Source organism: Haliotis rufescens, unplaced genomic scaffold (assembly GCF_023055435.1).
Source record: "Haliotis rufescens isolate VD_foot unplaced genomic scaffold, xgHalRufe1.0.p SCAF_22, whole genome shotgun sequence".
NCBI lineage: Eukaryota > Metazoa > Mollusca > Gastropoda > Lepetellida > Haliotidae > Haliotis > Haliotis rufescens.
The window spans coordinates 3,441,199-3,551,370 of NW_025963913.1; the positions used below are offsets into that span (position 1 = coordinate 3,441,199).

At 39.6% G+C, this 110,172-nt stretch overlaps 2 protein-coding genes across 5 annotated transcripts; one reads left to right on the top strand and one right to left on the bottom strand.

Moving 5' to 3' along the window:
* The first annotated feature begins 10,345 nt into the window (after positions 1-10,345).
* Positions 10,346-16,714, top strand: LOC124136334 (glutathione S-transferase 1-like). The gene is made up of 5 exons (XM_046502237.2): positions 10,346-10,561; positions 12,217-12,309; positions 13,609-13,724; positions 14,703-14,813; positions 16,105-16,714. Exons 1-5 carry the CDS (start codon positions 10,429-10,431, stop codon positions 16,276-16,278), a joined length of 627 nt encoding a protein of 208 aa, XP_046358193.1. The 5' UTR covers positions 10,346-10,428; the 3' UTR covers positions 16,279-16,714.
* A 6,259-nt stretch (positions 16,715-22,973) lies between these two features.
* Positions 22,974-82,501, bottom strand: LOC124136332 (SRSF protein kinase 3-like). Of its 4 annotated transcripts, none has more exons than XM_046502235.2 (15): positions 82,300-82,501; positions 81,898-81,976; positions 62,297-62,403; positions 54,380-54,488; positions 42,673-42,760; positions 41,907-41,994; positions 41,323-41,429; positions 40,773-40,935; positions 39,936-40,081; positions 38,561-38,834; positions 36,941-37,351; positions 36,204-36,298; positions 31,386-31,493; positions 30,663-30,825; positions 22,974-30,032 (listed from the first exon to the last, which is right to left on the bottom strand). In XM_046502235.2, the coding sequence occupies exons 1-15, from the start codon at positions 82,307-82,309 to the stop codon at positions 29,848-29,850; spliced, it is 2,133 nt and encodes a 710-aa protein (XP_046358191.1). In that variant the 5' UTR covers positions 82,310-82,501; the 3' UTR covers positions 22,974-29,847. The 4 variants fall into 4 exon arrangements, with proteins under 4 accessions (XP_046358191.1, XP_046358189.1, XP_046358192.1 ...); XM_046502233.2 differs by lacking the exon at positions 82,300-82,501 and adding an exon at positions 82,067-82,272; XM_046502236.2 differs by lacking the exons at positions 81,898-81,976; positions 82,300-82,501 and adding an exon at positions 73,393-73,550.
* Positions 82,502-110,172: the final 27,671 nt, after the last annotated feature.

A 110,172-nucleotide genomic window follows, 5' to 3' on the forward strand; every position in this document is an offset into this window, starting at 1 on the left:
ACTATGACATCCCTTAGTAATAAGTAAATACATCAATTTTTTACTATTAACATAGTCAAAAGCTTTTTTCCTGTATGGGGGAAAAGGTAACCAGGAGAAGAATATGGTCTTTATTCTCATGAATCTCGGTGGTGACATAGAGAAGTTGACAAGTGAAACATATACAAATAAATTAGACAATAGTTAGTGGAGCATAGGCAGTCCACATTTAACATACTCATCTTCCCGAGGCAAGGGAGTTAACTGAATTTAAAGTCCAGTTTCCACCCTTGCCGAACCAGCCTGGAATTTCTGCGCTCGATCGTAGCGCCACCAGTGACTATTTCGAGTTATGTCCCTTCCATGTGCCTCCTATTGATCAATCAGATTCCACCTCTCATATCATTTGCTTTGGCTTCAAATAAAATGGCGTCGCAGAACGATGACGATCTGATCGATAATCAAGATACTAAATAAATAAAACGGTTCTACTTCGCGATGTGTATCAAATCACGCGAGCACCTTGATTAAAGCATGAAAAGATTTGGAAAATATCTGTTGACGCCCAGTTGCCGCCTGCAATCGACCGAAATCTGCACGGCAGTTTACGAACAGGATATCAATTTCGTTACGCGAATTTTATTGGACTATGCATAGACACGTCAGTCCAGCCAACATATAACTCCATAATTCCAGCCTTGTTCGGCAGGGGTAGAAACTGGACTTTTGTACTCAGTTATTCCCTTTGCCTCGGGAAGATGGAAATATACTGAACCAAATTAAAAACTTCACAATACTAAAATTTTAACATTTTTACCAGTTATCATTGTTGGCCCTTATTGTGTATTTAAACAGTAATGGCCACGTATTGTCTTCAGATAACACCCGTTTTTGTGCAGGTGAATCGATCAAAATCATGTGCACAGCACTATAGTGGCAAAAGTGTTTTTTCACGTGCAACTGGTCACGTTGCCATAATACCGCACGTGTTTTCAGCCATACTTGTTAGCAGTCATTAACAAGAAAAGAAAAACACAAGAAAACAAAAGTCTTTATGGCCATTTGTCGTGCCACGCCTTTCAAATGTGCAACGTGAACGTGCCATCGGCATGTTGCAGACGGGAACGTCCATAGCTGAAGTCGCAAGGACGATGGGTTGTAGTCGACGGACTGTTTATGATTTAAAGACGCGTCTACAGCAAACGGGTACCACCGCTGATCGCCCTCGGCCAGGTCGCCCACGTGTGACGTCACATGCAGAGGATCGTCAGATTGTCTTACGTCACCTCCGTAACCGATTTTTGACGGCTACATCAACCAGAAATGAACTGTTTAGGGGTAGACTGAGTGCGCAAACTGTTCGAAACCGTCTGAGAACTTTTCACCTTCAAGCACGACGGCCATACTGCGGGCCGATTCTGACTCAATTACACAGACGGCAACGTCAATTGTGAGCACAGCGACACTTACGATGGACTCAGAGGAATTGGAATCAAGTCGTCTTCAGTGATGAATCCCGATTTAATCTTCGATTTGCTGATGGTTGGGCGAGGGTGTGGAGGCGCCGTCATGAACGTTACGCCCAGTGTTGTGTATAGGAAGTTGACAGATTTCGAGGCGGAAGTGTCATGGTGTGGGGTGCTTTCTGTGGCAATGCACGTTCCAGGCTTCTTGTCATCCGTGGCAACCTCAACGCTGCTGCTTACCGCGACCAGGTACTGGCACCAGAACTTCTGCCTTTTATGGCAGCACATGGACCCGGTTTGATCTTCCAACACGACAATGCCAGACCCCACACAGCAATTTTGACAAGGAATTTCCTTCAGAATGCGGGAGTCAACGTCATGGACTGGCCGTCAAGGTCTCCCAACCTCAGTCCCATCGAACACGTCTGGGATGCTCTTGGCAGAAGTCTGCGCACTCTCCAGAACCAACCACAGAATTTGCAAGATCTTGGCACCATTTTGCAGCAACAATAGCGTCGTCTTCCCAATCTATGTTCACAAGCATCACAAGGTCCATGCGGAGGCGTTGTGTGGCAGTTGTCAAGGCACATGGTGGCCATACACGCTACTGAACTTGTGTGCCATCAGATTCTCGTGCTTGGGACTTATGATTTAAACTGTTGATGTTATTACCGAATACCGTAGGTGCTCAGAACAAATTATGGTTACCACCGTTAATTAAAATCCTTCTTTGGACATTAATGATTAAAAATTACCTTCTCTGATACATGTGTCCGTTGTATATATCATATATGGGATTACTTTTAAAAATGTGAAGTTTTTAATTTGACTCAGTATACTATTCAACCGGATGTCAGTTTCGTTACGCGATTTTAAATGGACTATGCGTAGACTCGTTAGTCCAGCCAATATATAACTCCATAATTCCAGCCTAGTTCGGCAAGGGTGTAAACAGGACTTTCAAGGTCAGTTAATTCCCTTGCCTCAGGAAGATGAACATACTGGCCCAGTCGTAAGAGACGTTTCCCCTTGCTGACCCCTGTGTTTGTCCTGTACAGGCTGAGGCAGAGGCACAAGAGGCTTCAAATTGGCACTTTCATCTGTACGCTCCAAATTTCTCGTGACACAAACAATGTACAAATTCAAGACGTTTCGGTCTGCGAGAGATATGAGGGATATGTGTACATAATGCTTATGATCTTGAATATTTCGCCAGTAATGTTTTGTTGGTACGGCTTGCAACGAAGACAAAGTCTACAAAGCAAGTATACAATTTCTTCTTTGGGGATTTACATTTATGGATTAGAATTCTTAAAATGAAAATGACCGGATTCCTAGCCAGGCTATTCCTCTATAGTTGCGAACGCCATTTATGTCCCTTTTCTTGTGTATTATTGAACAGTTTGAGGTAATTCTCAATCCGAATATGGGAGGCTATTTTGCTCATTTCATTTAGTATCATATCAGGCCCTACGTACTTTGTTTGTTTTCAAGACAAGACAAGACAAGAAGTTTATTGTATGAAAGGCCTCCGGCCTATATACAAATACACACAATGTATACATACTTTCAACATATGTGCATTCTAGGAGACATTTGTATTTACAAGTTCTTGACGGATATTGAGTGCTTGATGGAGAAATTGAGCTAGGCTGTAGATTACATCAGAAGATTGATTAGACATAAGTGACATAAGGGATGTGGTACATTGCTGTTTAAGGTATTTAGCGCGTACAAAACGTTTTCGGATATCTTGGTAAAACTCACAGATAAAAAGTACATGAAATTCGTCCTCAACACCCATATCACATAATGGACACAAACGCATAGATGTTAACGTATTTTGTCTTCTTCCGGTATTTACTCTAATATCACTCAGTCCCATACGAAAACGCGTGAATGTTGAACGAAGATTTAAATTACAAAGAACACTTAAATATTTTTCAGGCTCCAGTAAGGATTTATATGATCTATACACATCATATCTGCTACTTGCATTTAAATTAGACATCCATGTTTGATAAAAGGTATTTACAATTCTTTCTTTGAACATATTTACAAACATACAGGTGTTACCAACTCCTTGATAAATCCAAGCATAGCCAAAGCCATTTGAGAACAAAAGTCCCCGAATATTTGATGCCCAAGTGTTGTAACCCAGATTATCATAGTTGTATAACATATTGTAAGCTTTCCTTGGCAGTCGCTGTTAAAAAAAATTTACAAGCAAGAAGATGTATTTTTTCGATTGTATTAAAATGTTTAAAACCCCATAATTCAGAGCCATACAAAAGTATTGGTTGTATCTGTGTGTCAAACAATTTAAAGAATATACTTGGGGATAAAGGCTGGAGTTTAGATAAAGTTGATGATAACATAACCATGGCTTTTTTACCCTTTACAGATAAATCCTTAACAAGATTACCCATACTTAAAGTGTTGGTAAACAGAACACCTAGGTTTTCATACTTACTAACAACTTTAACTCTCGAACCCTTATATAACCATTTTTCGACTGAAGCTAATGGGCCACCTCTTCTAAAAACGACTATGTTTGTCTTTTCTAAGTTTACAGTTAACTTCCAATCATCAGTGTAATCAGTCAAAATGTTTAATTGGTTCTGAAGACCCGAGACTGAGTGTGATATAAGAATAACATCATCAGCAAACAATAATAAGAACAATTCTAAAATATCCGGACATAATTGGACCCCGTGTTTGCCACTATTCATTATTTCTATACACAAATCGTTAATAAAGAATGAAAATAGAATGGGACTTAATACGCATCCTTGTATCAAGCCAAGCGGACAATCAAAGAAGTCAGTGAAATCACCTTTACAGCGCACACACGCCCTGACATTAGAGTACATACTTTTAAGAATCAGGTACATTTTGCCCCGTAATCCAGCTCTTCTAAGGCACACCCACAGTTTATGACGATTCACAGAATCAAAAGCCTTCCGGAAATCAACAAGAGCTACATACAGTTTTCTCCCTCGTTTCATCAAATATTTTTCTATAATTGCATTTAATGTAAAAATATGATCTGTAGTCGAATAGTGTTTTCTAAACCCGGCCTGATATTCTGGAATTCTATCCCTCATACTGGCCCATAACGTTAGTCTGTTGTTTAATATACTCGAAAATACTTTCCCAAAAATACTGTTTAATGTTATACCTCTATAATTATCTGCATTGCTAGCATCTCCTTTCTTTCTTATGAATAGGTATAACAATGCCTTTCGACCACGAACTTGGAAATACGCCTGAACGAAAAATCATATTCAACAATTCTGTAAGATAGGGCAAAATTATCTCCCTTGATGATTGCAGCATTTCAGCAAGAATATTATCCAATCCCGGGGATTTACGTATTTTAAGTGACTGAATTGCTGTCAGTATCTCATGACGTTGACACGTCGCTATATAAGTGCAATAATCTTGGACGCGACGTTAAACACCATTTCACCTCACCTCATGACGTTGAATATCAGATTCAAGGATTTCCCGATCTATTTCAGAAAAGAAATCATCTTCATTTATAGGACCATATATGTCATCAAAAAGCGTATGATCAAATACGTCATTTGTTGAAAATACTTCTTTAAAATGAATTGCCCATTCAGCTTTTGAAATGCTACAAGCAGGGATGTTTCTCATGTTAATGGATCGAACCTCTTTCCAAAATTTCTTAGCATTACCCATTGCATTACATAGCTGTCCTATTCTATTGTGTCGTATCTTGTTCTTATATAACCTGATTTCGTACTTATATCGATTTCTTAAGGAACAGTAACTCTTTCTGTTATCAGCAGACTTGTTACTTCTAAATTTCCGTAGTGCTCGCCTCGTAGCACGTTTTGCCTGCCTACATTCAATGCTATAACGTCTGTTAATCGTGTAGCCATTCTTAGAGCATAAGGCTTTCTTCATGCAGCTGGCGGAATTCAGTAAATAGTCTACGAAGCTAGACAAAGACCTATCTATATCAACATGTAGAAGCTCTATTAATTCAGTCAGATTAAGACAGCTCTTAAGATTATCCAAGTAACGAGATTCGTGAAAATCATTCCAAACATATTTGACCAGAGGCTGGTCACTACACTGGTCAAGACTGTTACTTGTTAGTTTTATGTGACAAGATAATTCAAGAGGAAAATGGTCAGAGACGGGGTTTTCCCCAATACATAATGAGGAAATATGATGGAAGAAATCAACTGAACAAATGAAATAATCATTAACGCTACTCCCCTGGTGGCTTACACATGTAAATTCTCCGTGCAAATCCCCATTCATACGCCCATTAACTATGCACAGATTAAAAACATTGCAAACGTTCAATAAAAGTTGACCAAATCTATTTACAACCGAGTCTACTGACGTCCTATCTGAAATAGGGACACTTTCCTCTGGAAAGGGATCACCTCTATTATTAATACTATCTGAATCATAGTCACTGAAGTTATTTTTGTTTCCACATCGGGAACTGAGGTCACCACACAGAAGTACATGACAATTAGCAATATCTGATACATGATCTATAAGATCAGACTCTAACTGATCAAGAGCACAAACAGAGTCCTTATGTCGGTAGTATGTTGACCCTTCAGGTGGTATGTAAGCACAAATCAATAAAATGTCACATGTGCTGTCCAGTATACTTCGTGAGAGTCTAAAACACAACAAGTTGTCAACATTAACAGCTATTGGATGACATAGTCTTAGTAGTTCATGTTTTATACCGACACATACCCCGCCACAAGAACGTCCGGAGCTGGATAAACTAATTGCACTTGAATAAAATAAGCTATACCCTGCGATCCAAAGTTCAGGTATTCTATCGACAACAAAAGTTTCAGTGAGACAGAATATATCAAAGGTCCGTAGATATGATAGGAAATCCTCATCAGAGTACTTGCTATAAAGACCGTTTACATTCCGCGATAATATGCGGAATAAAGATAATACCGCATCGTCGTCACTGCATGGATTCACAGAAGCGTCCGTACAGTCACCGGTGTAGTTGCTATTTGATCCATCTGAAATTTGGCCTTGGCCCCCATCCTATCTGTCACCTCTCTCACTTGATAGGGTTCTCACACCGCGTTGTTGGAGACGACGTACAGATCTGTTTCTTGCTGGTGTTGTGGGAACATCCTGACGGGCAACGGAAGGACGCGTATCAGGAACCGTCACGAGTTTCCCCTGCTTGTAATAGCCGCGGACACCAGTTCCCTCCAGTTCTTTGAGTCGTCTGCGTTGTCTCATCGTCAGGTCGCTTGCGATATTGAATCATGCTTCTTGAAATGATGGTCTTGCTTTCAATGTGTAGACTTTATCAATGGATTCCTGGAATTTCGCGATAAGAGGTCTGGGTCTAGTAGAGTCTTGACGTTTAGTCCAAAGTCTGTGTGCGCGGTTGATATCACACTTTTGCCACGTCTTTGTTTTCACATGTTCATTCAAGAGAGAGATAATAATATCTTTCGATTTTCCAGACATTTCATTTTCAACCTCTGGAATGCCGTGAAAGATCACATTGTCACGTCTACTGTTTTACTCTTATGACTTTGTACTACATGTACCCCGAGTTATCCTGCTACAACAAACTTATCTTACCGACATGTTTTAATGAGGCATTGTAAAAGAATTTAAAAGGATGCATAGTGGCACAGCGGTATTCCCGCTTGAGTCGTCAGGTTTGCATCGCTGAAAGCATCACTGTTATGAAGGCTCTCCTCTAACATTAAACCAGTTTTAGTATTTTATACCAGCCTACCCACAGTGAAGGAGAAAACAAAACAAAAACGGAATTAACCTTTTTAAACCCTGCCTGCCGACAGGTATTTTTCTGTAAAAAGTCCGTAAATCGAATAAAAAACTGTATGCTTTGCAAATTCCCCTAAATGTCTACCATACATTTTCTTAAATGACTTTACCAGTCGTGTGATGGTGAAACCTTGATTGAAAAGTTAAGTTGTAAATTTAATTTAAATAAAATGTATATATTCTAAAGTACCTATTAATTGAGAAATGTAAACGCCTTATCCTGGAGCGGATTGTATATTGCTCGAATAACGGGGAAAATCACACGTGGAAAATCGATATCATCCCTCATTTCGTACATATTACCTCAGCCCTGTTATTTTGATTCACTCCGTGGGGACTGTTACATTTATTTTCTGCCATAAGCATTATTTCGTTAACAAAGGTTATGCTTGCAACCTTGTCAAATACTGTTGGTGGTATATTTGAAATCGATTCCATACGACAAAGGATGTTTCACACGATAATAAAGAACGCGTTTCCCTCTGTTAAAACATGCATGAAAGATTTGTTTAACCGATAATATTTTTGATGTTGTGTTATCTCGTGTTGTATTCGCCACTAAAGAAAGCTTGATTCTGCTTCTGAATCCAATACACTGAAGAATAACTGATCGGGTTGTGCGCGAAAGCTCATTTCAACCAGCAAATCACCTGGCTGTTGTGAACATAATGTCAGATCGGAATTATCCTCTTGCTTCATAGAAATGAAAATAACACTGTCACCGTGACTATCTATTTTGGTGGCAATGGACCGTGAAGAGTGACTGAAGTAAGCCATGTACACACACACACACACACACACACACACACACACACAGACACACACACACACACACACACACACACACACACACACACACACACACTGCAATAATCTTGAATCATTGGTGATTTGATAAAAGACAGATACCCGTGATCACAAATATGCTATTTTTGAAATTCATTTCTCCGAGTAAATATCCGAAATTTAGATTTCAAAACATGTTGTAAACAGCTGAGCATAGGCTGCTACAGCTGAGTATAGGCTGCTAGAGCTGAGTATAGGCTGCTAGAGCTGTGTATAGGCTGCTACAGCTGAGTATAGGCTGCTAGAGCAGAGCATAGGCTGCTAGAGCTGAGTATCGGCTGCTAGAGCTGAGTATAGGCTGCTAGAGCTGAGCATAGGCTGCTAGAGCTGAGTATCGGCTGCTACAGTTGAGCATAGGCTGCTAGAGCTGAGTATCGGCTGCTACAGTTGAGTATAGGCTGCTAGAGCTGAGCATAGGCTGCTAGAGCTGTGTATAGGCTGCTAGAGCTGTGTATAGGCTGCTACAGCTGAGTATAGGCTGCTAGAGCTGAGTATCGGCTGCTAGAGCTGAGTATCGGCTGCTACAGTTGTGTATAGGCTGCTAGAGCTGAGCATAGGCTGCTAGAGCTGAGCATAGGTTGCTAGAGCTGAACATAGGCTGCTAGAGCTGAGCATAGGCTGCTAGAGTTGAGTATAGGCTGCTAGAGCTGAGTATAGGCTGCTAGAGCGGAGTATAGGCTGCTAGAGCTGAGCATAGGCTGCTAGAGTTGAGTATAGGCTGCTAGAGTTGAGTATAGGCTTCTAGAGCTGAGCATAGGCTGCTACAGTTGAGTAAAGGCTGCTAGAGCTGAGCATAGGCTGCTAGCAGTTGAGTATCGGCTGCTAGAGTTGAGTATAGGCTGCTAGAGCTGAGTATAGGCTGCTAGAGCTGAGTATCGGCTGCTAGAGCTGAATATCGGCTGCTAGAGCTGAGTATAGGCTGCTAGAGCTGAATATCGGCTGCTAGAGCTGAGCATAGGCTGCTGGAGCTGAGTGTAGGGTGCTAGAGCTGAGTATAAGGTGCTAGAGCTGAGTATAGGCTGCTAGAGCTGAGAATTGGCTGCTAGAGCTGAGTATAAGCTGCTAGAGCTGAGTATAAGGTGCTAGAGCTGAGTATAAGGTGCTAGAGCTGAGTACAGGCGGCTAGAACTGAGTATAGGCTGCTGGAGCTGAGTATCGGCTGCTAGAGATGAGTATAGGCGGCTAGAACTGAGAGTATCGGCTGCTAGAGCTGAGCATAGGCTGCTAGAGCTGAGAGTATCGGCTGCTAGAGCTGAGTACAGGCGGCTAGAACTGAGTATAGGCTGCTGGAGCTGAGTATCGGCTGCTAGAGATGAGTATCGGCTGCTAGAGCTGAGTATAGCTAGGCTACTAGAACTGGGTATAGGCTGCTGGAGCTGAGTGTAGGGTGCTAGAGCTGAGTATCGGCTGCTAGAGCTGAGTATAGGCGGGTAGAGCTGAGTATCGGCTGCTAGAGCTGAGTATAGGCGGCTAGAGCTGAGTATTCATGCTCAGCATGCGTTATCCCCCTGTGCTTTCATGAGTGTCGCTGAGGAGGTGACGTACAATGATGGAAGGAAAAATGCATCTTCATCCCTGAATCTATCTGAAAAATATATCCGTCCCTGAAACGTGAAAGCGTGGTTGTTAATGCTAACAGATTGTAATGGAGAAGCAATAGCGAGAGAAAAATAAAAATAGATAACAATAAAAAAATTATTTATTTGAAATGTTATGAAAATCTGCACCCCCTCTCCATGAAAGACTTTATCCGCCCTTTTTTTTTAGATTTGTGTTAAGTCGTATTTCGGATTCAGGGTGAGTAAATGAGACCAGAGAGACAAAATAGATGGTATTCGGGATTCAGGGGAGAGTTAGCAGCCTCCTGTAAGAGAGGCTATCAATTTGGTTCCATTTTAGTTCGGTACGGATATTACGCGGTACCGTTTTAGCTACAACAAGAGCTGTACGCGTCAACTCTTTGACATTCCAATGACACAGCATTATAAGCTCAGATTCCCCACTACAGTCCGGAATGTTCCTATATCCTTGTCCGGCCATGTCATATGCGTGTCTACTATTACCAGTATCCGGTCTACTACGAAATGCACAACCCTCTAGGATTAACTCGTTGGTAATACGTACTGCTGTATATAATACAAAGAGTCCACGACACGCTACCTCCTGGTCGTTTGTCGAGTCATTATACCGGCTGTGTCGTTTACATCCGTGTCACGTGACGTGTAGTATAAAACGCAGCAACTGTCCATCGCCGTCAGTCTCGCTAACGCTCAGGTGTGCTGCTTGTTGATTACAGGTGTTAAACATGTCGACCTTCAAGTTCACGTATTTCAATCTTCGTGCTCGGGGCGAGATCCCGCGCTTGGTTCTCAATGCTGCCGGTGTCACTTTCGAAGACAGGAGGGTCGAGTTCAGCGAGTGGGGCGCGCTTAAACCAAGTAAGTAGAATACTAATATTTATTGAGCAATGCTGACATCTTAGAGGAAAATTTGGGAGAGAGAGAGAGAGAGGCGGGGGGTGGGGGTGGGGGAGAGAGAGAGAGAGAGAGAGAGAGAGAGAGAGAGAGAGAGAGAGAGAGAGAGACTTCATACGGAAATCATATATTTATAGGTGATTAGCTATTCCATTTGTAAAACAAAACAAACGCCTTTTCCAAAAGGCTGTATTCGTACTTGTAATAAGTATGGATTTATGATAAAAGTATTTCTATTTTTGTACGCGCTTGTGGTTGTGGCATATTTTGTAACATTTTAGTTCAAGGGCTCCGTGGTATTCCGGGGCAGCATAGGTCGCCAGCATCACGGAAGGCCTGGTTGTTGTAAAAAGTACTACATATTGTTAAATACCTTTCAGCTGACTGAAATGTACCCCAACATAAATCAGAATACACAAGTTTACTTCAGCTTGACATGTTCTTGACATGAATCATCCACAATAGGCAGAACGGGTTTGGAAAATCTACACCACATAAATTATAGATTAGCCTGATATGACTGCCCCAGTACATGTGTACTCAGAATATATTTCCCAAAAGGAAATAAAAAATTGAAAGGCCTGATGTTGATGAATGATCGTATAGAGATAAAACCTATAGAGTGTAGTCGTTTGTTTGTTTCTTTTTTTAAACGCCGTACTCAGCAGGTTTAGAAATAAGCGATGGGGCGTCATGCTTCGTTGATTGAGTGAGACTTCGAGTGTCTGCCTTGGGGAAAATTAACCCTTTGCTAGCCAAACGACCATGAGATGGGTGAAGTGAGGTAAATGGGGTTTAACGTCACTTTCAAGGTCATTGCACTTTTACACTGACGTGCATGCACGTCTGTGCGTGGCTGCTTGTACTTCTCCGGAGTTAGGCTTTTATAGTGTTATCCCGATGCGATGCCATGTCTCGTTACCCCACTAAGATACGGACCGCCTCCGTGGTCTAGTGGTAGAGCGTCCGCCAGGAGAGCGGAAGGTCCGGGGTTCGATCCCGACCAAAAGACGTTAAAAGATGGTACTTGTTGTTACCCTGTCTGGCGCTCGGCATTAAGGGGCTAAAACAAGGACTGGTCGGCTCGGAGTCAGTATACTGTGTCTGAGTGGGGTATTCATGTTAAACTGCGGCATGGTATCTCAGTGAGCTAGCACTATAAATCGGCATCACTAGTACAAGAAGCCACACAAACACACCCACGTACATGCACGTCGCTATATAAGTGCAATAAACTTGGACGCGACGTTAAACCCCATTTCACCCCACCCACTCAGATACAGTATACAGACTCCGAGCCTCCCGCTCCTTGATTTATCCCCCAAATGGCGGGCGCCAACAAGCATACCATGTAAACGTCTTAAGAAGTCGGTAAGACACGGCCATGGGACTGGCGTTCCGCTGTCTGGACATACTCTCTCCATTACACAATGGAGGCGGTTACCCTGACATCAATATAGGTATGGCTGATCCAATGTTTGAGGGTTGGTCTGCATACCAGTCACTGGTCGAGACACGGTTGGGTACACTCATTATTTCAATATTGCTGACTCATTTTCATACTTTGAATAATATGCCAACCCACAAACTGGAAATATGATATTTAAACCTTTTTACAGGTACCCCATTTGGACAGCTCCCATACATAGAGATCAACGGAAAGCCGTTCCCCGAGAGTATGGCCATCTCGCGGTATCTGGCGGCCGAATACGGTAGGTGATTGCCTGGAGTTTATGTAATCTTATTAGCGTACGCGTATATATGTGCATATTAATGATCATGCAAATACTTAATGCGTATTACTTCTGATTCACATTGCAATTATGCGTATTACTTCTGATTTACATTACAACTACGCGTATTACTTCTGATTCACATAACAAGTACGCGTATTACTTCTGATTCACATTGCAATTACGCGTATTACTTCTGATTTACATTACAATTACGCGTATTACTTCTGATTTACATTACAATTACGCGTATTACTTCTGATTTACATAACAAGTACGCGTATTACTTCTGATTCACATTACAATTACGCGTATTACTTCTGATTCACATAACAAGTACGTGTATTACTTCTGATTTACATTACAATTACGCGTATTACTTCTGATTCACATTACAATTACGCGTATTACTTCTGATTTACATTACAATTACGCGTATTACTTCTGATTTACATAACAATTACGCGTATTACTTCTGATTCACATTACAAGTACGTGTATTCCTTCTGATTCACATTACAATTACGCGTATTACTTCTGATTCACATTACAAGTACGTGTATTACTTCTGATTCACATTACAATTACGCGTATTACTTCTGATTCACATTACAAGTACGCGTATTACTTCTGATTCACATAACAAGTACGTGTATTACTTCTGATTCACATTACAATTACGCGTATTACTTCTGATTCACATTACAATTACGCGTATTACTTCTGATTCACATTACAAGTACGCGTATTCCTTCTGATTCACATTACAATTACGCGTATTACTTCTGATTCACATTACAAGTACGCGTATTACTTCTGATTCACATAACAAGTACGCGTATTACTTCTGATTCACATTACAAGTACGCGTATTACTTCTGATTCACATTACAATTACGCGTATTACTTCTGATGCACATTGCAATTACGCGTATTACTTCTGATTCACATTACAATTACGCGTATTACTTCTGATTTACATTACAATTACGCGTATTACTTCTGATTCACATTACAAGTACGTGTATTAATTCTGATTCACATAACAAGTACGTGTATTACTTCTGATTCACATTACAATTACGCGTATTACTTCTGATTCACATTACAAGTATTTGTATCACTTCTGATTCACATTACAAATTACGCGTATTACTTCTGATTCACATTACAATTACGCGTAATACTTCATATTAATAATGCATCTTTCGTGACAAACACTATCAATGGTCGTGAGGAATATTTACAACCGAACTGACAAACTGTGCTTGAATCAAGGCTTGGCCGGGAAGACCCCCCTGGAGCGACTGAGGGCGGATTTCCTCACAGAGCAGACCAGGTCCATGAAGGAGGGTATCTACAAATACTTCTTTGAGAGCGACGCCACCAGCAAGGTAAGTGTTGGGGTCGCCAGATGACTGGCAGCAAAAGTCGTATATGCTGAGCAAAAGAGTTAGGGGTCATGAATATTTTTGGTGTATTTCTTAGGAAATTGTGTGTTCAGTTTGCACTACAAAAGAAATGTCACAAAAATATGCATTATCCCTAACCCTTTTGTTCTGAATATAAAGCGCTGCAAACCCAATGATGATCCCACAGTTAGTCGTATTGTCCTTCCTGTCGGATTGGTTTGATCAGTGAGAATACGTTTAAATAGCAAGGGACAAGGCATTATCATGACCCTTTTTGGCTCACGGGATATGCATAATTTAGGAAATTAGGAAAACGTTTTTTTCAAATCGGTATACACATGTTATCAAATGTAGTCATAAGAAGAAGAATTATATTTGTCCATTACAACAGTTGCATGTTTGTGACTTATGACAAAACTAAAAGCGCATGTAAGGATAAACATTAAAGTTTAGATTTTAGAAGTGCCATGAACAAGTCTTGGACCCAATATGATTTTCTTTGCATACAAGTAGAAAACGTTACATCTCTAGACATATTTGAGACAGAAATGATGAAAATTCCACACCCAAAAAGGCTCTGAACATGCTTAACAGTGACTATTTTTCACACTCGGGCCCACTCGTCTCGTCTCGAAGACTAACGGAATCATACGAGTGGCCCCGACTGACTCCGGCCATCGAGAGTGCACTTTTAATTCTTATGTAATGTTCTTCTAGTCAAGATTGTGCAAGGTAGGGTGGGTTCGAAACAGTCATATGATAAAATAGTTAATCTATATTGTTGTTGTTTTCATTCCGCTGGGTGATGAGAAATAATACTCATTAGTTAATGCCAACCCAGTTAATCATTATCAATGTCAAAAATACGCCATAATGACCCTATACTGTTTGCAGCGTGGTCAACTTATAATGTATTTTATAGACCCGAACCGAAGACCTATGTACCTGTTCATATTTCAGGCTGAGGGACAAAAGAAGTTCGAGGAGGAAATCCGCCCCAAGTACTTGACATCCTGGGAACAGGCGGCCAAGGATAACGCATCCGGAGGAGGGTATCTCGTGGGAAAACAGGTAAAAACTGTCAGCCCATCGTCCATCCTTACACATTTGGGAGTGGGGGAGTGTGTTACGCTTCGTTGAATAGTATTTCCATCTTCCCGGGCAAGGGGAATAACTGAGTAAGTCCAGTTTCCACCCTTGCCGAAGAAGGCTGGAATTATCGAGTTATTTTTAGGCTGGACTGACGAGTCTATGCATAGTCCAACCAAATTCGCGTTACGAAATCGACATCCGGTTCGTAAAGTGCCGTGCAGATTTTGGTCTATTGCAGGATTTGCAAAACACCTGTGCCGTCAACCTTGCATCAACAGATAATTTCCAAATCTTTTCATGTTTTTAATCAAAGTGCTCAAGTGATTTGATGCACTTCGCGGAGTAAGACCCGTTTTATTACAGTATAGATCTTGATTATCGATCAGATCGTCTTGACTGAACGCCGTCATTTTGTTTTAAGCAAATGCAAATGATGTGAGATGTGGAATCTGATTGGTCAATAGGAGGGACTTAGAAGGGACATAAGTCATAACAGCCACTGGTGGCTCTACGATGGATCCCAGAAATTCCAGCCTAGATCGACAGGGGTGGAAACTGGACTGTTACAGTCAGTTAACACCCCTGTCTCGGGAAGATGTAGTATTTCAGTTATATGATGTTGTGTAAGTGCAACTTGAGAGGAAAGCCTGAAGTGACGCAGGAGTCAGAGGTATACCACTTTTAACGCCTCGCGATAGCGGAATGGTGCTGACTAGGCTGTCAATATAATGAAGTCGTCCTGCTGGTTGCAATATTCCAGTCATGCCACGGCAATAAATATCCTATACACAATATACACTATAACCATTGGGCCTCTTCAGCGTGAGGAGCTTTAACTACCGCTCCCCCCCCCCCCCCCCCCCCCCCCCCCCAACCAAAAAAACAAAACACAACAACAACAAAAAAACAACTACAAAAACAACAACAACAAAACAACAAAAACAACAAAAACATCACCCCGCCACCCCACCCCACCATCACCCAGACCATCCCACCCACACCCATGCAATATACAGTGATAGATGTTGTTTTTTCATGCATGGCCATGTCAGTGAGATCTGTTAAAGCCGAATGGGAACAAACAGAAACAATTGGCTGATATTATGTTCACCGACATAATACCGAACTATCCAATCTTCATCTCGTCTTCAGCAACCACTTTAATAAACCTCATCTCCAGGCTACCCGCTTCATTGGTGAATATTATCATTGTTCACACCGGTTGAACGTATGGACATCTTTCCTGACCTGTATGCTTGTTCCTCCCTAGTTGACCATTGCCGATCTGGCCGTGATGGACGCTCTGGACGCCGTGCTGCAAGATGAGGCTTTCAAGGCCACGTTCGCAAAGACCTACACCAACCTGTCGAAGAACTACGATACGGTGACTGCTGTGGCGAACGTCAAGAAATACAGGGAAACAAGGCCCCAAACCTCTATTTAAACGTTGACTTATATATCACAATGAGCAGAGGTGTATGGGTGTGTGTGCCACAGTCTGCTTGACGTTTGCCAACGTAGTTATACTCATGAACAATCAGCGTTGCTGGGTCGGTCGGTGAGATAATTTGGCCAGTCGGTGAGATTAACATGTTATTCGACTGGACAAGCCAGGCATTCCTTGTTGTTTCAGTCCAAGTAGTAACATTGCATTCGCCATGGCGACATGGCAATCGTAATCATTACTCTTACAGTTTGATTACAATTAGTCCGGTAGCAGGTTGTTTGATTGTTAGATTTATCGTGGCGACACCCATTGTTTGAACTCTTTTTATCGACGATTTACATCATTTGTTATTTAACACACTCATTTTTGTTTTATACGTACTTATGATGCATAAACTCACTGTTTTCATAGGTCAATACATTTTACCACTTAAGCTGGTGTTTGCATTTTTTTGTTCAGGATTTATTTCAATTTCATATATTATACTACGGGAAATCGTTATATTAATATCAATTCGCTCGCATTTTGGAATCGTTCAATAGCGGTGGGGTAGCCAGTGGTTAAAGCATTTGCTCGTCGGGCGGAAGGACCAGGATATATTCCCCACATGAGTACAATGTGTGAAGTCTGTTTGTGGTATATGTACCACACCGTCAAATTGCTGGAATATTGCGAAAGGCGGGATATAAATATGTTCACTTAATCAAATCGTTCAGCGGGAGTACGGTACCCTACGGCTGATGGAAGAGCAACGGACACTTGACATGAAACGTTGTAACAAACCTTTCCGATGATTGTGGGTGTGAATGTTTTCAAATACTGAAGTGGGTGAGTGAGTGAGTTTGGTTTAACGCCGCTTTTAACAGTATTCCATTTATATCACGGCGTGTCAGCTTAATGTGGGAGGAAAGCCCGAAGTCATGCAGGTCTTAGACGTTTACCACTTCGCGGAAACCCACGAGCACGGGTATGGTGCTGACAAACCTAAAAACATAATCGGGGCGAACCGGGATTGGAACCCACAATCGTAGGTTTCTGGCGTGTCCAAGGGACGCAACTCTACACAGCGAATTGCGGCGCCTTAGACGATTGGGCCATCCGTGCCCCCTCAAATACTGAAAGAACATACGTAAATACTGAGTGAGTGAGTGGATATTGTTTAACGCCGCATCCGCAGTTTTGCAGCTATTCGCGCCGAACGTAAATACACAGGAGAATCACAAACTATACACGAAGCTGTGTTTAAGAATACGCCTTTCATAGTGAGTGAATGTTGTTTAGCGCAACAACCAGCATTATTTCAGCTATGTAACGGTTCATGGGTTTTACATGATCGGGTAGGAATAGGTCTTCAGCAACCCATGCTTGCCGTAAAAGACGATTATGCTTGTCGTAAGAGGCGACTAACGGGATCAGGTGGTCTGGTTGATGCATGTCACCGTATCCCAATTGCGTGGATCGATGTCAATCACTGGATTGTCTGGTCCAGACTCGATTGTTTACAGACCTCCGTCAATTAGCTGGAATATGGCTGAGTGCGGAGATAAACAACAAACATATGAATGAAAAAGTGAGCTGAGATCCACTGTATTAGGGCACCATGACACGCAAGTCACAGTCTGAAAAGTCGCCTTATAGGAGTGAGTGAGTGAGTTGGGCTTAACGCCGCTTTAACATTTTTCCAGTTATGTCACGGTGTGTCAGCTTAATGTGGGAGGAAATCCCGAAGTGATGCAGGCTTGTCTTAGAGCTTTACCACTTCGGTGAAACCCACGAGCACGGGTATGGTGCTGACAAACCTAGAAACATAATCGGGGCGAACCGGGATTGGAACCCTCGATCATAGGTTTCTGGCGTGCCTAAGGGACGCAACTCTACACAGCGAATTGCGGCGCCTTAGACGATTGGGCCATCCGTGCCCCCTCAAATACTGAAAGAACATACGTAAATACTGAGTGAGTGAGTGGATATTGTTTAACGCCGCATCCGCAGTTTTGCAGCTATTCGCGCCGAACGTAAATACACAGGAGAATCACAAACTATACACGAAGCTGTGTTTAAGAATACACCTTTCATAGTGATAGGTACATCAATGAAGTTCTAATCCGGCCCCAGTGAATCATCTCATGTCACAGATTTGCAGATATTTAAAAAAGTAGAATTAGAAATAACCCTTAATTGCTTTGTCCGTCGCCGTGCTATTTTATATATTTCATACTCCAATTGTTGAGCTGGTGGCCTAGGCGTTTAAAGGGGTATTCACGCGATACAACTATATCTATCCATCATTTTGTTTTAGTACCGGTAATATGAGCGTATGAAAAATGTTCAAATACATACCCTTTCTAAGGCATGTAAATGCTGAAAAAATACAAATTAAGAAATGTTTCCTCGCCCAAGGAAATATTTTAAATCCTTGTAAATTTAGAAAATAGTTAGAAATATTTGAACCTATGACAATCAAAAGAAATGCAAGTATTTACTTGGGATATCAACTTCGGAAGTCATTTTTGGAAATTTCTGCAAATCCGGTCATTATGTGCATGACAATGGTGCTCATGCAGCTTCATATGAAATATACTCCTAAAGTTTGTTCATATCGGGAATTATACGGAAATCCGGTCATTCCATGCAGTCCCTACTGTATTTGTGTTTGTTTCAAAGGTGAAAAATCCAACTTTTGGTCCTGTGTCAGATCCTCAAACGATGCCATCTCTATTACCATATTTCCTCGATTAGACGCACGGGCATGAATGTTACGCAGACACTCTTTTCCCACGGCCTGTAATCGCAAAGATAACAAGTGGAACAATTACGTGTATAAAAACTGCCCGGCGTTTACTTAAAGTCCGGCCTTTAATGGAGGAAATACGTTATAACGACAAAAATGGGTTCAAAACTGCACAGACAGTGATGCATCGCGTCTGCTTGCACGAGGACGTCGGCCCATTTACGACGCTAACAACAGACGACGTGTTGTTCAGTTCCCCCTCATCCGAAGCGATCCGCTAAACAACTTGGGTCTACAAATTGGAAGAACAGGGCATCAAAATAGACAGTTAGTAGAACTCTACACGAATTGACTACTGAAATCAGTTTCACGGAAAATCCCTCTAATGTTCCATTTCTGAAGGACAGGCCGTGAGAAAGGGTCCCAAGTTTTCGCCGCGTCTGAAAATGTGGTAATCCGTATCTTATGCTGAGAGTTACTCCCCTTGTCTTTGTGGAGGGTAACAGTAATGTCAAAATTCTTCAGGAAGGCCTCTTAGACTCCGCCATAGGACAAAGTTATATTCTATTTGCGCTACAGCAGGACAATGCCTGTCCCCATACGTCAGTGTTCACCGAACGCAGGTTTACAGACAACAACGTTGATTTTCCGACCGCTTCTTAATACCATTAAAAATGTCTGGCAGCTCATGGAGGACAATGGTTGAGAAGTTGCAGTCTAGAACGCTTGCGCCGCGATTGATTGACACGATTAGTTTAATGGACCCCATTCTTCAATAGACAGTTTAACAGGCAGTATGACGAGGCGTATGAAACAGTGTATCGACAGAGTGCCTTCACTGAAGATTAACATTGTGTTTGCTTTTGTTTGTTTGTTTTTTAACGCCGCACTCAGCCATGTTATAGCTATATGACGGCGGTGAGTAAATAATCAAGTCTGGACCAGACAATCCAGTGATGGATATCATGAGCATCGATCCACGCAGTTCGGTTACCAGTGAGCATGACCAACCGATCCCGTTGGGCATAGCCACCTTTTGGGGCAAGCGTGGGTTGCTGAACACCTGTTCTAACCCGGCTCTTCATGGGTCATTGTGTTTGTGAAAGAATGGACCCGTACACAGCTTTGCAGAGTTGCGTCCCGTGGGGCGCCAGAAACCTAGGGTCGTGGCTTTGAATTCCGTTAGCCCTGAATATGTTTCTTGGTTTGTCAGCACAATACCCGTGCTGGTGGGTTTCACCAAAGTGGTAAACGTCCAAGACCTTCATTACTTCGGGCTGTTCTCCCACTAAAAGCTGGCAGGGCGCGATATAGCTTGAATGATGTTCAAAATGACGTTAAACCAAACTGACTCACTCATACTCTAATTGCCGTCTTATAAGAAATTCTCTTTTATGAAAAGGTTCGGCCGATACCATCTTTTAAAGCGTTCATAAAAGCACTTGGGGCTTGAAGGGAATCTGCGGATTCATAATCCATCAATACCAACAAAATCCATCAATTCCAGTTTGCTGTAGATGTACTCAGCAGTCATCAACTCTCACTTGCTCAACGTGTGTGGAGGGATTGCCAAAATAATCGATGGCTGTGTACATCGAGTACGTACAATACTTTGTATGCGGTGTTGACAAGTCATGGATCAATGACGCAGAGATCCAGGCAGATATGGAACACGGTGGATTTACACAACGACCGTAGGTCATTGAGTGAGTGAGTGAGTGAGTATGGTTTTACGCCACTTTTAGCAATATTTCAGCAATATCATGGGCTTCATACATTGTACCCATGTGGGGAATCGGGCCCGGGTCTTCGGCGTGACGAGCGAACGCCTTTACCACTAGACCACCCCACGGACCCTCCGTAGGTCATTGCTTAACTTTATGCGTTGCGTCAAGAGCAAACAGAATGTTTTTCTACGTAACCAACCAGAGTGAAACCGAATTCTGCAGGTGACCGGCCTCACTGAATTCGAAAAGATATTTAACCCATGGCAGATCAATCGCAAGGGGACTCCCATTATCATACTACTCAAAGTTTGCTGAGGATCGACACATTTAAAGGTAATACGTCAAACTGTGTGCATCTATTGAAATAGCCAAAGACAATATTGCGTGAAGACCTGTTTAATGAACACAAGTCCGTTGTCATGTGCCACACAATGCCAACAAACAAAATGTGACCAATAATCAGTCAGATCACCCGTCAAATGAGAGAATCTGACGGCTACTTTGAAATCCTGAAACGTCGTCCATGCCACACTCGGTCATGACGATCTGTGAAGTCTAGACAGTATGAGTGAAAAGTACTGGAGCCCATGGACCCGATCTTCAGCCCAATCATAATGTGCCTGCCCGGGATGTCATGCCCTTCGTAACCGAAGACAAACCCCACGGAGACGATTACGCACCGTCTGAGCAGAAACGTTAATGCCACGCACGTCCCGCATGTCATTTCTGAGTGTGGTGGCAGTCACGGGGTGTTGACGTCTTGCTGCAACCAGGAGAAACCTGTCTCCTGCTGTGTGATGCTGTGTGATGTCGACCGGATAGCTGATTCAAACGTATCGATTCCATCCCCTGCTGATCACACTTTGGCCGAGACCAAAGACGTTTGCTTAGTGAGGTTGTGTTGACCCAGTTTCAAGCATGTTCTATCATGTCATTTCTGGAGACTCGAACATGCGCTCGCAACTTGATGGCGTAAATAGGACGACTTTAATATTGCACTATGAGACTAAGGTTCATGGAAACTGTTTGAAACATAAAATGTTTACAAGTGTTGTTTTAAGCTTCTTTTTTCGGCATATAGGTTTGATAAAAAACTTACCCTCAGGTTTTTATGACATTTAAAGCCCATATCTTGGGGATAAAACCTTGGGGCTGACACCTCTCGGTTTTATCCTTTGGATTAAGGATCAAAATCTCATAAAAACCCTGGGACTTGTTTTCTCCTACACAGGAAACACTGCAGGGAGAATAAACAATGCAGGGCATTGTTTTATTGTACCATTAACAACTCCCACTCCTCCATTTCTTAATTCACTGTAATGTATAGCACATTTGCAATTCATAAAACATCCCATTATGTTAGGGGTTGTGTGCTATGCCATGTGGCCCATTCAGCTTATTTGAAGGAAGCTACTAAGAACTATTCTTTTGTCTTTACATGAGCAACACTGACAGGGCTACAACCTGTGTTACTGTAGCTGCATACATGTGGTTGATATAGTGAACCATTTGATCAGACAGACAATAGTGAACTGGCAATTCAGTCTAAATCTATGTCACAGGGTCAACTGTAGAAAACCCAAGGTGAAGCAGGTCTGAGAGGCTTACCACTGCCAAAAACCACAAGCACCAGAAAGGTGCCAAAGCCAAGATGATAGGCTTCTGGCTGCCTAACGGAAAGCAAATTGCCATGCCTTTGAGAACTGGACAGCCCTGCTCCTTTTGAATTCGAAACAAAGCTTTGGTAAATAAAAGTAACAAATAATATTTTGGTTTTAGGATTTCTTCAATAAAAAAACTCTTAAAATCCAAACTTTTCTCTAAACCCTTCTCACATTACCCAAACAGATGTTGAAAAACAATAATCTTGTTTCTAATACTTAGTATCACAGCCCCTTTGAACCTAGATTTGAACATGTCCCCAGCAATCTATTACTGATCCCGAGTTCCTGACAAATATTGATGTGTTGTCAGACAGTGACTTAACTGATTGTGTCACCACATCCTGATCAATGCACATGATCATGTCTTCATCACTGGTTTGCCTGATCCAGATTTATCATTACTGCAGGCAGTCTGATATTGTGATGACTGCAGCGTATAACAACATTCACTCACTTTGAACACAACATATAGCTTTTGTGTGCAAAATGTCATAAAAAAAGAATAAAATATTTTTCCAATACACTGGGATCCCAAGTTTTAGCTGATAAAGAAAAAAACAAAACCTTGAAAAAATGCAAGCCCTTTTTATTTGAACAGTTTGGGCTTGTGGTAGTCCTTTTTACAATTGTATACATAGAGCATGCAAACAGCAAAGGCAAACTAAATCACAAATGATATTGTAACCATGGTAACAAGCACTTTTAACATCCAAGCTCAGTCGAGCTATTCTTTCCTGAAATATACATCTCAAACTGGTCATAAAAAGTTCCATTAGGTGTGAACTGAACAGAAACAACAATACAAGGGACGAGTCCATTTAGCTTGCTAATGGATGTCAATGAAAATGAAATGTTGCATAAGGCCGATATCCCCAGCACAGGTGTGGATCAGGTCCTGTTCCACAAAACAATCTTTGCGCTACTGCAAGTCAGTGTTACAGTTGCGGAGTTCCGATGGTCTTAGCACTAAGATCGGTTTGTGAAACGGGACTCAGGACCATATTTAGTGTCGTTTGTGCCTGCTATGTACACGTCAACAAGTGAACATCAACTAACCGTGTTCACCAACGCACCAAACTCTGCAAGATGTGTGTCAATGCCTGAAACCATACCCCGGGAGTACGGGTATCAGGAAAGCTGTTGAGCAGTCATGTCATTACTCAAAATCACATTGAGAGCTGGTAAACAGGAGTTTTTTTCATAAATAAAGAAATCGACAGCAGTTAGGCCAGACTTATAATTTCTTGGTTTACGGATTGTTGTTTGAAAAATAACGATTGGTATGATGACGTTTCAGATTTCTGTTTTGTTGTTCTAAAGTTATGTAAGTTTGTATGCAGCCGAATAAATAACTGCTTTCCGGGACAGATTTTTAAAATTTTTGTCAGTCATCTGAATCCGTAAACCAATTCTTTCTTAAAAGTACCGCCTAATAGTGTTCCACTTCACATCCTATACAAGGCAAACAGTAGCTATGTACACAGATGCAGCCTTGCACTATTCAGCATGTCTAGTAGTGCCAACACAGGAACTCCATTCTCAGGACAGCTGAGGATGACAGAGAAGTCTTATTGATCTTTAAAAATTGTCAAGTGTAAAATCTGCATACTTTAGTTATTGCATTTAAGGACTATACCAGGAGTGATTCTTGTCAACTGAGTACTAAGATATTGTTAGAGAACATTATAAAGAAATAACCTGTATCATAAAGTGTTCCTTTGATCTCCTAATGACTGTCCCAAATAAAGTTTTGACAGCACTGAAATATCTAGGCACACACACTTCGTTCTGATGCTTGTATTTCTTGGTAAACTGGCAACTGTCTATGAAAGCATGTTAGAAACAGCTCAACTGTCATGCTGATGACAATTCTGCACTTATTTCTTAAGGCCGCTCTTGCTATAAATAATACCATCTTATGAATAATTAGACTCTTATTTATCAAAACGCTATTACTTGAATCCTCTATATACAAACAAATTTAAAAATGTTTCATTTTCACTCAGATCAGACCAGACAACTTCAGATCAGACCAAACAACTTCCGATTGTAATGTAATGTTTTCCTTTACAAGAGCTGTGGAAACAAACAAGCATGCATGTTCAGGGCCTTAGGGTTTTCAACGTTCAATATACATCACAGCTTTCACACATAACTGAACAATCACTTACAGATTCAGAGAGGGGGTGCGTATGCCTTTTTTCAGACACCCAATAATTTTGTGACATGGGTATTGCGTGCACCTTCCCTTTCACAAAATCCTGGACCTGCCTCTGAGGCTGTTCACCATACTGACCCTACATATACATTAATCAATGAGCATCTTAGTTAGCATCCCCAACACTGAAGACTAAATGTTCCAAACATATGTTTGCAAAACTGTGTGCTAATACTACATGAAACAATAAACAAAAAACCCTTAGCATTCTAAAATAGTGTACCGGTAATCAAATATAAAAATCTTAAATAAATAAAGACCCAATGAAGCAGATTTGTCTATTTTATTTGACTTATAATTCTCTCCAATAGATGTGTACATTACCAGTCTAAGTACAGTTAACTCATTTTTACTAACTACCGAATGGTGCATTGTGGGTCAACATGGCCCTGCACAGGCATCGTGAGATCAGAAGAAATAAGGTATGGTTTGCCATACAGGACTTTGGAGTTTAAGTGTTTTTGTCCTTGAGATGCAGCACTGATCTACCACTGCAAACTAGAACCTTGAGGTAGCAGATGCCAATGGCTGTACAGTGAGCAGTGTGAGGGACTACATCTCAAAGTGACTTTCCATAACTGTGTTAGCATCAAATCCAGTAGCAGACTCATTGATCACTGAACGAAAGGCTTAAGAATGATCATCTACGAAGAAATAACACTTAATTAGACCAGGGAGAAACATATCTTTGATAAACAGAATTAACAGAAAGGGCACAATCTGATGTAGTTGAATTCTTGAAAGAGTGTCTAAAGACATTTACATAGACATACAGCCTATTTGAACAAATATAACTAAAAACTGCTTCCCTAATACTTGCAAGTCAAGGTTCCCAAATACCTATTTGCTAGGTACCATTATGTCAAATCAGAATGTTTACAATTTGTTTAGTTTTCAGAGACACATATAATCTATTTCAATAACATGAGACTTTGAAACAATATGAACATGAACATTTAAAAGGAAAAACATATGAGAGTCAGGGACAGAGACCGTGTGTTAATATAAGTAGTTCACAGCTCCTTTCAAATACAAGCTGGTGGTTTCCGTAACAACTAGTACTTCCAGATTTCCACTGGTCACAGGGCAGCAACTGTGACAAACCAAATGAGGATTTTAGCAGTATCAGCGGAGGACACGAAAAACTGTAATGTCAGGTTTCACAATTGTACCCTGATCAAGTGGTTCTGCTGCGACGACGAGCGAGGTCACCAAGCATCAGGCTACCCTACTACATGAGGCTACCCTGTGAATAAACCAGCTGTAAACCCCCAAACAAAGACTAGGAATAGAGGGTTCATATAATCAACCAAAACATCTCTCTACAATTTCAGATAAAAAATAATTGGTCACTGCTTTATAAAAGACTCCTCTCCAAATCTGTAATCATGGAATGACTTAACTCCTGGATATTGTTGTCCCCTATGATCCAGTGAATATGTATGCTTGTAAGTTAATCTTGAATAGTGATGTCATATTAGTTGATGGAATGCCACATAGAGTATAAAAACAGTTGTCGGATAAATATCACATTTAGGTTATTAGTTTGTTCATAGGAAAAAATATGCTTTTTCTAGAAGTCTGTGCCAAAGCCATGAGGGGACTGAAGTTCAACAGCACTCACTACAGAACTGGCTCATGCCACTCGCCACTATTGTTTTTATGGTACTTGCCACAGAATTGTTTCACGGCACTCGCCACAGAATTGTTTCACGGCACTCGCCACAAGTGTTTTTACGGCACTTGCCACAGAATTGTTTCTCAGAAATGTGGACCAATTCTCAGGGGTTTAACTCACACATTCTAAATGTTCGTGACATAGCTAGAGCTCAGGTGTATCTGGGAAGATATAACAAAAACCCGGTAGTAGGAAAAGCCTAGCTTAATCATACATACACAATTTCATAAAATTGAAATCAACATCAAATTCCATGAATGCAAGCCAATTATATGACGCAGTAAATTATTGGAAGTGTAGATTTGTATTTAAAAAATAGTTGTAATTATTTCTGTCTTATCACAAAATCAATAGCACAGCTTCAAACGAATGCTGAACAGGCATCTCAAAAAAGAAATGGTCTTTGGTTTTCAGATAACTCTTCAGCTCTGTCGAACTATACAATGCAAAGAAGCCCTAGCCTAAAGCATCAACTGTGTATCTTCTAAAGTTAATGGTGTAACCGTGAAACAGGTTCATATCACGACGTCTCACAATATGAGACATCTTATTTGCACAGGCAGTATCACAGTACCAACAATATTTTTACTGCTTAAAGAGAGTCCTTCAATAGCTGATCAGTCCACAATACTTACACATTACATTTCAGAAAAGAAACTGAAATGGACTATTCAAGATTGACATAAAAACATGTCAGTTTGGATAATAATATTGTCTTAAGCTGAGAGTCACACAGTCCATTGATCATGTTGATGGAAAGAAAAAACATTGGATAACATCATGTGTTGTAAACCAACCCCTACATGATATAATGAAATGTATGACATTTGTCGTAACCCAACCCCAATATTATATCGTGAAATGTTTATCATGTATCCCCTGAGTTTTTACACCCCCTGGGACAAAACCTTCCAAATGTGGACATGTGGACATTCAGTCTTTCTGCAAAAGTGAAGAAATGAATTTCAGTCCCTACTAAACTACCTTATTATAATGAACAGTAACTTGGTGCAAAAATGTACAAAAAAACCTGTTTCTGTTCAAGACCTAAACTCTTACATTGATCATTGAAATACATAAAATATGTTCAACTTGCTAGAGACAAATAATTCTCATAAGCTGTATGCAGAGATTCATTGAGGGTAAACTAGACTCTACATATCAGAAATCAGGTCAACGCTGCTACCGGTACGTGAAAATCATTATATTGCATGCCTGAATCACGGCTGTGAACTGAGAACAAGTGTTCTGGATACTAGGCTTTCAGCAATAGCAAACCAAAGACTTAATGAACAGATCTAAAGACAGAACCAGACAGTAGTAAATATTTCTGACAAGTGGATTATCAGGAACTTCAAGACAGTGCAATGTAGCTGTTTCGGCTCTGCAGTGAAACCGTTGATCCAGACACTACAGTTCCCTTTGTCTGCATTAACAAAAGTTAAGGATGAACAAAATCCTTGTTCAGAGGTAACAGACTGTGACAAGAACATTTTTGTCTCATTGCCCAAACTTATCTTTGCAGATTTTTTCATTAACATACTGGCATAATATATGATTTTTGTTAGCTGACCAAAATAGATTTTCCCTGCTTTGGGTTTCTTGTGGCTTATGTCACAGAAAGGATAAATATCCTTTTCATACATTTTATACAGGAGGTTCCAGATGGAATTGTGCCAAGACTAACAGGGTCCGAACCAGCACGGTTTCACAGCATACAAATGTACATCTTTAAAACAAGACAAACAAAAACACTGGTACATCATTCGTAGCAAGTGAACAATATCGCATATTTCACAAGTCAGGATTGTTTTACTCCATAAATTTGTCAACAAAATACAGCAAGACAAGCTTGACAAGGGATGACTGACTGGTACTAACCATCTCTGAATGATGGGTATGTTTGAACCACCAGGTAGACTTGCATACATGTACAGTTTGTCATAATATTAACATAGTGATGACTACAAGAGTGCTCCGTATCAAGTCTCTATAACTGTGTACAACATTTACATGCTTCCTCTAGTCCACCTCAAACAGAAATATGCCATGAATGTCTTCACCAAACAAAAAAAATAGCTTCACTGAATAACCAACGGAATTCAGGCAATGACACCAAATGAGACAGCATGGAATATTTCATACTTGAACATCCAAATTCCATTTGACTGCGAAATATTTCACTTTAGGCAGAAATGGATTATCAAGTACGAAATGTGTTTTTGTCTGATCACAAAACAAAATGTGAATTGGGCGGATATCCCACTGATTTACAGGTCTATTACTACAGGATGAGATCTCGGTGCTGCTTACTGCAGCTTGGCTTTGAGGTGGACACTGGGCATAACACAAGTGGTGCCTGGGTGGCTAGATGCATAATGCTTGCTTCCAGGAGTTGCATTGTAGAGGATGAGCACTATATACATATGGTTCAATGAGGAGTCCAGACAGGCCATGATCAGTAATGCTGCAACTCTATCCTATGTCAGTCTGCCAGGAGCATCATGGACAATGGATGAATCAGGGCTGCTTCGGTGTCGTGGGAAGAGTATGCAGTTCATTCAACGCAAAGGCCTCTAACATAACACACGATAAGTGTTTCCACACATGTATCTGTATCTGGGTTCCAGGCAATCTTAAATCCAATGAATTCAACAATTAACGGTCTCTGTAAACTTGAAATGCACAACCTTCACTATGGACATGAGAAGACAGCGAACAAGTAACAAACATGAAACCAGTGTGGCAGCCAGTTTCTCTAAGGTCCTATGTCTGGGTTAGCACGAAGGAGGCTGGCAGAACTAGGAGGATGAGGCGGACTGGTGATGGATGGCCCCGCAGGGTGCAGTTCAAGCTGTTACTGATGATCTGATGATACATCCAACTATCATCGTGGACACTTATGATGATGACAGGTTATTATGATTACAACAGCCCACTATCTGCAACAATAGATTTCCATTGACAATAATATTTCCAACAGCCTGTTTGTTTGAACAGATCATGAGTCAAATCAAGTCAGAAACCCACACTGTTTAACCAAGAAACAACACCAACAGGCAGCTCTTTCAAAGGGTCCTCCAAGAAATGATATTTGTCTCTGTCAACCTCTGTTCACATGAACTTCAAGCTTGTGGTTACTTCATCTAGGCAGCACCATGAAAATAGTGATATATCCCAAGCGCAATCTCAATATGCAAAAGTAATATGCATCATAACCCTTTGAAAAAGCCCTCTTATTTCTTGTGGGTTCTGGAAGGAATTCCAAACAGCCTTTCGCAGAGTCGTTTCAAACAAACAGGCACTATACGAGGGGTGAATGACGCAGTACAGCAATGCACGGTATCACTAGTGATGGTGTTGTACATACGTCAGTCAGTACACAGGCGTGGTGAGAGACAGCAAGTGATGGTTACATGCTAGATAGTCTGCACAAACACAGCTAAACAAGATCGTAGCTTCCTTGCCTGGTCATGTGGCAGTCAGGTGAAGACCCAGTTACTGATGGGGAGGGAGGGAGGGAGGGGGATCAGGGAGGGGACTCCAGGTCAGGAGTGGAGCCACGGGTGAGTTAAAGAATCCTCAGCAGTAGCACGTTGGTCCGGGTCAAATTCTAACATTGGAAGGAGAAAATCTGCAAATTCATGTGCTTCTTGTGGGTCCCATTCATATTTCTCTGTTAACACATCAAACAACTGCCATGGCTTCAACTTGGTTATATGTCTCAGCTCGCCTGGAACATATGGAAAAAAAACAATGGTAACAGAATCTTGTTTCCCTGAAGTTTTACTAAAACAATCCATAAATGGTGTTCTGTTCAAGGATATCATAAAACAGAAAAAGCCAACCTATCTCTCATGATAGCATGAGTTGGTGGGGTCCTAACTGAACAGTACAAACTTTCTCCCGTAGAGATCATGTAATATTTCATACATACTACAAACTCTTTCTCCACAATTTTCAGTTCCAAATAGAACCCCCCCCAGTCATTCAGGCTACCATGGACCAACTACAGTCAAGTCCCATTAATCCGACATGGTTGGTTGCATATGATTATGTCGGATTAACGAAATTAAGCAGTATCAACTTTTGTGATCGAAAATCGGACAACTACGTGATAGATAATGATACGAACACGTAATAGAAAAAATAAAAATGAAATATTCATATTGTTATGTTATATTGTTAGTGGAATATGTTTTCTAATCATGCAACCTCTAAAGCTAAACACAAAACTACTGTTACGGACTGTATGACTTATTCGGATTAACGGGACTTGACTGTACATTAAGACAGCAATAGCCCTAAAGTCTCTGCTGACTACTCTTAATGAACATTAACTTTCAGTACATGCCAGACTCACCTCTCCTATTGAAATACTCCCTGGAGTATTTTCCTGACAGTGCTATATGCCTGGGAATGGGACCGAGGAGCTCTATGACATGGGCCAGGTGGTCCTCATCTCGGGTGTATCCTTCTCCAGAGTGGGGCTCGAATAAATAATCACCAGTTGCAAGCTCAAACGCCTGAAGGAAAAATGAATTCATTTGAAAAATTAGATGCAACACGTTAATGAGCCAAGCAAAATCAAGCTGATGGAAAAGTGGAATTAATGACATCATTACATATCAAATTTTGCTCATTTTGAGTGAGTTTGTTTGAGTCAACTACCTACTACAGTTTTTCAGTTACCGCACTCACCATAATATTTTTCCAGTGCCAGGGCGCTTAGAAAATCGACCAAGTATTATCAAAAGTTAAATTTTTTGTCAGAGATTGGTTCAAACATTGATGTAACTAAATTGCTTTGTTGATAGTTACTAGGCATTTTAATACCCCTTCTAAACCGCAGTGCTTTCTGTAAACTTTCTGTTATATACACAAGAACATACGACTGTCATCATGAGTGAGTAGGTGGATGAACTGATATGACCGAGAGCCGGTATTTTGCCATTGTGAGTCAATGTTAAACAGCCAGAGTTAAAATAATATTAGCGCTACCATTCCTTTTGGCAAAGGTCATTCAAACCAGCAGTCAGTAGTTTTCCAGAAAAGTGGTCCTGAATTACCATGGGAAGATCCTTACCATACATGCTGTACTCCATATATCAGCAGGTGTGCCGTAGCCTGCCCCTACCAACACCTCAAGACAGCGGTACTGCCTGGTCTGGATGTCCTCAGTGAAGTGGTGATACTGAAACACATGATATGTACAACAAGTTAATGTTTGTGTGTTGTTTGACTCAGCACAGCAATATTCCAGCTATATAACAGCTTTAAATAATCAATTCTGATGTTGATATTGTGAACGAACCACACCATCTGGGTACGATGACACCATGCATCCAAGTCACCAAGTCTGACCACCTAATCCATTTCGTTGCCTCTTACAACAAGCAAAGGTTGCTAGGGAGCAATTCTAACCTGGAATCCCCACAAGGTGGACAAGTACAGGTGATGTGATGTGATGTCGGCTTATTGCTGGTTTCAATACCAACATAATGGCATGTCAGCCTAATGTGAGAGGTCGGCTGAAAGTAACTCAGGTCATAATACACACCACTTTGGTGAAACAGATCAAGGATCACAATCATGGTTTCTTCAGGACTTTTTCCCACGTCCAGCGGATCTAAGCAAGGGTAAGGGACATAACTCTGCACTGAGGATCACAGTGCCATTGATGACTGGGGTCACCTGAACATGTGTACGACTCAAACATCATACAGACACTCCAACAAAAAACACTTAAGCTGAATACAGTCTGCAACCTAAGCCACTAGTCTCAGTCTCGAGTCTAGTAAAAGTTTAGTCTTGTAAGCTCAGCTAACAAAACAGTCCATATGATATCACTAAGCTCAACTGAAAATGATGGTAAGACTTAGTTAGAGACATGTTTGGGGTAGTAGACTCGAAAGTTTATGGCACAGACTGTGAATCTTTATACATCAAGAATGTTAACGTGGGCAATTGTTAAATATCTCTAAATCGATCACTGGTTCACCACAATTGCCAATTCAAAAATAAACTTGAGCGTCTCTATTGTAAAATGAGTGGTTTTTTATGACTACCATGACTACAGATGCTAAAAGTTTGCATTCTCAGTGTGCATTTGTATTTGTCAATGTCACACTTTCAAAGCCATCAACATAAACACTATCAACTGAGTCACTGAGCCTGACCACTTAATCTGTTTGGTCACATCTTAAGACAAGCATAGGTTGCTGTGTACCTCTTCTTACCCAGAATCCTCACAGGATTGAGGGTTGACATGCATAGATTGCTGGACACCTATTCTAACCCGGAATCCCCACAGGGTGGACAAACATAGGTTGCTGGACACCTATTCTAACCCGGAATCCCCACAGGGTAGACAAGCATAGATTGCTGGACACCTATACTAACCCAGAATCACCACAGGGTGGACAAGCATAGGTTGCTGAGACTTATTCTAACCCGGAATCCCCACTTGGTGGACAAGCATAGATTGCTGGACACCAATACTAACCCAGAATCCCCACAGGGTGGACAAGCACAGATTTCTGGACACCTATACTAACCCGGAATCACCACAGGGTGGACAAGCACAGATTGCTGGACACCTATACTAACCCAGAATCCCCACAGGGTGGACAAGCACAGATTGCTGGACACCTATACTAACCCGGAATCCCCACAGGGTGGACAAGCATAGGTTGCTGGACACCTATACTAACCCAGAATCACCACAGGGTGGACAAGCATAGGTTGCTGAGACCTATTCTAACCCGGAATCCCCACAGGGTAGACAAGCACAGATTGCTGGACACCTATACTAACCCAGAATCCCCACAGGGTGGACAAGCACAGATTGCTGGAGACTTATACTAACTCGGAAACCCCACAGGGTGGACAAGCACAGATTGCTGGACACCTATACTAACCCGGAATCCCCACAGGGTGGACTAGCACAGATTGCTGGACACCTATACTAACTCGGAATCCCCACAGGGTGGACAAGCACAGATTGCTGGACACCTATCCTAACCCGGAATCCCCACAGGGTGGACAAGCACAGATTGCTGAGAGCTAGTCTAACCCGGAATCACCCAGAATCCCCACAGGGTGGACGAGCATAGGTTGCTGTGTACCTCTTCTCACCCAGAATCCTCACAGGGTAGACAAGCATAGGTTGCTGAGAGCTAGTCTAACCCGGAATCACCCAGAATCCCCACATGATGGAGAAACAGATTACTGGAGACCTATACAAATCTCCATGGGGTAATTACATCAATTCACAAGTGAATGTTGTTTTACATCACTGTGGTTAGAAACACTGCAGATGTATCCTGCCATCTTGACCAGGCAAACTTGTAGTGTGATTAAGAATGCCTCACACGTTTGTTTTGTTTGGTGTTGGATGTTCTTTAAAAACTGCACTATATTCCAACTATATGACAGCGAAATGTAAATAATCAAGTCCGTACCAGGCTAGCCAGAGATTGAAATGAGTCTCAATCTTATGCAACTGGGATACGATGTCGTGCATCAACCAACCCCGTGAGTCTGACCACCTGATCCTGTAAGCCGCCTCTTATAATAAGCATAGGTTGCATAAAATAAGCAGTGAGCACCTGTCCAGATACTTTCCATCATCATGATCATAAGAAATCAACCACAACCTCAAGACAACATTAATCAAGGCCTGAAAGGGCATACCTGAGGTTAAAGAGCTGGGAGCTTAGTGGTGCTTCACTGATTTTGGAAGGAGAGAATTCAGATCCTAAAGAACCATCACAAATTCAACATAGCCACTTCACCAGATATTGCTTTACGTACAAATACCATTGAATTTGTAAATCATCATGTCTAATGATGTTGTATCGCAAATTTAATGTTTTGATTGACCAAATTTGCAAACAGCAAAACAGCCTTACACAAGAGATGTGCAGTAAACATGGTAAAGCAGTGCACATGAAAAGGGAAGTAATTGCACGTTCTATTGGATCACATAGTTTTTAAGTATTGTAGCAATTCACTGTTGGGGTCGAGTGTTTGAGACGTGGAATATTTAAGGATTTAAAAAAAAAAAAAATTTAAATGGAAATAAAAACGAAACGTGCGGAGGACTTTGTGATGATGTGGCGGTGCCTGAGAATCAATAATATAATTTTTTTTGGGTAGCCTTAAAAGCATTGTGATTTATCAGCGTGTCTGAAGCCTTGTTGTATAGTCAATGGGCTACAGATACGAAGGTTGCATGTTGCATTAACATGAAGAAAACATTTGTCATTTGATTTTACATTTCATTACATAGTGTTCAAGTGCAAAATATATTTCTGACGAGAAACATTCATATGTTACAATATAAACGGAAGTTGTAAAAATAAATTCCCCTGGATATGATAACATCCCTAGTTATGAAATTTAACCTGACTGAAGAACAATACTATGACGTCACTGGAGATTTAAAAAGCCTGTTTATTACTTGCCCGTGAAGAGATCACCCGTTTAATAAACATACAGCTGTATTACACATTGTGTAATACCAAAACGCGTGCTTATGTACTCTCGGAACACGTTTCACAAACAAATATTGAAAGCTCTCAACATCCCTTGGCTTATTCAATGACATTGTTGATAGATCACTGAGAGGAGCTTATGCACACTCGATGACCCCAGCAACCTTGTTGCTAGGCTGACGTCACATGGCATTGTTTCGCTGATGGATCTTGCAACAAAATTCCACAAATTACGTCATCGGGTATTGTGACTTTACTGTAAACTTTGAGGTGCAAGGCCCGTTACACAAGACAATCGATTGTAGCGCAATGACAGTCGTTAGTCTAAGTTAAAGTATGTGAGTTGCGATAGTCTTAGCCCTACGATAATTTTGTGAATTCTAAAGGTGGACCGTTGTATGGTATTAATTCATACCTTTCAACTTATGACATGTTTGAAGTATTATTCTGTTAAACTCAATTGGACAATGCCGTGGATTGTGTAGGTGTCAGCCTATTCATACTCAACTGTATAATTCTAAAAACGCCCGTCACATACCACAACTATTCACTCGTTTCATAAAATTGGTATTACACGGGAGCTCGTTTAGTATTCTATATATGTGACTGATGAAAGAACTCAACTTCAAGCCATGAAAGTCAGGACCAAACTGACTGCTTATTTTGCTGAGCTATTGAAAACAGTTTAGCAGATGTAATAACAGCTGTCTGAAGGCTTTAGGATCATCATATGAAGTTTCCACAAGTAGTCATTTGAACAAGCACAATAAACATGATAAACTAGTCACAGAACATGCAAAATATAGTTGACAAATAGACATCAAGATTGCAATTTTTTCCCAACTTTGAGCAGTGTTGAGGCCAAGTATTCTTTAGAGGGAAACTGATATATGATATGCTAAAATTATTGGGGCTTGTCCATGTTGTCAGTTGATGAAAATATCATACTACCATCTCTGCAAATGTATCTTCATCTGAACCAGTGAATGTTTAACACTGCAGTCAGCAGTATTCTACCAATAGGGCAATAATAAAATCTGGATCAGATAATCAATTGATTTTGATGTTATGAACGATTCACCACGTTGGGGTATAGGACATGTTATCAAACCACGATGATACATGATCAACAAGCATAGGTTTCTAAAAATGTTCTAACCCAGAACCTAATGGGGTCTGTACCAGACAAACCAGTGACAAAATGAGCATGATACGTGGTTGTCAGGGTACGATGAAACCCAATCTAACAAGTCACCAAGCTTGACACCTGATCCATTTTAGCCACCTTTCACAACAAGCATAGGTTACTGGGGACCCATTCTATACCCGAATCTCCTCAGGTCATCATTCAAGGAATGTGACGATAAGTATGGTACAGGGTGACTACCCAGAACCTTGTCGCTTACCGTCCAGCATGCATTTCCCAAATCAGCTATCTTCACAGGTATATCACAGACCTCCCTGACTGGATCAGGTCTGTCTACACTGTTGGCTTTTTCAACTGAAAATAATGGAAGTGAAAAATTAATCAAAGCAGTTTACAACATTTGTATATAGAATATCCCACATTTACATATTATTTTTGCATAAACATTGTAAAGGTGTTTTCATTCATGAACCCAATGTAAACACAAGCAAAAGTATTCCAAGATAGAAAATACGTCAGCTGGGTGGTGAGTTGGTCCAAAACATTTTTGAACAGTATTTCAGTCATTGTCAGAAATGTGGGACAAAAGCCAAAAGCATGCAAAGTGACACCAATCGTTGATGTGTACAACGGTGGTAAATTCCAGTGGTATGAGCATGGTGCTGACAGACCAAGGACCACAGAGTGAATCTTACACTCCATACCACAACCAACCTTGCACTGTTTAGGTTCTCAAACCCAAACAAGTTACTTGAGGCACCCAATTGGCCACCCATACCCAAGCAGAACCACCAAATTACCATCAAGTAACCAACAAAGTCATCAATACAGATCAATGAAATTTAACCAAACAATAAGCCTTAACACTCCTCTGCAACACAGGTAAACTGCTCCGTTATGAATGACCTCCTTTGTGGCACAAGCATATATCCGCAGCGAAAGCACTGGCACAACTACACATGATAAAACACACTACACCACAGACCAGCCACTGACCGGTCAAATCGTTTGAATTGTTGTCTGGTCCCTCCTCAGAGGGGGCTTCTGCCTGGGGTTTATCCTCAGCAGACCCCCCCTCGGACTGACTGTGTTCCATGTCGTTCTCAACAGGGGGTGTCACCGCCTCGCAGTTCTCCTGCACATTTTTATTCATGTCCATCTCCACCGGCGTCCCCCCTCCTCCACTGCTGCCTCCTCCTCCTCCAGTGTCGTGGCCGTTACAGATCGGTTGACAATTTTCCTTTGTCTCGTCATCCGTGACATTCAGCTTGGCAATTGCTGTGATCTGGCTCTCACTGGACGAAACTTTGCCGAGATCATTCTGTGACACAGTCTCAATCACTGGACACTCGGAACTCATCTCAACTTCATCTGTGGAATTTGTTGTAGTCTTTGGCTGGTCCATGTCTGAAAGATAGCACATCATTAGAAACAAAGCAGGTTCCAGTGTTCTTTACTTCTGCTGTGATTGTATTCTATTCAAAGGACCTTCTAAATATACAATTGTTTAATAGAAGGAACATTTGACTTTCATACTTCAATTTGAAACACTAAATAAGGGATGATTGCCAGTGAAACACTGATTACAATTGTGTTACCTTCAAGAACTGTACTACTCAATATTTGCTAAAGACCATGCTTTGCACAAAGATGATTATTTTTGTCCTGAGCAAAAGTTGAGCAGTGTAATACCAAACATACAACAAACATCACTTCTATGATTTCTACAAACATGGAAAGTGTATCACAGCTGTTGAGTGCACCTAGAAAGACAGTGCTCTGGAACGTTAGATACCTTATCATATTAACAATATAATGGGATGATTCCAATATTGGTACAAATTTTGTTGATAAAAGAAAATTTTTTTTTCAGATTTGAGTATTAGATGCACAAACATGGCAATATTTGAAATCTCCTGTCAGGTCCAAATATAACGTCTGAGCATCAAAAGTCCATGAACATTCATAAATCTGAAAACAAGTTTTCCTCTCATCAACAAAAACATTCAGATAGATATTTGAAATTCCTAGGTATCATACTTCATGCCATTTAGAGCTTAATGTCTTGAGATTCAAGGGTTTATAGTGTACAGTGCACAGGTCACAAATCAGTCAAGAAACATTAGTTGAGGTTAGGTGGACATGTGGCGGTGTTCAGCAAGATCGAATCCCGAGACTTTCTAGGGCTTCAGTCCTGCCTCACATGTTACATGTTGTGTCTCCTAAGCAAGTGACTGCTTGAAATGTGCCTGTTCACCAAGCAGTGAATGGGTATCAAGTAGGATGAAATAATAATGTGACAGTTTCTAGGGATTCAGTCCTGCCCCACACGTTACATGTGGTGTCTCCTTTGACAAGAGACTTCAAAAATTGAATGTTCACCCAGCAGTGAATGGGTACCCAAAAGGATAAAATGGTAGTGTAATTGTTAACCTTCTAGCACCGCAGAGACACTTTGGATTATATACTCCCCAGGAAGATGAGAATGAAATTTGAGTGCACACTGACATGGGTAATAATACTGTGAAGCGCTGAGCAGCTGTCCAAGATGATAGTAAGCAGCTTCATAAATGCTTTATACACATATAATATCATAACCCAGTCACTTGAACGTACCAGCTGCATTATTATTTTCTTGTTCCTCCATGTTCTCCTCTGTCTTGACACTGTTGTCCGTGGTGGTGTCAGTATCGGCGTTGTCTACTACGATTGGTTCGTTGTTGTCTTGCGGTGGGCTGTCCCTGCTGTTCTCAGCATCTCCTGCTAATTCCTGTAGGCTGCTGGTGCTCTCACTAGGGGTGGGCAGACTCCCCATCTCACCCAGCTGCTGAAGGCTGTTGGAACTCTCACTGTTGGTCAGTGCACCCCCTTCTTCCTGGTTCTCGGGGGTCTGCAATAACAGCATTGGAAAATAAAACCTGATTTCAAGTGATGCATTGGTATACAAGATAGCTGTGAAGAAGAGGGTCTACTACATCAAAGTGCTCAATTTATGATAAAGGAACACAGGACTACACAGTAGTACTGGTATACTGCAATATGTTTTTCAAACAATACACATTGCAATATTTATTCGGTGCACATGTACATTGGGTAAAAATATAAAACATGTTTCGTTATCTGCATGTCAAATTAATGTCAATCACTGTCAAACACAGTATGACCTGTATGACAATATTCTGCAATACAATTATTATAACAGCCAATACACATCCCTATTAGTTTTGAATTAATAGCTTCAAGAGTGAGTGAAGCTCCACGACACTTTTAGCATTATTTGAGTAATAAAAATGTCAGGGTACACCAAGAAGGGCTTCACACATTGTACATGAGGGGAATCCAACCAGGTCTATCAGCGTGAAGGCAAAAACACTTTAACAACCTGACTACTCTACCACCTTTGCTTCTACAACCAAGACTATACTAAAATTGGTACATCTGGGATCTGAATCAGACACCAGTATACATCTTGGCAACTAAGGGATGCAACTCTGCACCACCAGGTGTCCCTCCAATATCAGCTTAAGCCAGTGTTCTACAATATACTCTGACCTTCAAAAGTCTAAGTAATAACAGGTTTCCAGTCTGGACCAGAAAAATGATTGACATTTTGAGCATCGATCTACACTAACTTGGATATGAAGACATATCAACCATGTCCGCAAGTCCCACCATCTGAACCCGTTAATGGCCTCTTATGAAAAGCATAGTTGCTTCATACTACAAGCATGGATTGCTGAAAAACAATTCTAAGCCGGATCTTTAAGCGTGGCTATGTGAGTAACAGCATAGCCAAAGTATTGTTTTGTTCATGGAAACCTCAAGGGCCTTATGAAGCTACTGAAGTGTTCCAGCTCATACGTCATTGATGAAGAGTTACAACAGTGGTCAGTCAAAGAACGCTCTGATCAGCCATCCAATCCCACCTACGTGTTAGTCATAAAAGTCCTATTGTGTCTGTCCCCTTGTAAGGTTGGGGCAAAGCTGTTACCTGCGGTGCTGCTTCTAATTCCTGTATTTGTTGCATCTGCATCTCCAGCAGCTGTTGTTGTTTCTTCATCTTCTTTTTCAGCTTCTTCTTTTTGTTCTTTGACATCTTACTTGGATCCATGGGCTTTTCTTTTGGGGCTGTGCTCACTGAAAACATGAACATTGTGCTTGAGAGAAAACAATGTGCCAATTCCAATGACCAAGTAACCAAAGTTAGGTGAAGTATTTCCACCAACTGTGCATTGTCAGCATGGTTTGAGATGTTCCAGATTATATTTTATTGACTATTCCAAATAGTAGTACTTGTTTGTTTGTTGTGAAATGCCGCACTAAGCAATATTTAAGCTATATGATGGTGGCTTGAAAATAATGGAGTCTGGACCAGACAATCTAGTGATGGATACAAGGAAAAATGAATGACTCATTATTAACCAGGTCACAAGTATGACCACCCAATCCATCAAGCCAATCAAGTCACCTCATACTTGCATAGGTTGCAGGAGACTCTAACCCGGAACCCTACGGGATCATAACACATGGGTAGGCATTATGTCATATTGTCAAGGGTAAATTTTTGATGAATAGTGACAACCCTCTAGATCATGCAAAAATGACAGCTTCACCAAGCAAATAGAAGTGAAATCAACAGGACAACTATTTATCAATGTCATAATTTGCATGTCTCATTAAATATTTGCACTTAATGCAGATGTGAGCACTAATGAAAATCCAAACAAACATCCTTCTGCTATTTGACACTTTTCTTCTTGCCCCTTAAGCAGAAAGCTAATCCCTTCCTACAAATACATCTGGCAGCCAGTCTCCATTAGTGACCCACCTGCAGAGCCTGGTAGTTTGAGACCTAGCTTTTGCCACTCAAAAGCATCAGCTGCTAGCTTCCGGATGTGGGTTTCATCGACACACATGAGAATGTTCTCAGGTTTGATATCGGTGTGGATGATCTTGCACTTGGCATGAAGGTAGTGCAGCCCTTGCAGCACCTGCAAACAGTCCCATGTTATATATGGAGGAGGAATGGGAAGAAAACAAAATGATATAATGACTTATCTTAACTTTAAAAGTCCTAACTCTGGTGGCTAAATATCAACTTAGATATATGATGGCAAAGAATATTGGGCACTTATCAAGCAAGTTCAGAGATTAAAACAATTTATTGAAATGCATTCAAACTCCTTTCCAACTTATAAAAAAATAAATCCATTTGTCTAAATTGATTCTACAGCTAAACCTGAAGTGAAACTTATATCCCAGGAGGGCCCATCAAAGACAATTTATTGACTTTCATCAGTCACAAATTATTGATTAACAGATAAAAGCAATTCTAAAAGAGATACCAATGCTAGAGTTGTCTCCCCTACACTACTTACCTGTTTTATTATACATCTGACATTGGCGAGGGGTATCCCCTGATAGCTGGATCGAATGATAAGCTTCAACAAGTTATAGCCCAACACCTCAAACACCATACATACATCTGTCATGGGTTAAGGATCAAATTTTATCTTAAATGTTAAAGCATTCATATTGATCATAAAGTCACAAATAGAAACAAAACCATTTAATCTCCATTGATATATTCAGCTTGTAAAAACCTCCCAATCCCTTACATTTCTGTCCAAATATTTGTATTTATTTTTAACAATTTAAGCCTTGATGAACAATTTTTTCCCAATTCATTTTTTACATGTAATCCCTTTATGCATCAAGATCTCGTACAAGATTAATGCACTTATACAGCAACACATCATGTGCACGTGTATGTGCGCATGTGTGAGAAAGTCCTCGTTTTGTCCCATTAATGCGGAGACAGGACAACAAGAAGTAGCATCTCTTAACATCGTTTGTTATTAACCACTGACATATATCATGCATGTTCTTCACACAGTCCAAAGGAATGACTACAGAAAGAAGAACCATATTGGCAGTTTGTTGTTGGTCATTCAAAGGATACGTGTCCCATTCACCCCTGTTATCTTAAAATCATCCAATAACTGTACTGTCTTCTTTCTGTAGGGATCATTCTCGTCACTGTTGCGAACCTGAGGCAAAGAAATCAACAAATCAACCAACAGAAACCAATTCCATGAAAAACAATTATTATTTTGTCAGGAATCTCAATATGGAAAGACCCCAGTACAGAAATATAACAAAGGTGATTTTCAAAGATAAAGCTTAAAAATTTCACATAATTATAAACTGCTTATACTGATTGGATAACATACACGTATGTACTTCTGTGAACCAGCATGAACCAGGGTGAGAAGAGTGTAAGTTGCAAGTTGCAAGACATAATCATCAGCAATACTATTCACTATCATCAAGATCAAAGCTGAGTGTCAGTTCCCCATCATTCATCCAAGTATAATTCAGGCATTATAGCCATTCTGACCAACCAATCCCCCATTTTTCCCCTTGCGAAAGAAATGAAATATTGTTTGCTAACTCTGACTTCAAATACCCACATGGAAACAATAAATAAAACAAGTTAGAAAGTGACAGAGGGTCCAAATTGGCAGTAACCCACCAATGTGAATAAGTTTGTCTGATGTTAAACTTAAAGGTGTCCCTGGAAAAACGTCCGGCTTTGTAGACGGTGTACTGACATCACTATTCAGGTTTGTAAATGAGCAATTTCCAGTTGCAAATCACCAACATTACATCAATCTCACAGTAGCAGACAATGTAGAAATGTATAAACAGCTTCTGTACACACTTACACATTTTAATAACTTAATTTCATCCAGGGCTGTCTCTGTATAATGCTGAGCACTTTTGACGACCTTCAGGGCCACAAACCTCTTCTGTCTGGAAAGAACAAAACAATCATTATCAATCATTATCAATCACAATCATGGCCATCACCACCATCATCATCATCATCATCATCACCATGGCCATCATCATCATCATCACCATGGCCATCATCATCATCATCACCACCACAATCATGGCCATCATCATCATCATCATCACAATCATGACCATCATCATGGCCATCACCACCACCCCCACCACCCCCATCATCATCATCATCATCATCATCACCACCATCATCACCACCATGGCCATCATCATCACCACAATCATGGCCATCATCATCATCATCACCACAATCATGGCCATCATCATCATCATCATCACCACCACCACAATCATGACCATCACCATCATCATCACCACAATCATGGCCATCATCATCATCATCATCACCACCACCACCACCACCACCACCACCACCACAATCATGGCCATCATCATCATCATTAGAAATGTGAAACATAAAACATATCAAACTATATTTGAAGGCTACAGGCATGCATGTGTTGTATGTCCTGACTAATTGAGGTTTTATAGTGCTAGCCCTCTCATATACCCACAATCACACAGGTTATGGGATGCATAACGAAACATGTTCAAGATGTCTGTCCGCAGACAAGCCCTAGAACATTAGAACACACATACCATGATCTGAATATCCTAAATAGCATTTAAGCTGCACACAATATCAAATGACAGACTTCTGTGATGGCATATATCAGGGCTGACACAGCAAAACATTCACAAGATATGTATCATGACTCCCACGATACAAAGGCATTAACTCTATCAGAGCCTAACTTCATACAAAATCAACTTGAAACATAAACCTTGTCAGCCATGAAACTGTTTGTGTCAAGAATTGTGTGAAGATCACAAGCTTGTTAACAACTGTTGGAATAGACTGGCATAGTCTGCTATCTAATGGATTAAACTATTGATTAAATCAATCTTTAGAAACACATCAGTGACATTACAGACATTGTTTTAACACATTTCCAAGAATATTACATTCAACAGAATAAACAATAGAGCTTTCATTTTTTGGGTCCTCTTTTGATTTCTTAGGTGTGACAGATTCTGTAAATCAACTGTAAACAAATCAGCTCTCCTTGCTTATGACATATTAACAAAAGACCTATCAATGACTGACGGTACAATCCAATCTGAAACTCTGCATACACAACTGTTAATATTGCAGTGTATTTCAACACACGAGTCTTGCATTCTGTGTCATGTCTAGTGTGTATCACCGTGCATCAGTGTATTATTGGAAGCTTGGTTTGATTGGGATAACAGAAGGCAGAATACATTAAAAATAGCTGCATAAGATCTAACTGTCCAGTTAATTACACCTGAAAATGGAAAGAAGGGCAAATGAACTCAATAATTACAAGATATTGTGATTTCCCTGACTTAAACCCTGTTATCGTTGAAATAATTTCTCTATATTAATAATGGTTTTTTTTACCTATAGTTCCATCAGATGCTGTTATAATGTTCTTTAAGATAGTTACCAGTCACAGGACTAAGGCTAGTGGCTGTGTTTAACCCTGCCATTGAGACATTCACTTGTCACATATCTAATGGCTAGAATCGGTGTGTAACCCTGATTTTGTTAGGAGTTCACAAGTCACAGAACTAATGGTTAGTGGCTGTGTCTAACCCTGTAGCTACCCCACTGACACTGGGGCGTAACAGAAAGCTGCATTGTACAAGAAGGGGCGAGGAACCATATATAAATCTTACCATGACTTCCTGAAATGTGCATTAAACCATGTGTCAAGGTTGGTTTGGTTGGTTTGCTATTTAACGCCGCACTCAGCAATATTCCAGCTATATGACGGCAGTCTGTAAATAATCGAGTCTGGACCAGACAATCCAATGATTAATATAATGAGCATCGATCCACCCAATTGGGATCGATGACATGCATCAACCAAGTCAGCGAGCCTGACCACCCGATCCCGTTAGTCGCCTTTTACGACAAGCATAGTCACCTTTTACGGCAAGCATGGGTTGCTGAAGACCTATTCTACCCCAAATCTTCACGGGCCCCATGTGTCAAGACAAACAGACGAAAAACCATTCCAACTAAAACCCAAACCCAAAGAATAAATGTAGCTGTGCTGAGGGTCAGTGTTTGAAATAAAATAAATAGCTAGGCTGCTATCAGGACCCACAGACTTCAAAAGCAGCAGGCCCTGACTAAACTTGTCAGGCCCTCATTTAAAAAACTGCAGTTTATTTGACATATAAATCGACACATAAATTTACTGCATACCATAGAGACCCAATAAAATTGGAAACTATGGGCCTGACACAAGATCTACCTGCCACTGACCCATGGGCAGGTGCTTATTTCAAACATTGCGGAGGGTCCTGATGAGGCTTATTGTTTTGCATAAACAACTTATAAAGCATTGTAAACATGAGCTGAGTCAAATTTAAATCATAAAAGATTAGAATAAAATATGCAATAATTTACCTACGAATATATTACGTGGAAAACCTGTTAAACTTTTTCACTAAGCCGAAAAATATAATGACTACTGACTAAACATGCTGAAGCCCAAAATTTTACTAACTACCAACTTGTAAACCCTCCTCTCCAAGGTACTTGTTTGCCAAAACTCAAAAAGGAAAAGGAAAAGAATCCTGACAGTGTTACTTTTTACAACATGGCATTTCCTGACTAGCAGAGACTGCTAATAATGAAACAATGTTGCAGACAGTGTTACGATGACATAGTGTGCAAGCTGGAAGAGTCCTGCTGGGAAGACAAGCCTTATGAAAGTAATGTGTTGGAGACATGAACACTCAGACCCTGGACAACAACACAGGAAGGCATTCAGCCCCTTTTTCACATGCAGCTTTTCCACTTGATTGCAAAAGATACCTAGACTGATAGTCGTTTTCAGCCAAGCTGCACACAGTCCAACAGGCTATACACAGCATTAAGGCTTCATAATGTGATCAACAAACCATCTAAGAGATTGATTTGTGCCACATAAAATATCAATCAACAAGCCAGGAGTACTTGGTTTGTGGGCCAACCCAGTCCAGAATGGTGATTGAGGGGGCTGGTTATTGTGTCAAGAGAAGCCCTTGATTATCAGTTAATTTCTGGTATACAGCCAACCACTGACAGAAACTGGATAAGTAGGATAATGAATACCTGGTCAGCAGATCCCCTCAGTGTGCAGGGGGAAAATTAAAGTCCCAATTATTGTTCAGATGGAATCTGGATGGAAATATATAATGATTCTCCAGAGACTGCTTACAGTATGTCAACATTATTCCAGAAAACATATCCAAGTGTACTTAATTTAGTGTAGTGATCTACAGCTTCCTTGGGTATTGAGGTTTTGGTTTGGTTTGGTTTAAAGCCGCACCCAGCAATATTCCAGCTATATGACGGCGGTCTGTAAATAATCGAGTGTGGACCAGACAATCCAGTGATTAATATCATGAGCATCGATTCACGCAATTTGGATCGATGACATGCATCAAGTCAGCGAGCCTGACCACCTAATTGAGGTTTTGGGCAAGGATATCTTGACCTATCGACCACATAAATATTCAGTCTCTAACATCAGGGATGGGTCAGGGATCCCTTTTAATGTCATCCATTTCCCCGCTGTATCAAGTTATACTGAAAATACTTTTCCTACTCAACAACAAAGCCTCTTGAGAAGCCAGTTATTGCAGACACATTACACACACACCATCAACTGTGAGCCAGAGAATGTTCTTAAATGCTGCTGTCAGCAATATTCCAACTATATGACGGGAGACAGTAAATAATGAAAGTGTGTGGTTGGTATCATGAGCACTGCCCCATGCCATCGAGGTACAATGATACGTCATCACCCGAGTCACCAAGCTGACCATCCGATCCATTAAGTCGCCTTTTACAACCAGCATAGTTTGCTGGGGGCCAATTCTCAACCCGGGCCCCCTTGGGGCAAGCAATAGAATGCTGAGACCTATCTGGTTCCCATGTGGTACCAATAAACAGGGATGCACTGAAGCTGCATGATTGTGCAATATTTATACTCATGACCTCTTAGTAACAATGTACTCAACACAAATTTACTTGCTATAACAAATAGAAGATGTTATTGTCAATCTATCAATGTTTATCAGGACTATGGTGTAGGCGCCTAAGCACAGGCTTTGCAAACCATGTTAACAAGTACATCAGAAGGTTATTTGATAAACAATGTACTTAACATATGCTGTCTTGCAAATCAAAAGAAAAGAAATGAAATTTCATATCGAACCAACAGCATTAGCTGGAAATTTTGAATGTCAGATTTCATACATCAAGCACTCAGTAAGAGCCCACAATTCTGAAAACACATACTGTTTATCGACATTGTAACTCTCACATTTGTGGACAGAAATGACATCACTCAATGCCAGTCATACATTACATGATGCCAATTTTACTACAGTTACAACTGAATAATTCTGGTAGTTCTAATAAATATTGATCAAACTTCCCAAGGTAAGGGAGTTAACTTGCTGAACTGACAACTGACCAAGGGGAAATTTCAACACAATTAGAGCGAGCTGACATTTACCAGTAGTGTTGGCACATGTAGAATGACTCATCCTTCAAGTGTGCTACTGCTGTAATTAACACATAGCCTTATCATAATACACCGTCACAACACAACCAAACATTCACTCCCCCTTGTGGCTTCATGAGGTGGGGTTAGGTGAAATGGGGTTCAACATGGCATTCAAGCTTATTGCACTTACGTACCTTATGGGTTTGTGTGTGTCTGTTTGCATCCAGTCAGGACTAGTTTTTATAGGGCTAGCCCACCAGATACCATGCAACAGTTTAACATGGATACCCCACTCAGACACAGCATACCGACTCCAAGCCTACCAGTCTATTTTATTCCCTTATTGCCGAGCAGCAGGCGGGCAAACAACAAGTACCATCTGTTAACCTTTAGCCTGCAGAATTGTCGCGACACGCAGTCTAAGGGTTAATGTCTGTGACACGGTATGACGTGGTATGATGCGGCTCTCCGAGCAGACGTTCTATCCACTAGACCACAGTAGCTAAGGCAAATGATACTCAGTGATATACGGCTTCACTTAATGTATTGCCTACACATAATCAGTTTAATTAATCCTTTCTTATCATCCAAAACTGGCTCCCACAGGGGATAATGCTTGGACGAGATCAAGCGATATCTATACTGTAGATATCGCTGCAATGAAATTACATCACAATGCTTTGCAGAACATTTTTACGTTACTGGTTACCATGACGTCACAATCAAATGACATCACTAATGGCTCTGCTACTGAAGCTGTTAGCAGTACTTTTTACACTGAAGACACTGCTAATTACTGTCTACAAATTGGAGAATTTGGAAGAATGATGTTAGATGATAAATAAAATCTCACCCTCGTGTTTTTGATATCAAATATATCAACACTCGTTGATAAAAGTGGGAAAATCCTCGGCAAGCCTCGGAATTTTTCCACTTTTATCAACTCGTGTTGATATATTTGACATCAAAAGGGTGAGATTCTCTATATACACACTAATAGTCAGGTAGGACCTTAAATGTGTTAAACCGTCTCTATTCTAAATACACAATAATCATAGAAGTGCTAGTGTAATCACACACATGATATATAAATGACAAACATGTAGTAAAGATTAAGATTTTGTAATGAAGAAGACAAACTGTTCTTTTACTGGTGTCATGAGTTTTAAAATACCAGATTGGTAGGCCTTGTAACGAGTACCTGTATTGCAATATTCAGAAACAATCCATGCATTGTGATAACTACTTCTTTTGCAAAGGGACACGTTATAATAATAGTAATAACAAGTATTTGTCAGAGAGTGACGAAATATCCCCCGCCTGTACACCATAGTACCAAATATGAAGAAAATCCAGCGATTAGTTCTTGAGATATTGTGGCAACACCGTTTTCCAACTCCAAAAACAGATTTGCCTGCTGTGACCTTGAAAATGGGGTCAAGGTCACCAAATCTGACAGGTGTATGCGGTGTCTGTATATACACTATAGTTCCAAATATGAAGACAATCCAGCGATTAGTTCTTGAGATATCGCGGCAACACCGTTTTCTAACTCCAAAAGCAGATTTGCCTGCTGTGACCTTGACAATGGGGTCAAGGTCACCAAAACCGACTGGTGTCTGCGGTGTCTGTATATACACCATAGTTCCAAATATGAAGACAATCCAGTGTTTAGTTCTTGAGATATCGCGGCAACACCGTTTTCCAACTCCAAAAGCAGATTTGCCTGCTGTGACCTTGAAAATGGGATCCAGGTCACCAAAACCGACTGGTGTCTGCGGAGTCTGTATATACACCATAGTTCCAAATATGAAGACAATCCAGTGTTTAGTTCTTGAGATATCGCGGCAACACCGTTTTCCAACTCTAAAAGCAGATTTGTCTGCTGTGACCTTGAAAATGGGATCCAGGTCACCAAAACCGACTGGTGTCTGCGGAGTCTGTATATACACCATAGTTCCAAATATGAAGACAATCCAGTGTTTAGTTCTTGAGATATCGCGGCAACACCGTTTTCCAACTCTAAAAGCAGATTTGTCTGCTGTGACCTTGAAAATGGGATCCAGGTCACCAAAACCGACTGGTGTTTGCGGAGTCTGTATATACACCATAGTTCCAAATATGAAGACGATCCAGTGTTTAGTTCTTGAGATATCGCGGCAACACCGTTTTCCAACTCTAAAAGCAGATTTGTCTGCTGTGACCTTGAAAATGGGATCAAGGTCACCAAAACCGACTGGTGTCTGCGGAGTCTGTATATACACCATAGTTCCAAATATGAAGACAATCCAGTGTTTAGTTCTTGAGATATCGCGGCAACACCGTTTTCCAACTCTAAAAGCAGATTTGTCTGCTGTGACCTTGAAAACGGGATCAAGGTCACCAAAACCGACTGGTGTCTGCGGAGTCTGTATATACACCATAGTTCCAAATATGAAGACAATCCAGTGTTTAGTTCTTGAGATATCGCGGCAAGAAACAGGTGGGACGTACGGACGGTCGTGAATACTATATCCCCCGCTTCGCGCTTTCGCGCGGCGGGGGATAATAATAATCATAATGTGTACTTATATTTCGCTTGACTCCATACAAAAGGTGTATGCTCAAAGCCTTAACAATTTTACCCCAGTCAATGGATTAGTGAGCACGCGCTTATCAATCTCAGCCCCCTGAGGAGTATACAACCCAAGCTGTTTATGAGGCGCTAGAAGGTTAACTGTCCTCATTCTACCAGGTACCCATTCACTGCTGAGTGAACAGATGCACATTTTGAACAAAGTCACTTGCCTCTGAGGAGACAACCCATGTGCTACTTGTCAGTGAGTGAGTGAGTGAGGTGGGTTAACGCCGCTTATAACAGTATTCCAGTGATATCGCAGCGTGTCAGCTTAATGTGGGAGGAAAGCCCGAAGTGTTGTGGGAGGAAAGCCCGAAGTGATGCAGGTCTCAAGTCGATTACCACTTCGGTGAAACCCACGAGCACAGGGATGGCAAAACCGAAGCCCTAGAAACTATCAGGAGTCAGGAGTTGCTTAACTCGACCTGATTTGTGACCTGTGTGCTGTCCTCAGGACCACATGCCACCTTTTGCAATTAATGAAATATTTGAGATGCCACTATCTATACACTCATGTAAACACTTTCAAAAATTATATGTTCGATGAGTTCAGGTTGGGAATGTGACCATATTTAGTGGAGCTAAAAATGAAACCAAATGCGAATACAATTTGACTTTCCTCACCCATGTTTTTCAAGTTAACTATACATGAAAGACTTGTCAACTCAAAAAAACTAAGATCCATGACACCAGGTATTTTTTCTCAGGTTAAGAAATATTATGATATTATGATAAGGATATTGGGACCAAATTCCGTTACTTTGAAAAATCAGATCATAATGTAAGTAGCTTCCTGAATATGACATTTAATCCTACTATGAATAACATGATTATATTAAGGAATAGTATGACAAAAATTCTGCACTTGTGAGCAAAGGCTACATGTCGGACAGCCACACAAACACAAATCTGAAGCCTCACATGCCAGGGCTGAGCACAAGATCAATCAGGATCTAACATCTGCTCACCATCAAAGATGCTGCAAACAACATTCTCCTCTTATAAAACATTGGCCTCTGTCTGTGTGTTTTTCTTCTTTTTTTTCAACTCGAATTACTGCCACGTAAAGACATTCTGGGTTTATGTTTTTTCACCATTCAGGGTCTTAACTTGTGCACAGCTTCATGTGATAGGAATGGACCAGGAAGTGACCTGATTCAGATGGAGGAGAGTGGGGTAGTGATGGATGGATGGCTGCTGCTGCTGCTAAGCAGCAGTCAAGACCCAGCAGCAGCATCTCTAACTTGGTTCTACCCGGCCAGTGTATAATCCAGCTGTGTGTAGTGGCTGCCACACTTGTGCAAATTGTTCATAATTAATGCACTGCTGTGAAGCCCAGCTTGTAAATTTGAGTATGTGCGTGAGTCTATGTTTCAAATTACTGGTTCAAGCAGATATTTCTTTCTCTATGATGTGCGTATGTTTATGGAGGAACTTGGGGAACAACTGCATAGCTGAATTGCTTAAATTAATATTGTTATGGTAAAAGATATCAATCACTAACGAAGAACATGTTGCAGACTATTAGTATTAGCTATATGGCATGTATTGCAACTGAAAAATAAAACTTTCCTCAATGTCCTTTATGTTGAGTAACACTACTGGGCTACCAAACCAGTTTAATCAACTAAATGACCCTTGGCAAAAAGGCAAACATCAAAACAGCACGACAGTAATATTCTCCTTGAAACAAACATAACTTTACAAACCTACATTGTAAACACAAGCAACCCTTTATTATATCAAAATGTAAGGTCGTTTAAAACCGTAACTGTTGATAACAAGACAAAAAGTGACTTTGACTCCAACATATTCCTTAGTTCAAAACATGAAAAAAGCAATATTTTCTCAGAAAACCAACTTATCAAAATCAAACTTTGCACTGCACCTCTCCTATTAGTATAGAAACAGTAACCCCTATTGGAAAATCCATGAACTAGTTTTTAAGTTGTAGGTCGCACAAATGTTGAAGTAAAACATAACTTTGCACTGCACATCTTCTGTTAGTAAGGAAACTGTTCCCTATATCTGAAAAGAATCCATGGAGTAGTTCTTTCATAAAAGGTCACGGAAATGTTGAAGTAAAAATATTTTAAGTAAAAAAAAAATGAAAAAAGGGTGTGTATTTTTTCTGAAAATGCAAATATTGAAATCAAACTTTGCACTGCACCTCTCCAATGGACATAAAATGTGTTCACCACATTCCAAATTAACACAAACTGTCAATCACTGGCTACTCCTGAAGTGAAAATGAAGTGCTAACTGTCAACGCCCAATTACATGAAACGGAGGTAAAGGTGTATTCATTGCTGAAGTGCTATGGGGAGTAGAGTACAGTAATAAATGAACCATCACCACCCAGGTCTTAAACTTAGCAACATTGCACTGCACCTCAGGTTGTAACCCGACAGAAGGAAGAAATATTTGCAATGGTCTTCAACAAACAACCAGCATCAAGACTTTAGGGATGATCTGCTAATTAAGCACCTCCAAAAAATGTCTGAATCCTGCCCCAGAAGAAAGTCATGGGGTTAGTGCAGGCTGTTTCAAAGTCGGTATTTCATGTGAAAGCTAGTTCACTGCAGAGTAGTGTCTTGTTTATCTGGTAACTCTTTGTGTACACTGGACCAGGTAAACGAACAGTTGTCATCTTTTGAATCCCTGAGAAATAAGTATGCATGGGCGTAGGTATACAACTGGTGTTCTTAAAACTTTACATCAATCATACAGAAGATGTACAATGTTTTAAGGCAAGATTATCCAAAGTCACTTTTCTTGCCAGAACGGGAAAGATTTGTAGCCACAAAAATCTTACCCCACATTTTCTGAATCATGCCTTTCACGAAAATAGCCTTGGGAAGGCACTTTAGGAGTGTACATTCATTAGTGCTGAACAAGACTTCACACTTTCTCCCATGCAGATGTCGTGACTGGCCTTGGTTAATTTCCTTATTAACAGCCAAGTAGTAATATATGGCGGCAACAGTTAATTCTTTTAACATTGCTTAAAATTCATTAATGGAATTAATACAACAAATGCACAAAATGATACTACTTTATTACATGTAAAACCTTTCCAAAACAGTTATTGCAATCAATTTACTGGACCTGCAATTCAGAAGAATAATTGACTTAAGTAATTTTCATAAGTCTGTATTTTCTTGTGTGTACAACCATTTTTAACAAAATACAAGGCTGTGTAGAACGGATGCATATTATACATACAGGATTATCAAGTTTTGACTTTTCCCCCCAAAGTGAACACATTACCATTGGCATGCTCACACCAGAAATAGCATATCAACAAACTCATTAATGGTTTCAATAAGCACCTCCTAAGTCAATTTCCCAGCACCCAGGGTGCTTACTACAGTCAATATATGGTAGTCAAGATCTCCTTCCTAGCCCTAAACTGAAAATAGTGTAGAACAAATAAATCATCAGCACAAAATATACAAACAGTGCTATCCCAGTAAGGTCATGAACTGGTGCTCCTGAGTATACCAAAATGTCAGTTCTAGCTTGACCGTCAGCTATTCTGATGGTGTGACATTTAGTACCCTGATAACAAGGGAGATATCTCAGCATGGTGGAAAGATCACCAAAGTGACCCACAATTGCCACTGGAATAAAGAGATGAGTTGTAATTTTTGGCCAAATGCATAATTAATGATTACATCGGAAGAGATCATATTTGGCTAATTTCTTCCCAAGATCCCTACATTAGGCCAAGGGAAGGTACTAGGGCTGAAAAGGGTAACTTGGGTTGGGTGGGTAGAGAGTACAGGAGCAGGGTAGTGACAAGACTACCGGAACGCATTGTTAATCACATGATATATTGCTTAATGACAAAAAAAACCTTCATGGTTACACTACAAGTCGCTAATGTTCACATTTCTTCTGACTTTTATAAGTTTGAATAAAGACAAAGCTTCAGTCAACTGCAGTGTATGCATGATCGGATCATTTTATACATGTATCTAAATACTCTTGGCTAGGACTCTAGTAAAACAATTCCCAATCGGACCTCCAGCGGTTATCTAGGTAGGGTCAGGAAAATTGGGGGGGGGGGGGGGTTGTCGGGTACCTGGAGAGTCAATTTGGACTTGTCTCTACCATAGAAGGTACCTAAAAACTTAGCCAAAGGTAACCTATTTATATAATTCCCTTATTCAAACCAGACTATTTACAACTAATTTCTAAAGGAAAAACATCTTCAACACAAGTAGCAATGAGACATGTTTGAAATGCAAAACTTACCTCACAATGTGATAGAAAAATTAGAACAATTATCCTTCTGCCATTGACACAGTCTAATACCCTGTGTTAAACTTTAAATACTGCAAACAAACAGGGTGTGTCTGTGCAGATACAGTTGGAATCTAAGGAAAGGTTTAAGAATATACTCACTGCATATCCCAGCTGAGCCAGACTGTTGAAAAATGTCCCCATCCAAGTTTCCTGACAACATGGTACCGGCTGTTGAACATGTCTCCAATCTTGACAGGGTGGTAGCCACCTACAACACATACAAGACACACAACATGAAGACAGTTCCATACAGACTGTACAGACAAGGAGGTGCTTGGTCGCCTAAATCCAGACTTCCCCAGTTTTCCTGGCAGATCTTCAAATGTTTATACTGCCTTTGAGTTAGTGAGTTGGGCTAACATGCTTAACACCGCTTTAAACAGTATTTCAGTCATATCACACAGCCTGGCATCTCAACGTGTGAGGAAAGCCACAAGTGATGCAGGTCTGAAACATTTACAAGTTTGGCGAAGCCCACAATCACAAGTCTGGTTCTGACAAACCAAAAATCATAATTAGCGCAAATATGTGATTGAAACCCTGATCACAGGATTCTGCCATGCATAAGGGACACAGCTCAGTGCTGTGAGTTGTTATGTCTGAGATGACTGGGCCACCTGAGAAAATGGCAGACCAGACTTATAGGGCCACTGCCACCAGGGGACCAATATTTCTCAGAAGTGTGTATCTGTGTCTTTCCATGGTAAAGCTGAACTTACTAAAGCACTTGAATGCTGCATGCCTCTCTGGCACTCTTGCCAACAACACTAAATAAGAACAAAAATTGAAAACACTTGGGACTTACATAACATGCCAATGCCCATGTTGACAGAAGGGTCTGTAGGAAGGAACTTTTTTTTGTGTAGAACACAAAAACACCAACTGTCACTTGTCACACAGACAGCCATCCTATTGATGGGACATTCCTAGTTGTCTCAGTTCTAAAATTAATTACCCAAAGATACAGCAGAAAATATAGATGGCAAGGGCAGATCAAACATGTCTAAAAGGGAGGAGTCCCAAATATCAAAATCCTCTGTCAGCCTACAACATACTACATTTGGCGTGTGTGTGTGTGTGTGTGTGTTTGTGTCTGTGTGTCTTTAATGTGAATTTTATTTCTTTATTCGGATTAGAATTCTGTGAGCATTTATTGATGACATACCACCATGGCAGGGATGAACAGCTTCTTTCAGAAAATGTTGTAATACTATGGATGGGATTGGAGGTTTAAAGTGTTTACCAATATTTTGTGATGCACAAGGCTGTATTGCGATACGTATCACGATATATGTCATAATTCTAAATTTTGAATTCAGAAGTAATCTGATACAAAAATGTATGAACTGAAGTTGGAAATGGAACAAAACAAAATGCTGGTACAACATAATGTTTACTCCGTCAATAAATACGCAGCCATCTTGGGGCCCCAGATGCATGCTCGGTATTTAAAAATCACCCGATATATCGAGCATGAGTGAGTGAGCAAAGTAAAAGTTTTACGCCACTTTTAGCAATATCCCAGCAATATCCCAGTAGTACCAGAAGTGACTGACAGAAGACATGCCATGACTTATGTCGCAAGAACATTCTGTTCCAGTGAACTATCCATCTCATCACAATCCAATCTTGTTGCTCGCTACAGCTGCACAAGCTTTGGTGTAACGGTAGGGAGCGCTAAGATCTGATATTTATGAGATTTGGTGAACTACATAATAATAGATGGGTTGATTTACTGGAAATTATTTTCAATGACCTATCTACAGTATTTGACGCTTATTAGAACAGAATTATGGTGAAAAAAACCCACAGAATTAAAAGATCGTAAATTTCATGGTTTGGTGAATGCAGAAAATGATCTTACAAATAATACTATGTGCATGCTTGGACGTATTAACTTACATATCTATGTATTTGTGACAATGCAGCTCCACATTAACAATGAGTAAAAAAGATTGTAGGTGCTATTGTTATAAACCGGTACCGGTAATTAAGTTGAAACATAAAAGTGTGATTTTCAAATATTATCTTATGTCACTTAAATTTATTTTCTGTGATGATGATATATTTAATGTTTTATAACCACTTCTTTGTTTCAGCTACTAATTTTTAAAATTAACTTGGAATATTTTTTATCAAAACGTGTTTGTCGTTATGTCGGCTATTGTGCTGGTCATGACAGGTCACCGGTTCAACAATTTATATATCCAGCTTTTGAATGAAAATACTACAGCTCCCTACCTGAATGTAATTAAAAACATTTTCTGAAGAACATATATGCAAATATCGTAAAAATTACATCCAGTTTTTAATTAATCATTGTTTTTAGAGGTAACATAACTTCGCAAAACACCACTGCCACAGGCTAATTTGCATATCATGTGACGGACATTTCTCTCATTTTAAAACAAACAATGAAATCAGAACAAACTGGCACTTTACATATTGTTTTGCATAATTACATACATATGCTACTAAAATTGCGACTGTGAGGTGCATAACAATATATATTTATACATCAAAGTGACCTATCGCTACCTCTCCGCATGGCTTCGATGACAGCATGTGATGTAAACAAATGAAAAGATTGTCTTGATGTTTAGACTCTTCAAAAATGAAACAGAAGAAAATATGAACATTGTCGAATTGAATAATATGAGTTGGCACTGTCGCGGTATGTGGTTAAGTGGGCTCTATTGAACAGGGTAACCAGAAGACATTAACACTAATGTAGAAGTGATCCAAAAGGACAAAACAAAATCAACAATAAGCAAATCCCATCAACAAGGAGATGAAACGTCTCATAATAAAAAAATTCCTAAGTTACATAAAACAACAGCTTGAGAAATATCAATAAGTGAGTTGGGTATAATTTCAGCTTGATGTGGGAGTAAAGCCTGAAGTGTTTGAGACAATTATCACTTTGGTGAAACCCACAAGCACTAGTATGGTGCTGTCAAACAATCAGGGAGGTTTTGTTAGTTTCTTTGTTTTCCAGCTGTATGACAGCGGTCTGTAAATAATCGAGTCTGGACCAGACAACCCAGTGATTGATATCACAAGCATCAATCCACGCAATTGGGACACAATGACATCTAACGACCCAGTCAGGGAGCCTGACCACCCGATCAAGTTAATCGCCTCTTACGACAAGCATAGTCAACTTTTATAGTAAGCATGGGTTGCCTATCCTACCTATTCTACCCAGATCTTCATGGGTCCAATCAGGGAGAACAAGGGATGCAGCAGACGCATGCAGCCCTTCACAGGAATTTCCTCAATGCTCCCCAAATATTATCATGCCATGTAACTTCAGTCTAAAAACATTACTTAAAGGCCTTGGCCTAAGTCAGGTCAACCTCTTAAGATCCAACAATTATCCATGTCTCAGGATCATACAAGTGAAAATGCAGGGACTGGCAATGATTGAATCAACCATATTTCATATTACCTCAAAGAAGACATTGGCCATTGCCAGACATGTAATGAACCCATCCTAAAGAAAGTATATACCAAGTTCAACGACATGGTATGAATAGTTTTTGAAAAAGTGTAACTACAGGCATGATTTTTTTCTAAATGTTATTTTTTTGCATATCGTGACCTCAACCATTGACCTTTTCATGGCATTTGCACATAGGATTACACAGGGCCATTTGGACAAAAATCCATAGAAGAATTAAAATCTGATATTTTCTCTGCAGTTGGCAAATTCCAACAAAAACTTAAAAGCAATTTCACAATATCAAAATCACAATATCATAAATAACATGGTTTCTTTTACCTTTGAGAATATCATAGTTTCTAACCAGACATTTTGTCTCAGTGGTGTGAGAGTGGCATGGGAGTGGCAAAGGTGAGCAGTGATTTGTCTGTATTGAGAAGTATGTACACACAAGCTTCATAGATGCGAGACCCTTCACTGTCTTCAACATACACACACTACATGCGATGCAGAAATTGATCAGGGAGCTGTAGACAATTATTAGATTTGTCTACCTACCCTAAGGAAAGATTGCAAAATAGATGTAGGGACAACTGAAATTGCCTTCCTTTGTTGGTGCAAATTGTCAGACGAGCACGTTAAATGCAAAGATTATTCCACTTGTATCTTGCCTGAAATGTGTAACTGAAGTCAGCCTGCTGTAGGTCATGTTGGAAGAAATTTGATTTTAAATCTGATTAGGAAGAAAGTAATTACATACACCTTGCATTTGACAAATCATGATAATCACTGCGACTCATGTTGTCAACTTGAATGGATCAACTATATATGACTAACGAAATGTTTCGCCTAACAGGGTTGTTTCTAAAACAAATAATGTATTATTCTGTTTCAACAAGTTTGCCAACACTGCTGCTATGAGGTTGGAAAGCACAACCAAAAAAGGATTCTAACAGTTCCAATATTCTTCTTGTTGACATTTAATTAACTGCAAAACAAATTCTTTCGAGGATTATGAAAGCAATATTTCATGTACTATACTGTTGAGTTTAAATTTGTGGTGCATCAGTGCAACAATAAATCATTTCAACCTTAACATGCTTAATGAATACAATGAACAGTTCGAAAAAAATTATAAAAGCTCTTGTTGCAGACTATATTTTTAATTGAAGAGGAAATACCATGACGAGAAAGACAAACAACAGGCACAAAGGCCCTCTTTAGGGCTATGTTCACTGGTACAAAACTTTATTTCTCTAGAAATATTTCAAACATAGAACTGATTTAAGCTGAAATCCCATAGAGAAAGGAGGTTCTGAACCTTTGTATCTTTTCCTAACAAAAGATGAGGTTTTGAGGGTAAATTTGGGGCAAAACATTTCAGGCAAGAAGCAGGCATCACCATGGGCACCAATTGTGCTCCCCTTCTTGCTGATATATTTCTTTATGGATATGAATCAGAATTTCTGCTCTGATTGGCAAAGTCAAAAGTTTATTTTGCCAAGAAGTTTAACTTAAGCTTCAGATATATCGATGATCTGATATCGTTCAATAACCATCAAATTCACTGATTGACCCACCTGAAGTAGAAATAAAGGAGACCAGTGAGACCGCTTCATCTGTTTCAAATTTAGATCTATGTACAAAGATTCAGAGTGACAAAACACTCTCCACAAGACTGTATGTGAAGAGGGATGATTTCAACTTTCCAATAGTCAATTTTCCCTTTATGTTGAGCAATATTCCTGCAGCTCCAGCCTGTAGTGTCTACATTTCACAACTTTTAAGGTACAATCGAGCATGCACCTTGTACCAAGATTTCAAAGAGTGCCATACAACTCTTGCTCAGAAGTTGTTAGATCAAAGTTATTCCTCAGTAAAGTTAGACATGTGGAGCACATTTCCAAATTTGACGCATCAGTGACAAAAATTATGTCTGTTTCAATTTCCCATGATAACTTATACGATATGTCACGATGTTTTTTCAGGTGAACAATTGATTTGCCTTTGCATGTGTTTGTGACAGGTGCCACCAGTTGGGCAGGATACGCTCACCCTTCAGAACCCCTGGCATCATCAATATTTGATAGTGATTCATAAACACATGCTCATGATATAGTTGGGAATCGTACAATAGACTCTGTTTTTGGCAGAGATTTCTTAAGGATATGGAAAGGGTTTTGAAACTTTTATTACTTGATAGGGGCCATTTTTGTCCCACATAATTTGCGGAATTTGATAAACAAAAGAAACGAATCAAGCCTTTTAGAAACCATTAAGGAAGTTATCAGCTGTGACAATTAGACATTGTTCAAGCTGCCATTTGCACATTTGGGTCTGAACATGCTTAAAATAACACTAAATGGACATCAAAGGCTAAAATGTTTCAAAGAGACTTCAGGAAGTGTTTTTCTAATATTTGAACATGTGGAGTCTGACCCAAGCTGATTTTTCGTGGCTATGTAGATAAGACAGTGCAAACAGATGGGAAAATATCATCCGGGAAACAGACTTGTTCAGTCACATTTCTTTTGAAATTCAAATACTTTGGCCTTTTCTCACTAATTTTAAACAGAATTCTGGTTTTGATCATGTCAGAAGTTAAAAACTTGCATATGTAAGAAAGGAACAGGCTAGACACTAGAACATATCCATTATTTTTATACCAATATTTCAAAGTTTATCACAGTTCTAAAATTTGTTATTTCCAGGGGGCAACTTGGTGATTCAAATTAACATTTGTTTTCTGCACCAGTCCACTATAACCAAGCCCAGTCACAACAACCTGAACATAATCAAGTATTGACCAGGAAAATCAGTGACTGAAAGCATGAGCAACAACCAACATTGACAAGCAATCCGCAAAGTCACTGACTCAACCACCCGATCCATCTTCTTCATCACTTAAAAAAGATCCAAATACCGTATTTTCTTGAGTATAGTGCGCACTTTTTTTTCAAAAAACACAGCTGTGTAGAAGGGGGTGCGCATTATACACGAATTAATGAGTTTTGATGTTTTTTCCCCCATGGAAAGACATTACCGTGAGCACGTAACACCGGAAATACCATGTCAACAAATCCATACTGAAGTACGCATATTATTCATGTAATTACACTGTCTGGCTATAAAAAGTGTTCTTTGTATATCTGGACTTATGTTTGTAACTTATTTCATTAATTTTATTCAAAATTCCTTTTAATATTGTTTTAATTAATTTCGGCGAAATCGTGTGTGAAGTGATCGGAAGATCGCACAACTCACCGTTATTAACAGCAACCATGGTCAGATAACCGCTATTGACGCCTTGAAACGAACTTAAGTTGACAGAGAATGGATACATATATCACAAATGCCATACTTTGAATTGTTAAAAGTCATATTTGTTTTTGTTGGACGATTCTATGTCAACACGTAATTCTCGCGATCACGCGATCACGTGCACACGAGCCTTACCGGTGAATGGTCAGACTGGTTCCATGTCAAAAATAATACCCGGCAATAGCGATCAGCTGCTTCCCTTAGGGTTATTATTATTTTAAATATGTTTAGTAAAAGCTGCATCTAAATTAACAAGATATTTGAATATATTATTCCTGATAAAAAAATAGTTTCAGATACAATTTTTGCTGATCCTTGCATTAAAAATACTGTAAAGTTATATCATTGGGTGTGTCTTGACCGAATCACCGGTAGATTCCAAGAAAACGTGTGTACAGCTGATTGCTGTGTCCGGCTTAGTTTACGAGAAAATACACAAGGTAATCTTAATCCCTGGATTTAAAACATTGGCTAGTAGAACAAACAATACAATTTAAACGGTAAATCAACATGTCTGGTGATTTTTTATCTCAAATTTCGAATTGGTACTGACAAAGTTTCTCATCACCTGTTCGTTTGCCGGACTTCGCTGAAGGGGTATGGTGTAATTTTTTTCTGCGCATAATATTCAAATTTCTTTTTTTTCCAAAATATTGAATCCGCTAGACAGGGGTGCGCATTATACATGGGTGCGCACTATACTCAAGAAAATACGGTACATGAGTTCTGTATAGACCCCAATACATGTGACACATATTACCCATCCCCTGTAAACAACCTGATCTCAAGTCAGTGATATGATGCAGCAGAATACATCATAAACAATACTGAATCAATATTTGTCCAGAAACAAAAGACTGACAACCAGTTGAAAATACTAACTTCAGAATCACCAAGCATGTATTTTCCTAAGCCTTGAGTTCGCCTCAAGCTTGTAGAATGACAGTCTGTTAAAAGTCATCTTATATCACTGGAGTCATGGAATCAATATTTGTGTTGTAGGGGAGAAATATTTGTATATATATATATATATATATATATATATACATGAAGATGTGAAGCCTACACGATATATATATATATATACATGAAGATGTGAAGCCTACACGATTACTTTTCACCACCATGACATTCAAGTACAACTTCAGGCAAGTCAAGCGCTTTCAGAAAGTTTCCTTTTTACCTAACTAATGCACAGTTGGACATCTGATCAGATGATTTTGTCAGTTTCGGATGGCAAAACAATTTACCTTTGACATAGTCATGAGGGTCTTCCTGTTCATCATCATCAGATCCCAGGATCTCCTCCTCTTCTTCTTCCTCCCCATATGTCTCACATTTCTGGGAGGGATCAGACCTGCAACACAAACAGTCAGTGAGAGGGTGATAGGGTGTAATGCTTCATCCAACTATTGATGAAACGCAACTGTCAAGGACTCGGTGGTCATATAAAGATACTGAATTGAAATAACAATGGTAAACATGAATGCCAAGCATAATCGATAGTATGCAAAGACGCAAAAGAAAGACAAATAATACTTTTAATCATTATTTTTTCTGTTTGGTTGTACATGTTGTATCCACAATAAAAGTTGTTGGTACAGATGCGAGTTTCTAACTGAATTATGTTCATACATCTGTATAAGAAATTTCCTCCTTGAATTCCCCAGTAACTTCTACTGAATAATGTCAAGAAATTCGAGGAAACATACTGTACGGAAAGGAACAGGAACACATGCATCACAATACCATTGTATTGGTTATAACAGTAATGCAATGGTGTATTGTGTCAATAGCAACTGAGGAAATGCCCCAGATAGTAGGGTCTGGATGATACATCAACTGTGTGATCAGATAGACATCATGATACCTTGCTCACGATCCGATACGTATCACAATACTCGCATCTGTGGCATGTAAGCCATCTTTTCCATTGACAAGATGGCCAGATACTTGGCACACTGATGATTTATAGTTGGCAGTGTCAAACACGGTGCAATGGATATAAATATTTATGTTTCACTACTAATAAGTGTTTGATGTAACCATGGTAACTACAATTAAATCAAATAATTAAGCTAAGAATCAATATTTTTCACATAGTGTGCAACGGATCGATACCTGTATTGATATGTCAAAAAATTAGGACCCACTGAAGAATCGGTGATCATCCCACTACTACCAGATAGTCATCCATGCATCACAATACATAATGTTTCAAGATATACTTTCTCCATTCTGCTTGCATGAGTCTAGTTGACTCAAGATTATGACTATCTTATTTCACAGTTGGTAATATTCAAGCTTGCCGACCCCTCAACACAATCAAAGTATAGCCGCAAATACCATGCACATGCACTATACTGTAGATATCGCTGCAATGAAATTGCATCACAATGCTTTGCAGACCATTGTGACGTCATTGGTTACCATGACGTCACAATCAAAAGACATAATGGCTCTGCTACTGAAGCTGTTAGCAGTACTTTTTACACTTAAGACACTGCTTATTACTTTCTACAAACTGAAAAATTGGAAGAATGATGTTGGTGGATAAATAAAATCTCACCCTCATGTCTTTTTATATCAAATATATCAACACTTGTTGATAAAAGTGGAAAAAAATCCTCGGCAAGCCTCGGAGTTTTCCCACTTTTATCAACTCATGTTGATATATTTGATATCAAAAGACGCTCGGGTGAGATTCTCTATTTACCGACGAAGGGATGTGCACAAGCTCCTTCCTTAGCAAAAGTATTTCAGATGCCATTTTGGGCAACCACCCTAAATAACATAACTATGTGTTTGATGAAATGTGACACCAATGGATGTCACTGCTGAGATTGTTGCTCGCCATTATGGAACTTCTGATTTTGAATACCGCTTCCGTGTTCAGACATCCAATTTTCTACGTTTATGTATTGCTTTGATATTCAATTTTGTGGTTTAATCATATCAAACCATACAAATGCAAGCAGTCATTTTGGGGGCTTAATTTGAGCTTTATCATGTTTATGGGCCTATTTTTCAAATAGGAATACTGTGAGCGGCAAGATAAGTAGCATCACACAAGCATAGGGCATAGGTGTCCAGTAGAATTCATACCTCCCATTATGATACAGAGGTGGAATACTTTGACAGACACATGATCATAAACACAACTCAATGTGTAATCTGCAGTCTGATTATCTCCAATACCTTCATTCTGAATAAAACCTTTCACAGCAAAAACAAGCTGATATCTTCAACCATGGCCAGTTGCCTGACAACAGTATCTTCAAATAAATTTTAAATGTAATCTTGTTGCTCAAATACCAAGACCTTTAGATAATTCAATGTTGTGACTCGGAGACTGGGTGCCAGAGGACTAAGATCGATTAGCAAGCAAACTTTCAGTGATCTGACAATGTGGATATACATGCATATTACTTCACGTAGCTGTGTGTTTAAGCGCTCACCAAACCTTCAACTAAATCATATTGAGTTTCTTTGATGTATCATACATGTTCTAAGGACAAAAAAATGTCCTCATTTACCAGGAATAACTCTAAATCTTGCGCAGTCTTCCATTCTTAATCTGGTAATGAACAGATGAAGAGATAACATGGCAAAATGTTATTATTGAAACAGCTAAAAATACAAATTGGCTTAATTGTGTACATGGTGTAAATCAATTATCTTCCATCTTGAGATATTTCATACTAATAAAACATTCTGATCATCAATTAACTGTTACTACATATAGATATTCAATAACCAACACATGCATAATATGCACCACCACGCAAACCACAATACAGCCAGTCTGGTAAGGGCAAGGCGACCTGTAGGTGACAGCTGAGTGTCTATCATGTCTATGAAAGACAATGATATTCAATCAAAGAACTGTTTGCCACAACCGTCTTCATCATGAGTCTACCTGACTGAGACATGTCTAGAATCATAATGCCACCACCCTATTTCAGTTGCTCTGTGTGTTGAGCTGAGGCAAACACACCATCACGAGGACAAACACTCGCAGCAGCACACTACTGATGAATGGCAACTGAGGATTCAGACAACCCTCTGCCCAGATGCAGACCATGGGCAAGGCCATAGTAAATGAATTATTAGATTTTCATCCCTGTCTGTCTGCCCACTAAACACACCACCATACATTGTTTTGTCTCCAAAGTACCTTCCAACCAAGAAAATCACTGTTCACTTTGTTCCAAACATCATGATTTACACCATATATCATGTATATGTTACGTGGGTCCCACAAGACCTATTTCACAAAATACTTCAAATTGATAACCTCCTCACATCGAAATATGTGGATGAAAATCTAACACCGCTCCAATAAGCGCCTCCTAACCTACATCAAGACCAATCTGTAAGTAACCTTTAAATGCAATCCCTTAGACCGAAAAATTGACAATCTGTATTTTGATAACATGAGGTTATTTACAGAAACTAAGTGTAGAAATGATGAATAATTGCCTAGTAATCAAAATGTCTTTAATTTCATTGGCTTTTGAGCTAAGTTTGTGAACAACAGCCCCATCTCTGAAAATAATTTTACTCATTTCTTACGGTTTCAATAAGTGCAAATGCCAAACTTTTTTTTTTTTAAAAAGCAACAAACTTATGCATATTCCATGTCACTCAAGTTCAATTATTCATAAATTCCTTGCAAGGTCAGAGGTTCCAAGACAAATGACACAATGAAGCATGCAATGAATCTGCAGAAGGCTTTCACTGATTAATCAAGTTGGAACAGCCTGAATTTTCTCAAATTGGTATTAATCGCCAGGTTGTGACAAATACCATCATTCCAGCAGGAAAAAGAGACACAGAAACACCTTTGGTCCTATAGAAAAGATGTGAGACAAAAATAAATCAGAATTTAAAAATGCTTCACAGACAATTCAAAAATTTATTTCACAAACATTCCACCAATAATTCATATTTTCCACTCGCGAAAATCACCACCTTGATCAAGCTACTAGCCCTGATAATAATTACTGGAATATGTCTACTGGGCCCGCATAAACATTGAACCCTGTTATACCCAAGTTCACCCACCTGATGAGCCTGCCTGTGTAGGCAGCACAGGGGGCAGCTCAAAGTGGCCAGACGGGAATTCATAATATTCCTTCCAGTATCCTGGACAAGTTGAGACAGGTGTTTGCAATGAGGCACTACTGCCTGCAGTGTAGAGACAGGTGTGGGCTGGCCACTACAGCTACTACACTGACAACTCGCTCACTATCATGACCTTTGACTCATACTCCCCAATATTAATCACACTCTTCTCAACTGTAGCTAAGAAGCCTAATAGATTTAAGGTGAGGGACAAAGATCCACTTTTGTAGCACCAGGATGTGTGTCAAATTCTGAGTTTCAGGAGGTACAACATTACAACAGGTATCATGACAACAATCTCAATCTCAGAATATCCTTTAACAGTTGCTGTTGAGACTTGATCCAGCCAGAAAATAAATCCACAAAGAAAAACAATATAGTCTTCATAGAAAGAACCAATCACTGAAGAACTGAATCAATACATCAAGAACACAAATATTGAGACATGCTTACATTTTGTACATCTAATTATATTTTTTAAATCTCATTTTGCTTTGAATAGCTGGTAATTACCATACGCTGCAAAACAAACATAACCCTGTAACCTAACATAAAATGTGTGTGTGAAAGAAATGGCCCTTTTTTCGCCTGGAATGTTAACTCAAGGCTAATTGCAGAAGATTAGGAAGGACATGACCCATAACAGAAAAAAGCACTATGCATCATTCATGACAGAACTCCACAAAACCAACTTGAGAAATCACTCAGAGAAAATAACTCAACTGATCAACAAAGCCACAGAAAAAATGTGACACTTGTTTGCATTAATTCTTTCTCAATTGCTTTACTAATGCCAGTTTTAAATAAATCCCATCATTATGAGGAAAGTCAATCTTCAACCCATTGATCTGAAAGAAGGCACAACCAGAATAAGGATCTCACAGATATGTCAGCATTCACAGAAACGCTTCCCTTGCCAAAGAATTTTAACCAAGACAGCTGCACAATACCTTCTGCATGTGTCGGTTTCCAAATTAAAGCCTTTGTGTAATATGTATCTCTTCCATCATTAAATGTAGCTTCAAATCGAGGATACCATAAAACCGTTGATGATGTGACTTACACAACAGCCCAAGTCCTGAACACAATGACAATAATCATGATAATTGAAAAAGCATACAATGTCACAAGCTAGGAACATGCAAGGAAGGAGAATCAGAATTCCTTCCTTGAAACACACAAAGCTAATGGTAAACTGAACTGTTTATTTAGGTAAGACTAAATCTGTAAACATCTGCAGGGCATCTGTGCAAGGCTAAATTCACACTAAATACAGGTAGGTAAGGCAAGGTTTTATCATGAGGCCCTACCTTTGTTGTGAAGGCTGGGGTGAGTTGCGACTATGGACACAAGATCTGGCCATCCTGTGTAGGAGGACCCAGACAAGAATGTCAGCAATGCCTGTGGCCATGGTGTGGAGATGGCAGAGGACATCAGCATCATTAGCGGGAGATGCTAACTAGCCCAGTACCAATATCCAGTAAATTCTCGCCAATGTGCTACAAACACGCACCTTTTTGCTTACATCACACAGCATACATGGTTTGGTGCTGCCAGCATTTCTCAGCAACCTTGAGTGAGGACAAAAAGTAGACCTACTGTATATTTATCACTGATCAACTGGGCCTCTGCGGCTGCTGTGGTATCAAGTAGTCAGATGGGAAATGCTTGGAAACACACGTACACCACAACATTGGAGCTCATGTCTGTGTATACAACTGCTATCATGGATATTTTTTTCTGTTGGATAATCATGATTTTCTTCAAAAGTGTTTGGTATAAACACTTGGAATCAAGATTAACCATGATCAGCACCTGTTAACATATTTTTAGATAATAAATAGTATATTTCTTCAAGAAACAACCACGTTAACAGTTTCTAAAACCGTCAAGGGACCACAAACATAAAGCCAAATTCATATAGCTAACTGGTATGGCCGAGGCTTGTCAGTTCTAGTTTGCCTCTGGTCTGTTACAAAAAATAGGTTACACTGAAATCAGAAACCTTCATTGAACTCTCAGTCTTCTCTCAAGCATGGGAAGCCTTCCCATGGACACTCAATCTATTCTTCAGCAAAATTGATCTTGATTCCAAACACTCATTTTGTCCCGAAACTAAATTTTCAATGATAAACATTTGCAAATGTCTTAGGCAACACCTATTCAGGAAAGCTTTACTAACACATTTCAGCAGAAGTAATTTTCAGACAAAATTTAATTTACCTGGTGGTAAGAAGGTCAAAATAACTATTTACCAAATGCCAAAAATAGAAGGCCGCAATTACTTCCTATTGCGTTAAGTCCATATTGATTTGAACTATTTCGAAGGAGAAATCAGTCCTAAGCTGACCTTGCAGTCCTCAAGAACGCATTCTTACTGCCATCAGGATAACACTCCAGGTACAGCAGGGCTTCATTGAAGTTTAATCATTACCAATAACCCATACTCTTTACATCCAGTGGGCATTTACCAAGGATAGAATATTCTTCCACAGCATCACATAGATACATGTACCTCCCTTGATAAGAATAGAAATGGCCAGGTTCCAAAATACATGACATGACGAGATGAAAAAGTATGTGGGGAACATTATTACTGAATCACTTACTTCAAAGCAAAATTGGTAACGACGTATTAAGGCAATCACATGCAACATTACAAATTAATGCAGTCATCATGGTTTGAGGAATTCTTGTCCTGCCAACAGATATTTATCAGCATGCAATTTCCATTTTCCATCAATTTATTTCTTGACTCTTTATGGCTTTGATAACTTTTTTAACAATAACCTGAGATGTGGGTTTTATAATTTTGCCTGAATTCATATACTTTTTCCTACCATAAACTGGTTTATTGGCTGACTAAAGGGTGTAAATGTGATGTATGCCCTCCAAACTGAAATATTAATTAATTTGCAATGAAATATTGGCAGAGATCTGCCTCACAGCTGAATGGCATGTGGCAGTAATATCAGCAGAGCCAGCTGCCTACGGCATCCTCACCACCTAATGAACATTCCAGGGGTTGTTTAACCTCCAGGATTTCACTGACCAGCCAGACTTACTGTTCAACCAAAATCAAATGTGTTCCTCACACTGGCTAGAACACTGGTTGAACAGTAGCGCCATACCTTTATGACACACCACAGCTTATTGCTGACACAATACCTGTTCCCTTAACATTGGGTGGTCTTCATCACTATTGATTCGTGCTATATATATCTTGCACATATCCTGTGTCACTTGACTGAGCTGGTATTGTGATGCACATTGCATGGGAAAGTAAACAGATACTAGGTATGAATGTTCAAATATATACTTGAAACTTGCTCAAGTGCTCTACTTGTTGAGATCAGCCTGGGAAAAATGCTCAGAAGTATTTTCCATGAAATTGAAAGCTGATAGGTAAGCACTTCTTCAACCTCGCTTCCCACTCAACTAATTTTATCTTGCATGCTGATGAAACATCAGCTTTCTTCTGAATCGTAATTAAAGAAACATTTCTCTCATCTTGCTAATAGGAGCCAAGGTAACTAGTTGCAGAAATATTTACATTCTTTCCTTCTTGTAGAGTATTTCCCCCCACCAACACTAGTCGTAAAAGCCTGAAGTGTTTGAGACAATTATCACTTTGGTGAAACTCACAAGCACTAGTATGGTGCTGTCAAACAATCAGGGAGGTTTTGTTTCTCTGTTTGTTGCTTAACGCCACACTCAGCAATATTCCAGCAAAATAACAGTGCTCTGTATATAATCATGTCTGGACCAGACAATCCAGTGATTGATAGCATGAGCATTGGGATACGATGACATGCATCAACCAAGTCGATCCCGTTAGTCGCCTCTTACGACAAACATAGTCGCCTTTTACGGCAAGCATGGGTTGCTGACGACCTATTCTATCCCGGATCTTCACAGGTCGTAAAAGCTTCTACTGTCACAGGTACAAAATGAGTATCAGCTGTGACAGCCCTCTAGTAATCCATTTTGAATAACAAATATTAGATAAGGTCTTGTTATATGGGATCTTGAACACAGAGGGGCCACGATTTGCTGTACAGAGTTGCGTCCCTTTGGCATGCCAGAAACCTATGAATGTGGGTTCTAATCCTGGTTCGCCCCCATTATATTTCAAGGTTTGTCAGCACCATACCCATGCTCATGGTTTCACCGAAGTGGTAAACGTCTGAGACCTGCATCATTTCGGGCTTTCCTCCCCCATTAAGTTATATATAACTTGAATAATGTTAAAAGCGGTGTTATAACTCACTCACTCACTCTTGAACAGACATTTCTTAGGTCAATAACTAACATTCTACACTGTTCTTTCTAAACTTCAAAGTTTTCTCTCAGAGATTCATGAATTTTGCAAAAATCGGACATGAATATTGCATTCATTATATCCTCAATTTCAACTAAACATGATAAAAACCTATATTTTCCAGCATGTTCTCTGAGCTAGCGGTTATCTTGGGTGCAGATGACGTCATCAATAGGTTATCAGGTGACTTTGCTGTATTCCATAGTGACTTTATTGCAAACCTTTGCATCTGTTTTCAAACAAAATATAACCTACTCATACTTACCATGCTCACTGGTAACCAAAGTATTGCAGTCACAGTCATTTGCAGCAACATCCATTAATTTCATAACGGTGTTACTCATAATTTGACACAAGAGTTAGAGAGTGAATTAGTTTTAACGCTGATTTGAACAGTATTCCAGTATATCATGGCATGTCAGCTTACGGTGGTAGGAAAGTCCGGAAACAAACCTTGAAACAAATCGAGGCGACATTTGATCTAAAACCACGACATATGTATCTGGCTTGCCCAAGAGGAGCAAAGTCTGCACAGCAAGTTGTGGTGCACGACTGCTTCCCCCCTCCACCCCCCACAAGAAAGGTTGCAGAAAGTTAAGATAAGATAAATAGTCCAAGGATAATAATAAGGAAAATATATGCAACAGCAGAGTAATCTTATTTTAATTCATCTTTTCTCCACCACCCCTAAAAAAAATGCTGAACCAATAAAAAGGTTCAAATAATCCTAAATATCTTATAAAACAAGTTGCAAGCACTTTGCAAAGCTGATAATGTTATCACTGGAGTTTGCTTTTGTGACCCAGACGTATTGAGAATTTAACACAAGGCCATTTCAGACTATTTCAAGAATACACACAAATATCTGCAAGTACAGGAATGTCAGAAAAAACAAATATGTAAAACCAAAAATTCATGCATGAGGAAGGTATAAGTCGATAATCTCATCTGGCTTTACCCGATGCCTAATGATTTCCTCTTATCTGCAACTTTCAAATGAGAAATCTCTACCATGTCTACAGACTGGAAATTAATACCACCTGCATCATAAGTCTATTTGTGACTTACAGATCTAAATTGAAATATTTCTCACATATTTCATTTTTTTCACTTTTGAGAATTCTCAAACTGAATGTCCACAATAAAAAACATCCTGAACATGCACATGATTCTCCTCAATATTCTAGGGACTTATAATTTTACTCAAAGGCCCTTTTATTATGTATCAGCCTATGAATTTGTTTATAAACCAACAAATGTCGTTTGTGGAAAGGAAACAAACATTAAAAGTGCTTTTTTTAGGTGGTGGAGTAGTTCAATGGTTAAAGCATCTGCTCGTCATGAAGTCACAGGCTTGTTTCCACACATGTAAATGGTAAAATGTGCGAAGCCAATTTCTGGTGTCCCCTGCCATGATATTGCTGGAATATTGCAAAAAGTGGCCCAAAACCATAAACACTAACTCACTCCTCCCCACAATGTGTGTTTACCAATTTCTTTACCACCCATAATGAAATTACAATCAAAAGTAGGTCAATATGGGAAATGACGTAACAATTTGACTTTTTATTGAAAAAGAAATCCCAACTAGTCTTCTATTTCAATTTTCCCTTATTTCACCTATCACAAAAGAGAAATAATTTACCATGATAAAACAGAGTTCAGATCTGATTATTTCTGGGACAATGACTGTTTGTTTTCATATTTGTTCATGACATCAGAGAATGTCCAATCAAAAGTTACTAAAAAATGTAAGTGTCCTGGTGCCATTTGTCTCCAGCAAAATAAGAGATTATTAAACAAGTTAAAAAAAGAAAAAGGAAGAAAACTGTAAACGAAATAATTCATAAAAGAACCCTTACATTTCTGCCATAATGTAATTTTTTTCCATAAAGTACTTCAATATCAAATACAATTCACACAATTGCATAATAATGATAAACCAAGTGAAATATTTGCAGGAAAATGTCAATCAGAAAGTTATTTAAAACACTCAAAATGACAATGACACCCAATACATTAACCAAGGACAATGGCAACATTATTCCTACTGACATAATGTAGGTCAAGTTAACATTCAAGTTTTGACTTCCTTGTGAAGTTTGCCATGAAGTTTCAATCACACAATTAACGTTAAATGTAGTTCATGAAAATGCATGTATGATTATCATTCGCCTGCAACATTATATATACTTTATCTATATCATGTCAGTGCAGGAATTTAAGGAGATTTCTACCGCCCAGAGATCCAGTTTAGGGCTTTCTCTTATTTTGACCTGAGGGCACATCATTTATCTCTAAGTTGAAAAACAACCTCTGGACTTTCATCTTAGTAATAAAACGTGCAATGTTATTTACAAAATAAGGAGAAATTTGAAAGCCAAATACTCTAGAAAAAGAAACTTCAAAAATTGTCTTTGACTAACACTAAGTGTCTGATTATTATTAACTGTACAAATATTGATTTGTAGCTAAATTATAGTTGGTGACATTAAAAAAGCAAGCTCTATTTTGAAAATCATATTAAACACCCCGAGCACTGTCTCTTACAATATACACAATCTATTACATGAACAACACCGATCCACAGAAAAGAAGCTATCAGGAACTAATCAATATATGTCCCAGTCAAGATACACAACACCAAACAACTAAGGCACATAAAACTGAATTCGATATTAAGTTCATGTCTACTTAATGCATGGAATTCTGGAAATGTGAAAAGTAAAGTCCATTAGCAAACTTGTGCCTTCTTTGCTGGTAGAAATCAGTTGTCTTCCCTCATTTTCAGATTAAAGCAAAAGATAAAATAGTTTGCGTGAAACAAGCATAAGAGAAGTGGGATCAAACTTCAACTCTAATGAAATAGGAGGTAGGAGACACCCCGGGGTAACTAACCTTCTCCGGAAGCCAGTAGGATGTCCAAGCATCTTGTACTCCTCCCATCTTCTTTCACAGTAGTCAATGCAGGCAACAACTCAAGGCAGGCTGCCTGTTTAACAGTTTACTGCCAGGCCTGGCAGATAGGGGGTAATTACATGATGGGAGCTGCCTCGCTCACCTACTATTTATAGCACAATCACATAAGCTACTCAGAGTGCTGTCCCTTTGTAATGGCAATCAGGGAAAGGCACTGCCACCACAGTAAACTTGTTAGTTAGTATGGGATATTCCATGACAGTTCGAATGAGGTTGGGGAATTGTGGGAGATTTGTTTTTGTGGATTCAGGCAATCAATTGGTGCTGACAGTCAGAAGTAATGGACATGGGTACAGAAGATATATTTTTTTACAAACACATGGTTTAAGGTTCTTGTGATGGTTAAGAAGGAAATCTATAAATTATGCTAATGCTCTAAATAACATTATCAAATACTGAATTATTTTGTTACTGAAGATAAAATTGCAAATGTCCCATTTTGTGTGCCATCAAAACCATAACTTTTGAATAAATATTCATAAATGTTGATAAACTTAAAATTACAATGATAGAACATAAAACATGCACATAAAAATAACTGTTAAACTGAAGTCATGTACATAGCAGAGAAAAACACACTTCTGTGTAAAATGAACATGATGCATAATCATGGCAATAGGGCAACTGGTTTTAAATTTACATCTTATATTTGAAGTGGAAACATTGTATCATTCCAGAGCTATCAAAGAATTGGGAAAATACAGCTTCAGAATTGTAGGCAAAACCAGTTCATCTGATTCTGATAACATCTTTACCATCACCCGAAATTATGTAAATACTTCCTAATCACCAATTATTACTACAATAAATGACATTTTGATTGACTAACAACCTGTAATAATCAGCACAATCATCAACCACAAGCAAGTTAATTTACAATTGCTAATGACTGTCTATCTGGAATATATACAATGTGAAGTACATGTAGTATGAAACAGCCCGACTCCTCAGACAATGTCAGAAGCATGACAAGAAATAGATTTAAATAGACACAAGGTAACAGGGCCTCTCAAACTAATCCACATCCTCATCTGTGCGAACATTCACACCAACTTTTCATTTTATTATGTTTGTTTTTTAAGAGATCCACCCCACATGTTCCAGCATAGCAAGGAGTATTTTGGGTCCCAACGAATTGAAAAGTAAGGGATTGACAGTATATTCATTGTATTACATTATCAATACTATCGATAGTGCAGCATGACATCGATGTCAATTATGATATTCAATTTGTCAGCGATGTATTGCCATTGGGCCATAGACAATTGCAATGCATCAATAGTAAGATCAATCTTTACTCTTTACAAGTGACACACAGGCACTTAGCGGTGACAATGACCCAGCCAAGCACTTTGATCCACATTCAGCAGCAATTTGACTGTGGCCAACCTCACCCCATTTCAGTCATCACTTACTGAGATAATTGAGAAACACCAACCTGATCTGATGCCCTGGAGAAAGACGAATGCAGGCAACTGCCTTGAGGATGACATTCATGGTTATGTTCATGTTCAGCTACAAATTACTTTTTATGTAAATGTCTAAATATCATACTGACAAGGAAATCAATGCATCCAGGAAATGTACAACACTATTTTTCAGAAATACCTTTCATTTCACTCATTAAACACTGTTATATGAGTTTTTTCCCCTTAGAAATCAATTGCAGACTCTTGGTGTCTGCAACTGACGTTGCAACTGATGTTTCGATGAAGGGTAAAACAAAATTTCTGTTTTGATGGTGTATACAAGCGACCACTGTACAAATCTGACAAGTCAGATAAAGATACTTTTCATAAACAACTTCATCACATCTGACAGTTCCTCAGATAATTCAGTCAGTTGTTAAGTCTGGTTGAGTTTTAGCTGGCCAAGTCAGTTTTGGTAGAGGTAGTCTCCATAGTATCACTAGGACATGTAGGAGGGGTGGAAATTAACCAAGAACATCTACTAGCCAAAATAGTGATAATACAGCAAATATACTGCCAAAAGTACATGTGAAATTCAACTATATTAAAAATTAACAAAACCGGCCCAAACTAGTTTTAATTTCCATCCCTATTACTATTACTGTAGTAGTCTTGCAAGTTGAAGACAATTTCTTAAGTTGCTTGTATTCATCATAATTTCATAATGTGCCAATAATAGAAAATTATCTTTGCTGTTTGAGTGAGCTGGTTTAAGACCACTTTGAACAGTGTTCCGCTTATATCATGGCATGTCTTCTCATTTTGGAAGGAAATCCTGAAGTGATGCAGATGAAGATCTGACATTTATCACTTTGGCGAAACTGTCGGGGATGTTGCTGTATGTTACTGATCAATATTCGGGCAAGTAGAAGTTCTTGGTTGACTTTCATGCCTGTGATCACCAGTAAGGTGCTGGCGAACCATGAATCCTCTTCAGGGGAATCTGGGATTCAAACCCACAATCACAGAATACTTGTATGATATTGAGTTAGCAGTCAAATTGAACACTGTCTCATGTGGCAGGAAAGAATTAGTGATGCAGGTTGGAACCTCTTACAACTTGTGTTTGTTGTTTAATGTTTAATGTTTAATGAATTATTCCAGCTATATGATGCAGCAATATGGTGTCTGGACCGGACAACCCTGTAATTGACATTATGACTTATGAGCATAGATCCATGCAATTGGGATACAATGACGACCAATACTAACCCAGATTTTCAAAGGGTCTAACAACTTGTGAAACCTACTGGCATGGATGTGGTGCTTACAGAACAAGAACGAAAATCAGGGTGAATCTGGGAATGAAACTGACAAATGCTGTCTTGGTTATGCATTGTTCAGTAATACAACTACACTACAAATGATGATATCTTAGATCACACCTGCCCTCTTAGTAGAAGTGATGTTCTGATGATCAATCATAGCTGGTGATAAGTTGGTTACCTTATACTGATGTCATGATTAATTTACCAAAGTCAACAATTAAGAGAAAATGTCAAATTTTCAATAGTGCTTTGAAAATCCAACCAGGGTTATAAGAAAATAAGATCCCTTGTCATAAGTCTATGTTAAAGTATGGGATCAACTTAGCGCTATGATCGATTTGTGGAATGGGGACCTGTGTCTCAAGGAGATGAAGCCACACTTAGAAATGATACTTTTCAACGAAAATAACCTGTGACTGTTTATCATATGAACATGATGAAGCCAAGTATAAATGTTCTACACAAATAAACTGGACATGGAAAATGAAAATACCATTTGAATGTCAAAATAATTCAGAAATTGATAAGGATATTATCAAACACTTTAATTCCAAAGGACACACCAAAAGTAAACATCTCTGAAGTCCTTGCAGCAGACTTGAAAGTAATAATTTCTATATGTTCTATCCCTGCTAACCCTTTTTCATTAAATGAATCAATACCTATTCAGATGGAACTCTCTTGCAGAAGAAATATTAAATAAATTAACAAGATACAATAGAGCAACTTCATTTGTTCCAATATTTCATAATAAAGTACAGTCAGATTTAGCATCAATGACATAGAAAATAATGTCCGAAAGCTGTAGTTGGTTTCACTCCTGTTCATTTTGTTTATCAACATGATCAAAGACTAAACAGCATCATTTCCTTAAACTACTTTTGACAGGACAACCACTTGAATATTCTGTACAATTTCCTTATATCAACACAATGTTAGGTTCACATACTAGCATCACAGGCATCATACCGGGCAAATCTAACAAACTAAGCATCACTTCAAACTACAAACAAGTGAGCAGGGGGTCCATACTTTGTTTAAAGTCGTAGTAATGTAACTACAAATGAGGTCTCAGTTAATGTTCGGTCAGTAAGGTTTCACACAACTTGTCAATATTCCTGCAGTGTTATAGTAATGACACCAAAAAAGGTTTCCATACACTTCCCACGAGGGGGTTCAAACCCTGTGTCTTGTGAAGCTTTCAAACCACCCGGCTACCCCATCATCACCAATAGTGAGTGAATATGGCTTTACTCTGCTTTTATCAATATTCCAGCAATATCACTGCGGGGGACAACAGAAATGGGCTGGGGGAATCGAACCTGGGTCTTCGGCGTGGCGAGCTAACGCATTAATCCCCTGGCAACAACACCGCTCCTCACCACCAAAAACCATACTCAACATTAAGCCATTTTGCAAATAGTAGGCATGCTTAAGATGAGTGAGTGACTTGGATTTTACGCCGCTTTTAGCAATATTCCAGCAATATCACGGCGGGGGACACCAGAAATGGGCTTCACACATTGTACCCATGTAGGGAATCGAACCCAGGTCTTAGGCCTGACGAGCGAATCTTTAACCACTGGACTACCTGACCGCCCCTGCTTAAGATGAAACATCCAATATTTTACAAATAGTCTGATGAATATAAAAAGGGACAATTCCAAAACATGATAATATATCCCCCCAAAACATCACTTCTGTAAATCTGTTTCCACAAGATCTGTTGTCTACAATAAAAACATCATTTCTGAAATTGGTATTGTTTACCAAAGATAACCATAACAAACACATGTAGACTCATTGAGCAGGTTCACCATCCTTGATCTTAACCACTTGTCCGAAGCCAGAGTCTTGAATTTCTTTGTTTGTTTATTGTTTAACACCGCACTCAGTAATAGTCCAGCTATATGACGGCAGTCTGTAAATAATCCGGACCAGACAATCAAGGGATTGACACCATGTGCATCGATCTACACAATGGGGATATGATGACATGCATCAACCAAGACAGTGAGTCTGACCACCCGATCCCATTAGTCGCTTCTTACAACAAGCATGGGTTGCTGAAAACCTGTTCCACCCTGGAGCTAAATGAGCATCAACCCATGCAAATAACATATGATTCAACTTATCACCTTGCATAAAATACTTTGACAAAATGTGAAATAAACAACTTTGGTTATCATTGTCTTTGTTTCTTCTCTTTTTTGTTTAATGCCGCACTCAGCAGTATTCCAGCACAAGACGACATGTATCAGCGAAGTCAACGAGACTGACCACCGATCTCACAAGTCGCTTCCTACGATAAGAATGGGTTGCTGAAGACCTATTCTAACCTTGATCTTCACGGTATCATTGTCCACGGTTAAGATATTTATGGCATTCCAAATTTAGTGCCCTTGAAAAAAAAAAAATTCAGAAGAGTTGTTTACAAGTCACCTCCAAAAGCCATAACATTAGTCACACAACAATATCAACTGGGAAGGTTTTAATTCAAATTTGGGAATTTTTACTGATATTTGCTGCACACTTGGTGCTGTACATCGGTCCCTGGGTAAGACTATATATATCCCTGTGGTATCCAGTCGATTTGATATAACAAAATAGTGTGTGAGTGAGTGAGGTTTTACGTCGCTTTTAGCAATATTCCAGCAATATCACGGCGGGGGACACCAGAAATGGGCTTCACACATTGTACCCATGTCGGGAATCGAACCCGGGTCTTCGGCGTGATGAGCTAACGCTTTAACCACTAGGCTACCAGACCGCCCCGATATAACAAAATATATACACTAGTTCTCCTACTTGTCTCAGTATGTTCCTAAACCTTTTGATTCTTCTTCATTCTTCATCATCATTCCCTGAAGATCTTTATGTGTATATACCATAGCATATATTGACTCTTATTAGCAAAGTTTACTAAACTCAAAGACATTTTACTAGACTTGAGAAACAAACTAGTGGCAACTGAGAATGGACACAAATATTTTACGTTGTAAGTCCGATGGGATGCAAGAAAGCATGTACGAATCATTAAATCGTCAAGCGAAGAGTGACGGAAAAAAAAAGACAGACCTGGGAATGTGTCAACATCAGTGAAACCAATGGGTATGGCACTGACAAAATACAGGACCAAACAAGTTAGAACGCTTACAGGACTTAAGTATGCACAAGAAATTGTCCTTTTTTCAATCCCACTAAAATAAGACCTTTTAGTCCCGATTCACAAACATACTCAGTCGAGATCAAATCACCCACTCAAAATGACAGATCCATGTGTTTTTGAGCCAATCAGATGCCAGTTTTCAAAACAATTTGCCTTTATTGTCAAACTGGACACCACTTTTCTGGCAATATTACTAATATTTGGTGCAGATGAAACTCAAAAAAAAAAAGACGTCACTTATCATGCTGATTGAAAGACAGAACAGAAATGATAGCATAAAATATTCACAATATAGCATGGTTGTTATTATCCATTCAGAACAACTAGTTTATGTTTATTTTCTAGAAGCTGATGTTGCACATGCTGCTTGGAATGTTGTGTTTGACTCCTATGAAAATTTGGAAACAACTGCTTGAATCATTATAATATTTGGAGGAAGATGGGGAAAGACATAAGTCTACATAGATGTTTTTCTAATCACTCAGCGATAAGTCATTACACAGAGGTAGACACTATTGGTTATATCCAACTAGTCTGCAGCTCATTTCAGACTAGTGGCTCATGCAAAATAACTGGATTTGGGGAGCAAACAACTAGTCTCGGACCAGTGGACTATCCTGTTATATGGGTAAATCATCAAAAATATTTCTACATCCAAAGGGATCCCTTTACATGGGCGCAGGTTGCTTCATAAAAATGCCTTTCAAAGAAGTCAAAAAGTAACACCAAATGTGATGTCATGAACCAGGCTACTTTTCCTCTTCTTCTCAACAAAAAATTGCTCCATGTTGCTTGAACAAAGAATTTATCAGATCAAAATGATAAAAATAACAAAATAATATTCATGTCCTCAAAGGTAATGAGCTCTCCACATTCACATGTAGGCGAAAATTAGAAATAACAGGGAGACAAAAACATAATAGCTGACAATCACTTTCATGTATGTATATGACTGTGATCAGATAATATATGGGAAGGACACCCTATACTTTCCTAAGCGTTCTCGGAAAACAATTTCAACTTAGCAAAAAAAAAAACAGGAGTAATGCCCTTAATTGTTTCCATTCAATCTTACACATATAGTATCTCCATGACAACACCCATATCTTGCTTACACATCAGGGTACATCATATGATCATGTATAATCACCCATCCCATCAGAAAGGGAATCTTGTGTTGGTTTACAATTAACAAATAACATTTACATGCTGAATAAAGACAGTCCAGACACTTCTCATATTGATTAAAAAAGAAAGCTAAAACTTGTAAAATTGATTTTTAAATATGCAAAACTTGTACATGCAATGTAAACTTCGACATCCATGGTTTCACCTTAGGTATGAAAACAGGGAATCATGAGCATGAGTTATCTTTTAGTCTAAGATATTGTGAACATAACAAGAATAACCTCATTTACATAGTGTAGATTAAATGCGTAATTCAGTTACAGGTTCAAGAATGCTTTTGGAAGATTCTGTACCGACTGATAAAAAAATGTTTTTTAATCTAAACTAACATGCATCTAGTAGCTGAAATGAGCATATTTTATAGAAAAAACAAGTTGTTAAATTCTCTTACTAAAATATAATAAAAAGGAACCCAGAGACTATTATAGACTTGCATGGACTGTATTGGATATATTTGGTTCAGGGTACGTATGACAGACTACTAAACATGCTAAAACCTGATTGATGTGGTCAAACCATACACACAAAAAGTTCAATATCCATGTCAAATATATTTATGACTGTCTCCCCAACTCAGTTAGAAAAAATACACCCACAGGCACATTGATATTAAGGCCAGATTTTCAAAACAGTACCACATAGGAAACACATCCAAATTAATACTGTACGAGTGGTAAGAGTCACTCAACTACAATGGAATATAGCCTGAGTTTGTCCTGTGGGAAGAATGGCTCCAGTAGTATTCAGTGCAAGTGAGGTGTCATTTCACATTTTTAGCTCCAACCCACAAAATCAATACCAATTAAGAATTAAATCTCGCAATGTAAATCAACTATTTTGATTGAAATAGCATGGCCTTCCCAACCGTTACACACAATTTGGTAATTAAAACAGATGTGTAAACACAGACTTCAGTCTGTTCACGGTGACAACAAGATGTTCACGTTGTGTTGCCAAGAACAAAAACAATCCCCAGACATGGGTGGCCAGCAATAATAAGCTTATTTCAAAATGGGGCTGAATCGACCAGGGAACTAAACAGTTGCTTGAGTACTAATTAAGTATGGGGCTGTGAATGGAATCTAACGACGGCGTTTCGCTTGTGAATGGAGCGTGGACCTGTCACTAGGCATGATCCACACGTGTTCAAGAATGAATCATTAGCGACATGTCTAGCAAAGATGGAACAAAAACAATCGACCTGAATGGTCACGAAATCAGACAGAGACATGTACTCGAATCAGAAATATCCGGAACCACAACCTGACAGGAAATCAGAAGGATTGTTTCCCGAGTGATTCAGAAGCGAATAAACCAATGTTTTACTTACGAGGCTCTCTTTGACTTGTCGTCGTTTTTAAAACGCGGTTTAGCTTTTGAGCGCTTCTTCCGCGCCTGAATGGCCAAAGCTGAAACGACATATGAAATATGCGGTTACTACTTAACTGATAAGTCATGAAATCATCAAGACAACTTTATGTTGGGTGAAAATACTGAACCTTTTCTAGGAATTTTCGAGCTCATCGTCTTCTCTCAGATACATTTGGAGACCCGGTACGCATGCGTGATATATGACAGTGGCATTGTGGGATATGACTTCCGGACACAAGCCCGAGCAATGAACAGTGCTGAAGCGGGGTAGCGCATTACATTGCAGCGCCAAATTCAAAATAATGGAGGTGAAACGATAACATAACCAACCGCATGCACAGTGGTAAAACGATGCAGGTACCTTTGAACATAGCGAAGTATGGTAATTTCGACTTTCTTACTGCGAACACCAAGATGCTGAAGGTTCAAAAGATTCCTCCTGGTTTCTAAACAATTTTTTCCGAAGTCACGAACACTGGCGTTTCCCAAGTTAGCCAACACATGCGGAATAAGTCAGGAAATCTAAACTGGCTAATGTGATGGTCGACATAACTCTCGCCTGTCTCGCGATAAAACGAATGACGTCACAAAACAAGCACTGTCCGTTACTCTACGTAACTATGTACTATGACGTTACATTTTATTATTCAGTGTGACGTCACAGATTCGTCATTTTCTCGAGTGGGTGTTCTATTTGGAAGATAGCCAGACAGAAGTTTCGCGTATTATCGACAAAACGCTTTTAGAACCTCTTTACGCCAAGCTTCAGATATGAATTATAAATTGATATATAAAAACCCTGCATTTTCTTTGTTTGTATGCATGACTGTGCCATGACATCATATTTGAGAAAAGGTATTGTTTATAATGGCGGATATCGATACAAACTTCAGGTATTGCCATGCCCGAGCAATAATAAGAGGACATGTCCCATGGTATCAAGCAACTGTGATATTTATAACAAATACGTTTGCTTCAAATGTTAATGAAATTTGAAATGGCATACGTTTTTAATCTCCAGCCGATTAAGCTAAATAATCATGGCGTGTACAAATGGAAAATAAAGGGATTTTGATTTCTGTATTCACCTACAATTAATTTTGAAAGAAAATAGATTTGGGTTTGTTTAATTAATGTAATCATAAAAGTTTGAGGGATGCTATATAACAGAAAGCTATGGATCATATATAACAGAAAGCTACATGGGATGCTATATAACACATATATGGGATGCAATATAACAAAGCTATGTGGGATGCTATATAACAGAAAGCTATGGGATGCTATATAACAGAAAGCTATAGAACCTACATAACAGAAAGCGATATGGGATGCTATATAACAGAGACTTATGGTATGCTATATAACAAAGGTATATGGGATGATATGTAACAAAGCTATATAACGGCAAGCTATTTGGGATGCTGTTCAACAAATCTCTGGGAAGCCATGTAACAATGCTGTATGGGATGCTATATAAAAGAAAACCATATGGGATGGTATATGACAGAAAGCCTTGGGATCCTATATCAGAAAGCTATATGGGATCCTTTATCACTGAAAGCTATAGACCGCTATATAACATAACATAAACCCATGGGCTGCTATTTACCAGAGAAAGGTATGGCCTTTAGGGGTATACGATTCCACAATACTCATTGGTATGATGATACTTAAAGTTAACATACATTGTACATGATGAACAACATCCTTACACGGTAGAACGAGACACCGATATATATCGATAGCTGACACAGTGCCTTGATGTACTGCCAAATATCGAGACACACTTACTGCAAAGTTATCAGCATGAAAGTACTGCTAATTCTGACAATGTTCTGTTATAAAACAACACTGCAATGTAACGACACAATCGGAAAATTTTGCTGAAAAATGGTTAAACTGTTATCTGAAGAAGCCATTAAAAGGGTATTCTCAGTCAGCAATTTAACATGATTGTAAGTAACAAAACCAGGGCCAGAAAATAGAGTGGTTGGTAAAAGGGTACGAATACAGAAACGGCCAGGTAGACTTTATCACCACCCGATTCTCAGGTAAGTCTGTCCTTACTACGATAGGGATACATTGGATTTTGTTCTACACTGGAATAGGTTCGATATGAGAGACCTAATTCGATACAAGAGACCGATGGAGCGTTAGCAACAGTGGTGCAACATCAACATCAATGTGGTGCACCACAAATGTGCATGGCCATATCGTGTGAGTGCGTTAATGTTGCTTTACGCCGCAATAAGCAATATTCCAGCTATATCAGGACCTGGGACAGTGTGACCAGTGGTTGGTAGCATGGACACCGATCGACATCCGATACTCGCTCCGGGTATGGGGTACAGGGTACCTTGTAACCACCCGATTCTCGCTCCAGGTATTGGACACTGTTACCCACTGATTCTAGCTCCGGGTACCGTGTACTTTGTTGAAATCCGATTGTCGCTTCAGGTATTGGGTACTTTGTAACCACCCGATTCTCGCTCCAGGTATTGGATAGTTGGTACTTTGTTACCTCCAGATTTTCGCTCCAGGTATTTGGTACTTTGTAACCACACGATTCTCGCTCCAGGTATTGGATAGTTGGTACTTTGTTACCTCCAAATTGTCGCCCCAGGTATTGGGTACTGAGTATTATGTAACCTTTGATTCTTGCTCCAGGTACTGGCTGCTAGGTACATTGTAAGGAACAGATTCTCGCTCCAGGTATTGAGCACTGGGTATTTTGTAACCATCCGATTCTCGCTCCAGATATTGGGTATTGGGTCCTTTCTTACCACCGACTGTCGCTCCAGGTATTGGGTACTTTGTAACCACCCGATTCTCACTCCAGGCATTGCCGTACTGGGTACTTTGAAACCACCTGATTGTCGCTCCAGTTATTGGGCACTCGGTACGTTGTAACCACCAGATTCTCGCTCTAGGTATTGGAAACTGGGTACTTTGTAACTACCCGGTTGTCACTCAAGGTATCGGGTTCTGAGTACTTTGTAACCACCCGATTGTCACTCTGGGTATCGGGTACTGGGTACTTTGTAACCACCCGATTCTCGCTCCAGGCATAGGGATTATTACAATCATTTTAGAAACTAAAGCGGTTCAATGTTTAAAGTAGAATAAAGCGGTCGTCCCTGGAGTTGCGTCCCTTGGGCACCCCAGAAAGCTATGACCGTGTCATTTAAACTGCCCAGTAAGCAGTTACAATCTTCAAAAGACCTCACTTGGGGTCATTTGAAGCGGGACATCACTTGGATACAATGTATTTGAAACATTGTCAACCTATACAGTAGATTTATCTTGTAAATATGTAGACACTTGTAAACAGGTCATATTTGTCCAGATCTGAACAAGTTACTTCCGTAAAAAGTGCATTCCAACCTTTGGAGACTTCAAAAATCATATTATGAAGGGTGATATAGTAAAGCTAGTTAGCTATATTAAATGATTTCATCGCATCGATAAATTTAATGCTGCAATCATATATGCAGTTTCAATCCGTTGAAGAAATGTATCGGAAACATGTTCAAATTCCACTAATCTGAACAATATTGATCCTGGCACCACATTTCTTTATTAACATTACGTAAAATAAATGCATTTTTAATTCGACATTTCTTCTTAAAATGACGTTCGAAAACTTTATGAACCTTCAGCTGAATAGTGTGAGATACATTCCACATGTTTCACTCGGATAACAGCCCACAATGTTTGTATACTGCATATATCTGGTTGTCATGCTCAGCTATGGCATGGAGTAAAAATATTGAAATACCTTGTTAATTTTGCAATACAATTTTTAATCAAACTCCCGAGCAATACCTTGATGAATTCAAGCGTGTGTCGCTATACACTGGTTATTAAACGGTATCTAAAGTTCGTTCATGAGTATGGTTTTCGCCGCTTTTAGCAATATTCCAGCAATATCACGGCGGGGGACACCAGAAATGGGCTTCACACATTGTACCCATGTCGGGAATCGAACCCGGGTCTTCGGCGTTACGAGCGAACGCTTTAACCACTAGGCTACCCGACCGCCCAAGTTCGTTCATGAACAGTACGTTATTAAATTGACGCAGTCCCACGGGTCATGTTATATGTTCGTAACGGATTTGGCCTAGTGAAATCGAAAACCAGTTTTTCAGGTTAGCGATTTACTGTGCAGAGTTACGTCCTTTGGGTACGCCAGAAATCTATGATTGTGTGTTCGAATCCCGTTTCGCCCCGATTACATTTCCAGGTTTGTCAGACTGTACCGTAGGCTTCAACAAAGTGGTAAACGTCTAAGACCTGCATCACTTCGGACTTTCCTCCCACTTTAGGCCATAATGCGTTTTCCCACTTTGCCAGTGAGCCGTGATAATCCCTAAAGCAGTGAGGGAATGAGGTATGGTCAGTTCCATACTTATTTATCACAGGTTCAGTAATCACACTGTTTAAAAGTGAATTTGGATTGGTAACTTTTTAAAAATAAAATCAGAAAATGTGTTTATGCAAAAAATAAAAAACATATTATTGTTAATCATGGTGCAATGCAATTGATACACTGGGCATTTGTCACTGTACATAAAACATAATACATTAACATATTTATATAATCATAAACATTTATCACTGTTCGTAAAACGTGTTACATAATAAATAATACAGATATTCATTGTGAATCACCAACAAGGTGAGTGACGGCATCACCATATTCAAACATAGTGTAAGGTCCTCTATAGGGTTGTCTTTTCACACGATGTCGTTGTGGGGGTGAGTGAGTGCGTTCGGATTAACGCCGCTTTTAACATTATTCCAGTTATATCACGGCGTGTCAGCTTAATGTGAGAGGAAAGCCCGAAGTGTTGCAGGTCTCAGACGTTTACCACTTCGGTGAAACCCACGAGCAGGGGTTTCGTGCTGACGAACCTAGAAACATAAAACCAGGATTCGAACCCACAATCATAGGTTTCTGGCGTGCCCAAGGGACGTAACTCTGCACAGCGAATCGCGGCGCCTTAGACGACTGGGCCACCCGTGCCCCCAGTACAAGCATTAACGGGATAGTCAGTTAACTCTGCACAGCGAATCGCGATGCCTTGGACGATCCACCGGTGTCCCCGATGCCGTTGTGGGGTTGTGTGCTGCTGGGCAACCTGTCTGGCAACATCTCCAGTGAATACAATCACATTTAGTAGTTCATCGTTTCGTGTCATGTGAACACAGCCCACTTGTCATCTTGCAGCTGCCAACGGGCTGATTGACAGTCACACTCGGACTGAGGGAATAGTACTCAGTTAAAACAGACTATATATAGCCAACAGAGCATTGTACCGTAACCACCAAGTCTTTCAGCAAACTGGCAAACTGTTCACCAACCGCCATGATATAACTGGAATACAGTTAAAACCTACTTCACTCACTCACTCATGCGACCTGGGTAGAACGGGTCTTCAGCAACCCATGCTTGCCGTAAATGGCGACTGTGCTTGGAAGAGGCGTCTGACGGGATGGCCGGTCAGGTTCGCTGACTTTGTTGATCCATGTCATCGTATCCCAATTGCGTGGGTCGATGCTCATGGTGTCAATCACTTGATTGTCTTGTCCGGACTCGATTGTTTACAGACCGCCGTCATATAGCTGGAATATTGCTGAGTGCGGCGTTAAACAACAAACAAACAAACACTCACCCAACAGTGGCAAATGCCAAAAGGGAATAATAGCTTACGCATGTGTTGTTTTAGTGCAGTGACTGTGTTACGCTTCCTTCCACAAAATGCCTGTCGTGGACTTCTGGGCTCCAAATTCGGCGAATCCTAAGAAAGACCAGTTCTGAGCAGGATTTGAAGACTTCTCGAGTTCCTGATTGCTGCTTGACATTTACTCAAGATGGGCTTGTTCTCTTAATAACATAACGTGTTATTGTATGCCTGCCTTACCCTCTAAACAGTGAATGTGTTATTCTTTTCGACGCATCCCATTCATATAAATAATTGGTCAATTTTGCCGATATTGGTCACCAGACAACTGACATATAGCTATTAACGATGATATTAGTGTTTTTCTTTCCTGTTCGTTTATTCGCTTATACCGAATAGCTTAAATACCATCGATAAAATGTTTGTCGACATCCACACACGCAGAGAGGGGAACAGACAGCAGCAAGGACAGAAGAGTTACCTCCCTTCTCCCACCGCACATTTCTGGCCAATTTTCAAGCATCGGTAAAATGGCGTTACTGTGAACAATCACCAGGTCAGCCCCATCAGATAGCAGCCATATGTGAAGAACACGATGAACATTTGTTATTTTCCTGCAATCATACCTGTCACCATACCTTATGCCTCGGCAACTAGGGCTACAATGTCTTCCTACACATCAAAGAATACGATGGATCTACAGGACCTCCCTGTTGGCATCTTCTTCATTAAAAGTTATTGACTGTTCAATCTTTAGAGAAGAAATGTACACTGGTTTATTTATTATTTTTGTAACCACCTCCGTGGTCTAATGGATAGAGCGTCTGTTCAGAGAACGAAGGGTCATGGGTTCGATCCCCGGCCGCGTCATTCAAAAAGACGTTAAAAGATGGTACTTGCCTGGCGCTCGGCATTAAGGGGCTAAAACAAGGACGGGTCGGCTCGGAGCTAGTATATTGTGTTATTATTTACATACAGGATCACAGGATTGTCTTGTACAGACTCGATTATTTACAGACCGCCGTCATATAGCTGGAATATTGCTGAGTGCATAGTTCCATATAGCACAGTCTTTTCTTGTACCACAGTAAAGTCTTTTCTTGTACCACAGTAAAGTCCTTTCCTGTACCTTACTGCAGTCTTTCCTTGTACCATAGTGAAGTCTTTCCTTGAACCATAGTGAAGTCTTTCCTTGAACCATAGTGCAGTCTTTCCTTGAACCATAGTGCAGTATTTCCTTGTACCATAGTGCAGTCTTTCCTTGTACCACAGTGAAGTCTTTCCTTGAACCGACGTGCACTCTTTTCTTGTACCATAGTGCAAACTTTCTTTGTACCAGAGTGGGATCTTTCCTTGTACTGCAGTGCAATCTTTATGCCCAGATTATGCCCAGTTTGTAAATATGGAATTGATGATGAATATCATTTTGCGTTCCTTGGTCCTTATACTACGAAAACAAGAAAGAATATCCTCCATAGCATTTCTGTACTCATGATAATGAACACATTTGAAAGATCATTACCAACTGTTACTACTGTTTCAATAACACGATTTCCTGAGGATTTCTTCATCTTATGCGTAAAAGACACGCTGTCAATTGTCGAAGTGGTCAGCCCATTGTACTAGTATACAATTATATATCGTGATACATTCATATAATTTTCACAGGCGGATAACTGGTACCGGTTTTTCTCTGGTGTTGACGTTTTGTTTTTTGCTGCCCATTGTAATCTAAACGCGTGTTTGGGCCAGGGGCATTCGTACAAAAATATTTCCATTACCCATCTGTTTCTTATTAGTTGTCAACCCACAAAGTAGAGAATTATTTCTTGTCTTATATCGAAATTTTAACTGCTCTCTTAATTATTATTAGCGATTCGCTGTGCAGAGTTGCGTCCCTTGGGCATGCCAGAAACCTATGATTATGGATTCGAATCCCGGTTTGCCCCGATTATGTTTCTAGGTTTGTCAGCACCATACCCGTGGTCGTGGGTTTCACCGAAGTGGTAAACGTCTGAGACCTGCATCACTTCGGGCTTTCCTCCCACATTAAGCTGGAATACTGTTAAAAGCGGTGCTAAACCCAACTCACTCGCTCACTTAATTATTAAAAACGATTGAATGGATTTATTTTCTGAAAGAAGAGGACGTAAAATACAACTTCTAGTTTTAAATGGGTTACTTTAACGCCAGGGACATTCCTTCTCGGTTCAAAGGGGTGTTAGAGTTATGGTAACAGTTAAACATTTTCAGATCTCAGACAGAAGCTTTATAGCGAATACAACAGATCGAACATACCCAGGAAACTCCTCCGCTGAGAAAACAGCCTAAGTTGTTGATGTAATATTTCCCCCATGACTGCCCTATTCATTGGGCTCACCTTAACCCTTTAGGACATCTTTTCCAGCTTGGGAATCCATATTGAAACTTGTCACTTGTTCACGCGACTATCACATTAAACAATACAATCGGACGTCAGTGGCAACCTTAATAAGATTGTTGTTCGAACTGTATACTCTTCCATAACAACATTATAACCTTCAGCTTCAAATCATCAAAAATCATCTTGGAAGGAGAGATTGAATCTGATCTCATATGAGAACAGAACTGACGACCACACACGCTTATTCCAATACTGATGAACCACAGCAAACGAGCTTCTCAATGACCTAGTGTCAGTGGAGGACGAATTGCTGGACGTCGAGGACGAAGACCAACAGAACGCAATCTGCTTCTTATGGCGGTCACGACGATGCGAATTCAAAACGTCAACGCCAGAGAATTAGGAACCTTGAATATCTGCCGAAACAGGTACCCATCCTACCCCTGTGTTTTAACATAAGGACGACGATATCGTTGACCAAAATAGAAGAGCCTCCAGGGCTTTATCACCTGGAGGTGAAAAATTGTGGTGAGAATTATACTGATGCATTTCAATATTGAAATAACCAGCGTTTATGGATTTGTGCACAGTAGACAACGCACATGTAAACAGGTAGGCGTTGCTGTGTTCAATTCTACCATTCTGATTCTTCACAATGAAGCACTTTGCAGAAGTGACATGTTGATCAGGAAGATCAGCAGCTCAGTTCCCCTGCTCAGACATGTCCGCCAGGCAGCGGGTTCTGTCACTAACAATGCCTCTACAAGCGTTGAGTGTTTTGTGCACTGAAACAGGGACATATTTGCAAAATGAAGCTGTAATAAATGGATCGATTGACCTGAAATGTTCTTCACCTCATCACAGATTGACTAAATAATCTTTATATTACAAAATGATTGATTTTGAGTTCACTCCCTTTGTAGATTCAATGACTACATGTATAAACCTTGCCCAAGTTTCTTGTTGTTTTGAGTGAGTGAGTTTAACGCCGCTTTTAACAGTATTCTAGTTATATCGCGGCGTGTCAGCTTAATGTGGGAGGAAAGCCCGAAGTGATGCAGGTCTCAGACGTTTTACCACTTCGTCGAAACCCACGACCACAGGTATGGTGCTGACAAACCTAGAAACATTATCGGGGCGAACCGGGATTCGAACCCACAATCATAGATTTCTGGCGTGTCCAAGGGACGCAACTCTGCACAGCAAATCGTAGCCCCTCTGTGTTCAAGATTCCATATAACAAGACATTATCTAATATTTGTTATTCAAAATGGATTAGGCGACTGGGCCACCCGTGCCCCCTCTTGTTGTTTTGAAATTGAAACATCTTCATGATATGAAAGACGATCAGCCACTGAACGCCATTTTTGTCATTTTTAATTGAACCAGAATTGGTAAGCGACATGGTGTAGGAAGTATGATTCGGCACCCCGCTACCCACACACCATGGAGTGTCAATTAGGACAGTGTTTCACTGCAGCGGATATCCAGCATGCAAACACAGTGGATACAGGGGTCATATACACCAGTAAATACGGCATGAATATAGCTATATTTGTCTACCAAATAAAATGCTGGACTGGTTCGGCTCATGATATGCAGAACTCAGAGGTCAACATCACCAGATTGGCCACCGCCTTCTGGCATAAGAGGCAAGGAATATTCACATGAAGATTAACATTCAAAACCCAAATAAAATATCATGTAGCATTGATCATGATACCAATCACTGACCGCCGTCATATAGCTGGAATATTCCGGAGTGCGGCGTTAAACAAACAAAACAAACACAAAACTTATAAAAATAGTGTGAACGCAACGCTGTCACGAGTAGAAAAGAAGAATAAAAGTGAATTGATGACAGATTTATGCCGCAGTTACAGTGTTTAATGTAGGCAGAATTTGTACATGGTATTACCATATAAATCTAAATACAGTTTACAATACATATACATATATTGAACCAGTTATATTTAATGACATGGTACAATTGCAGGCATAAATTGCAGGCACAAAATAACATCTTAATGACTTTCAGAGGAGCAACAGGTCTGCCAGTCTCCATGGGAACAAGCAGGGAGTTCCTCTCTGTGGTGCCACCCCGACTCTGTGGGTGATACTTCATTCCCCTACCATTGTTGTACAGCAGGGTATGCCCCATTACTTTGGAATTTGGATGCTACTGATGATTGAGGAGGGATTCCATCTTGAATCCAGATGAAGATAAGGTTGCTCGATGAATTGATTTGAAGTACATCTGGTTTCGAAGTTTGTCCAGTGACTGTGATCCCACAGTTCTATACAGCTTTAGAAGGAACATCTCAACTACTGTGATCTATCAGATCGATGAATTGGTCGGTTTGTTGTTTAACGCCGCACTCAGCAATATTCCAGCTATATGACGGCGGTCTGTCAATAATCGAGTCTGGACCAGACAATCCAGTGATTAATATCATGAGCATCGATCCACACAATTGGGATCGATGACATGCATCAGTCTGCGAACCTGACCACCCGATCCCGTTAGTCGCCTCTTACGACGAGTATAGTTGCCTTTTACGATTGAAGACACTCAAACAGCCAATATCGTTGGCACAACCAAACAGTGCAAAAGCCTTCTTCTTCCCTTGACTGTAAGGTGCTGACACAATATCACATCCAGTGATTGCATGTACAAACAGGTGAATGCTGTGTCAATTGCAGTTATCAACCAGACCCCACCTGTTGTGCTTTGCTTGACAATGGATTACATTGGTGTGGCGATTGTGATGCCTGTTATTCCACTAACACGGGCCATTTCCAAACTAATGGCGGCTATGTGGAAAATACCACCAGAAGGAACTTGGAGAACTTTGTGCTGGTGTCATCAGTGTGACTTTCTGAAGGTCTCCAGAAAAAAATCAGCTTTCTACTATTTTTTTCCCGATTGTTTTTTGTGTGTCTAATGCTCTTAGCCTATAGTAAGTGTTTTGCAATATGGAGAACTTCAAAGACCATGTAGAAAATGAATGAATATGTTGAACTCATCTTACACTGAACGATAATGGTATTCTAAAAATACCTTTTGGTGTGGACAACGTAAGTTTCTACTTGTTTATTTCATGTAAAACCGGATTTCCGAGCTCTCGACCAGGCCACATAGATTCACAAAATCTTTGAACATGGGCATTTCTAGACTGGAGCAGTAAATAACGCATCAAATAGCATCAAAGAAAGAACACCAACAAAACTAAACAAAACAAATATATTAAAAATTGAAATATTGTTCCAGAGGTTTTCAGGATTTCGGAACACATCAGAGAAAAAATATACCTCAAGTTCTTTTAGTTTTTTGTAAATTCATATTGGATGTTTTCAGTCTGGGGCACGTCCGGATTTTTTTTGGACGTGGTTGTACGTCAATAACGTTTACGATCCGTTTCTGTTTTGATGTTTATGTCTGTACCTCTTACAAAATATATTTTTAAAAGCTTTTCTAAATGGTTGATATCCTAACATACATAAGGAAACATGTACAATACCAAAAACATGTTTCACAACCACAAGCCACTGGCTTTTCTGTAACATATTCGTGTTACTCTCAAATAGTAGCATAAGAGCGAAACGTGGTACCATGGGAACAACATAGAGGAAGAGAAGGATTGAAACGAAAACAGCAGATTTCCGTTTTCTAGTGGCTGGCCTGAAGTTCTTTACATTCCGCCAGTTCATCTGACTTCTTCCGCCTTGCTCTGTTCCAATGATATTGAATCTCATGACTGACTGTATGAGCCTTATGTAGCAGAAAACTACGACACACGTTGTCAACACTGGACCAAGTAGCATATGCAGGGAAAAGGCTGAAGACTCCAACAGAGGCAAACACGTCAGAAGTCGAGGTTCGTAATAAAACACCTTGGGTGTTGATATGAACATCAGCGCTGTTGTGGTGACCCAGAGCAGCCAGATGCAGGCCATGGTGGAGATGACTCTGGCAGGAGTTACCCACACTTTGTACTCATCATGATGACACACAAGAAGGTAGCGGTCAACTACGATAAACATCACATTGTGCGTGGTAAGGGAAAACAGGACAATGTGCAAAAGCCCGAAAATTTGAACCCAGGTGTCACCGTAAGGGAAATGAGTTAGAAATCCAGATGGGAGGCTGGCTACTATTATCAATACCCCTTGGATCACATGTACAGCGGATAGATGTCCACACAAAATTTTCATTGTGAGGGCTATGTGCGATTTCGTGAATACCACAAGTGTAATTAAATTTACCCCCACAATACCAACAGAGACAAAAAGTAATACATATATTGATGGTTGATTTAGCCATGATGGTTCAAGTAATGTGGAATTCATTGTAGTGGTTGCTATATTACCCCAAACACACAACTAACTTGTAGGACGGTACACTGTAATAGGTTGTCATGTTTTTGTTTTGCAAATTCGAAAAGTTGGATTTTAATTTCCCGCTATCCTTTACATCTAATAAACAAATAATGCAAAACCAGAATCCACAACACGTCCCCGTTTGCAACGTCGACGATTATTACAAATTTTAATCCAAACTTGTATTAGAGCATTAAAATGATCCATTATTAGGCAGTACAATTATAGACAGTTATAAAATAAATAGCTTTGACATCAGGATTAATACGTTTTCATAATTCTATTTCTTAAAAAATTCGTTTGATTTATTGCCTTTCCTATAGTATGATAATATTGTGGCATTCACAATACAAGTGTGGTTTTTCAATTAATTTGTTTTTTGACATTGGACGTTATGCTGAATAATATTTGTACAATAGTTGAATGAAGGTATAAATCAGGCACGGGTGTTGTCCAAGCAAGGAATTCCCAATAGGTAACAGTACAAATCAGTGTGGTTACTCAGGAACTTTGGTGCTTAATGTTTCCATTTTGTTTTCTGTTTCCTCTTTGTCATCACAAGTCTGTGGAACAACGAGAGCCCTCCTTCCGTGGAGGAGAGTTTCATGGATTCACGAACGTCGGTCTGATGGTATCAGAAATAAATGTCACTTTTTCAGTTTTGTCCCAGCTTCCTCCCCCTCTGTTAAATATGACTGACTCGGCTTCATTCCATTCGAATATTCTGTGAATTAAGTAGAAAACATTAAATGCCTGAAGTTTATTCTAGTCAATGCACAATGAGGTTAACAAGCGGGGTTGGGAATGGGTCGACATCTACATGCTATAAAACTGGGAGAAGCATTGAGATTTCTACCATTCCATAATGGCAAATGTGCACATAGACGTCACATATCTTCCCACCACCAGGGGCGGTTAATAGTTAGTCGCACAGGGTTTCATATATCGAATGATAATAGAGTAATATAAGACGATCACATCATCTGGCAGTGTACCAGCAAAGACTACAAAGCCTCATATACAACTGTAAAGGAATTCGTAACAAGATGATGACAGCGACGACAACGGTGATAATGCAACATGTAATATTGAACCAAACGCAAGTCACCTCCATGTATTATTATTCAATGTGTGGCCAAAGAAAAGGATTAGAATACCACGAATTTGTTGATCTAACTGATAAGAAAGACATTGTTGGCTTTCACAAAACAAAGACTGGTTATTTAGATCATGCAGAAATAGAAGGATTCACACTTTTTCTTAAACACAGGACGGGTGCCCTGGGGCGATCAAGGGGAATAGGAGTAGCTATAGAAATGGAAGATCGCTGCGATTACATTCTATTGATAAAACTATGTAAAACTCTATTTGACAAGGAACAAGATGTTTTCTTAGGCACTATGTGCATACTACCGGAAGGTTCTGAATATGCAACAAAGGATAATTTTGACGAAATTGAACAATCAGTTATAAACTATATGGCACAGCGTGAGCATATTGCCCTCATGGGAGATTTTAATGCCAGGACACTTTATGTGTTTAGGGAATAATCGATACTTTCATTATGAAGGAATTCCAACTTTTTTTGAATTTTTATTTTTTATTTTTATTTTATTTAATTTTCTTTTATTTTCTTTTCTTTTCTTTTATTTTCTTTTATTTTTTTTTTGGGGGGGGGGGGGGGGGGGGGGGGGGGCGCTAAAGGTGTACCTGAGCCTGAAACTGTACTCGGCGCGCTGCAAATGCCACATGTACGAGGTGGCCCGTGAAGAACCCATTCTTGCCGTAAAAGGTTGCTATGCTTGTCGTAAGAGGTGACTGACTAACAGGATCGGGTTGTCAGGCTTGCTGACTTGGTTGATGCATATCATCGATCCCAACTGCGTGGATCGATGCTTATGATGTCAATCACTGGGCTGTCAGGTCCAGACTCGATTATTTTATTTACAGACAGTCGTCGTATAGCTGGAATATTGCTGAGTGCGGCGTTAATCAATGAACAAACAAACAATACACATGCAGGTAATTTAACATACATTTTACATTCATGTCCTAATTATATAAATGAGGTGAGGTGAGGTGAAATTGGGTTTAACGTCGCGTCCAAGATTATTGCACTTATATAGCGACGTGCATGCACGTGTGTGTGTGGCTGCTTGTACTAGTCCGGACTGATGCCGAATTAATTATTTTAATGAACTGTGGCATACGAATATGAACTGTGCAATAAAACAGATAAATAGAAGCTGGCTGAAAGATTTTGATGAAGATTTCTTATGACAGTACTTGAATGACGACCGTTTTTTAATCTACGCAGAAAATACAAGAAGTTGTAATCTTTTAGGAATCTTCTTAATTTTGAATTGATTTTCGAATGCGAATTTAGTTTATATTAAGACGCAAACTGTTCCTATATCTCATTATTGTGTGTTATTTATTATAATGTTGTTGTTTTTTAATATAGGTTCACAAAACACTTCTGTTGAGTCATCACTGTAACCAATGTCACAACGTTACCAATGCATATATGAATGCTTAATTGTAATATCTTGTTATTATGCATATATTGGAATCAACATTATAATGTTATATTTCGATATTTGTTGTGACCAAATACTAGCACCTTATAAAGTAATGTAATCTTGAAAACAAACAGAGAGATAACTGTCCACTGTCATAAGGTGAGTTAATCCGGATTAAGTTTGTTTAGATAAGGGAATTGTAAACAATACCAGGATGATGAGGGGCGAAGGTCATCTGAATAAACCGGCGTTATATCCAGTAATATCGGGAAGTTTGGAATGGAAGTGTTTTTGCTTATCTATCGCCACAGAGACGCTTTAAGTTTAAAGAATCTTTCAGCAGTATTGTATTTCAAATGTATCATGGCTTTCCGGTTTATGCAGGAGGGTCACATGTTTGCCTTTGTGTCTCTTGTGTATCTTGTTTATCTTCAGAGAAAGAATATGATGCTGGCAAAACAAGGATCATAAATTAGACAAATATGAGATTCGAGTGAGTGAGTGAGTGAGTTTAACGCCGCTTTTAACATTATTCCATTTATATCACGGCGTGTCAGCTTGATGTGGGAGGAAAGCCCGAAGTGATGCAAGTCTCAGACGTTTACCACTTTGGTGAAACCCACGAGCACGGGTATTGTGCTGACAAACCTAGAAACATAATCGGGGTGAACCGGGATTCGAACCAACAATCATAGGTTTCTGGCGTGTCCAGGGGACGCAACTCTGCACAGCGAATCGCGGCGCCTTAGACGACTGGGCCACCCGTGCCCCCATATGAGATTCGAACCCAATACCTTGGAGATGTTGAAATTGAATTGAGAGATAGTAATATGAACAGATGGCGTGAACTCTGAGGTTTGAGGTAATAGTTAGTAAGATCTGAGGAGTCTTAATTACAATTTGCGACCCGTGAAGATCCGGGGTAGAATAGGTCTTCCGCAACCTATGCTTGCCGTAAAAGGCGACTATGCTTATCGTAAGAGGCGACTAACGGGATCTGGTGGTCAGGCTCGCTGACTTGGTTGATGCATGTCATCAATCCCAATTGCGGGGGTCGATGTTCATGATAACAATCACTTGATTGTCTAGTCCAGACTCGATTATTTACAGACCGCCGTCATATAGCTGAAATATTGCCGAGTGCGGCGTTAACAACAACCAATCAATCAATAATTTCTATTTGCATCGACATCGATAATTTCAAAGGAATACTGATGTCAAAATGGGTCACAAATGGCATTTCGTAACATACATTTATATCAGAATTTGAAACTAGTTCACAGTACGCTGGCGGTGGTCATGACATTTACAGAAATTTAGTTCGAGATCAAACGATTTGCCTTACAATAAAATTCTAAAAGATAGGACGCGTTTCTTACAAATTATATACCGAGAGACCGGTTGGTATATGTGTTGCAATGAAATATGGAAATATCGCTAATCCAATGAAAACAGAGTAGATCCCGAATGTACTTTAAACCGTAAACCAATCAAATTTAACAAAATGCTCCCGTTTTTTTGTATAAATGTCATTCCGCTGTGATCGGATTTAAACTTCTGATTGACAATCCAATTTCTTCAGTCACAATAGAAGCCATCGGAAACTTTTTAAAAAACCCGGAAACTCAGTAACTCTCGCCTTCCACGTGAACAGTGACACACATATGTCGTCACCATGGCATGCTAGGGTTATATGATACAATGGATGACTTATACAAATGAGAGATTAAGACATTTCCATATCATCAGCAATATTTCAGCCATGTAGCTTTGAGAACAGATTAATCACCTTAAAATATATGTCGACAAAGGTTTGGTTTGGTTTGTTGTTTAACGCCGCACTCAACCATATTCCAGCTATGTGACGGCGGTCTGTAAATAATCGAGCCTGGACCAGAGAAGCCAGTGATTGACATCATGAACATCGATCTACACAATTGGGATACGGTGATATGCATCAACTAAGTCAGCGAGCCTGACCAACCGATCCCGTTAATCGCCTCTTACGACAAGCATAGTCAGCTGTGACGGGAAGCATAGGTTGCTGAAGACTCTATTCTACCCAAGATCTTCACGGGTCTTGTAACAACTGAACCCATCTGGCAAGCCACTGGGAGTGTGTAAGTATAAACTATACGTCACAGCACAAAGTAGAGGAATTACAAACAAACAAACGTTGTTCTGATAAATATTAATCAAACTAAACAAATGAAAATGCGTTATCCATTTTTGCATGCGACTGCGACGTTTTGTATTATTTTGTATTTAAAAAAAGATAACTGTGTTCATGCTCAGTAAAACATACAGGTGACTCAAACCAATTAAACAACTTATTTCAACCAATCGTAATGCAACGCCAACTCATTTTACAATAACGGATACGAAGATCAATGTGCACAAAACATATTAACAATATATTTCAACATTTCCACTGAATGAACACTATGGCATAAGGAAAAGAAGTGACGGATAAAGTCTTGGTAGAAAAAGTCTAAAATGAGGGATGAGGGAGATAAACCTATACCATGGTTCACTCATACAGAAGTCCATCAAGATTTGTTTCACTTACAATTTGTTTCCAAATTCGACCAGAGCCCCTCCATGTACAGCGAGACTACAAAACGTACATTGCGATTGTCTGACCAGCAACACACAGTATAACCAGTGACGACAACACGTCAGTATAGATCGGGTACTATTATTGTCTTCATGTCATGTCCCTAGTTCACATCAACAGTGTTATAATGATCCTTGGAATCACGATATCATCATTATCGGCTTTCCCGATTGGCCTGCAGCCTAAGGGTCTGTCATTTGATATTCTCAATGTGTGGATTTCTTTTGGGGGATAGTGGTGAGGATGGCTTTCTGGAACCAAACATACAATAATTTGCAAAGAACTAAAGTTAAATAACTTTGACTTAGTTGTTACAAAAAAATAATATTGTTCGGCTCCATCTTTTATGGATTAAATGCATCTTTTTAAGTAGCGTAAAATAGCACTAACAAAAAGACCCCTTCCGTGGTCTAGTGGATAGAGAGAGCGGAAGCTCGTGGGTTCGATCACCGGCGGCGTCATACCAAAAGACGTTTAAAGAAATTACTTGTTGTTACCCTGTCTGGCGCTCGGCAGGGGCTTAAGGGGCTTAAACAAGGACTGGTCAGCTTGGAGTCAGTATGCTGTGTCTGAGTGGGGTATTCATGTTAAACTGTGGCATGGAATCTCAGTGGGCTAGCACCATAAAATCGGCATTAATCCGGACAAGTACAAGCAGCCACACACACACACGCACGCACACACGCACACACGTCGCTATATAAGTGCAATAATCTTGAACGCGACATTAAACCCCATTTCACCTCACCTCATACATGTTTCTTTAAACACTGTCACTGAAGGACAGTATAATAACAAGCAATGTATCACAGATTGACTTGTGAATACTAGTTGTGTAACTTTAATATTATCTCACTATGAGGTGGTGATACAATATAACAATGGGGCTATATTTCGTCAGTAACAAAGCTAAGGCCACCATGCCAGGGACCAGGAGGACTTACGGTACCTCTGCTTCCTTCATTGTTCCCCAGCAGGTATACGATGGAGCGGTGGGGTAGCCTAGTGGTTAAAGCGTTCGCAATATGGTTGGAATATTGCTAAACGCGGCGTAAAGCCGTACTCACTCACTGGTATACGATAACATGCCAATCCTGTTATAGTCGCCTCTTGCGACAAGCAGCTTAGGCGCCGTGAGTCCCCATGATTCCCAGCGAGGAGGCCTAGCTTTGGTTGCTGATGGCTTATAGCCCGTGTTTTAAAACAGTTGTAAATAATGATAACAGATATTTGACAAATTTGTTTTTAAATATAATTTTGTATTCTTGGCTCAATTGAATAAACATAAAATTGTTCTCGTCGGAAAATGGCTGAAATAATGCCGATGCGACGTTAAATTTGAACTCACTCCCTCCTATGACAAGCGCCCTTGAAGAACCGCGTAAAATAAGCCTTCAACAACCAATGCTTGCCGTAAGAGGCGACTAACGGGATCGGGGGCGGTCGGGTAGCCTAGTGGTTAAAGCGTTCGCTCGTCACGCCGAAGACCCCGCCGTGATATTGCTGGAATATTGCTTGAAGAGGCGTAAAACCATATTCACTCACTCACTACAGGGATCGGGTGGTCAGGCTGGCGGACTTTGTTGATGCATGTCATCGATCCCAATTGCGTAGATCGATGCTCATGAAGTCAATCACTGGATTGTCTGGTCCAGACAAAGTTAGTAAATCAAACAGAATAATGAATACAAATCTGTTCTAAGTTAAACAAATATTGCAGTAAATTAAAGCGTCAACACCAGCCATTATGTCAGAAAATAAAGTTGCTGATGTGTAACAGTATTCAAAAAGTCTAAACAAAATGACTTGATAATGTCCAAAAAATCTGGTAATTTCTCAATCGGAAAAAAATTGGGGATGCAATCATCGAAAATACTGTGCTGTATCATCGAAAACATATTATGTGTGTACGACATTCACAGACTGTTGCACAATTAGTGTCAAAACATTTTGTATTCTTCAAAACAAAAGGGGGAGTCATTTGAGCCTGGGGAGTTATCTGAGCCTACGACGGGGTAGTCGTTTTGGCCTAAGGGGAGTCATCTGAGCCTAGGCTCAAATAACTCTAGAGTCGTCTGAACCTGGTGAGTCATCTGAGCCTCCTACACCGGCCATGGCAGTACAGCAATCATTTTACGTTATGCCGCCTCAAAACGTCTGTTACAACACGTGCAACATGTAGGCTGGCATTATCCTGCTGCGACGTGACGTTACGTTCTTGCATTTGCGCAAAGGGTAGAACATGATCCCGAACGATGTCTTCCCGGTAACGTACGTCATTCAAATTGCAATTAACAATGATGAGCTGTGTTGTCCCGTGAGTTGTGATGCCACTCCATACCCAAACTGACGACGTTGAGTAATGCATACGTCGCTAAAACACTCTACTGGTCCCCTGTAGGCCCTTGCACGACCATCAGAACTGTGCAGATGAAACCTGGACTTATCTTTGAACAGTATACTGTCCCTGTCTTGTCTTCTGAACCCCAGATGCTGTCTACACCAAGCTTGGCGTGCCTGACGGTGACGTGGAAGCAAATTGGCTATGATATCTATTGAACAATGTATTGTTGAAGTTATTATGATTAGGATGACTACTGTAATCTTTGTTTGTCAAAGCCGGAAGTACTCATGACTTTGCTACAAATTGATCCAGAGCCATTTTACTAATTCAGTAAGGGGGGAATTGTTTCAAGGATGACTAGTGGCAGATGCTATTGGTATCTTCAGGTATAGTCTCAGCAAACTCTCGTTTCAACTTTATCCTATTCTCAATTCCTTGACCACCTCCGTGGTCTAGTGGTAGAGCTTCCGCCCGGTTCGATCCCCGGCAGCGTCATACCAAAAGACGTTAAAAGATGGTATTTGTTGTTACCCTGTCTGGCGCTCGGCATAAAGAGGGTAAAACAAGGACGTGTCGGCTAGGAGTCAGTATACTGTGTATACACGGCCAAGAGGACATCGTCTTAACATGACCTTTTCAAATCTAGACTGACAAATACAAATAACCATTGACAAAATAGTGCAGATGAATGTTTAATTGAAAGGAAATGATTTGGAATGTGTTAAAGAAAATGAAAAAGTAACACCTAATCCGTAGTAACACGAAGACTGCCATAAAAAAGGTTATCATGGCCGCAACCAACAAATCTTAAAATCACGGAACAAGTCAACTGTCAATAGCAGGTATGTGATCCACAAGATGCGATGACAGCCTGGCACCATCGTCTCATGCTTCAAATAAGCATCTGGATGGATGCCAAGGGAAGATTGTTCCACTCTTGGATGAGAGCACTTCCGAGCTCTTGGAGAGAACCTGGATACACAGTACGACGTGAAATGGACACTTGAAACATGTTCTAAAGATGTGACGATCAGGTTGAGGTCTGGTGAACAACCTGGGCACTCCATACGGATGATTGTCTCTTGCTCAAGGTAAGCATCAACCCTCGGGACCTTCGGACGTGCATTGTCACCCATGATGATGAAGTCAGGACTAACTGCACCACCATACGGTCTCACGTACACATCAAAGGTCTCATCCCTGTAACTCACACCTGTCATCGTGCCCCTCACAAACACATGGAGGTCGCCGTCATGTAGCTGGAATTTTGATGAGTGCGTCATTAAATAAACAAACATGAAGATCAGTTCTCCCAGCCCGTCTGATTCCACCCCAAGATATACTAGTTTTAGAGAAAGATTATAACGTGAAAGGAAAGCCACGGGTCCAGATGCCAAAACTTGCAAGATGGCGGTTATTTGTCATAATCATATCTATTTGCAACATATCACTTCAATGAAATATCCGACTTTAATGTTGATTTCAACGTTCATTACCATGCAGAGTCTGATTTTACCCGTTTCAAGGCTACTCAATGCAATTCAAGATATCACCCAAACTGATATTATATTTTCCAAGTTATGTGCAGTGATTATACACACATGGAAATTAACACCTAATTCATAGACCTATAAACAGCATTTTTCTGATTGAAAATAGTGACATATAGCATCTTGCTGTATAGCATGACTTTTTGTGGAGATATGTAATGCACAGGCAATGTCAAACTGGCCGTATTGTTGAAATCAATTTTGGAATCATAACCTGTCACACTCTCTCCTTTTAATTTGTATTGCAAATTCAGTACCCTTATTATGGAACGTCATAAATTGTCATAGGCTACAAGGTGGCAAATTATTGGCATGAGACATGCAGGAATGTCCCTCAGACAAATTGGACGTCAACTTGGGCACAATCCTTCCATCATGTCAAGACTCTTGAAGAAACATATGTCTACCAGTAATGTTAAAGATCGCCCAAGACCTGGCAGACCCCGTAGATAGAGGATTCACTTTTCAGATGAGAGTCGGTTATTATTGCATATGGTGGATGTCGTACACGTCTTTGGAGCCAAAGGAACACAGCCATGGTTCCCCGCAAAATCAAAGAGACAGTTCCATCTGGGGGAGGGTCAGTCATGGTATGGGGATGCATTTCCTTGGGTTGCAAGATGGACCTCATCACCATTCTTGGTAACCTCAATGGGCCTCAGTATCAACAGGAGATCCTTGAGAGGGCTGTTGTCCCCCATTTTGATAATCATCCTCTAGCCACAAGACCCATCTACATGGATGACAATGCCAGGCCAGCATGCGCTATCACTCAGTTCTTGCAACAGAATGCTGTTGAGACCATTCCATGACCAGCCTTGAGTCCAGATCTCAATCCCATTGAACATCTGCGGGACATTTTAGGACGTCGTGTTCGACAAAGAGACCCACCTGTCCATATTCTCAATGAAACGACTACTGCTTTGCATGAGGAATGGAACAGAATTCCACAAAAATCAAATCCAGAGATTGATCCAAAGAATGGGGAGGCATCTTGAAGCACTTGTTCGTGTTCAGAGAGGTTACAGAAGATACTTGTGGAAAGTCAATATTTGGACTAACAGGACAATTCAGTTCCATGGACCAGATGTGTGCATGATACAGACAGTTACGTCTGGGCAACAACAGTGACAGTCGTAATGTTTTCGATGATATTAAGTCGTTTACCAAATCTGTAACATCTTCAAATAAAATACATTATTTGATGGTAATCTTGGCTATGTTTCTTCTCAACCCTTTCTTTTCACTAAATTATATATTTGGTATGGTAATCGTATTCACATTTCATGCACCAGTTCATTAAAGTTGCTCTGTCTGAGAATATACGTGTGTTGTTTTACTAATTTCCATGTGTATATATATTGAACAACAGTTCCTGTGACACCAGTATTTTAGTGTTTTTCAAACAAGTAAAGTTTGGTTTTCAAAATTGTAGTACATGTATGGAATCAAGTCACAAAAACGCAACTGCTACAGAAAAGCATGCATTCCATGCAAAAGTTGACTTTTCTGCAAGCCCCATGCATTTCACTACCCAAGAATGGGTAAAAAAACATGTGCGTTAACGGGATTCCATATGCATTGTTTACCATGGTGCTGACAACAACCACTCAACATTACAAAATGCCACGCCTGTCCGAAAATGAGCGTCTGCGAGCCATTGGTATGCTTGAAGCAGGATCGAGTCAATGCAAGACAATTTAACGTCCACAGAAACACCATTTGGTGTTTATGGCAAGATTGGCAACAGACGAATGCAGTCAGAGACCATCCTTGGAGTGGCAGGCCACTCATAACCAATAATCGACAAGACAACTGGATTCGAACAACACACCTACGAAATCGATTCCAGCCAGCAACAGTGACTTCAAGAAGCATCCCTGGCCTTCGATGAATATCTTCACAAACCGTACGTCGACGCCTCAGATGTGCAGTGATTGTCCCCAGAAGACCCGCCAGACGTCCCATTTTGACCGGAAACCACCGTCAAGCACGTCTACAGTGGTGCAGACAGCACGCTACGCGTTATGGTATGGGGTGGGATTACAGCAAGACTGAGGACCCGTTTGATAGTGGTAGAGGGAAATCTCAATGGACAGTGCCACCGTGACGAAGATTATCAGCCCTGTTGTCCTACCGTTGTTGCGTCGTCATCACCCAGGCATTACCTTTCAACATGACAACGCCCGGCCTCATATTGCTCGACTTGTTTAGGATTCTCTTCAACAAAACAACGTGAATCTCATCCCCTGGCACAGGAATTTTTGTTGTTCAGTATATTCTGCTATCAAGAATAAAAAAAATTGTTGGCTAATATATTTTCTTCTTAATTACGCAAAGGCTGGTCTGTTTCCAAGACCCTAGAGAATAAATTAAACAATGAAGTAAGTCTACAATGATTTGGCAAGTCTGTCCTGAAATTGAGCATTTTTCTGTGCTCCTTTTGGATTTGAATTTATATTTTTAGACATATTTATAAATATAATAACTTTATTCCTGGGACTATATTTTTTAGTCTACCCTAAGGTGACTAACCATGTAAACTACTGTGCTTGATTCATACAGTTATACCTCTTATCTGACCCTCTAGAAGCAATATTTAAATTATTAAAATTGCTACAAAAAAACATGTTCTAAATTTCAGGAATGTTTTATCTAGTTTAGTTCCTGTATTGAAGTCAAGTTCATCACATCAAGTGTCAGCTCATCTCCGCCATATCCAAATGATTGAGCATAGCAAGCAGTTGATAACTGACATGCCAAATATGACCCAGTGTTATAGATAGTACTTGAATTTGGGGCATAATTTAGAATTCAAAACTGTGCAATCTAACTTCAAGACCACATTTAGAAGTAAGTTTAAAAAATATTTGTAAACATTTATTGCTAGACGTGTGTTTATTAACTCCTGAAGCTGAAATAAATATGAGTAAGGAACCTGAACATTGGCTGAGATGTTTAAAAATCAAAACATGATAATATTCATATTCAGTTTTTTAATATGAAATTTCCTATGTAGAGGCAACAAAATGAAGGGTTGACCCATTTTATCAATGTAACAAAGAGATTATTTAGGAATATCTATTGCAAATATAGGCTATATAAGACTAAAATACAGAAACATATCCATATATATGTTGTATACTCTTCACAACATAGGCATAAATTAAAAAATGGTTCAATTTTAGTAATGCATGGGTATGTTCCACAAAGTGTTATTGGACCTAAGACTGTCATTACTCTGTGTAAAAGTTTTACATTCCTTAGCATATGGACTGAAACACAGACGATGAGGATGTTTAAGACCAAATGCATGGCCTGAAATGTTCATACAAACCAGCCTTCACATGTGGGGGTCACCAAATTGTGGGCACATGTACCTGTTTAAATGATATTATTTGTATTGTACTTTCATACACCCCCCACCCCAAATAACAATCTCCTAGAGGAGCATTATTCACTCATTTGAATATAACCATATCCATAAAAGGTGGGTTAAAACTCAGAGATGCAGAGAAAAAAATACTGATCAGGAAAAATATTTATAGTGCTAGGAGCATCATTGAAACATTGGGAAGTTAATTGTGCCATCAATGAACGAAGTGGTCTTCCTCTTATTTACTGTAATCCTAGAATATGACCTTGCTTCTCATATGAGCATTCACAGAGTCCCAATCCAAGCTGATCCTGTGGTTATGAATGACCTTGGCCATCATCAATATATCTGTAATTGAGACCCATATTTACGTTTCCTCAACAGATATTCAAGTGAATTTGTGTTGCCTGCTTTTGTGAGGAGGATACAGAAATAACTATTTGCTACAGAACATACAATCATACAATCAACTAGCTTCTTGAGAAAATATTGAAAATCTGTTAACAGATAAAAATATATAAAAGATCACCAATATTTAGATTCTAAGATTGAGCTGATGTGTCCACTTGAGATCAGGTTATCCCCATCATTCCACATACTCTCAGATAAGAAAGGTTATGTATAAAACAACCTATGAGCTACAGGAATTAGTCAGTTTGTAAAATGAGGACACAAAAACTCATGTAATAATCTATATCCTTACATACTTCATCTTGTATGTGATGTATATGTATAAGAGATAACATGTAAAAAAAAATAACCTCTTAAAGGCAAAGAATTTATCTTACCGACATGAATTCAAACAAATTCAAAATTGATAGAAAACAGCTGTCCGATTGAGCTGACGTTAGCTTGCGCTATGTCACATGACTCTCATTGACTTACGGCTTTTTGCTTTGAGAGGGGAAAAAGGGATTTATTCTGCCTCTCAGAAATCCATGTGCAACCTGACTTGCTTGTGGCGGGGTATAAGATATTTATTTACCCCGCTGAGTAATTTATTTGCCTCCAAGGCGGGTTACACACTATTTTATCAAGATCATGTGAACCAATCAGATCTCATCATTCTGACATGGAGGTATTATAAAATGATTTTAAAACAATTAGATCATATCCAAAATGTTAGCTTTTACAAGTTGTGATCAGAAAAACACTTTAAAATCATCCAACAGAATTAATTACATAAACAATCTTGAAAATGCTTATCGCGTATCACACATGACTTGGTTCACCACTCATCTGAGTCAAACAAATATAACATTGTATGTATATTGCAACAATGGTGTACATTTGATAAAAACAATAGCAAATTGAATCCTATCAAATATAGTCTACTTAAATTAATGACACTTGGCTCATTCAAATCAAATCTTTTACAGTAATACCAACCTCTGCATAAAGAACTAAGGACAACTCCATGGGACATCACGTCGGATGAACAACAAGCATCAAGGCATCTAAATTCTTGGTATATCAGATTTCAGTATCTCCAACACGAATTTAATCGGATAATTCTAAATGGCAACAGAAAAGGCCACCTTATTTTCTTATTTCAGATATGAGATACATTCTCTCGTTTCTAGGAGCCATAGCCTAAAAGGGTGTACTATCGAGGGAATATTGTGTACTGTGGCAGCTCTCTTTTCCTAAGATCAAAATGTCCAATTGGAGGCAGAAAAGAAATAAAGCCCATCATATTAGAAAGCTGACTTTTTACGAGCTTAAGAACCTATGCATCCAAAATTTAGATTGGAAGGTGAAAGTTCACTCAGGGTTCACCTGTCTTAAGCCCTTCATTCAGAGAGGTAATAAAGAGATTGCATGTTGTAGTCCTTGTTGTGGCAGATTGTCATCCACATGAACAAACTGAATTTAGCATAACCATGTTTAAAGTCGGATGGGAATTCTGTGTGTATTGTACAGAGACACCATAGATGGGACAATTCATACAAAACTTCAGCTCCATAGGCCTTTTTGTTTTAGAAGAGATGTCAAAAATGTAAATGATGGACTGACAGACAGACAATGGGAAACACACTACAACACAAGCCCACTTGACTTTCAGGCAGGTGAAACACAAACTTCAACTGCGAAATAACTTGTGAAAGGGATAAGCTCAATCTTGCATCAGTCAATTGTTGGGTGTTTGTGGAAAAACCTATGTATTACAAGGCAAAATGACAAAACATTCAATTGAAGAGGACTACACACTCAGTACTAAAATGTTTCAACTTTCAATTCTATGTTTAACATTAAGGGTTTTTAAAACATATCACATCCTTTATTGTGATTAATATAAAAACAATGTCTCAAAGTGTTAATTGTGTTCAAATGGTTTTATGTAACCATTTACATACTGTACAAGTAAACACAGAAAAGGATATAAATTCAAATATACATAAGATTACAATATGATCATGAAATAAATGTGTGATTCTGTGCAATATTTGTTCACAAATTTTAAATATCACTGAAATAATACATACTTGCACTCACTATGCACCAAACTCCTCACACATAAATGAGGAAATGCTATGTAATGGTCCAAAATGGGGTTTTCAATGTGACAACATTTATTTTCTGTTGCAGCCATATTGAAAATGAAACCCCTCTTACACAACCAACATTATAATTTAAGTGCTAATCTTCAAAAGTCAACTAGACAACTTTACACTGAGGTGATCATAAGTTAAAATACCTGGTTGGTCCTATCTAAAAATAAGGTATTTTTTAAACCGTACAAAACTACTAGGTATCTTTGTTACTGTATAACACTTGATCCAGTTAATGCATGACCATATCAAAACATGAAACACTGATCTCATTCACTGTATTTACACTTGATAGGGTTATGTATGACCAACTCAAAACACTAATCATCAGTCTTATTCAAGGTATATAGGGTTGTGACAGCGAGCAAAAGACAAAACAAGACCACTAGGTATCTGTTACTGTATTAACACTTGATCCAGTTAATGCATGACCATATCAAAACATGAAACATTGATCTCATTCACTGTATTAACACTTCATAGGGTTATGTATGACCAACTCAGAACACTAACCATTTGTTTTATTCACGTATTTACACTTCATAGGGTCTCAAAACACTAATCATTAGTCTCATTCAAGGTATTTAGGGTTGAGACGGGAGCAAATTATAAAACAAGATCACAAAATATCCATTTGACTATATACACTTCATAGGGTTATGCATGACCAACTCAAGACACTAACCGTCTGTTTTATTCACTGTATTTACACTTCATAGGGTTATGTATGACCAACTCAGAATACTAATCAGCTGTTTTATGCACTGTATTAAAACTTCATAGGGTTATGTATGACCAACTCAGAACACTAACCATTTGTTTT

Coding starts and splice junctions, on each gene's coding strand:
- LOC124136332 (XM_046502233.2), bottom strand. CDS start 82,091: ATGAGCTCGAAAATTCCTAGAAAAG. Junction 54,489..62,296: donor CCCTCATGACTATGTCAAAG/GTAAATTGTTTT, acceptor TATGTGTTGTAG/GTGGCTACCACCCTGTCAAG. Junction 40,936..41,322: donor TCAGATGTATAATAAAACAG/GTAAGTAGTGTA, acceptor GACTGTTTGCAG/GTGCTGCAAGGGCTGCACTA.
- LOC124136334 (XM_046502237.2), top strand. CDS start 10,429: ATGTCGACCTTCAAGTTCACGTATTTCAATCTTCGTGCTCGGGGCGAG. Junction 13,725..14,702: donor AGAGCGACGCCACCAGCAAG/GTAAGTGTTGGG, acceptor TTCATATTTCAG/GCTGAGGGACAAAAGAAGTT. Junction 14,814..16,104: donor GGTATCTCGTGGGAAAACAG/GTAAAAACTGTC, acceptor GTTCCTCCCTAG/TTGACCATTGCCGATCTGGC.